Consider the following 134505-nt stretch of genomic DNA (forward strand, 5'->3'; position numbering starts at 1 on the left):
TTTAATCCTGTGTTCAGTGTCGTTCATGTTGCATGCAGCCTAGTGAGAGAGTGTTTTATTAGTTCCATGTTGATTTCATGCAACAAACATTTTCCGGACAACTTGACACACATAACATGGTTAAAAAATAAAATGTTCAGGTCCACACTGTAACTCACATGTAAAGCCCAACTGTGATACACAGATGTAGGTTTGGGTATCAGTTAATGTTAGTTCACTGAATAAAACACTGCAGAATTCAGTTTTTAGCCAAAATACAAGAACATTAAAGATGTATACAGAATGTGTTTTGGTCTGTTTTATTCGTTTATTTTAGATACAACGCTGCTCTAACTCTTTGAATGCGGTCACATCACTGAGCCAGCCAGTAGGATGCAGCTTACATAGACATGTTTAGTGATTATATTTCTGTTCTGTGATTAGAGCTGTAGGGGACTTTTTTACTGTTTTCAGTTTATTGGAGCTGATCGTCTCCAGCTGGGCTACTAGTAGAGAAAAGATTTAGACACTTTGTTTCCATGTGATGATCAGGCAGTAACAGGCATGACAATATAAGCTAACATTTCTGACACTTTATTAACCACTTGCTGCTGCCTTTACAAATAACATCACACAAACCATAAAGCGTGACCTACAGCTTCAATGTTGCTGCACATGTTCACCTCAGCCTCCAAAACGCTTGTTAATCCTTCTTTTGTTCACAGGTGGTGGAGTCTGTCATAAAACATGAATGGTATGTGTTCACAGGGAGTGGTCGTGGCTCTGAAAATATATGAATATATTTCTTGGAGCCTTAGAGCTCCCCAAAACATGTCTGTGAAGTTTCTTGTCAAAATCCACTCTGATCCTGTATCTGATAATGCCTATAAACCCCTATATTTCAGCCCTGCTCAAAACAGGCTGTTTCTGTGTATACAGCTTTAAATATTCGAGACCATGTCCCTCTATAGAATGGCTTGGGTGGCTTGGCCTTTTTTGCACCCTGCCCTATTGTTTAGGGTGAGAAGGCAGACTGAGAGGGCAGAATAAACACCCAGCTGTGGGAGAGTCACCCACCTGGGGGAGGGGTTACTGCCATTTGTGATGTCATAAAGGAGGAACTCTCCAAACGGCCTGTTTGAGCACACATTTTCTGAAAAGTAGAGCAGGGAAAAGACAGAGAAGATGGACTTTTCTTATAATTGAGGAGTTTGTAGACAGGCTACGGACACATAAGTGTTTGATAAAAATGGTAAAAGTCCATTGGGAATGATATGCGACCTTTAAATACAAGTGAAAATAGCTGAATTAAAAAATGTCCTCATTGGTCCTGCACGAGAGTTTAAGCTGTGGAGTATGGTGTTCCCTATTGATGAGAATATGGCGTTTTGTGAAACAGCTAAGAGAAGTAAAGAATCTGGCATGAAGTAAATTTACATGTCAATGTAAAACATTTAAATATACGGAGGTAAAAAATAAACAAATGCAGACTATTTAAATCCCCTGTAGTAAGACGAAGACTTTTCCACAGATTTTTGCACACTGGCCTTTCATGGTCATTTTAGTTTCGACGGCTCTTTCACTGCAGGGCTGATACGAGGAGAAAAAGCACTTAAATGTCATGTGGTGGGTGGCATGTTTTTTTGGTTGCTATTTTGTTTCTGTAAGGTTTTTTTGTGTGCAAATTCATGCATAAAATAATGGGATGAGGGCTCATTAAGAAGTTTTATTGGTCTGAAAATCCACAAAACAGTTCATCGACGTGACATATTTTCAAAAATACTGCAAACAACTAAAGGTATGCATGAAAGTACTGTTTTACAAGAAGTGTAGCATCAAGAGTATCAATGCATCACAAAAAATACACACACATCCAACAAAGGTCTGAACGATTCTTTAAAATGAGGAAAAACAAAAATGTTGTTTTTTTTTTACCAGCAATGAAAATATTTTGAAAATTAGTATGTGCCCCCGATGGTTCAGGTTTTCCAGGTTAAATGAGGTTCTCGGCCTAGGGGTTCAGGTAATACCACCAACATGTTAAATTCATCAACATCAACCACAGATCAACCAGCGCCCCCTCAGGTTAACTGTCAGCTCATTTTTAGATTAGAGGTAACTTTTCATTTCATTTCTACAACCTGATGTAAACCAGAGCAGGCAGGTCTCTGTGATCTGAAGCTGCTGCTGTACAAGGTTTGACCTTGTCTCTCTGAAGGCCCCATTGTTATCTGGAATTATACAGTATGTTATTCATGACTGTATGGCTGTCTCAGAAGTAAGCAATTCTGCAAAGTCAAACCATTTTATCTAGAGTGCAAATAAAAAGTTATACTGCCAGTTATGCAGAGTGAGAGTCTGTGCAGCTGACAATGAATTAATTCAGTCTTGAAGTGTCACACCTTTCACATCAGCTCAGGGATACTATCTGGCAAATCCTCACACTGTAGGTTCATTTCTTCATCTTGAGGTCAGCTTCTATGGCACAACGGCGCCCTCTGGTGCCTCCATCCTACAGACCGCAAAAACACAAAGAAGCAAAAACCTTTAACAGCCCGTTTGGTTTTCACACAAGTGTTCCATTCATTCAACATAAGGCAGCTCAATAAAGATGCTTTGCTTTAGAAAAAAAAGACAAAAAAAGAGAGGAAAATGTTAAAGGCTGTAGAGTGCGTACTTACAAAGAGAGAAAGAAGGAAGGCAGGAGAAGACATGGAGACTGTGTCCTGTAAGAGGAAACTGATGAATATCAGAGCTGTGACTCAAAAGCGCTGTGACAGGCTCAAGAAAAATTCAAGACACAATAAACTTTATATGTAACACAGGCAAGGGTTAATGTGAGATTTAAGAAAGCGACTGTTTAGAAGATTGTTTTATGAACAACATGTGCACATCAGATTCATTTGATTTTCAAAGCACAGCATACTATTTATGACTCTCTCCTGTTTTTTAAGACCAGCGCCCCATGAAATCAACTGTTAATGCTTTCTTTAGGTTACTAAGTGTGCACTTTACCAAACAACTATGTGAGGAAAAAAGACTAAATGACAAAATGTGCAAACAAAGGCTGACTCGTGTTAAAAAGTAGTACAATTAAAACGTATAAAAATCAAAATAGGTAGTTGGCCTTATTTTTTTTCTTCAGAGTAAATAATAGTGGTAAGGTATTGTAGATGCTTTACGACAAATCTTTAACATCAACACTAAGAGTTAATCTCCCGGTCACATTTCCAGGCATAATGCATCGCTGACAGAAATACAAAAACATGAACCTATAATACTTAAGTGTCTGTTTATTTGATACTTTCATGAAATAATTGCCAAACAATAGCTTTCTTGAAGGTTAACTATCATTATAAAAACGTATTGTATGCTTGGGTATATAGTTCTCAGTAACTTTCTTCACATTATTGCATGAGTTCACCTCAGGATAATCATTTCTCTTACTCCAGTCAACCATGGGTTTTAAACTTACCGTAATTGGCAAAGAAAAAGGAATCAAAACACTGGAATACTTAGTGACTTATTTTTACACCAGTTATCTTTGTTTACTACTGTTTTCATAGACATTCTGACATCATGGTTACATTGTAAAAAGTAGGTCAATGAAACACAAAAAAACAAATACGGATTATAGATATTTACATCGTGTTAAGAAAGTGTGGTGGATTTTTGCATTAGTAAAGTAGGCTTCCAACGAAACAGATTTTCACTGTGATGGGTAATCTATTTCATGAATGTTTTGATATTAATTTCATAGCACTGCGAGCAATTAATTGCCAAAAAGCTATCCGTGGAAAATGGCATGCAGATCTACTTTAGCGTTAACTCTATCTTCTACATTTAATCAACCTGTTGTCTCACCCTTGTCTCTTCTTCTGTACTCTCTGCTTTTGTCAAAATTCTAGTGAAGCACCTTGTCAGTGGAGTCCTGTTTGCGTGTGCTCTCACGGCCCCGCAGGCTCTTGGCGCTGATACCAGACTCTGATGTCTCCATGATGAGCTGGGTGGCTAGAAACTGCTGGATCTGCTCTAGGACGTCCCGCTGCATCTCCAGAGCCATGTGGTACACGTCGTGATCCATGCTGTTGTACATGACGGCGTTCTGAAACATCAGCATTATGTCCCTCTGGAACTCGGCCGTGGTCCGGATCAAACCGGTCTCTATGTTCTTTTTTATGGTGGCCAGGTCCATGGGCCTGTGGGTAATAAAGTGGAAAAATCATTTTACTCTATACAGTTTTTTTTTTTACTCTTTATGACCAAGACACGACTATAAAATGTGACCACAGCAAAAGAATCCTGTGCTCACCTGTGCACAATACTGTGGTACCCAGGAGCTATTTCATCAGTTACTGGCTGAAGGAAGACATTTGCATACCTACAACACATCCACACATGTAGTTTATTTCTTTGATGACACAAAGGAACATCAAAATCTACAGTGGGACAAGCTCAGCATCAACGTTTCGGTTTTCCTGACCTGTGATTGGCAGCTGCACGCCACACCAACATAATGGCTTTCTTCCAGATTTTCTGAGCCTGCAGAGCTTCCAGGTCCTCACTGCACATGGAACTGCACAACAACAGCATGCACGAAGAAAGGGAGAAGAAACAGAAAGGCCAAAAGACCATCATCAAGCAGAACCTGATCTGCAGCATGACTCAGTAAAAAAATCATTTTGTTGACAGAAAAGTAAAACAATCTGCTTACACAACATCAACGCTCTATCTAGAGGGCAATCTTTTCACAATTGACACTTGCTTTCCTTGCTGTGTGTGTCTGAAATGTGTTACACTCACAACTGCGATGAGGCAGGGCTGCTGGGGATGGAGTCTGCGGTTGTGTGGAGCTGCAGAGAGGAGGAGGCTGTGTGCAGGCTGTATCCATCCTCGCTCTCACTGGCTGCGGGCTCCATCTCCCCGTCCGGTTCTGATAAGAATCCCTCCACCCCGTCGCCCTCTTCTTCTTCCTCCTCTTCTTCTTCTTCTCCACACACTGCTTGTCGATTGACCTCGTTGTGAACTTTAATCCCTGAGGTGTTTTCTCCTCGTCCCACACTCTGTCCATCCCCCGCTCTCATCTCCTGCTAAGACGTAGACAATTACAGAGAGAATCAAGCTTATGGTGAAGGAATATTGTGGAGCTACACACTGTAGATTTCAGTACAGCATTTGCAAGCATCGTGATCGCTCTGTCCTCGTTTGGTGCTATACCTTTGGATGCCTTTGTTTCAGTGGGTTATCTTCTAATACTGAGTCTGCCAAGATAGTAAAGATGAATAATAAGAAGGAAGTCGTTATGCAAAAGGCCTAGTTGCACACAAACTGCATGTTATTAATACTAGTATTTATGCATGTGCGTGCGTACCTCCAGAAGATTTATCAAGTCTTTGCTGTGCCCACTTCTCACTCTCACTTTTTATGTTTAAATCCAATGAAATCTGACGTTTCTGGTGCTTCATATCTCCACTCTCTCTCATCGCCTCTGGATGTGGAGTTGCTCCAGCGGGGCGATGCTCCAAACTTTTCGAGTTGCATGAGGAGATGGGGGGACGGCCCCTTAGTCCCGCTGAAAATGCTGCAAAGCAGTTATCTTGACTGTTGCACAGGGATGACAGAGAAGCAGAAGTCCCACCCTGATTTTCCAGTACCTCTGTCTTCCCCTCCAGGCTACAGCTAAGAGACAGAGACTGCTGGACCCCTGTGGGTACTGCTGAGTGAGGCTCATGGGGCTGGAAAGGCCCAGCAGTCCAGGCACCAGACAAAGCATGGCTGTTCTCCTCACACAGTGACAGCGCAGCCTCAACTGCAGCTGCATCCAACGCCTCTGCAGTCTCATCCGCCTGTGAAAGAAGTGATATAACTCAGACTGAAATGCCAAAAAAACATGCAGCTTTTAATTAAGAGTTTGCAATGTCCTCAGTGATTGTATGAGTAAGTCATTATCACTTATCCACAATCTATCTCAAATGTTGACCTTGTCCTCAATGATGGCGATGATGTCTCCCACTGTCTTCAGGTCCAGCTCATCTCCCATGTAGGACACGGTCACATCCTCCTCACTGAGCTCTGACACCCTGACATCTGCAGAGACAGACTGGCATCCAGAGGGCGCCATCACATCCACTTCTGCGCACAAACCACAGATTTTCACTGTTCTGTCTTTCAAGACACAGTTTTATTTCATTTTGGTTTCTTTAACTTATCAGGATGTTTTGAGTGTTATAGCCTGTGGATTGAGAATGGATACGGATTATGGATATGCGGCACAGGGGGACAGACCTGTGCTTGCAGAGGATGTCGAGCCAATGGGAACAGGAGTGCCAGCAGAGAGAGAGGCACTGGAGGCCGAGTTTGCACTGACCATGAAACCTAACTGGGCAGAGAACTGGGTGGGACCTGCCTCCAGGAGACGAGATAACATCGGGGCACCTGCAAAGCAAGCATTTGTTCATATTTACACAAAAAGAGCAGAGGGCTGAAAAAGAAGCGCAGGTTTTTGAGCTACATAATGTAGGAGCAAACAACTTAGTAGCAGTTGACTATAGTAGCATAGACAGCAAACATACATTAACAACTACTTTGTATTTTAAATTGAATCTCAAGCAATCAACATGAGAGATGTTTGTTTTTATTTCTGCTTTCAATCATTGTTTATCAATGTTAAGAAAGTAATCCTTGTAAACGTGTGAAACAAGTAAAACATGAAATACTTCAAGGGTTTGAAGTCATGAACGTCTTTACCTGTAGCCTGAGAAAGCGGTTGGGTGGGTGGAGCCAGCTGCAGGTCATGTGATGTTATGGGCACATCTCCATCCCCAATCTGAGAAATAAATATACTGTATATCACATGAAAAAAATTGGCATGCATTCTGATTTTTTTTCTCTCTAGAACATAAACTGTAAAGCATGTCCTTTATTTTCCCTTCATGCAGGCCAAGTATGTCGGAGTAGGAAAGTGAGGATTCAAATAATACTATAAGTATCGTATTATAACATAAGCTTCAGTACTGAACATACAAAAAGCTTTTAACAAGTCAAACACATCCAGGAGGTAACCGCCTGCATTGGTTCTTCATTGAAGAAGAACCTCTGTTGGTGAATGACCAAACGACAGATCCTGGCTGCAATGGCTATGCATGCCATACTGATGATATATGACTTATAAAGCCCGAGGTATGGAAGTTATCAAACCAACACTTTTATAGCTTTCCATTCATAACTACAAATGCACAAGTTGACTTTCAAATAACATGTTTAGAGCTTCCTGTCTAGTTTGAAAACAGAAAGCTCAAATTATCCCTTGACTTGAAAGTAAAAAAAAGGAAAAACCTCTGTTTCCAAAAACAGAGTATTGGTTAGAAGGTTGAGCTTCAGTGCACATGACAACACAAAGAAGGAAACAACTATTCAGCTTTTTCATAACATTTTACAAAGCTGCAACTGAGAGAACAATCCTCACACTGAGATGTTAAACTGAGGTAAAACACTTACTGAGGTTTCTAACTAAACAATAGTCATCTATAATCATAAAAATGATTTTAAAAAATGGAAAGGATTTAAACCTTTGTACAATCAAAAAACAATATCCACACCTACTAACCCTCAAAACAAAAATGACCGATCATAACTTTAGAAACAGTAAACTAAGCCTCTTGTCATAAAAAAAGATGAGATGAAGATGGGATGTCATGAATCAACTCCACCTACTAGTCTAGCGTTTGTAGCCAAGATGTTGCCTTTCTTCAGTAACTCGGACAGAAGCGGGGAGGGCGGTGGTGTTGCTTTCTGGCTCAGGAGCTTCTTTTGGGTGGGGTCATCGAGAAGTGTCCCGATGCTGATGTCATCATTATCAGGTCCAGAAGTCTCCGGAATTGTCATTAATCTGGCTGATCCTGCCGTCTGGAGACGGAGAGGGAAACATGAAGTCTTACAGCTTTACCAATCAAAGAATGCTTCTGATTACTGACTAAGGATCAACAATACTTGAATATGTTTTTTTTTATGTGTTTTTGTCTCCTAAGGGAACAATCAGGAAGTCATATTCTAATTTCGATTTAATGTCTTAATGCATGCAGGTTAGTTAGTTTTAAGTATTAATTTGATGTCGATAGCTAATTTAAACATTTGGTCCACTTGACCCAGCTCATTCATGTTGAGAGAAATACAATTAACAACATTAACCAAAAAATACCAACTAGCACATTTTTTACCAGCTTTTTAAAAAGTCAGATACACAAAGTTGAACCTGAAGTGACTTACATTCTTTGCTGATGCAAGATCCAGTGTCAGGCACTCGAGTGGGTCACCTGGTGAGAAGTCCTGATTTGGGGAGCTACAGCCTGAGGGTGAATGCATGGTGATGCCGGGCATTCGCTTAGGTGTGTTCTTTGCCACCTGTCTGGCTGAAAGAGGGAGGGGCAGCACAGAGAGGATTTTATCAGGCTTTTCCTGTCCTACAGCAAGTACTCATGTTAATATAACATTCTCTTATTGGCATGTTAGCAATCCAACAAGATGATGTGCAAAACATTGCATACCAGCCTTTTGCTTGTTGACCTGCTACTGGCTCAACATGCTCATGGTTAGCATGGAAAAATGGTTGAATCTGACTAAACTGACCAGAGGTCAGACTGAGCCACAACTGGCAACGTTGGGGCCAATCTGCAATTTAATCTGCGATGCCCTCTAATGGCTATTTAATAAAGAAGTATAGTTTGATTTATGTGCTGCTGGTTTTTAAGACAATAAGCTGATTTAAATTAAATATGAAAATATCTCACTGTTCAAGTGTTTTTTTCCCTTGTCCCCCATATCACCTCTACAATACCAAAGTATAAGCATTGATCACTACATCGTTGTTACACAATCTATAAGCTCTGTTTCAAATTATTGTTTTCTATAGCAAACCGTATAACTTACTGAAGATGTGTCAGCTAAGGATTTTTAAACCTAACAACTTTAAGTTAGCAAACACGCCTTCAAAAGGAAATATCTCCAAAACAACTGCACCATAAGTAGGCAAGGTTTTTTCGTGTCACATAATACCCATTAAAATTGAAGGAGATACCCTGATAGGCAGCATCGGTGTTCTTTCTATTCAATTCTGCTTCCTCCTCCTCCCGTTTCTTCTTCCTGACAGACACACAGAGGACCATGTTTTTTCTTAATTGTCCAGGCTTGAACTAAGAAAAAAAGAGAGGAGCAGTATGGTTGTATAAACATGTCAGAAAGAAGGCTTGTTGCTTCTTACTGCTGGATTTCCACCCATATCTCTTCTAGTTTGGAATCGAGATGTCCTGCTTGAATCAGTTCAGTCTCTCTCTTCAGCTTCCTATAAAGACATCATACCACAGTCATTGATGCAGTTTATGATGGAGACACTAGTTTCTTTATTTTGAACATGATGTGTGCATGCTGTTAAAACCCATGACTGTAGACCTGTGCTTCTCTTGTGTTTCTTTGATCAACTTCTTGAGTTCATCAATCCTCTGAGCAGTCAGCCTGCGCACTATCACGTCCTCAACTGTCTCCACCACTTCACCCTTTTCACCACGTTTCCGCCTTGAGGTAAAAAAAAAAAAAAAAAAAAAAAAAATGCATTTAGACATTGCTTTCTGGCATAGACTGTCAATGCATGTGTCAAATGTTTTTCAAATGATGTCATCTATTTAAGCTTACAACTCTGCAAAAAGCATGCTGGGGATAAAAGTAGCTTATGATCTCACTTTGGTGCTTCTGTTGTTTCCAGGAGCTCAGAGTACTTGGAGGCACAATGCTGTGAAGAGCCAGATGACAATCAAGGCCTTTTGTCACAGGACAAAATATCATTAAATTGTCTTTTTGTTCTACAATACAGTGAGCTCAGATGTCATCATACCTTTTGAGAGAACCAGTCAGGTGGTCGCCCAGATTCTGCAAATGGTTTGATTGCTCGACTGACAGACACCCTGTTAAAAATGATCCAATATGAAATGAATACTTCAATCCAAAGCTGCCTCATATTTCTTTTCTTCGGTCATTTATAAACTCCAGTCTAAAGTATTCTAATTGTTTGCTGTCTTTTTGATTGTTATTATTATTTTTAAGCAGTCTTTTAGACTTTTAAGTAAATGCATTTAAAAAACAAAAACCTGCACTGGACAACACAGACAGAGTACCACTGATGGTTACATCTTGATATGTGTATGTCTTTGGACTGTGAGAGGAAACAACAGCATCCATCCTTTCAAAAACAACAACTGAGCATTTAAAAATACGATACAGCGAGTCAATTGGACAGTGCCTGTGTTCCTGAATTGTAATCCGTGATCAAGATTCTGCACTTTATCTCTAAATCAGATTTGCACATTGCAAATCGTTGTGCTCTCTTAACTTGTTGTTTGTAAACTGTCTCTTTGTCATGCAATGCTTTTTATGACGTGTGCTGCTGCCTTCTTGGCCAGGTCACCCTTGTGAATGAGATCCCGATCTCAATGGGTTAGTTATCTGGTTAAATAAAGGTTAAACAGTGCCACCATGTAAATGAAGCCTATGGATGGACATTTTTGCCCACAACCAAAACTAATTTCACCTACAACAAAAGAACAACTGGCACAATGGCTTTAGGCGTAAGTAGCAACAATTAAACAGCGGTGAAGTACCAGTTCTGGTCCCCACTCTTCATGACAGATGTTGCCAAACACAGCTTCTCCCTCACTGACCATGGCTCTGTTGGTCCAAAGACAAGCAGCTTGTGTTCTGCACATGTGGAAGAAAAATGGTAAACAACACATGATGCATATTTTAGGAAGTTACACAACACCTATGTGTCATGCATATTCAACTTGAGTTAACTGCTACAAAAATCTCAGGCCTGGCTTTGTTAATCTCTTGAGCTTCATGTTGATGCCACATAGAGCCGACAGCTCCACTGTGGACACAGAGAGACTGAGGCTGCACACACACACACACACACACACGCACACACACAAAGACAACACTACGTTTTAACATGCAGGAGTTGCATATTGAATCACCGCTTCAAGGAGCTGTCACATCTTAATGACAGCTGTTCGTTATTGCAGGCTCCTCTGCGGGGAGCTTCAGCGCAGGAAGTTAGTGCTGATAACATCCACAGTACGACACTCTCAGTGCTAACATACATAGCATTGGTATTTGCTGCGAGCACAACAGTACTCACTTCCAACCCCGTTTGCCATGTTCCTGTCATCCCGACATCGCATGCATCGCGGAAGATAAGAAACCCAGCGGTCAATAACACTGACGAGGTCCGAAAAACGACACGCATGAAACAATGTAACGTTATTTCGGGTTTTAGCTAGCCGCTCGTACACGCCCACCACCACAGCAGCTCAATGATGGTACAACCCTGGATGCTGAAACACTCACTACTGTTAACTCGCCTTTTTTTTTGGGGGGGGGGGGGAGATTTTATATAAAACTATGAGTTTTCTTGTGGTTTTCGAACAGCAACAACTGCAACAGCAATATGCAAAAACAATAAATGTATTCATAGACTTATTTTTAACCATATTATGCTGAATTATAGGAAGGAATGGTATACGTGGTTATTGTATTTGTTTGCAAGAGTGCTCGGTTATAACTTATTAGTAACCTATTGTTAGATTAGAAAATGCTGCAGCCTTATTTAGGCTATTTTAAATGTATTCAGCCAAAAAGCATGAAGACTTTAGCCAAACAAATCAAACAAATACATTTGTTTTCCCTATAAACTGCCTTAAAAATGAATGGACTTTTTTTTTCCTCCCACACTTCTCAACTTGAATTGACTAATTTGAAATTTTCTTCTGCATTTCAAATAATTCAGAATAGCCTAGTAGCCTAGAGTTGGCTTTTATATAATACCAGTGAGTGATACCAATTTATCTGTGGACAGCAGGAGCTTCAAACTGGAAAATCTGGTTTGCGGCCAGTATGATGGGAAAAATAAACAAACAGCACGCACAGGTGAACTTGGGATCCTATGCTGTGAACCTTTTCAACCAATTGCTTGTAATAATTCTTATCAAATAGCCTATGTCTAGTTGCCCATAATAATATTTTACAGAACCTATCCTATATTCACTTGTTTAATGGTTGATTCATACATACTTGTATTTATTCCCTCAAATTAGATTGTTTTTCTTCATATCCTGTTTACAGCAGAGGATTTTTGATTTGAGTTCTTTTACACAACTTACATGCACTTCCTTTGTTTAAATTGTGCACCTTCACTTTTTACAATACATTGTCTGTAGCAGTAGTTCCACTTCTAATATAATTTTCTTAGCATGACCCATCTCATAAATCTCACCTGAGCTTGCACGCTGAGCATAACATGTGGTCTGAGAGACAACAGTAAATGCTATCTAAACAATCCTCAATTTAGCCTACAAGAAGACAAGCCGAGCTCACACCTCAAGATACAATCATACATGTCATTTTATTGGTCTAATATGTGTATCATATTCACAGCAGGCTCCTGGAGTGATCCTTAAGCTGTTAGAGTTATTTTGAGTTAAGTATGTTTATGAGTTTAGTATGTAAATAGTATTTTTTTTTTATTTGATGTATGCTCTTTTTGACACGTATGTGAAGAAGTAGAGTATGGCTAAAAAAAATAATAATAATAAAAAAAGGACTACGATGTCTTTAAATGTAATCCTGAAAATACTCCGCCCCCTGCTCTGTAATAAGTAAACAGAATCTCAACGTTTCCCCTTGAGAATCATCCAACGCAACAGTGTGCAAATTATTTTTTTTCTGGCCCTTGGTGACAGAAGTTGGCTCTGTAAAGCAGCAGCACTTATAACTCATATGGCCCCTCGTCTTTCACAGAGATAGAGACCACCAATTACAGGGAAACAAATGTTAATGAGGGATTTGACATTTAACTCCATAACACCGCCACTTTGCCCCCTGCTACTGTGTGGAGTAACTGTCATCTCTGCGGGGAAGACAGGCAGCTGTGTAGAGGAGCGCTACATATTACAAACACATTTTTGGCCAGGGAAAAACTAGAACCTTAATCACTTAAAATTCAACTACTGGACACATGATGTGCATGTGTATTTGCTGTAAGAAAGAAACTCTTTTTCTAGTAATTTTTGGAGCATGATGAGAACCTTTATAAAACAGATTATCTCTGAGTCCTTGCTTACTGTTTTGCACAATTACCATGTCACATTTTCAGAGAGACACCCATGGGTTGCATCAGCTTAAATCACACAATACAATACGGATAACATGATGTCAAAGAAACACAATCAGACACAGGGGTTCCTCTACGTCTCCCAAGACAACCTGGAATGCCCCTTCAGAGTGTAAAACCTTCAATGTTCATCTAACTTGCCGTCACAAAGGCACACAAACACACAAAATGAATTGATTACTTCTGGAGGTCCTTTAATTGGAATTCCAACATGAAATCATGCATCCAATCAAACTTAAGATAAATGATGATTACCCTCTATTAAGTGTTCCATAAAAAAATCAAACCCATTATGCTCTTAAATTGATCCACTTTAAGAACTAATTACCAATCGGAAAAATTGATTGAAGTCATGGAAAACAACATTGCTATTCCCTTGAGAGCTTAAGTGTTATGTCCTTTTAGTTGTAAGGGAGGAAATAGTTTTTTTATCCTTATAGTAAGCACACTATAAACTATTTAAATATCATCCCTTTTAAAATATTTGTTTTATCTTCCATCTAAGAACACAAACTCATGTATTATTATCTCTAGAGATGAAGGTCACATGCACCACATGCTGCCTTTAACCGCCGCACTGAGCCCATCCTGGGGGCAGAACCAAGGCTTATTATTTCTAGGAGGGAACCTATTGAAGCTTCACTCCTCATCTTTAATGTCACTTCATTTGTTACAGTAAGCTGCGGTGGTGGGGACCCTGTGGAAGACAAGCGGACTTTTATTAAAGGAGCCAAACTGTTGCTGTTGGTCATTTGGTGAGTCATGTTGTGGATTATTATGAGTTACGGATAAGTCTCGAGAAATCGTGTCATCATTTAAATCAAATTGTATAATCGATAAAACATCCCTGTTTGAGCTCTCTACTTACTCTGCAGGTTCGCTGAGATCAACAGACTATTCAGAAAGTAATGATTATACAAGCATGTGAGAGTTATTATTTGTTGATTGATGGATACATTTATTTTACACTTAGAGGCACAGTTGTTTGGATAAATTGCTCTTTTCTTTTATTGCCTTGTATTTTCCTCATGATTGATCTCCTGTATCAGTCTAGCAGCTGAGCAGCTTATTAGCATCTGGCGGGGAGATTAATAGCCGTAGTAGAAATGATTTATATCTGCAGTTTATGGGAAAACATGTGAAAGAGCAACAAGTTAATGTAAGGTGTATTTACATTCTCAGCTAGCAGTTTCCCCTCCCCCTGGGGAGCCGCTCTGCCCCCCCCCGGCCCTCCTCCTCTGAGATCCTCCCTGTGCCACTTGCAGCTGAGACACAGGGAGCAGAATTAACGAGCAAATTGAAACTCTTTTCACAGCGCAGAATTGATTGTCACACACTGTTTGCGACATCAAGTTTAAACATGTTCGCAATCAGTTTCCACATCAAAAGTGATGCAGGCTGATTTGATTTCTTGTCTGTTAACCCGACATTTGATGGTTTTCTGCAGGCTTGTCTGGCTTTCGTGGCAAAGAGGAAGGATGTCCAACAACATGGCCAAGATTGCAGATGCTCGAAAGACGGTGGAACAGTTGAAACTGGAGGTCAACATAGAGAGGATGATGGTGGGTCAATACATCATAGAAGTACATATACCCAGGATAATCGGAAGTTCAGTTTGGCAAAATGTTGTCTAGACTTAGCAAGGGTTTGTTAAAGCTCCTGAGAGGAGGAACAAAATGAACACAAACTCTTTTGGTTTGTGTTGATTTTGTTGCCCTTTGGAGGCAAAGTGTTATGTCTTATCTCTTTGCTGATTTTGTCCTGAGCATGTTTAATTCATGTGTCCTGATAGAATAGCTCATCCTGTTGTTTTTTTTTCTGACAGTCAAAAGCTCTACTTTACTTGTTTCTGAAAGTATGTTGTAGATGAACCAGTTTTACTTTCAGTTTGTTTCATAACCAGGTAGAAATTCCTCGCAAGAGCTTCAACAAACCGAAAGCACCATTCCTCACATTTCTGTTTCCCAAACTTGCCCCGTTTAGTCTGTTATCAATCTTCAATTTTGCAACAAAGAAAAAGAAACGCACAAAATGTCAATTGTCATGCACCAGCTGGATCACTACCTTTTTGAAATCTAACCCCTCCAGTCAAATCTAGCTGAATTTGTTTCAGTATCTGATGTCAGTGACATGCTTTTCCTTCTTTAGACACGCCCACTAACACAACCTTTTTTTTTCCCCCCACAGGTATCTAAAGCCGCGGCTGATCTGATGGCCTACTGTGAAACTCATGCCAAAGAGGACCCACTGGTGATGCCTGTACCTTCTTCTGAGAACCCGTTTCGAGAGAAGAAGTTATTCTGTGAAATACTATAGCTGCCACATTCACAAAACTAATGTCTGCCTTTTAACATCTAAATTATTTTTAACGAGTGAATTCCATGTTAGCCTTAATGACACAATGAAAATAACTTTTGTACTACTTTCCGTTTTGTAACAGAAGTAGCTCTTTTTTCTCCACCTTGCTTTTTATGTGAACATGACAATGACGGCAATAAAGATGTGTTGAAAATGAGTGCAAAGTTCATGGAAACGTGTCAGCTGCGATGCCTCTCCTTAAGCATACAGTTTGACCTGAGCTTACACATTAACTCAGTACTCACAAAATCATATGATTGAAAAGAATTTAAGGGAGAATAATTCGCTCACATTGCTCTACAGCTTATTTTCACAGCCTGAAAGAATTATTCCACATTTACACTTTTTGTTTGAAAAGAATCTGGGAATAAACAGCACGATGTGGAGTCAGGTATTGTTTTCCAGCCTGAATGTGACAGCCTTTTCCCAGGAGGACGTCCCTTGGCCACACAAGTAATGGCAATGGTGGGCGGGGCTGTGGGATGATGTTAGAGGAGAGGTGAAGGTAGCAGGTGTGCACAGTTTACACAGTCAGGCTTAACCCTCACTCTGACAGCTACTTGATTGATTCAGTCCCAAATCATTTGAGCCTTCCTGGATTTTATTGGATATTATAAGGTAAGTACATACTGTTTGTCATCATATATAACAGCAGAAGGAACAACAATTTCTTTCAATGATTATTTGCTTTTTTCTATCAGTGAGCAGAAAGTATGAGGAAGTGACATGTTAAAGAAAAGGCAGGCTGTATTTAAACTATTGGACTCACTGATTTGCCTCCTTAAAACAGGTCGGTTGATTTATTTGTGTGTAAAAGTTGAGGATTGTTTAAGAGTAAAATGTTTCTCTGGGTAGAGTCCTGCCGGGTAGTCCCATCAAGTTGAACAGGGCTAGTCAAGAAAAACTCGTCTGACTGATCATGTTGATCGTAGAAACACCTGTCATGCACAAGCCCTTACACTTACAATGACAGTTTTATTTTTTACTGTAGATTGGTAATCTTTTAAATCATTAATGAAGGGAAAGGTGTGTCTGGATTGAAAGCACATGCTCTTTGTTTCATATTTAACAAATGACAATGAAGTAAGGTCACTAAATGCAGCTTAAACTTGAGAAAGAAACTGTTGCTTTTAACTCCTGAGACCAACAGGTTCCCTCTCAAAGATTGGGTGTGTGATTTGAATGTCATCTTTGCAATGTAAATGAGCGGCTCTTATGTGGATCAAACAGCATTTTCTTGTCTTTCAGCCAGCAGCTATGATCACATTAAACACAGCATGTTGAACCAAGTAGCCAATGTTTTCACATTCCCGGTGTGTGTAGATCCTTAGATACACTATCTGTATTTACACTACATTGCTAAACTAGATTATTATTATTATTAAATTAGATTATTTGGGCACTATACAAGGTTGAATAAGTTATCAATCTATGCACACCTTTAAAGTAAATACTGTAAAAACCCTACCTCAGGAAAATCAACCAATCCGTCACAACATTATATTTTTTATTATCATGTTTACTTCAGCATCTTTTGCACAACTCACCACTGCACTGTTGTCTCATTTAGTCTTATACATATTAGTCATTGCTACTTTGTGTTTATTGTTTATATTTAATGTTATACTTTTGTACTTAGAGAGCAAAGTTCATTGAAGTAAAAGTCCTTGCGTGTTTAAGCAAACCTGGCCAATAAAGCTGATTCTGACCTATCTACTGATCTATATACTTGTAGTTCTGCTGGTTACATTTAAGTACATGATCGGACATTTTATTTCTTTGAATTCACCATGACAACTTTTCCTGACTGAGTTTATGTATTTCACCATAACCTTTAATCATGTATTTTACTATTCCACGTTTCTCAATGGAGACAATGGATCTCATTGCCAGATACTCTCTTAGTTCCTGGATCAACATTTTGCTGCATGTAATCGTCTCATGGCTGTATTAACACAATAAAATAAAAGGACGAGCTTGAACTTCAACCTGAAAGTTGAGTCCTCTCACATTCAAAGAATAAAATTGTTTTTCTCAATTGTACTAACAGGTATCATTTAGGTAATTTGAGAGACACATAAGTGATAGATACTGAGGTTAAATGTTTTCAGTGATAGATACTGAGGTAAATGTCTTCTGTTTTCAGGCCTGAAGATGGCCAACTTTGGAGGACATGCCATCCCTGGCTCCTTTTTCCTGCTCTATGGCTTCTGGCTGACAGTGAAACACATTCTCCAACACTTCTGGAGGACGAAACAGTCTAAAGGAAGAGAGATAATGCCTCCTGTCTTTAAAAGAATCGAGTACATTGAGGGGGGATTTCTGATCTTTGCGTCATTTGTTGGTCAGTTTTACCCTTTATCCATCTTTATCGCACAAACTCTGTCAAACTTGAAACCCTAATTCTTCTCCTTTGTCTGATATCGTTGTGTTCTAAGGTATTATGGTTGAACAGTTTGTAGTGGACGGTCCACATGCTCACCTCTACAACACAGAGACAAACTCGTGGGTGAAGCTGATGAACTGGCAGCACAGCACCATGTACCTGTTCTTTGGGATCTCTGGAATAGCACTGGTGGTCAGCACTGCATCCGAACTGGTGCCTGCTGGTGTCGACCGCCTTGCTCTGTCCGTGGCTCTGTTTGTTGAAGGTAAGCTACAAGTTAGGAGGGTTTTTGTAGGCACTCAAATCTAAAAGATGACCCTCAATGTTTTCATGTTCGACTCCCACATCCTCCAGGGTTTCTGTTCTATTTCCACGTGCACAGTCGGCCACCTCTGGATGCTCACATTCACTCCCTGCTGCTGGTGGCTGTGTTCGGGGGATCAGCGAGCACCATGCTGGAGGTGTTCATAAGAGACAACATCGTTTTGGAGCTGCTCAGGTCGTGCCTGTTCTTCCTGCAGGGGTCGTGGTTCTATCAGGTGATTAGCAAAATGAAATGCTGAGAATTTAAATTTGAATTCAATAAAACTGTACCCAAGAACATTCATGGAGATGTCACTGTTTCCACAAAAAGTTCTCAGAGGACTATCACTTTGAAAATCTGAGCCCTTTGAAAGCTGCAAGCTTCATATTGCAAGCTTTATATTTGGGGGGTGGGAATGGCAGCGTAACTGACCATACGACACACAACACGGGATCCATGATAACAATGATTGTCACGATGCACCAGTTCTGTGATAATTGAGATACTGAAAGACAATCATATAACAATACAATAATGTAGGATAATAAAGCATTCACTGAAATGCAGTGTCTTTTTCACCACTTATCCTCTTCTTTTCACTACTGTCTGGCATTATCCTGCTGTCTTCTTCCTCTTCTTTTATCCCACCGTCAACTTCCTCTTTGGCCCATTTACATCCGTTCATGTTACCCTCGTTCATGTCATACTCGCAACTGTGAGAAGTCACAAAGTAGTGACACGGTGAGCTCATTTGGCAGGCAAAATGTGTTGACAGTGCAGTATTTAAATGTTTTTTTTTTTTGTTTCACAAATACAACTACTTGGCACAAGCGATTGGGTAATTGTCCCAATCAATTCACGTCAATAATCCATCGTCATATTTACCCTTACTTTGTGTACTGCAGATTATCTTTTTTAACCATGGTAGAGTTCAATCTTATAGATCTAGCTGTTTTTATCATTTCAGATTGGATTTGTCCTCTACCCTCCAAGTGGACCAAAGTGGGACCTGGAGCTGCACAACAACATCATGTTTGTGACAATGTGTTTCTGTTGGCATATAGCCATGGCTCTGCTTCTGGTCACGTGCATCTCCTCTGTGATTTTGTTGTAAGTATCACATATTTTACCTGTTATGTTAATTGTCAGAGAGAACTTGAAAAGGTGGAAACTTGAGAGTTTCAGGACAAGTTAAACCACTCCGGGAATGCTGCAATAACATGAGTCTGTTTTGTGGCGATGCACGGCGAACCAATCAGCCTAAACAGGATGAAACGTGATTTGCCTATATCATAGGGAGAAGTCATTTATATCCACACTCATAGGTAGCTCAGAAATGTTGCTTATGATTAAAACAAAAGAAAAGTAAGAAGCTGCTTGATATAACTGTTTATATTGGCCGTTCTCCTGGTGTATGACGAGCGTTTTTACGTTTTCCTAATGTTAAACGTTAAATAATTTTTTAAGCAAGAACACAGAAATGAACAGAAAGTTTAAGAAATGATTCAATTATAGTTTCTCCTCAAAAATCTCTGGCCTAGGCTACATGTGCGTTCCTGCATATTCAACTATATACTATTCAACAGCAAGATCATTGTTCCACTAACATTTCTTCAAGACAGTGTGTGAAACTTTTAAACAGGACTTTGTTTTGCTTTAATGTCTGAAGCTGCATGTCAGCATGCCATTCCTTTTTAGAGGTACAATGGGTTTGTTGTTGACATTTCTCACAGAGAATCACTCTAAGGTACTAATAAGGACGGTCACATTTTTAAATTCTTAACTCGACCTTAACACATACGGTATATGAAAAGCCTTTTTTTCCCAGAAACTATTTTTGTGAGCCTGCTGCCCCTTTTTTTTTTGTTTAAATGTTAGTAATGACAAATGATTCTCACACAACAACAGTAGTCAAGCTGTGGGCTCAGTTTAGGTCTTTGGTCAAAAACTTAGATTTCCATGCGAGACACTGCTTGCAGGAACATTAATGAAATGAACATTTAAACCCAAAGTTAACTTAATTAAGCTCGTAGGATTCCTGTGTAATCCTTATGTTGTTCACTTGTTTCCTAAAGCCTTTTTTTTTTTACTGTTCTCCTACAGCACAACGAAGCGATTCTCAGGACGAGGACGAGACATAGAGATCGGAATGCGACATACCTCCAACGGAACAAGCTCCCAGAAAGCTTTGCTTGAAGCCTCAGATGAAGAATAAATGCACGCTTATGGTTCTTCCGGATTTCCCTTTTCATAATTTCATATTCTATGTTGATGCTCTGTGTCTGAGAGTAAGACTGTTGTTTTGCACAATGTTTTTTTTGTTTGTTGTTTTGTAAATACTAAATATAAAAAAGAATGTGATATAAATCTGATCAGTCGTCAGCTTTGTGGGAGATCTGTAAAGTTGAATCTGAAATGCACAGCATGGATGTCTGATCTGCCAGAGAATTAAGTAAAACAGCCAATAGGAGAAGAAATAATGGATTACAACAAAAAAACAAGTCTCGACATTGAAAACATCAAAGAGGATTAGGTACCACTCCTTTACTGTAAACTATAAAACACTTAAATGAAGGACAAAGAGAACATCCTACTGACAGCCTTTATCAAATGTGAACTGTATTTTTAATATGAATTGACAAGTTTTTAAAGGAAAAGAAATCCGGATTTCTATTTAAACAGTGCGACCTAGCTGGATATATTTGTGGTTGTCAAAAGCCTGGATAGTTGTTTAACATTATCTTGGACCATAAGAACGAGCAAAATAAATTGGCAGATTTAAATGAAATCATCAAACAGCAACATATTTAATTTAAACATAAATAAAAGACACACCTTCATAACAATAGCTTCATTCAGGATAGAACAAAGAAGTTACCCTGAACAAAGAACAAAAGGACTCCACTGACTAAAGACAGACGCTTGTATTGTATCAAACCTATAACTGGACTGGGTCACTGTTGAGGTGCAGGCGGGGGTTCGGGGGTACATTTGGGCGAAGGTGCTGTTGTCACTACAACTGTGGACACAGATTTCGGGGCGCCAGTTGCCATGTGCTGCTGGAGCTGCTGCGCCGGAACAGTCTGAATGCGGACCTGAAAAAGGAAAGACAGATAGTTAGTCTCGGGATGATTTTTATCTGTTTAAGTCTCCATGAAAACAGTTTTATCAAAAAGAACTGTATGAGGAGATAAGCAAGTTAAAACTCAACTGAAGCTTTTCAAACTACAACTGATTTATTGTAAGTCTAAGGGTTTATTATCACAATGACTCTAAACCCAAAATTCAAAGTCAATGTAGTAGTAGTCATCATAACGTACACTAGATCTTTTTTGTTCAATTACAAATGAATAACCTAATCGGTATTAAGCCTGAACGATATGAGAAAATACCTGATGTGCAATTACACGGTTCAGTATTAGCATGACAATATGAAGTGCAGAAAACAAACAAATATTACGAAATGCAGAGGAGCTATAACTCCTAGGTTCAATGTCTGCCTGCTGGTCTTCATGTTACCCTAACTTGCCCTTACCTGTGTTTCTCAATGTGGCACTCCTGAATAGAAAATAAATCCCTAAAGTTATTTTTTCTACCGCTAAATTGCATGAGCTTTGAATCAAACAAAAGCCCAATACCACCAGTCAATGGGTAGAATTTAAACTTGCTGAGTGAGAAAGCTCTGCTTGTGACCATTGAACTCGTTTTTCTTATTTATTGGGCTAAATCCATTCTCTGTGATTGCTGTTATTGTGATTGCTCATGTAGCGATAATGAGGAATTTGCGATTGAGTGTGCAGGTCTGATTAGTAATATAAAACGTTTGAATCCCTTTTCTTGCCAAAACCTATCAATGTGCAATGTCAATAAAAAAAAAAGAAAGAGGAAATATGAGCTAACCTGTGTGGCCTGCCCTTGCTGCTGAAGCTGCTGAAACTGCTGCGCTGTGACAAAGCTGACCGGTTTGTTTCCTGCAATCAGCTTTGTTCCAGCAGGCATGGTGGTCAGGATGATGTTCCTGCCCAGACTGCTGATACTGCTCAGAAAAGAGAGGAAAGAGAAAGAAATGACATCAGTCTGCCAATCAAATGTAAGGCTGTGAAGTCAAATACAAAAAAATGCATTGGATAAATATATAGAGATTAACCAAACTGCCACTACAGTGAAAACATAAACAACAGATACACATAGTTAGAAGGGTATTTCTGTTTTTAGATTAGAAAAGGCAAATGGAGGTCAAACTTCAAAGCATTACATCCAGGAACACATTTGAATAAAATACATAACGGAATCTTACGGTTTTAGAAAGATAAGTTATCTCTAAGAAAAATCTACACAGAGTGGATGATGACACTTACTTTGTGTTCAGACTTCCTTTCACAATGGGCGTGGTCACCACACTCTTACTCTTAAGTGGTTGGTTGAGGACAGAAATGGGCACAGTTATCCTTGTAGGTAACTTCCCCTATGGTGTTGCCAAAAAAAAAAAAAAAGAACAACGGTGAGTCATGTGACCTCCAGAAAGCGTGGTTAATTACATGATATTACAAGTGCAGGAAAAAAAATCAATACACAACAAAGAGCAATCATCTAAGACATGAACGTGACTAAGTGTACACGTACGCTCCGTGTGGATCCACATGTGGAAGGGGACTTCAACGTTTGGAGAAACTGATGAATGATACAATGTTTCCTTAAGTGGAAGGGAGCAGGGGCAAAGTCTGCATTTCATCAAAATGTTTTCCCTTACAGTCCTGGACTCAGAAGGTAATAGTCAGCCTGCAGTGCATTCCTGGTACTCATGCAACCAAATCTCCACTACTGTTTATGAACAGCAACTTTAGCCCAGGAAATTGACAAAATCCCAGGTCTGTTCTCTACACACCAAAGTTAACAGTTTGTGGAAGGTTTGCTTTTAATATGCATACAGTAAATGAAGGCATCGGTGGTTACATGGATGTCCTTTTAAACTGCCCTGAAACTTCAATACGATACTATTCAAACTAAAATGATACCAGTTTCGATACCACAGCAGCAAAAATAGAAGTCCTATAGGCACCTCAAATTAACATATTATAATTACAAGAAATTACATACATTAGCAATGGTTCAATGACAAAACGCTTCCAATAGATTTGTGCAGTTTAGACGTGAGACTTCTGCTGCCATGTCCTCTGCTCGCTGTCATTGTTTAAGAGACATGCATGTAACTTTTGCATCTTCATGAGACTCCAACAGGAATTAAGAAACCAGACCTGGCTGTGATTTTGAATGGACCACAGTTTCTCTCCCTCCAAGCAGCTTTGATCTGTAGTTTCTTTTTTTTTTTACTTTGGTTCTTTTGATACTACTGATCTAATAACAGAGACTGTATCGTTTTAAAACACCTGCTGTCAAAAGTATCCAAATTGTGACAACCTTATTTCCTCCACTATAGGTGCTGGGTTTTTTTTCTTCTCATGCTTGATATCTCATCACCTGGACAACGGACCTCGACAAACATGTTGTTCCAGAAGCAGAACAATAAAACGCTCAGACGCCTTCCCTTATCAACATCACTTAGGACATGACACTATGAATGATCTCTGTAATAAAAACACATTTTATCTTTGTGAGCAGTTGGTGAAATTATCAGTAATGTAAGCAACCAGTGTGTCATTATGAAATGTAATAACACACCTAAGGCATTAAAACTGCATGAAACATAATGTTGCCTCAAGAAACATCGAATTGAGACAATGAAGCGATACGACACAGTCTGACAGTCCAACACTACCCTCTAGAGGCCGATCTTCTTCTTATATGTGCAACCTGAAAAGGGTTTGACCCAAATGACTAAAATTTACATTCTTAAATATGGGGCTTAAAAAAAATGAAGATTCAAATATTATTATTTCTAGTGCCCTATAGCCATCACCAAAGTTAACCACACACATGTGCAAAAGGGAGTGATAGCCAACTCTAACACAGAAAAATCTTCAAGTTTACTTTAAGTGAGTACGAAAATGGTATTTTTCTTACCGTTTGTGTGGTGACTACTGTAGCAGGGACCTGCCGCACTGTGGCTGTAGCCGTTCCGAGCGTCAGAGGTGTACATGAAACCCCTGGAGCCACTGTGATCCCCTTAGCACCAGCCACAACACTGGCAGCCATGGTCACTACATTAGCACACGTAGAAGCTGTGAGCGATTTACTGCCTGTGGTGGTTGTCATGGTAATAGTCTGACCCTGTTTCTGTGGAATGACGCCAAGGCCGGGCATTATCCGAATGGTGGCGGCGCTCTTGTCAGGGGAGCTCATGGTGGTGAAGGTCCTCGATTTTTGGTCAGCCACAGTAACCGCCAATGTGGGCATGAGGCGTATGGCGGTGTCTCCTGGAGCCTTCAACAAAGCTGAGGTAACAGTGCCAGCTTTAGAGGTCTGCATGTCACCCGTACAGGATGTTGTGCTGGAGGCAGAGGAAGGTGAAGGGTGGGACTGCGTCACATGGAGAGTGGCTGATATGCTCTTGCTGCCTGAGGCGGCGCTTCCCAGGAATTCAGGGGTGAGTTTGACCGTCGCAACTGGGGATTTGGCAAGAGTCGCCATCATGTCCGGGGTGATCCGCAACACCGTCTGGCCTTTAGCGTCTGTGGTGATGGAGGAGGGTGGGAGACGCAGTACGTCTTTACCCTGGATTCGCAGGTTTGTAGCGGTGATTGGAATTCCTGCTCCTCCTGTAGTCTTCATTCCCAACTGGCCTGTGATGGATACCTTTAAAGGAAAAAATATGAAATCTTGTGATCTTTAACATGGCAAATAACGTGACACTTTTAGATATGGATATACTGTTTTTTCGGTCAACTTTATAACTTGGAGGCTTCTGTGTCTGTAAACAGAAAAGCTGACCAAATATCCCTGTTGAAACCAAATGATTCACCTGTTTAATATTCGGGTTGGTGACTCCTTGCAGCACAGCAGGGGAAGCAGGATTGTTAGAGTGGCTACCAGACGATCCAGTCTGGGGTTTGGCCACAGCTACAGCAGACACGGACAGGGAAGTTGGCACCTGGACTGAGCTACCAGCAGACTGACCCCTCAGAGGCACAGAGACCAATGTCTGTAAAAAAAAAAAATATAAAAATAAAAAACACAATAAAAAGGGGCAGTATTAAAGCAGCACTAAGAAACCTTTCAGTTTCAAACATTACGCCTCTCCTTGTATCACTCCACTAAGCCCCTCTCACTTAATGGTACACTTAACATGCACACCAACTTTTATCACTGCAAACTGTCTGTTCCGTTCAGCTGGTTATGTTGGATGATCCAAAACAGGTTAAAAATGAACAAGAGTGTGCACCACTGAGGTGAGGAGAGAAAGTGAGTGAGAGAAAGAGAGAGAGAGCTACTAACAACAAGTAATGTTTAAGCAGGTTGATGCTAGTTTCAGTTGCTGTGATTGGCTGGTTCCCTGCAAACTAATCCTTATTGGTTGTTAGATCCAGACTGGACACAAATATAAAAACAAAGCAGCTGGGACTCACAGAAACAGATCAGACATGCATTTATTTAAAGGAACATTTCAATATATTGTTGTGACATCACATGTCATCAAAATAAAATATGCTACACAACGAACCCAACTCTAAATGTGGTTACCTGTGAAATGCTCTTTGTTGAAACCGACACCGGCATCCTGATATGGTGAGGGGTCTGGTGCACTAGTGTGGCCTGCTGACTTCCAGCTGATGACACCAGGCCAGACTGAGCCGAAACGACTCGTACCTGAGGGAGGGAGGCAGTCGGCAGGTGACTCACAAGGCGGGCCGTGTGCTGGGACGTGACTGGCTGGGAAATTGGCGGACCGGCCTGGCTGCTTGGTAAGATTGCTCCAAGCTGAGGCAGCGAGGGAGGGGACACGAGAAGAACACTGGGAGACGCAAACAGGCAGGAGAGAAGTACATGAAAAACTATCCAGAGCAGACAAAATGGAAATTATTAAAAAGAACATAAACAGAACAACAAAGAAACGTGTGTCACACTGACCCTGGGCTGGCCTTTATAGCATCAGAGACCCCGCTCTTTGTTGGAGTTGTGACTGCGCAGGGTACGGGCGATTTAGGGGTTCCAGGTAAGTTCTGGGTGGGAGTTGTAGGTGTCGGTGACATGGGATTGGAGCTTATATCCAATCCAGCATCCAGACATCCAGGAGTTTTACTGCCTACATCTTTACTTCCAGACTTCTGAAACATAAAACAGGATGTGAGCGTCATTATGAACAGATAGATTTAGCTTTCAGACGCAGATAAACTTCTCAGTAGCAAAGCATCAACGGCGGTTTATATACAGAGAAAATGCTCAGGAATGTCTGCAGTATATAATGGCACTCACAGGCTTGGATGCAGGTTTGGGTTTCTGCTGCAGAGCTTTTCTTGCTTTGGCAGCAGCAGCTTGAGCCTGATGGATCCTCTCTGATTGAGAGGAAGAGACATTTTTTTAAATGAACATATATCTTTATCAAAGTTACTGTGAATATCAAGAACATTAACCTTTGATTTGAATCAACTAAGAAAGAAAGAACTTAAGTTGTTATACATTTCTATTAGTAAATCAGATTGAAGAAAGAAGTTCTTATAAAGTTCAAATAAAGCTATGATTATAAGTTCTTAACTTGCTGCTTTGTATCAAAAACAGAAACAAAAGGAATCTTTAGAAACCTATAAGGGTGAACTCTAATCCCTAAAACTCTAATCTCTACGGTTGCTTACCGAACTCCTCTTGACTGCGACTGCGGTGTAGATAAATCCAAAGTTTCCGACCAATGTCGTACTTCACACAGGGGTCTTTCTCATAGTGTAGTCGGTCCAGAGCCCCACTCACAACTGTGTTCACCTAAAATAACCACAAAAAAAAAAAAAGGTCCTTACTCAAAAGGAAATGTTACCATAGGACAGCAAAAAAACTTCAATCAGGTCAGGGCAAGCTGAATGAATAAAATTTAAAAATGGGGAAAACATCACACCTGTGCACTAGTGACATCTGGAGCGAGAAACTGTGAGTCTTTCAACAGTTCACAGATCTCTGCTCTCGTCCCTTCTCCGTTGGGTAACCTGGCTGCAGCATCACGCACTGCAGAAGGAAGAAATCAGTTTGTTGTTGTTGTTGTTGTTTCCTTTTCTGTGCACACACGTAAATCAGTGACACCCCACAGCCTTAGATTGAAGAGTGAATCAGAAGCTCTAACCCAGAGAGAGAATGGTGACATATGGCGGACGGTCTGAGCGGAGCAGTGTGTGCTCCCTGGCTTTGTTGAGGGACATCTCTTTATCAAAAACCCCTTTGACCGGCCCCACCACGGATTCAAATCCATGCATCCTGAAGGTGAAGGCCTTGTGTGGCTGGTTGTATCGCTGCTGCTCCTAATCGACAAACAAAAACTGCGTTGGCTTACAGAGTTCATGTCAAGGCAAAAGAGAAAAAGATGTTGGAAAAGATGTTGCAGCAAAAACAAACCTGGATTTGAAACACTTGTCTCTCATCTCCAGTGCTGGGCCGCACCACATAATCTGTCGAACTGCATGATGAAAGATATTAGACGGTTAACTTCAACAACTCTGACACTAGAACTCACAGGAAATCCATACACATATTATCATATTGGGACTTTACATCCCTTATATGTGTGATATTGTATATCAGTAACTTTTTATTCTGCAGAAAAAAGGTCAAAGGTCCACACACTGTTCAGCTACCAATGGGCAACTACAAGATCAACAAGATCTTCCTCAGCTGAGTTATTTGGATTGAATCTTCAGCATGTTTAATATAACTGCCCATTGGGAGCAAAAGTGTGCACGCCTTTTACCTTTTTTCTGCAGTTACTGTAGTGTAGTGTTCCTTGTTCTGCAACTGTATGCATTTTACCCTGATGTGCTCACTTTAGCTTTCTGATATTTTACTCTGAACATTAATGATAAGAAACTGGTGTAAATACTTCTCACAGCGAGCTGAGTGTAATGTGAATCTTTTCTAAGATAAAGAGTTTCAAAAAAAGGAAATCAAACTGATTCAGTTTGTTCAAATAAGGTTTCAAGTTCCTCTCATCTGCAGTTATAATCAAGCTAACTAATACTTTTATCAAGAAATGATTGTTTGCTTTCTTCACACTAAGCCAATTCCTACACCAACAACTAAGCCCGCCAAATATTTTGCTCTTAGAAATTGAGGATGGGATATTTACACCCCTGTTACTCCACAGAGGAATTCAGTCAGCTGAAGTTATTCTTCCAATTGATCAACTAAGAAAATAGTAACATTTTCAGAAATGATCTACTGTTTGTAATCCTTTAAAAAACCTGAAACTTACACTCTTGGTGTTGGAGATGTGATCTCTAACATGTCTTCATTTTCTGTCTGTGAAGGAGAAAAAAAAGCCAGCTTAAATTTAGTAACACATAAAACATAAATGTAGCAGTGCAGCGTACAAAAAAACACGAGTCAAATCATGTCTGGAATATAATAATTGTTCTACCTTCACAACTAAATCTTTGGAGTCTAGCCACAGCTGACAGAGTGCACTGAGATCCTTCTCTGTATCCTGAGTGGAGCCTAAAACAACAAATGACTTCAATCTTCAGCATTACAATCAAGCACCACATCGACAAGGATTTTAAATAGTTCATCAATCTTACCAATCCACCTCCACTGCTGAGATTCTTCAGAAAATTCCACAAATGGAGAAAAGCCACTCGGGAGTGCCATCATGCCATCTAGGAAGCAAAACCAGAGTGTGAGGGGGAAAATGCACGAGCAACAGGAGGGGAACGATAAAGTCTAACAATTCCACTTCTGCTATACCTTTTGTTTCTCCCGCAAGAAACTGCAGTGCCTGAAGAACCAAGTCAGACCAGCATGGAACAGATGAAAACCAGGCGTTGAGGGAGCTGGCTGGAGAGGACTGCCACAGTTGAACTTTGTCCTCCAACTGTTAAACAAAAAAAAAAAAAAAAAAAAGGCGCAGTAATGTTGTATCAGAGAATTTGGATCATTTTTAGGACGTGTATGTGAGACCCTGTAACGACTGCATACCATTAGAGTACTGGTCAGGTTTTCTGCTCTTAAGATGCTCTCCAACAAACTGAAGAAGCTGACAGCTATTTCCTCAACAGAAGGCGGACTGCTCTGAGACTCCTCCACAATCCTGCAATAAAGATGGACATTTAGTCTTAAATCAGAGGAAAGTGAATAAATCTATAAATAACTATTTTAAAATTCTGAAATGATTCTTATCACGATGATGTAAGACTCACTCCTCCTTGATGTTGGTCAGCGGAGTCGACGGTGTGTCCGGCAGGGAGTTGATGATGTTTGCAGGCGGAGCCGATTGGGTTTCTGAAGAGGCGAGCGTTTCACAAGGATCCTCAGATTCCACCTTTATCGTCCTCATCTTCTTCTTCCTTCTCTCATCTTTCAACTTCTTTTTCGGCAGACACAGATCAAAGAGAGCTGGAAGAAATCAGAACAGAAAAATGTAACTAGTGAATCAGGAAATCAAACAAATTGAAACTTAAAAAAAAAAAAAAAAAAAAGATGAATTGACTTACACACACTCCCCTTCCGACCGATATTTGCTCTGGACAGTACATCTCCGAGGTGGATATCTGTGGTCACTAAATCTGGGTGGTCCTGAGAGATAAAATAATTAGTCATATTATACCACACAAAACCAGACTGAATCATGCATTTTTATTAACTCTTGACAGCACTTACTGGCTGTCGCTTCCTCTTCTCTCTATGTTTTTGTATCATGGCCTTTAAGTCCCGCTCCCCTGGTTCAACTTTGTCTGTAAAGAATTTTTTTAAAGATTACGTTTTTTTTTTTTTTTTAACAAGCGGCATTGTTACACATCATCTGGATACTGCAGAAATCACCAACCGGTAGTCTTCATGTCTTGGGTGGAGAGGCTCGGAAGAACTCTGAGCGAAACAGTCGGCGTCGGAGAGGACGGAGACTGAGGCGCTGGATTCCACAACGAGTTGTCTGCATGCATACGCAATCACAGGAAGGGGAGAAGCAATAGCACTGGTAAGGTCAGTCTTATAAATGTACCTGTGCACATACATACACTGAGCACCTTTATCGGTTTTGACTGTATATTTACTTTATTTCAGCTTCACACTACATATTTGACAAATGAACTGTTTATACTGCTGCCTACATGAGAATGTTCTTATCAAGATGTCTTTTAGAATTAAATAGTATTTTTAATGGCAGATAGGAAATGAAAACTGGACTAACCTTCATCATCAGACGAGGCATTGCTGTCTCCACACTCAGCTTTGACATCTTTTATTATCCTGTTCAATCGTCTTCTTACCCTGGACTCCCGCATTTCAGCGTGAGACTTGGTTGGTAACTTTTTTTTGGGTGGAAAGTCCAGACCATTGTGAACCGCAAACTCCAGCAGCTCCTTAAACAAAAAAAAAGAAGTAACATTTAGACAGACTGCAAAAGGGTATGTGGCTGCCTGCTACTTTCAACTTTAAAGGTACCTTTCTAGAGACAAGGATCTGCTTCAAAAGCCTGTGGTAATACTGCTGAAGGGAGCACAACTGTCGCTTTTTCTGGGACTTTGCAAACAATTGTCTGTACTTGACCACCTCGGGATTGAAATATCCGTCTAGAATGAGAAAATTAGATTCCATGAACAACAAATGCTTCACAAATTCCGGCAGCAGGATACAGTTTTGAGTTTGTGAGGTTTCTGAGATACCTCTGAAAAACTTTTGGGCGAGGTGAAGGGGATTTCCAAAGTTGAAATCTCTGTTGTTGAACAGGTCGCTGACGGTGCCGTCCTGCTCCACAACGTTGCGGTCCGGAAACTGGGGCAAAAACTGGCGAAGGTGCTGCCTCTGGGACTCTGACAGCACGTCGGTCCAGGTGCTCTCACTCATCACAGAGAAGAAGATGTCAGGCTGTTTGAAAACAAATGTGAAACCACATCAATGTATGCAACATCTACATTGTGCTTTGCAACTTTGTACAATGAAAAAAAAAAAAAAAAAAAGCAAAAAACTCACATCCTCAAGTAGGTCCTCTGGAAGATTCACTATACAGTTTCCCAGCATGCATTCCTCTGTGATTTGGCCATCATTTTCTTCTTTTGGTTCCAGGGGGTCTGTAAGCATGCGGCTGAGGGCATCCATTCTTCTCCCCTAAAGCAATCTGCACGTTTCTGCAGACAGACACATCCAAACAATTCTTACATGTTTGGGACTGAAACACACCGATGCGTTGACTTTAAGTTCTGCAGCATGCAAATACTGTTGTTTTTATCGTTTGAATTAGTCTGATAGTTCATTGCTTCAAAAGACAGGCAAGCATTCGCCAATGTCAACACGGAAGCCGTAGAGCTCCTAGTCGAGCTGAGCAGCTGTGTTATCAAAACAGCTGATTTCACCGACCAGGGGCCTGTTTCAACTTTCAACGCGGATGATAATGTCGGTCACTATGCATAATAACTGCAATAAAACGCCTGGTTTAAATGCTTGTTCCAGTTCTTACCTTAACGGGACACTGCTTCTTTTTTTTTTTTTTTTTTTGTTTTGGAAATGAAGAGGGAAGAGTTTCTCCGGCGCACCGTTTTTCTTCTTCTTCTTCGTCTGAAACGACCATTGGACAGCGTCTCATGCGCTCTGCTGCCCTCCACTGGAAACTCACGAGAATGTGCATGAATATTTATTAATATTCTGATATATTTTTTATAATATAATTACTATTAAAACAGTGCAATTTAACCCAAATTGCTACTTGAACCGAAGTGAGTTTTCTTCTCCCTTTTTTTTTCTTCTCCCCCCCTCCATCTTTAATTTCTTTAACCTTTAACCTCTTTTTCCAAAATTCACACTCCCAACAAACAGGACAAGGGATGGCGGACCACTCAATCAGATGGACCTACCATAGACTACAGGTGAGCTCATTGCTAATTCCGGGATTTAGGCTAGTTTATAAGTTTGAGCAGGGGTGGGCAACTGGCAGCCCCGGGGGCCACATGCAGCCCCCATCAACGTGGCCCTCAGGTCAATTTTTACACATCAATTAATCGGGAACATGAAGAAAACATGACTAAATCTGCCATGAAATCATGAAAACCAGAAGTATGTCCATAATAATATTTGATCACTGGTATACGTTGAGTTAAATTGGAGAAAAAATTGACTGTAATCGTTTTTGTATTCTACAATTTGGCCCCTCTGGCAGTGAGAATTAAATTAATGTGGCCCTTGCTGTGACCAAAGTTGCCCATCACTGAGTTAGAGGTAGCATTATCTAAATACAATGACTTTATAAAGGTAACATGACAAGAGTGTTTGATACCAACCTACATGCATTTTACCCACAGAAAGTATGTAGTATATCACTACTCAGTGTATTTGCATTAGAGCCTGTTAAAAAAAAAAACACATCTCAAAAGATATTGATAAATGTAACACAAAATTAAATAGTTCATACAAATATAATTGTAGTTGAAGAAAGATTTCAAGTTGCTGCCCTATTTTAATAATTTAAGTGTTGGTATTTTAATCATTCTCATTAATTTAGTTTAACTTTGTTATTTAATAACTGCTTTAACTGCTCAAATGTATTGAAAAAACAGATATTCTGCTGAAAAGATTAAATTGTAGATAATTAAAACGATGTACAAATTTAATCAAAAAAATTCTCTAGTATGAGATACAGCTCATAAAGTGAGGTTGAAGCTTTAACCTCACTTCTATAAGGAGGAAGCTTTAGAGGCATATAAAATAATGTTCTCTTTAATACAACTCCAAATTGCTGCGCTATGAGGAAAGTTGTAGTTTTATTTAGCGCTCATATATGTAACACACCAGTGCAATACAATGGTTTAAATGCAACCAGTCAGCAACATTTGGATGCCTGGTTCAGCTTGGTCAGTTTGCTCCACCTCTTTGAGATGTTGTAATGAACAGGAATGAACAGTCAATCTGTCTGCCTCGCAGCCAGAGAGAGACACATTGCCCTTCAGAAACCTTAACACACATTGCCCTGCCTTATGTTGTGGGTATATAGGCCCTGGATTTGACAGGACTGAGAGAAGAGCATTTCCCCTTTTTCTCTTTAGGTTTTGCTTTTAATGCCTTGGGAGGATGGCAGAAGGTGCAGATGGAGAGGAAGAGATTCAGTTCCTGCGAACAGTAAGTGATGCTCAACTCCTCTCCAAAACAGTGCACAACTTTAAGGTTATTGTGATTTAAAAAAAAAAAAAAAAAGGAAAACTAAAGTACTTTTAAGTGTTAAATAGTTGTTTCAGGACAGATAGTTGATAGTTACTTTCTGTACATACACGGAGCACAGATTGACAAAGACAGGTGGCTGCTTTGTCGACATTGTTGTCTTTTTATATCCCAATGGTTACCCGATCTGTTACTGTTTTGTCAGAGAGAGAGAAACTTCTGGTGCCAAGTGGCAGTGGACACATAGACATAACAGATTGTGAATAGCAATTAGATAACAGTAACATGAAAATAGTATACATTGAAACGCTAAAACCTTAAAAGCAATAAGTGCAATGAAATGTTTCTTTAAAGAGTAAACACAAACTTCCTTTTCTGTATCTTGTATTTAGTGCAGACATTAAGATTACTGTCACTTCACAGAAAACACATCATGGTTGGAATTTTATTGTGAAAATCCACAGAATTAACCAGTTAATTTCTGGGTTGTGTTTGAGGCGGTTCAGATTATAATCCCAGATGAAAACATCCCAAAATAATAATCTGTTACTTTGAATGGTAGTGTGAACTACTGGACCCAATGGTGAAGTGCTTTGTGATTTGACAGAAAGTGGCTTGTTTTTGTTTTTGTTTGGTTGAATAATTACAAGATGACAAAGCTTTCATGGTTGTCAGTCCTCTTATTTCCTGTCATGTATCACCATGACATTCAGATTAGGACTATCAATCAAACACGCTTTTATTTATTCAACAAAAAAATGTGTCTGTCATTTTTCTGTACTTAAAAAAAACCCCATTAGAACAACTCAAGTGATGTGTTGTGATGTCAGTCGCATTTGTTTCAAAAAATGACCACCTCACTACAGCTTTGAATTTACCCTGACGTGGATGACTGAGAACCTACACAGACATCTCCAGCTTTTTGTCTTCTTATTTTGAGTGTGGGGGTTTAGTGTGACTCCTAATTTGCTTATTTGCCGAGATACCTTGTAATTTTCATGCTGCTTGTAAATAAATTTTACTGGTACAGATGGAGGTCGACTCCTTCAGCGTACGTTTTCTCAGCTGTTTACGTGACACTCCTATTGGATCAACATAATTGTTCTCTTACTGTGCATGGTGTAAGAGAACATTTCCCCGTACAAAGTTTAAGATGGTTGCATCGGTCAAATCCACATGGTTTCTATGTTTAGCCCCACATCCAATTTGTAACTTAATAACTATATTTCCAAATGCGTGGCAGAGTTCAGTAGCTTGACCGTGATTTTTTTTTTGCCACCTAATTTATTATTTGATGTTTCACTTGTATTTATAAGACAATAATTTTACATCAGTTTATTTTTTGCCGCCTTACTCATTGGAGAGCTATCAGATTACCTCTTCAGATCTGCAGGCCAAGCCTACAGAAGGGCATTGTGGCCTTGCTGGCAGTCTACTGTATGTAACACCCTCTATTTGGATGGTCAGCGTTGATACTCGGCCATTGAAGACGTTCCACATAGTGACACTTGAGCTTCTTTAGACCCTGGTAACCCTAGCCCTGATGTCATCATTAGCCAGCTTCTGATTATCTTTAGACATGGAAGAGAATTACTTGAAAGTCTGTTTCTTGTATCCACTTTATAATACATTGTGGATCCTTCAGTGTGGTTGCACTGGTCAGAGTTTGATCCTGTACCCACATGGGCCTTTCTGTTTTCAGTTTGTATGTTATCTCCCTGCCAGTGTCAGATTTCTCCAGGTTCTCTGGCCTCTTCTCCATGTCCAAAATGTAGGTTAGGTTAATTGGCATCTCTAAATTGCCCATAGGTGTGACTGTGAGCATAAAATTACAGCTGGGATCCGCTCCAGCCCCCAGGCAGCCACCCTGAGCTACACTTCACCGAGCAGAGTGGGTTTTGCGACGACTAAGAAGCCTCATAAATCTTAAAGAAAAAAACAAAGCCCCGTTTTAGAACTTGACACAGCTGTGAAGTAAAATATGTAAACAATGCAACCCAGAGTTGTCAGTCTGTCGCTGTTCACCCTGAACTCGGCTGAATTCTATATTTAGTGTGTGAGGATTAACAGGTTTAAAGCTTGGCCCATTTCAGCACCTGCTTACTTCAGTCCATGTGGGAAGTTTACCACTTTGAGTATTTCTAATAATGTTTGTTATCCAGTGCTGGTTTCAAAAACATCATTTCCGATTTTATTTGCACTTTTTTTTACAAACCTTCTGAGGAAAACTGAACAATACATTTCTCAAAGCATCATGTTATGTCTGCCAGTCTGTCGCTGTGTCTGCCTGTGTAAATAAATTGTATTGAACACAGACACCAGGAAACAGAACATGACAGAGACTTCATAAATGTGTATTTCATTTCTTGTGCTCTGATTGTCCATTTGAGAAATATTCTCCATATTTTTGATGAATTGAGTTTAATGTTCCAGCACTGTCAGATGCACTTTTTCCACTTGTGCTCGGGCTTTTTCTACAATGTATTAGTACATTTTGTACACTGGATTGGATATTTGTTTCAGTCTTACTGTTAATTTGATATTTGAGAAGTCAATTATGCATCAGCAATTCATGTCAAGCCATAAATCTTGTTTACAGTTTTATAAACTACTCTGACAAGGCAGACCCTAAATGAGTCTCTCAAGACTGTCTTGAAGTCTCTCTACTTAAATGATAACATGTTGTTGTGTCATTGTTTAGCATCTTGTTACAAACTGGCATGTGCTTACATACCATGAAGAATTTTCAGATCAAAACAAAAACCAATTAAGTTTTTCAGCCGACTGAAAGTACTTTTTCGCTTTCTTCAGCTAGATGACCAAAGCTTTGTCGAGTTGGCACAATGTGGGCCAATTATTGTCCAGGCATTCAAATCCTAAATATCTGTTGCTTTCCCGAAAGGGCTGTGTGAACAGCAGGTGCAGCGGCCTGAAATAGAGATTTGAAGGGGAGTGGCTGGTGTCTGACGCCAGAGAGGCGGGGTTATTAGAGCTTGGCCAAGGACAAACAGCATGCACAGAGAAATACCCTAACAGGAAGAAACAGGTGGAAGTTAGAAAGAGCTGAGTAAGAAAAAACAGATTTTGTGTTTTTTAAAGTTTTGCCCCAAGTAAAAAGTCTCTTCAATGTGCTGGGATACAATCAGACATCTACACTATCTGTTTGTTTTGTATTGCTCCCATGGTACATAGCCTGCTCTGAATACTTTCAACTTGTAATGCCGCTCTTGTACACACACTGAGTGTGTCATATAAATCTGATCTATTAGACTAATACATGGCAACTTAAGTCTATGAACTGAAAGAGGCCTCAAACAAAAATGCTGTTAAACATCCTGCTATCATCAGGTTGTTTACACTTCAGGAGGATAGAAAGTGTCCTCTGTGCACTTTGGAAGAGAGGAACTTTATATTTCATTGTCCACTCTATCAGAATTTTTAAATGACAGCTTTTCTGCAAAAGTTCTGAAGATTGTCAAGAATTTTTTAAGTGTGTGATGAAGATAGACTTGAGTGACTGTTTACGCACATAGAGCTTCAGCTTGCTCAGTTTGTGTTAAAGGCTGTCCAGCAGTGTAGATGGACACTTTGTTGATCATGGCATTGTTTGACATGTTCTGATGTGTTTGTTCTTTTCCTCTCATCTGTTTCCTTGTTTAGTGTCCTGTTAGCTCACGCCGACTGGGCACAAAAATAAGTCATTTAATTAACTAACTATCAAAGTGTGCCTGCAGGTACTGGAGAGTATTATATTGGAGAGATGTTTTCAGAAGCCTTTTGTGGCTTCACTGGTAGCTGCATCCAAAAAGCGTTTTTTTTTCTTTTTCTTTAACCTTATTTTGTGCAGAAAATGTGAAAGCTACCATCTCATCTCTGTTTGTGTATAATTCATCAAGCATAAAACACCTACATCTTTGACTGTCAGCAGTTGAGTTTCTTCATGGGTAATGTTGGGGCAAAGTTTTGATAATAAAAAGACTTTGTCTCTGGTGTTCCTGCAGTGATTTCTAGTTCGTTGGGTAGCACTAGGAGATAAGAGGATCTCATTTTTTTAGAACCACAACCATAGTTGGTACGGCATTCTTTTCTAATTAGTTTATATTAACATGAATTATTGTTTTGCCCAAGAGTTGTCAGAAAATCTATTTGAGGATCTACGTTGTCTGACAATCCCACTTGTTGTGTTTACCTGCAACATCACCCTCAACCTCTATCTCTGTAGGATGATCAAGTGGTGCTACAGTGCACTGCAGCTATTCTGAAGGAACAGATCAAGCTGTGTCTGTCTTGTGAAGGATTCGGGAATCGTCTGTGTTTCCTTGAGACCACCTCAAATGCTCAGGTAGCTGAAGAACACCATTATTTCATTAATCTACTCTCAGTAAGATTTTTTCAAATTTCTGATACTTAACAGGTTTTCTGGTTAATCTGTGTTTCTAGAATGTCCCTCCAGACCTCGCTATCTGCTGCTTCATTTTGGAGCAGTCCCTGTCTGTACGGGCCTTACAGGAGATGCTGTCCAACACTTCTGTGGACGAGGTAAGACACGTTTAGTTTGGTTAAAAGAGGCTTCTTTTAAAGAGTGTTCTCATGATGTATATATTTATAACAGCTGAAACTCATTCTTGTTTCTCTCTGACTCAACATGCTCCTTCACTCTGCCACCTCCCAACCACAGGCTGTTGATTTGGACAAATGGGTATGTGTGCACAGCCACTACTTTAAATAATGTTATCATACAACAACTTGACAGCTAGCAAAGTTTACACAGATTTTTGTCACTCAAGTTAGATAAATCTCAGTTTAAAATTATTATTTTGTCTTTTGAAAACGATGTCTGTCTCTTTCAGTTTAATGTCTCTGTTCAGAAATGTTTTCCTTTTTAAACCCAGAAAAAATACCTGACAGTCAAATGTAAAATAACACCAAAGGATTTCAATGTATAGTTATTTTAAGCTTTTCTACCTTCCTCAGTGCTGGAATGCAACTTTCTTTTTGTTTTGCACATTGATTGGGTTTCAAATGTTCAGCATTCTGTCATTTTTTGCACATTTAATAATGGCCTCTTCTTCTAGTCATCCCAAGGTGGAGGTCATCGAACCCTGCTGTACGGACATGCCATCCTCCTCAAGCACACTCACTCCAGCATGGTGAGCACATTTACTGTAGAGTATGTGGATGCTTCTCTGTGCTGCAGTTCTCCTCACAATCTTTTATTCTCTAAATTGTTTAACATGCATTTCATCACACATTACTAATTTGTTATTCCTTCTTTTTATACGGCAGTACTTGAGCTGTTTGACGACTTCACGCTCACTGACGGACAAATTGGCTTTTGATGTGGGCTTGCAGGAAGACTCCACAGGTGGCTGTGCACTCTTCTGGACATGAAGTCAAACAAACAAAAGATGTAGATTTATGTATTCTGAACATATTTGTCTGTCACAGGGGAGGCCTGCTGGTGGACCATCCACCCAGCCTCCAAACAAAGGTCAGAAGGAGAGAAGGTCAGGGTGGGAGATGACCTCATTCTCGTCAGTGTTTCCTCAGAGAGATACCTGGTAACCATGATTTCAAACAAGCTCACTGTAACTGACTATTTTAAATCATTTTATTTACCAATAATGAAACCTCCACTCCATTCAGCATCTGTCCTACGCCAGTGGCGACTTGATGGTAGATGCCTCGTTCATGCAAACACTGTGGACCATGACCCCTGTGATGTCTGGATGTGAGCTAGCTGAAGGTCTGTAATTCTTTTGGCCCTTAAACAAAATATATATTTTTTTCCCATAACTCCAGTCTCTAACAATACAACTCTTTTTTTTTTCGTAGGTTTTCTGACTGGTGGCTATGTGCTCCGACTCTTCCACGGTCACATGGATGAATGTTTGGCAATTCCTGGAGCAGACCAGGGAGATGACCAGCGCAGGTGACCATTGTCTCTGTGCTTCATTTAGGAACATACATTGTATCGTATGTGGCAGAATAGATGGGGATAAAGGGACTGTCTTAAAAGTTTTCCCAAATGAGACATTTCAATTTGACTGAGAAGCAGCCCAATAACACAAAATCATACGTGGTCATACATGGGAGCCTTGAACACATCAACAACTAGTGTTCATTTTTATCGCCATATAATGATTGAATAATTGACCAGTGTTCAATACAGTGTGGATGTATAGTGTTGATATCATAGACTATGTGCTCAGTCTCAGTGACATCACCCATTGGTTTCTGAAGAGGCGTATGAAGCCTGGTGGTCTCAACCTAACTTTTGCTCAGTATCGCAACAGGGGAGGAGGGGGAACTGAGGCAAACAGCGACAACACACCCACCTGTCAGTCAATGCAGCCAGACCCTGAGTATGCAAATTCCTGCATAACTCTACCTTCCACTTTGCCTTAATATGATCAAATCGGACAGGTTGTAGAAACAAAAAAAACTCACCCCCTGTACAGTTTAATAAAATAATGAGCTATTGATGCCAAAACATTTTTTTAGCAGGCTTTACACATGCTGTAAACAATGTTTAAAGCATTTTATTATTGGACTTAATAAGATTCTTTGGCTTTTGTAACTTGCCTTGGTCAACTGAGGAAGTGCAGTTTATGTTCTTCTTCATTTTTTAACACCGCTTGGTTGCTATATCATAATGTTGTGCGTCATTAAATGTCATGTTGTTTCTCAGAGTTGCTCATTATGAAGGAGGGGCCGTATGCAGTCATGCTAGGTCTTTGTGGAGACTTGAGCCACTTCGCATCGCGTAAGCATCTTGATTCATTACATCAAACAGTCTATTCATCAGTGTTTAGTGTTTTTACAGTTTTCTGATACTCATTCATGTTCTTGTTGGTAGTTGGAGCGGAGGACATATTAAATGGGGCCAGTCTTTCCGGATACGTCACATCACAACAGGCAGATACCTTCTTCTGGATGAAGAGAAAGGGCTGTTGTTGGTGGATGCAGAGAAGGCAAATTCTAAGATGTCTGCTTTCTGCTTCAGACTTTCAAAGGTTATTGTCATGCAAAGTCACCTGTGTCAGAAAATAAAGAGATTTGAATGTGTAATAATTCTCTTCAGCCTTAACTAACACACTTTTTATTGAAACTACAGGAAAAAATTGAAGTGATACAAAAGCGAGATGTGGAAGGCATGGGCATACCGGAAATAAAGTATGGAGAGTCCATGTGCTTTGTACAGCATGCTTCATCTGGCCTGTGGCTTACATATGCTGCAGTTGATGCCAAATCTGCTCGCCTGGGTCCTCTTAAGAGAAAGGTGAATTATACAAGAAGAACTTAAACACATTTGCATTTACTTTGCATGTACATGTATGAGTGTTGGGTACATATCTGTGTATTCACAGCACCTGTGCTTAATTCTTAGGCCATTCTCCATAAAGAAGGTCACATGGATGATGCACTCACAGTGGCTCGATCTCAGACAGAAGAGTACCAAGCTGCAAGAATGATTTACAGCACGACAGGCCTCTTCAACCAGTTCATCAAGTACTGGAACACATCAATTCCACAGCTCTCATCAGTTGTATTGTTATTCAAAGTTTTGCTTTAACGTATATTTTTTTTGTGATTGGTTTTCCTCTTTTCATGTCTTCAGAGGTCTGGATGCTCTAAATGGGAAAAACAAATCTTCAAACCCCCAATCTCTGCCCATGGACACCGTGGTTCTCTCCCTGCAGGATCTCATTTTCTACTTCAGACCCCCCGAGGAGGAGCTGGAACATGAGGACAAACAATTCAAGCTCCGCTCCCTCAAAAACAGACAGAACCTCTTCCAGGAAGAGGTAGGTGCATCTACTGGGGAAAGAATTCATCAAGACACTGAAAATTGCACAAAATGTGTTTGTTTGATTGGTTTCCATTAAATATTTAGATTTTCAGCCCTCTGTAACTTTTTATTTTTTGTAAACAGGGAATGATTACTCTCGTCCTGGACTGTGTCGATCGCCTTAATGTCTACAACACTGCAGCCCACTTCTCAGAGTACGCTGGAGAGGAAGCTGCAGAGTCGTGGAAGGAGATAGTGAATTTACTCTATGAACTTCTAGGTACACTCATCAGCAGTCACAAGGAGTTTATGTTAGATATACAGTATATCTGATGGTGTGTATGTGATGGATGGATTTTTTTTCTTCTTTTGTTAAGCTTCTCTGATCAGAGGTAATCGTGCCAACTGCGCACTGTTCTGTGATAACCTGGACTGGCTGGTCAGTAAACTGGATCGTTTGGAGGCATCTTCAGGTATTGTTTTATAGATTTATCATACACTTACAGAAGCTATTTTACATGTTATCGCTCCCGTTATAAGAATGACAGCTCTTCTTTTTACCCATAAATGCAGGCTGGTATTGTAAATTGGTGGTTGAGAATGGGAGAATGAGAGGTGGGCAAAAAGTGAGTGGCTGTGGGGATGGACTGGTGTCTCAAGAGCTGAAGATGGCAAACTGGTGGCAGAGGTTGAAACTGGAGTACAGAAAAAAATAGTTTAGTAGCTAGAAAGACACAAGGAGACACTTAAAGTTGTACGTCATTGGTACAGGGGCAAACTTGTGACCAATATCTGGGCCATGACATCATCAGTATAAAGAACACAGGTTTATTTTCCCTGTCAATTGAAATGTAATTAATCTGAGCATCAAATAACATGATGCAATACATCTAAAAGACTATCATTGCAATTTAGAGTAACCATGAGCAGCTTATAAAGGTTTCTACAGACAGTTAAAGAGAGGGGGTGAAAAAAAGTTAAGAATGTCCACCTGATATTTTTAGCCAGTGTGATTAAGTTTGTTTCTTTTTTCTGCTACATAGTTACCATCAGTCCTAATGTGTTTATTCACATTGATGTTTCCATGACAGGAATCCTGGAGGTGCTGTACTGTGTTCTGATTGAGAGTCCAGAGGTGCTGAATATCATCCAGGAGAATCACATCAAATCCATCATCTCTCTGCTGGATAAGCATGGACGCAATCACAAGGTCAGACAGATGTAACACTCAGGGGGTTGTACTTCACATGTTCTTTAATATGTAATCTATAGAAGTATATCTAATGTGTTTGCCAGGTCTTGGATGTGCTCTGTTCTCTGTGCGTGTGTAACGGGGTGGCAGTGAGGTCCAATCAGAATCTCATCACAGAGAATCTACTTCCAGGTCGTGACCTCTTACTTCAAACCAACATCATCAACTATGTTACCAGGTGGGATTTATTTGAGTGATAGTCTAGTCTAAACATACTTTGTTCTTTTTCTCTCAGCTGAAGCCCAGTTTAAAAAAAAAAAAAGATCTGAGTAGAGTATTTCTTGTAATCCTCCTTTAGCATGAGACCCAACATTTTCCTGGGAACTTGTGAGGGATCAACTCAGTATAAGAAGTGGTATTTTGAGGTGATGGTGGACCATGTGGAGCCATTCCTCACAGCTCAGCCTTATCACCTGCGTGTGGGCTGGGCTCTAACCGAGGGCTACAGTCCTTACCCTGGTGGAGGAGAAGGCTGGGGGGGCAACGGTGTCGGAGATGACCTCTACTCCTATGGTTTTGATGGGCTTCACCTCTGGTCAGGTAAAGTAAACAATGCTATTTACAGATGAATGTGTGTTTATGGCTTTATTCGACTGAATTCTATCTTGTGCATTGTTCCTTTACCACTTGCATTTTGCTTACAAGTTATAAAGTTAAAGTGTAAATAGGAGGTCGTTTGTTGTCTGTGTCTGCAGGTCGTGTTCCCCGTCATGTTGCCACACCCAATCAGCACCTCCTGGCAGCAGAGGACGTGGTTAGCTGCTGTTTGGATCTGAGCGTGCCCAGCATTTCCTTCCGTATCAATGGTCATCCTGTTCAGGGCATGTTTGAAAACTTCAACCTGGACGGCCTGTTCTTCCCTGTTGTCAGCTTCTCTGCAGGAATCACGTAAGACTTTTGGACTATGGAATAAAATCAATCTTTTTTATTTTTTGTAATTTAATACACTTCTGACACTTGAGACCAATGTATTTCTTTTCTACTCTGGCTGCTAGGTTGCGATTTCTTCTTGGAGGTCGTCATGGGGATTTCAAGTTTCTCCCCCCTCCAGGCTACGCTCCGTGCTATGAAGCAGTTCTGCCCCGGGACCGTCTGCGGATTGAGCCCATAAAGGAGTATAAGCATGATTACGATGGTGTCCGCAACCTGTTGGGTCCGACTCAGTCACTCTCACATACGGCCTTCACTCCTTGCCCTGTGGACACCATACAGGTACAGTCCTATTCTATATATTGTTCTTCTTTATCTTTTTCACTGGACTAATTTATAATTTCTTTAGATTGTGCTTCCTCCTCATTTGGAGCGCATTCGAGAGAAGCTTGCAGAAAATAGCCACGAGTTATGGGCTGTTACTCGGATTGAACAAGGGTGGACCTTTGGACTGGTAAGGGATTTCGGTGATCTTGTCCATAGAAGATTTTGTACTGACATTTTAGAATATCCTTTAAAAAGTCTGTGCCTCTTTCCTTTTTGAAATCAATGTCAAGTTTCGTGATGACAACAAGAAGCTGCACCCCTGCCTGGTAGATTTTCAGGGTCTGCCTGAACCAGAGAAGAACTACAACTTAGCAATGTCCGGAGAGACACTTAAGTAAGTCAGTGCTCTAACTTAATGAGCAGCTATGTGGCTGTGTCTCTTTATTTTTCTAATAAATAGTGTGATTGATTTTAAAGGACTCTACTGGCACTAGGCTGTCATGTAGGGATGGGAGATGAGAAAGCAGAGGAGAATCTAAAAAGGACCAAACTCCCCAAAACGTGAGCTGCAAACATAATATATATATATATATTTTTAAGTTGATTTTTTTTGTGTGACATCAACTGTATTCTCCAGAGCTCGTTCTGAGATCAGTACATGTTTTGTTAGTTTCATGCAGAGTAATGGATATAAGCCAGCCCCTCTGGACCTAAACTATGTCAAGCTGACTCCTAACCAGAACACTCTAGTGGAGAGACTGGCAGAAAACGGACACAACGTCTGGGCAAGAGACAGAGTTCGCCAGGGATGGACATACAGTATTGTGCAGGTACCCTCATTTTTTTTAATGGAAAAGTCTCCATGGTAATGATAATAATAAGGGTGTATGAAAATACTGAATTTACGTTTGTTTTTCATCTGTTTTTATCCGATTCAAATTTTGTGTTTGTATTTCCTTCTGTAGGATATAGCAAACAAGCGCAATCCCCGTTTGGTCCCTTACAACCTACTGGATGAAAAGACTAAAAAGACCAACAGAGACACGGTTTGTGCAGCTGTTCGCACTCTCCTCGGATATGGTTACAACATAGAGCCACCTGACCAGGAGAGCAGTAAGTTTGCAGTTTTCTACCCCACTGTTTCCCTTATATCTGTACTTAAAGCTCAGTGACAAAGCTAAGCTACAACTTTTCAATATTGTGTTTTTGTTAATAAAGGCGAGCACGGATCCGGCAGCTCCCGTGGAGATAAGATCAGAGTGTTCAGAGCAGAGAAATCTTACGCCATCACTCAGGGGAAGTGGTACTTTGAGTTTGAAGCTGTGACTGTCGGGGAAATGAGAGTGGGCTGGGCCAGACCGAGTGTCCGTGCAGACACTGAACTTGGTGGGGATGAGTTAGCATATGTCTTCAACGGCTTCAAGGTGGGAGTGAGACGTTGTGTAATTGTTTGAGAAGGAGTGCAAAGCATCTGTGACACATGACTCTCTAAAAAGCTGTTTTCTTATTCAGGCCCAACGTTGGCACGTGGGAAATGAGCCATTCGGCCGTCAGTGGCTGTCTGGTGATGTGGTGGGTTGCATGATTGACCTCACTGAGATGAACATCATGTTCACACTCAATGGAGAAATGTTGATCAGTGACTCGGGCTCAGAGATGGCCTTTAAGGATATCGAGATAGGAGAGGGTAACTACTGCATCGACTGGTCGCAAATTAACTTTTTTTGATTGTGATTTATGATGAAAATGTAAATCATAATGTACCCATCACACTCTAGGCTTCATACCCGTGTGCAGTCTGGGCCTGTCTCAGGTTGGCAGGATCAACTTGGGTCAGAACGTCAGCAGTCTCCGTTTCTTCACCATCTGCGGCCTGCAGGAGGGATTTGAACCCTTTGCTATCAACATGAAAAGAGACATTACCATGTGGTTCAGCAAGAGCCTGCCACAGTTCATCAATACACCTACTGATCATCCCCACATTGAGGTATTATGCATACCTTTGTAAGTCTCATTAAATATTTATTTTTTCTGTCCTGTAGGAGTGAAAGTGTTCTCTCTCATCACCTCGCTCCCTTTTCTATATACTCCAGGAGTCCCGTGTTGATGGGACAGTGGAAACAGCCCCTTGTCTCAAAGTGACCCACAAGACATTTGGATCTCAGAATGCCAACACAGATCTGCTGTTCTTCAGACTCAGCATGCCAGTTGAGTTCCACGAGACCTTCAAAGTCCCAGCTGGAACCACCCTCCTTACTCGTGCGCTGACTATTCCTGAGGATGAGGTGGTGGAGGTGGACCCAGACTCTGACTTTGAAATACTCAAAAAGTCAGCTTCTCGCAAAGAGCAAGAGGAGGAGAAGAAAGAGCCCTCTGTGCCCAAAGAGATCCCCGCCATCAAGAACGGGGAGAACGAGAAAGATGCCTCCACTGAGAAGAGCAAGAAGAAAGGGTTCGTAAAGATTTCTTGTGGAGTAACATAACTGGGGTTAATGGTGATTTTCAAGGTGTTAATATTGTGTTTAAATTAAAAATTTGCATCGCTGCTGCTGTTGCTTACAGGTTCCTCTTCAAGGCTAAAAAAGCTGCATTGATATCTCCACCCCCTGTTGTTCCCACCATGCCTCGCTTAATGGAAGATGTGGTGCCGGATGACAGGGATGATGTCGACATCATCCTCAACACCACTACAGTAGGACTATAGCTCAAATTTATTTTATATATCAATTCAGAACCATAAAGTGTATGCCCATTTTGCTTATTTGTGATTACACCGTTCACCATAGATTCTAAAACATAGAATGTATTTAACTTTTTTTTTTCACATGTTACACTCGCCTGTGTGTACTATTATGACTTCACATTGTATTGCCTTTGATGTCTTCTTTATGAACATAATTATAGATTTTATACATTCAACAAGATATGTGTAGTATTTATAAAAACGCATATGAAATAACATTTAACTGGTAATATATTACAAACACCCTGATCTCTATTCTTTTTCAGTACTATTATTCTGTGCGAGTGTTCGCGGGGCAGGAGCCCAGTGGTGTGTGGGTGGGCTGGATCACACCTGACTATCATCAGTATGACCCTCATTTTGACCTCAGCAAAGTGAGAAATGTAACCGTCACTGTAGGTGATGATAAAGGCAACATTCATGACAGGTACCAGTATCTCATTCTGGTCAACAAACATATTGTGAGCATAAAGAATAAACATAAAATAAATATAAGTTTCATATGTTTCTGTCTTCCGCAGTATAAAGCGCAGTAACTGCTACATGGTGTGGGGAGGGGAGTTCAGCAGCTCCCAGCAGACCCGGGTCAGTCAGGAGGACTTTATAATTGGCTGTCTGATTGACTTGGACACGGGCCTCATGACTTTCACTGCTAATGGGAAAGAGATCAACACGTTTTACCAGGTCAGACAAGTTATAAGCTGGGGTTCATACTCTACCTCATAAAGTCTTTGTCATTAAATGCAACTGTGTTCTGTTCACGTTCTGCAGGTGGAGCCCAACACTAAACTGTTCCCAGCTGTCTTTGTCCTACCTTCCAGTCAGAATATGATTCAGTTTGAGTTAGGCAAGCTCAAGGTCAGTCAAAAAGAATCTCAGTGTGAATCCAGACTTCAGCAACAAATTCTGTCAGTCTTCTGTGTGTCTTCTCTAATGGGTAATCTGTCTTTCTTCCTAGAACATTATGCCAATCTCAACCGCCATGTTCCGTAGTGAACGCAAGAACCCTGTTCCCCAATGCCCTCCCAGGCTGGATGTCCAGATGTTGACCCCGGTCATCTGGAGCCGAATGCCAAACAATTTCCTGTCTCCAGAGACAGGGCGTGTTAGTGAGCGGCTGGGCTGGATCGTGCAGTGTCAGGAACCGCTCACCATGATGGCTCTCCACATCCCCGAGGAGAACAGGTCAGTTCTGAGTCATTCTTTCTGTCGTGTTGGGTTTGGAGGTACAAAAAAGTTAACTCAACTCATTGCATCCCGTAGGTGTATCGACATCCTAGAGCTGTCTGAACGCATGGACCTGCTGAAGTTCCACTACCACACTCTGAAGCTGTACGGCTCAGTGTGTGCTCTGGGAAACAACCGAGTGGCTCACGCTCTGTGCAGCCACGTGGATGAATCCCAGCTCTTCTACGCCATCGAGAACACCTACCTGCCTGGGCCAATGAGGAGCGGATTCTACGACCTGCTCATCAGCATGCACCTGGAGTCTGCCAAGAGGAACCGACTGGGAACCAACAAGGAATTCATAGTTCCAATGACGGACAACACACGTAGTATCACTCTGTACTCAGAAAAATCTCACGCTTTACCTGGAGTCGGCCTCACTACATGTCTGCGTCCCAAACTCCATTTCTCCTCAGTTGGTTTTGTGGGAACAGATCTAGACATCTACACACTGAGTCCAGTTATCCCTTTACAGGTGAGAGATCAGAAATGGCATTTTAGGAAACGCGCCAATCACTCGTAAATGTTATAGGGATTTAGTGTATCACAAATCTCAAGGTTCAGAATGTAAAACAGTCTTGTCACATATCAAGCTTTTTCAAATCTTCCACACGCACAAGAAGATGTTTACTCCTCAGCGAGCGATGACTGTTACTGCGGATTGGAAGTCCTATCAAATCACACTGCATCTCCCTTTGCATCTCAATAATATCTCAACAATCTATCACAACAATTTTCCTCTGATGCATGTAAGATAAATATAGACACCATGGAAGTGTGAGGATAAAAGTCGGAACTTCATATGAAAACAATGAAAAATGAAAACTTTCAGTCAGCGCAGAACTTGCTGGACTGTGCTTATATTTGTACAGAGAATCTTTATGGTGCATATACAGATTGCTAAGTCGCTGACTTAGAGACTCAGCACAGGTATTTATTGGCAGTGAATTGAAAATACACCAAGATGACACATTTTTCCATTGACCCAGAGATCCCATGCTTTTGGAACTGTGGGTAGTTATCTGTACATAACACGGATGAAATGTGATCTGTGACCACTAAAATATGACTTTGTTTGTATTTCCAGGTGCTAAAGACCAAAGCTTTGAACATGCTGATTGAGGCAGTGCAGGATGGAGGTCAAGCCATGAGAGATCCTGTCGGAGGCAGCGTGGAGTTTCATTTTGTTCCGATCCTGAAGCTCATCAGCACCCTCCTCATCATGGGTGTGTTTGACGACGAAGACGTCACACACATCCTGAAGATGATCGAGCCCACGGTCTTCAGTGGCAAGAAAGCAGAGGAGCCTGCTGAGGAGAACACCAAGATGATGGAGGAGAAGAAACCACAGAAAGAAGAAGCGGCTAAGGGAGAGGATCGGGAAGCAGTTGGTGAGGAAGATGAAGAGGAATATGAAGACGATGGCTTGGGCGAAGAAGAGGAGGAAGAAGAAATTGAGGAAGATGAAGAACTTGAGCAGACAGAATCTATTGTGCCACATGAAGAAACAATGGTTGAGACAGAGCCGGTGAACGGTGAGAAAGGAGCAGAGGAAACGGAGAAAGAGATTAAAGAGGAGAGTAAAGAAGAAGAACTAGAGCAAGGACTTTTCCAGATGAAGCTCCCAGAGTCTGTCAAATTACAGGTTTGACTTGTTTTCTTTACCATCTAACAGAAAAGCTTGTCTTTCCAGTGATTCTGTTTCTATAAGATCAGAGATTAACTTTGCATTTTTGCCCTTTAGATGTGTACACTACTGCAGTATTTCTGTGACTGTGAGCTACGTCATAGAGTTGAGGCCATCACTGCCTTTTCCGACCAATTCGTTAGCCAGATACAGTTCAACCAGAGGCATCGATATAACGAACTTATGCTGGCCTTCACCATGAGTGCAGCCGAGACTGCTCGCAAAACTCGAGAATTTCGTTCTCCTCCACAAGAGCAGGTACACCCAGACAGTTTAATTTCACCTGGAAATGTTAGAATGCATTTTCTATTCAAATCTAAGAAAAGAAAAGCCTTCCTTTGAAAGTGGAATACAATAGAATAAGACAAGTTTCCATCTGATTTTCAGGTCAACATGCTCATGAACTTCAAGAACTGCGCTGAAGATGAAGATTGCCCCGTTCCCGATGAGGTCCGCGAAGCTCTGCTGATTTTCCACAATGCTCTGTTGGCACACTGCGGTCAGTCTTCAGTCCACAGCATCAAGTCAACCAACATCAGAATTATGAATCAACTATGCATCAATAGAATATTTTTAAACCTTTCTCTCAGGTGTTCATATAGAAGAAGAAGAACAAGAGGCCGAAGTTGATAATTCAGTTCGTGGACGACTGCTCCGATTGTTGGAGAAGGTCAAAACATTCCGGGAGAAAAAGGTAGAGGTGGAGCCTGAGCCGCAGGAGGATAAAAAACCAAGTGAGCCACTGCATCTTTTCTAGATCCAAACCAGAAATGTAGAATTACTTCACCTTGTGAAGTGATGAAAACACAAATATATCAGATAATAAATGACATTCATCAATTTTGATCACCTTTTCGGATTGAAATAAATTTCAAATAATAATAATAATAATTACAATTTGTAAAGACAAAAATTGCCTGCAATTGTGGAAAAGCTTTAGGTCTTTATGTTTTTTTTACATTTAGCAAATTTGCAACATTAATGAACATCAGATGAACTCAAAAAATAATCAAAAACCTCCTGAAAATGTCCCAAAATGTCAGAGGTAGGCTGGATGTGTGAACGGAAATGCCCACATTTTTCACGCTGACCTCGTCCGGACTTTTTCTGTTAGGTCCTGGTAAAATTTCCCAAGGCGTCAGGTGTGTGATGTGTGAACAACAAGAAATATTTAGGAAAATACATTGTGAGCGGCAAGTAGGCAGGGCTGATGTTATATATCCTTCTACCAGTGTAATCTTTGTGAAGCAGCCTCGTACTAGTTTGTGCTCGCCTGCATGTTTTTTTTCCACTCATTCCTTGACTCTGTGAATACATCTGATTACCCCTCTCACTGATATAAAGGCAAAAACTGGCAGACTGTGTGACTTCTGCTGCATCCTTTTTACATGACGGAGAAAACCTCCCACTGAGGGACATGTATGAAATAGCCACTCAGCAAGATTTCACATACAGGCTGTCTGAAACTTTCTAGAAGGGATTGCATGTGTGAAAAGTTAAAAAAATTCTAACTCTTTGTCTTCTACCTACCAGGCACCTTGCAGGAGCTCATTTCTCACACTATGATCCATTGGGCCCAGGAGTCATTTATCCAAAACCCTGAGCTCGTGCGTATGATGTTTAGCCTCCTTCACAGGCAGTATGATGGGCTCGGTGAGCTCATGCGTGCCCTCCCCAAAGCCTACACCATCAACCAAGTGTCAATCAACGACACCATGGACCTGCTCGAGTGCTTGGGCCAGATCCGCTCACTTCTCATTGTTCAGATGGGCCCAGAAGAAGAGAGGCTTATGATTCAAAGCATCGGGTTGGTGTTGCACTAAATGTATCCTTAATATCACAACTCAAAGTGAGATCTTTGATCATTTCAAGTGACAGATACTTTACTTCAAATTGATTTTTTTGTCCCTCCCTAGGAACATCATGAGTAACAAAGTGTTCTATCAGCACCCTAACTTGATGCGAGCTCTGGGCATGCATGAAACTGTCATGGAGGTCATGGTTAATGTGCTGGGCGGTGGGGATTCAAAGGTAAATTAGTCATTTATTTTAGTCTGCAAGAGACATGGAGAAACCTTGCTTTTTATTACCAACTGGTAACAAACAGACTGACAAAAGACATTTGTGATGTGATGCCTAACTTTAAACTTGTAAAATACTTTCTTCCAACAGGAGATCAGATTCCCTCGAGTGGTGACAAACTGTTGCCGTTTCCTCTGCTATTTCTGTCGCATCAGTCGCCAAAACCAGCGTTCCATGTTTGACCACCTCAGTTACCTTCTCCAGAACAGTGGCATCGGCCTCGGTGATTGTCTTTGTTAAATCCCAGCATTACTCTCTATGCTTTTTTTCTTTGATGCATGAACTGTGATAAAGCTGGACATTACGTCTTTAGGAATGCGGGGCTCCACTCCATTGGATGTGGCTGCAGCCTCATGCATCGACAATAACGAGCTGGCATTGGCCCTCCAAGAGCAGGACCTGGAAATGGTAAAATGCAACCTACATGTATAAAACAAACGAGCAATGTGGAGAATTGTACTCATTTTAGTACTCTAATATTTTATACAGGTAGTGAAATATTTGGCTGGATGTGGACTTCAGAGCTGTCCAATGCTGCTGGCCAAAGGCTACCCTGACATTGGCTGGAATCCTTGTGGTGGAGAGAAATACCTTGACTTTCTTCGTTTTGCTGTATTTGTCAATGGTAAGATTTGTATTGGCTGCTTAATGAAAAAGTTTTCCTGCTTTCTTCTTGTTTCCTTCTTCTTCATTGACTACAGTTAATACTTGCTCTTCTATCCGTTTGTAGGAGAGAGCGTAGAAGAGAATGCCAACGTGGTGGTACGTCTTCTCATCCGCAGGCCTGAGTGCTTCGGTCCAGCCCTGAGAGGGGAGGGTGGTAATGGTCTACTGGCTGCAATAGAGGAGGCCATCAAAATATCAGAGGACCCTGCAAGGGATGGCCCCAGTGTTAAGAAAGACAGGCGCTTTCCCATGTAAGAGCTCCAAGCTTTTATTTGAACACCTTTTGATGGTATTCGATGAGATGCTGAAGAGTGCGTTACAGAAACTTTTAGAGCCACTATTTATTTTTTTCTTGTAGGTTTGGTGGAGAAGAGCAGCATGAAGAGAACAGGGTGCATCTGGGAAATGCCATCATGTCCTTTTACTCTGCCCTGATTGATTTGCTGGGACGCTGTGCTCCAGAGATGCACGTAAGCTCTCCAGAAACCTGCCACCATACTGGACGTATCCTTAGGCTAAGAGAAAATAAAAGGTAGAAACAGGAATTCTTGAAAGACAATGTCTATGGAAAACCTGTGCATTTCTCTCAACAGCTGATCCAGGCTGGTAAGGGTGAAGCTCTGAGGATCAGGGCCATCCTGAGGTCACTGGTCCCTCTTGAGGATCTGGTAGGAGTCATCAGCCTTCCTGTTCAGATTCCTTCCTTTGGAAAAGGTAAACTTTGAAATGTATTTAGCATGTGTTTAGTAGGATATTAATGTTTAAAATATTGTTTATTCTAGGTTTTTTATTGTGTTCAGCATTACGGCGAAAGCTTCCATATCTTTTACTTCAGTTACTATGACTGGTTTAATAAAATATTTTTCTGTCTCATGCTTAGACAACAGCATCATAGAACCAAAGATGTCGGCTAGTTTTGTACCCGATCACAAGGCTCCCATGGTTCTGTTCCTGGACAGAGTGTATGGCATTGACAACCAGGATTTCCTTCTCCATGTGCTGGAGGTGGGCTTTCTGCCTGACATGAGGGCTGCTGCCTCTCTAGACACGGTGAGCCTCACTCCATTAATAAAGCTTAAGTTGTATGTGGTCCTTTGGGAGAAGAACAGAGCAGGATTATAACCACACTACAGGACTTGATTCACAGTTTCTCTCCTACAGGCTGCGTTCTGTACCACAGAGATGGCCCTCGCTTTGAACCGCTACCTGTGTTCTGCTGTGTTGCCGCTCATCACAAAGTGTGCGCCACTCTTTGCTGGCAGTGACCACAGAGCCATTATGATCGACTCCATGTTGCACACAATCTACCGGCTGTCTCGTGGACGCGCCTTCACAAAAGCTCAAAGAGACATCATTGAAGAGTGCCTCATGGCTTTGTGCAAGTGAGTTTAACCTCACAGCACTCTTTGCATGTCACCTGATATCATCATTAATACATTCATGTTGAGATTGACTGAATTTATCTTTCTCTCAGACATCTACGTCCCTCCATGCTTCAACATCTGCTAAGAAGACTGGTGTTTGATGTGCCCATTCTCAATGAGTATGCAAAGATGCCGCTGAAGGTATTAAGCCTTTTAAATATTTTGAAAATAGAAAAACAACATTTCCCCTCTGAGTTCACATTCCTCATTCTTTCACTTTTATCAAAACATATCTTCCTTTACATCTTACAGCTTTTGACAAATCATTATGAGCGCTGTTGGAAGTATTATTGCCTCCCTAATGGCTGGGGCAACTTCGGGGTATCATCAGAGGAGGAGCTGCATCTGACCCGCAAACTGTTTTGGGGGATCTTTGAATCATTAGCACACAAGGTGAGGTCTCCTGCAATATGAGATTTTTCTTTTGTGAATTGTATTTATTTGTTTATTTAACATGAACACATGCAGTGACCTTTACTTCATATTTAAAATACAAAGTAGATACCATGCAGGTTTCTAGCCACGGCTAATTACTGTCCCTGTTCCAGGATTAAGACAGAAGCATTAGACTAAAAGAAATACAGAAATAGTGATACTATGGAAATACAGATATGATAATACAATGTAATTAAGAGATTCAATTAAGGACAAACAGTAAAATAAGGATTACAAGAGGAAATAGTTTCAGCTGCTGTTTTACTTGTGTCTTAAAAACCTTGAACTTTTTTTAAATTTCAGATGGTAATGTGTTCCTCTTACTGAGAAGGCTAATATTTGATCTGTTTCTTGTGATCTTAGAAATTTGATGCTGAGATTTTCAAAATTTCAATGCCATGCATCTGCGCCATTGCCGGGGCCATTCCTCCTGACTATGTCGACGCCAGCTACTCCTCAAAAACCGAGAAAAAGGCGTCGGTCGATGCAGAAGGAAACTTTGATCCTAAACCAGTGGAGACCACAAAGTGAGATTACTCCTGTTTGTTTTTCTCTACAAATAAGTTCTTGTAAATGAACTGTTATTTAATGAGCTGTGATTCTTCATCAAACCACAGCACTATCATCCCTGAGAGGCTGGATCCTTTTATCAACAAATATGCTGAATACACACACGATAAATGGGCCTTTGAAAAGGTAGAACTTTTCTTTACACTAATAACTTGTTTTAAACAATTCTTTAGCATAATACAAAGATACGTTACATTCTGTTCTGGAAAGCATATAAATTAATATATGATTGCAGATGCTTCCAATAAGAAGGAAGCCATTGTATTTGTAGAAAGGGGAGCTTCAACACGTATGTACATGTATGTTTCAGATCCAGAATAACTGGTCATATGGCGAGGTGCTGGATGAAAATGGGAAAACTCATCCCATGCTCAGACCATACAAAACCTTCTCAGAAAAGGTAGGTTCACAATCACCTTGTGTATTCACACTTCCTGTAACTTACTCCATTTGTTTTTGCTTCACTTTAATCTATCTTCTCCTCTGGCAGGACAAGGAGATATACCGTTGGCCAATCAAAGAGTCAGTCAAAGCCATGCTTGCATGGGAGTGGACCATGGATAAAGCTAGAGAAGAAGAAGAGTCAGAGAAGAAGAAGACTGCAGCACGGAAAATCTCACAGACTGCTCAGGTATACAGCATTGAGATACATGTTTCAATATTTAAAAGTTATCACGGTATATGATATTAGACTTCTTTTAATTGTAGGCCACCTATGACCCAAGCCATGGCTACAGTCCACAACCCATTGAGATTACACACATGGCTCTTTCAAGAGACCTGCAGGTATGACAGTAAACATCTGAAACATTTATGCTATAATATCATCAAACAAGTTTTATTCATAGTTTACATCCTTTCCCAGTCTATGGCAGAACAACTGGCAGAAAACTACCATAACACCTGGGGACGGAAGAAAAAGTTAGAGCTGCAGTCCAAGGGTAAGATGTGTTTTATAATGTTGAGAACCTGCTCATATAGAAAATTAAATATTATGCTATTTCCTGTTTCCTCCGAGAGTTATGATGATACCTCTGTTTGTGTAGGAGGTGGAACACATCCTCTGCTGGTGCCCTACGACACCCTCACGGCAAAAGAAAAGGCCCGAGACAGAGAGAAGGCTCATGAGCTGCTCAAGTTCCTGCAGCTTAATGGATACGCTGTCACACGGTAAAAATGCAGGAGAACAATTTAGTGTGTATAGAACATCATACTTCTGTCATGACTTTGAAGCGATTGAGATGACGCAACACAGAACAACCACCTGTCGCTGTACCACGCTCTAATACAGTGGTTCTAAACTGGTGGGTCGGGACCCAAAAGCTGGTTCCAGAGCAGTTTTCTATAGGTCTTGAATGTGTGTCTGGAAAAGAAAGATGTGTCCAAAAGTCTATGAAGCCCTTTTTAAACATGTTTGTTTTGTTCCGTTTCCTTGGTCTGTTACATGTTCTCTACCATCTGAGGTCCAATCTGCACAGTTTTACATTGACAATCTGATTGGTTGAAAAATAGATTTGGGTCATGATTGTTCATGAAGGAGTTGGTGGTGGATCCTGAGGCTCGACCAGCTGAGAACCACACTGCTCTAATAGATTTCAGTCATACCAGTGCTAAAAAAAACAACATCTTTTGATATTTAGCTTTATGTTTATGATCATATATTATTTGGTTATAAGCAGGAAGCCAGTATTACGTTGTCATTGTATATTATGAGGAGAAACTGTCATTACTTCAAGCACTAAATAAGAGTTGAACTCTGCTTCACTGAAGGGGCCTGAAGGACATGGAGTCTGACATCTCATCCATTGAGAAGAGGTTTGCGTATGGTTTCCTGCAGAAGCTGTTGAAATGGATGGAAATCGCCCAGGAGTTCATCGCTCATCTTGGTACTGAGGGGAATGGATGAGACGACTGATACTTGACACATATGATAGATGTGTATTAGTGTGACTTAAAATAGATTTGTTTACCATTTATATTATGATTCATATAATATCATGGTGTGTGTGTGTGTGTTTTCTTCAGAGGCCGTGGTTAGCAGTGGACGAGTGGAAAAGTCTCCTCATGAGCAAGAAATCAAATTCTTTGCTAAGGTGAGATTTTTGTGTCAAGCTGGAAGATCCACATATTAAAGACTCAAACAGTTTAATTTCTGTACTAAACAAGAAAACTGTCTTTGAAACCCTCACTTCCAGATCCTGATGCCTCTGATCAACCAGTATTTCAAAAACCACTGCCTCTACTTTTTGTCAACGCCCGCAAAAGTTCTGGGCAGTGGCGGCCATTCGTCAAATAAGGAGAAGGAGATGATTGCGAGGTGATCTCTACGTTTATGTCGGTTTTTAACACAGATACGTTACTGTTACTTTTCATGTTTTACTTTTAAAACTCTTTCCTTTCTCCTTCCATTTCCTTTCCTCCTTATCTCAGTATCTTCTGTAAAATGTCCGCTCTGGTGAGACACAGAGTTTCTCTATTTGGTAAGGTGTTGTTTCCCCTTGGTCACTCTTCATGAATCTTTTCACTCTTTCCTGTTTTTCTCATACATGTAACTATGTGGCTGCAAAGTGTTTTTCAGTCAGTAAGATCGCAGTTTTATATAAAAACATGTTGTCATCGTAGTCTTTTTTAAGCTCTCAAGAACAGCTGCTTTGTCTTTGATTTTGCAGGAACGGACGCTCAAGCAATTGTCAACTGTCTTCACATTCTGGCACGATCATTGGATGCAAGGTTTAGTGTCGTTTAATTCACAAAATGAAAAACACCATTACAATTAAAACACCTTTTCTTTGTCATCATAATTTTCTTTTCTTTTTTGCGTAATTAGGACAGTGATGAAGTCGGGGCCTGAGATTGTGAAAGCAGGTCTTCGGTCATTCTTTGAAAGTGCTGCTGATGATATAGAGAAGATGGTAGAGAACCTCAAACTGGGAAAAGTGTCCAAAGGCAATCAGGTAATAGATGGGCGCATGACTTGAATGGCCTTCCTTGATTGCCATCTCTAAATGTAACATAAAAAACACTGACCCTAAAGTATTCATGATCACGTTCTGCTTCTCCTCTTTAAAGCAAGTGAAAGGAGTGTCCCAGAACATTAACTACACAACCATCGCCCTGCTCCCAGTGCTCACCTCTCTGTTTGATCACATCGCTCAGCACCAGTTTGGAGATGATGTCATGTGTGAGTGATTTATTGTTTGCATTTATTGTGCCCTGTCTTTATTAATGAACTCATCCTCACACTGCTCTACATTTCTCTTTTGCTTGCACACAGTGGACGATCTGCAGATGTCATGCTACCGCATCATGTGCAGCATCTATTCCTTAGGGACTGTCAAGAATCCACATGTAGAGAGGTAACTCCTTAGCTGCAATCACTAAAATCTGTAAAACACTTAAGATGACGAAACTTTGGAGTCATTTTTTATTTGTTCTTTACGTGTACAGGCAGAGGCCGGCTCTTGGAGAGTGCTTGGCTCATCTTGCTGCAGCTATGCCAGTGGCTTACTTAGAGCCCCATCTAAATGAATACAACGCTTTTTCTGTGTACACTACAAAGACTCCCAGGGAGAGAGCCAGTGAGTGCATTCATGTTTCCTGAGATGTGATTATTGTCTTAAGTGTTTGTCTTAACTGTATGTCTTCATTCTATTTTAAAATCCAAAGTCTTGGGCCTTCCCAATGAGGTCCAGGAGTTATGTCCAGACATCCCAGAGCTGGATCTTCTCCTGAAGGAGATCGGGGACTTGGCAGAGTCAGGCGCTCGTTATACTGAAATGCCACATGTGATTGAAATCACTCTCCCCATGCTGTGTAACTACCTGCCTCGCTGGTGGGAGAGAGGATCTGAGAACTTCCCTGAATTGGAGAACCAGATCTGCACCGATGTGACGTCAGAACACCTGAATCAGATGCTCGGCAGCATCATGAAAATTGTAGTAAACAACTTGGGTATTGATGAGGCTTCTTGGATGAAGAGGTTGGCTGGTGAGTACTGTTTTAACATGTATATAAATAAGTGTTGGTGAAAATCTGGACCAGCATGTTGACACCGTTTGTGTTCTCTCTCTTAGTGTTTTCACAGCCCATTGTCAGCAGAGCAAAGCCAGAAATGCTCAAGTCTCACTTCATCCCAACAATGGAGAAGCTGAAGAAACGCACTTCAAAGGTGGTGGCTGAAGAGGACCATCTGCGGATGGAGGGGAAATCAGAGGGAGATGAAGAAGACGGTACTATACGGGATGAGTTTGCTGTCCTCTGCAGAGACTTGTATGCCCTCTACCCTCTGCTTATTCGCTATGTGGACAACAACAGGTACAATAAAGTTAGAAACACAAAATTTATTACATAACTATGAACCATGATTCCTGGCTACTACAGAAGAAAATGCAACATGATGCACTTATCATATATTGTGCTTTAGTCAAACATGTTATGACTGTAGGGAGTCTTAAGAGTTATTCGTCCTGCTACAGGGCAAGATGGTTGACATGCCCAGACCCAGATGCTGAGGAGCTCTTCCGAATGGTTGGGGAGGTCTTTATTTTCTGGTCCAAGTCTCATGTAAGTATATTCACTTTGCCTTTGAATGCAGCCGTTTGTAGCAGCTTACATCTTTCACTGTATGTACTGTGTGTGTTTTTTTATTTTTTCTTTGTTGTAGAACTTCAAGCGAGAGGAGCAGAACTTTGTGGTGATGAATGAGATCAATAACATGTCATTCCTCACCGCTGATAGCAAGAGCAAAATGAGCAAGGTGAGTCATTGAAGGGCAGAGCCGGAGGTGCATTGAGTCAAAATGTTTTATTTACTGTGTTCCTTTCTTTTGCCCCTCAGTGTTGATCATAATTCATACGATTTTGTTACATTAAGAACTATTTTCATTTTGATTTTAAAGGCCATTATTTAACTATTTATAGTCGTTATTATGGCTTAATAAATAAATATTGTGCATCGCTTACTGCAATCCAACAATGCATTAATAAAAAAAATCACCTTTTTTTTCCAGGTACAGGAAAACAAGTTTTTTTTTTTTTTTTTTTCTGGTGCCTAGGTTTTGGTCATTTATAATTTTGCACATTTACTGTTTTTTTTTATATTCTTGTTTGTTGGGCTCGGTTACACTTGGCGAAGTCCTCACATTTATCAAGTTTGATTTTCATTCGCTGTTCAGACAACACGAGCAGTCTTTGTTAACAATATTCTCTCTCTGGCTGTCCCTTTCCTCTTCTTTTGGGTTGCGGCTGGGTTTCCAGGGCGGGGACTCAGAGGTTAGACTTTGTTCCTGCACGCCCGCTGTGCTGACCGCATGGCACCTCACTTTGGGGGAGCTTTTCATCAACCTCTCCAGCACACTGGCACATCTGATCCCCATACACTCTTAGCACATCGGCAAACACACAAGTACACATTCTTTCATATGAACATAGACACACACACATACACACACACACACACACACACACACACACACACACACACAGGCGTGCACATTCCTTTCTGAGACACATGACCCGAGACAACTGAGTCAGTTCCAGTGTCAAGGCTTTTTCTGTGCTTGCAGCTGTGTCTCCTAAGTCAAAAAGCACTTTGCAGTCCGTCATGAGTGGAACAAAACTCAGTGAGAATTTGTCATTGCTATTAATACAGAGTTATTTATATTTATAGGATTTGAAAATCCTAGTCAGAAGAGGAACAGATGGACCGATTTACAGTGTCATTAGCACGGCTACACACCAGTGTATGAGCACCTGCACATGTGCACTGACACACAGATTAAGATCGTCTCACTCCATGTCTTATACACATTTATGTCCACATATACCTTAACCTCAGCACAACATATAAAGAGACAAACTGTAATGAACATGCAGTAGGCGGAGACACTCACATTGTTCTTATCAATGATCACTGGACACAAGGGAAAGTCCCCTTCTGTGGGCCAACCCCAGTCCTGCCAGTGTGTGAGGGGGGGAGTCTGGAGGCGTTTGATGAAAGTACTCAGCTGTAGAGTTGGGCTCATGGCACTGGGCTTTTCACCAAGCCCATAGTGGTAGTGAGAGCACAGTGCCATCATCCTGTCACTGAGTTTGCTCTCTTTTTGATCATAGTTGAGGTGGAATCTTCTAGTATGTCTTTGTTTCTTTTTGTTGAAGGATGGTTGACCTTGTAGCTATTGTAATGCAGCTTTTTTGCCACTAGGGGATGATGTTAGTCTTCTCTGTGCTCTTTCTTCTCTCCTCCCTGGAAATGCCATGGCACATCATGGTTTAGTTTCCTTTACACTCCCTAGTATCCACACTAACACATGACTTGATGCTTTATATCATCGTAGCAGAATTCTTGAAACATGTTTTAAGACAACTCCCATGAACCACCTAACCAATACATTAATTCACCCTTATTATCTAAAACGCTTGGCTCCCAGTTTCCTCTGAACTAGTTTCCCATAACACTCTTGCATCTGGCGCTAAATTGAAGCAAACGCAGTTGCTGATGCATTGAGTTAGAATATCTAGCAGTGATAGTGTATGTTATGTACATAAGATGGGACCTCTGAGACCTACTTAACTGCACATGTCTGACAATGACATTTAAAATACACTGTTCAAACATAGAGTGCCATCAGATCACCTGTAAACTGCACTACTCTGTTGGTTTTGGTATAGCACTTTTTTTTAGCATAATATTTGCATCTGAATATTTCTGGATTCAGGCGTGTAATGACCTGCATATGAAGTCTAGATGTTAATTACTCAAAGTCAGACAGGGGGTTTATAGTCTTGAGCCATTATAATGTTATAATAGTTATAATGCTATGTTAAAAAAAAAAACACATTAGAACTGAATTCATATTCTCTAAACATCAGTGGCCCTTACAAGGTGCTTCAAGTATTTTGTAGTGGAAATAAGTCGTATCAATATCAATATTCTTATTTTCCAAATGCAGTGCTGTGTGACTTTTTGCAGAGCATTTAATATACTTAACATCTCACCTACATGTAAACATTTTTGGAGGATTCCAGAAAGAGCAGATAACAGAAGGACTGAACTCTCACAGAAACAGAACAGGAGCATAGCAGGAGTGCATGTGGTCATATATCTCTTGAACAATAGTCGTGTGGTTTTAACTGCCTGCTACTTATATGATTAGTCTAATTTCAAGAGTTTTGTTTCATCTAACATACTAGTCTTTCACCAAAGGATACAGTGAAATCCCAAAAAGAGAAAAACATACATGTTTGTTTCCGCTATTTGTCCTGTTCATTGAGTGCTGAATGGATTGTCACTTGAATGAAATCTTTTCTTTGTGGCATGTTTTGCAAATGCAATTCCACAGGTTTACTTCCTTGTAAGTTTCATTTCCTGCAGCTTCCCTTCCCCAAAGCCAGCTATGTCCCCACTTTGCCCTCACATTTCACTATACCCTCTACTTACCAGTCTGAGCTCAGAGAAACAATATAAGATCAAATGACGGCACTTAGTTTAAATGTACACATTGTTTACGTTAAGATTTTCAGGAGGAATTCTCATCGATTGTAGCTCGGTATTTCTACGTTGAGAGAGGAGCTGTTATTTCGTCATAAACAATCTGCAGTGCTGTAAAGTGCTCTTTCATGATTTAAATGTAGGGTCATGTTAAAAAATGTATGTGAATGTGTTGACGATCTCAGATCACACATAGTTTCTCTGTGGTTTAAATGGTAGCATAAACATAGGATCAGTAGCTTTTTAAGCCCTTTTGTTGTTGCAGTTATTCCTATTATTACAGGATGTAGAAGTAGTTTCTTACCAATGAGGACTTCTATCCGCGGAAGGGACAGTCTGGCAGTGAATTACCGCTCTAGCGTGTTTGATACGAATCAACTTTCGACTGTGGTGGCATTTTTACGAGATACTTGGGATGCTTTTTGGTTTATTTTCCCGTCTCTTAGGGTGGAGGTTCGGATGCCGAACGTACCAAGAAGAAGAAACGGGGAGATCGTTACTCTGTGCAGACTTCACTTATTGTGGCTGCCTTAAAAAAGATGCTCCCCATAGGCCTGAACATGTGCTCTCCCGCTGATCAGGAGCTCATCAACTTGGCAAAAATCCGATACTCTTTGGTAGTTTTTTTATTACTTTAAATGAACTTTTTTCTTCTACAAAACTGTATAAAATCATGTTAAAACCTATTGCATTATCTATTAAGACAGTTTTACCTTCAAAGCCTTTCTTAGAAGGACAACCATTGATCAAATGTTTTACTCTACAGAGAGACACTGATGAAGAAGTAAGAGAGTTCTTGCAGAACAACCTTCATCTTCAGGGCAAGGTATAACTCCTTGACCGAAACTCTCCAGTATTGTGTGATATGATCAGATTTGGATTAAATGACAATCAGAAAACATAAAACATATCAAAAGCTCTAAATCCCTGTGTTGTGGATAGGTGGACAACCCCTCCATGCGCTGGCAGATGGCTCTATACAAAGAGATGGCGGGGAAGGCTGAAGATGCCGATGCCCCTGAAAAAGTTGTCAAGAGAGTTCAGGAGGTGTCTGCTGTCCTCTATCACCTTGAAGTGGTGAGCGTCCCGTCACAGCTGCACTAACTGTGGCATGTTGGCACTGTATCTCCTGCACAGAGAGTAAAAAATGACTATTGACAGATGGAAATAATTTAAAAAGTTACAATGAACTTGACTCATTGAATACATATATTATAACAAATAACGTGTATGTGATAAGTGTGCCTTTTGGTTGAAGGGAAGTGTAGCAGATATGTTGATTCAGGAACAAACTTGTGCTGCTCTACACGTGAACTGATAGCAAATAGTTTTAACTGTTAGTTTGTTTTTCAAAGAAAGCGCAGTCATTAATGCAGAATGAACCAATCCATTTGAACCCCCACAGAAAACAACGTATCAGACGTTAGCATCATCAAGTAGCATCAGAAACAGGGCTGAGTTGAACAAAATAAAAGATGTTAGCAAAAGTTCAGACAAAATGTTTGATAAAGTTTGACTTTTGCTGTCACTGGGTTCTCCTGCTGTATAATAATTTATCAGATGATCTCTTTTGGCCACTTTGTCACCGTGTACCTTCTCTGGCATAGACGGAGCATCCTTTCAAATCAAAGAAGATGGTTTGGCACAAACTGCTGTCGAAGCAGAGACGCAGGGCTGTGGTCGCTTGCTTTAGGATGACACCATTATACAACATTCCTAGGTAAGAAAGCTGTTATCTCTGACATGAATGGGATTTGCACAAAATAAGTACAGAAAATGTCTTATCTAATTGTTAATATGTGTTGTTTATTGTTTCCTTTTTTTAACATCGCAGGCACAGAGCTTCAAACATGTTCCTTGAAGGCTACAAACGCAACTGGCTTCACACCGAGGGTTACTCTTTTGAAGACAGGATGATAGATGACTTATCTGTGAGTGTTGTCTCGCATCTCACTCGTATAGAACTTGCACCATTCTGCACAACGACTCACCATTTTTTTTTTCTCCACATGCATTCTAGAAAGCGATGGAGCAAGAGGAAGGAGACGAAGAGGAGGAGAAGGAATCAAAGCCGGATCCCCTTCACCAGCTCATTCTGCATTTCAGTCGGACCGCTCTGACAGAAAAGAGGTTTGATAGGTCCTTGCTGATGAAGACTGTAATGTGGACACGTAGTAAACACACAGGGTGACATGTTTTCTCTTTATTCACTAATTCTCTTCCCTTTTCCCCATTCCAGTAAACTTGATACAGATCATCTTTATATGGCATATGCCGACATTATGGCAAAGGTGAGTGATCACAATTGGTTTTCACTATGAGTTGAGGATTAATATACGCCTAATGTTATTTGAATTTCATCATATTTATGTCTTTTCCTCTACATTTCTATAGAGTTGCCATATGTGTGAAGAAGAGGAAGGGGGAGAGGAAATGGGGGAAAATGCTGAGGATGAGATGTCCTTTGAGGTGCAAAAAACAGAACTGGTAATGGGCGGCCAGGGGCTGGGGACCAGGAACACATTGGAGCGGTAGCTCTCGACGCATTGAGTGACCTCATCATCAGAGCATTACTTCACAACCACATCTCTCTCTCTCTCTGTCTGTCTTTGTCTTGTCTCCTTACCTCTCGTCACCTCTCGTCTGTTATGTCTGTGTTCTGTCTCCTCTGTTTCTATGTTGTGCCTCGTCCATTGTGAGTCGCTTGATTCAGGCACTTGAAGCTGCAATCCAGAGAGGCATCGTAAACTTTGTTTGCCCAATATCTTTTAAGATCTTTTTTTTTGGAACAAATCTTCATTGAATTCCAATTTTGACAAATGCCACAATTCATTAGTTCTGTTCATACTTTTTGTGCCTTGAATCTGGATTGGGGTCTTGTTAGATTAGATTAATGTCCTTTAACATCAACATTAACAATAACAATGATAATAATCATCACACTAACTATGATTCACTTTTAAAGAAAGAACTTCTTTATCATGATTAAGGTATATTATTGAAAATTTCAGCTGAAAAAAAGCAATAGCTGACCAAACTGTCCATCCCTCTAGTTGTTCTTCCTTTCAGCTCATACAATTTGAGATGACTGGCAGAACTTTGTATATGTCATGGCTTACCTTTAAAGGACAAAGCAGGAGCCACTGTGCAGGCCTGCTCTTCATTCCTTGGTTAAGTTGAGGAGTCTCACACACTGTTGTCATTGGTTAATCTAGTGCTGATTGCAGCTACTTCAAGCTATTTTTTAACAGCTCTCTTTTAAGGGAGATTGTTGTTTGTGTACGTACTTTTTGTCAACACATCTTGTTGATTTAAACAAGATAAAAATATATGTTAACTACAACAGTTGGGAAGTTGGACGTGTTGGACACTGTGTGTAGAGTCAGGAGATGATGTAGTATTGTTTGTGTGATTTAGGGGTAATTAAATTCTAATAAGAAAGTTTTCGCTTTATTTAACATAAACTTATGAACTAGTGATGTCATTCCTCCCAGTATATATATATATGGCTGTCCCATTTGTCTTTCTTCCTGTCTCTCTCTCCATTACTCCACGTAATCCCTCTCACCCTCATAACACCAGCTTTCATTAACTGAATGCTACTGATCAATGTTCCCTTCCCCCACTCACATAGCATACTGACAGACTACAGTGAAAGCCAGTGTAGAAGACGCGATGATAAGCACTAGTCATTCCAACACATAGTCATAGTTATAAGTAAATTTACCGACATCATACAGCGTTTAGTTCATCATCCGGGTTCATTAGACAGTCAGGGACTGCAGTGTAAGTTTTAGGTCCAACCGCACGACACATAGTGGATAACGCTTGGCCAGGCATACGAGGGTGGGTGGGAGGGGGGTTGGGCATGGAAAGGGAGGGAGGGGAGGCAGGGGTGGGTGACTGGGGCCTGTTTCAGTCAGGATGTGGGATGCTTTAAGTTGATTTGTGATGTGGCTGAGCAGAGGAATGTCCCTTTGTCCTTCAAACGCAGAGATATTCATTTGATCGTCATTGTCCTTCTATAAATGGCGTTTCATTCCCAGATGGCTCAAAACTGGAATTTAAGAAATGTGCATTAGCATGAGTAGATGGACTTTTTCCATATTTTGCGTAAACATTTCAAACAGTTTGTCAAAGCTGCTGTAAAATATCAAAGGAATATGTCTGATACAGAAGGATTACAGCTATTGTCCAAGGTCTCCTGTTTGCAGGTCTACTGCAATAAAGAGACTTTGGTAAGCTTTTTGACTAAAATGCTAAGCCAATACAGCTGTTTCCTGTAGTCTAACGCTTGCTCCAGCCAGCAAACGTGAAGAAGTAGTGTAACAACTCCACGACTAATGAAGTGACAGAATGTGTGCTTCAGACAGGAACCTTAAACTGACAGTAACTTCACATTCTTATGCTTAGCTTTTATTGTTCATTTTAGAGAAAAGGAAAATGATCTCAGAGTTTCAGTATAAAAGGAAAATACATTTCATAGAATTCATTTGATCAAAAAGTTATCCATAGAACTTTGAAATTGGTGGATATGTTCACTTTGTGTACAGATGATACAGGTATGGACCATTTAAACAACAATGGTAAGTGTTTTGTACAATAAGTGAAGTAAGAAGTTAGGGACCTGAGTGAAAGGAGAGTGAATATGTTGAGAATCTGAATAGATGGAATGGAAAACTTTTCAAATGAGCCGTTTGGTGTTTCAACACCAGAAGCCGATTACACCAGCTGTTGGGAGTTTAAATCAGATAAAAATTTATTTAAAAAAAAAAGAAATGTTGTAAAATAAGTGTCAACTATCTGAAGTTTTGCACGCTCTAACTGAACCCCATTCCCCCGCCCTCACGAGGGGAGAGAGGTGTTAGAAAGAGGACAGGGAAGGCAGAGTACTCCATGCTCTTATTTCACTACAGTAAATAAAACATATAAAATCAATATCAATAGTTTTACACATTATATAAGACATTACTGGATCAGACATTCCTTTAGTTTCAGTGGTTCGACCTGATTTAGTTATTCATTAGATTAAAACTACTCGTCACTAAGAACTTTGGAAGGTAAAAAAAACAATAAAAAAAAAAAAAGGATTTTAAATTTTTTTTCAACAGCTGCCGTAATCCAATCCTGGGGTTTCAAAAAAAAAGTGCTGAATAAATCCTCAGTTATCTGACCTGAAAGAGTCCATTCCATCTATTCATGTTATTTTTTTCTTGGCATCATATTCAGCACCAGATTCTCATAATATTTGTGTAAACCACAGGAAAAAGAAATGGAGAAGCAAAGGCTGCTGTACCAGCAGGCCAGGCTGCATAATCGTGGTGCTGCAGAGATGGTCCTGCAAATGATCAGTGCCTGCAAAGGTACTCTTTTTTTCCCTCTTGAGTAAAAACCCTCTTGAATGCAAACCTACACTGTGATTCATTTTGCTCTCGCCAAGGTTCTAACTTTATGTTTTCCATGTAGGTGAGACTGGCACAATGGTGACCACAACCCTCAAACTGGGTATATCCATCCTTAACGGAGGAAACAATGAGGTTCAACAGGTATGTTATGTTCTGAAAACTCGTGATTTTGTCATTTTAGATTTCAAATAAACATGAGTATTCCTTTTGTCAGAAAATGCTGGAGTACTTAAGGGATAAGAAGGATGTAGGCTTCTTCCTGAGTGTCCAGGCGTTGATGCAGACATGCAGGTCAGTAAAAAATACTTAAAACCCAAATTCAATTTTGAAAACTAAATTCAGATTCACCTTTTGAAACGGGTCTGTTTTCTCTGCAGCGTCCTGGATCTGAATGCCTTTGAGAGGCAGAACAAGGCAGAGGGGCTGGGCATGGTTTCAGAGGAGGGCACCAGTAAGTCTCCTAATTCTTACAGCAGGCAGAACATCAGAACACACTGCCTTTGTTTTTGAATATCATGTTGTGAATTATCTGCATCAGAAGAGGGCACAGATCACTTTCTTAATTACACTTACCAATAATCTCTTTACACAATGATGTATGCAAACCGCCAGGGATGAGATAAAGCTAAAATGACACACATTTATTCAAATCAAGAATTATAGGCTTTTTACTCAGCTGTTCCATTGTTCACCATTACAGCACACAAAGCTGTATTATGTGTGGAAACACAAACACTATTCAATCAAGCATTCTTTATTTATATACGTAGCTCCATGTATAAGAGATGTTATCTAAAGACACTTTACAGAAAGGAGGTCTAGACCGTACTCTCTGTAATATGATTTACAGCGACAAAGGAAACACTTCCTTTTTAACAGGCAGGAACGTCGAGCAGAACCAGACTCATGTTGTTTGCACAGCCATCTGCTGCAGCAGCACTATATTTAACATTAAAGGTGCACTATGGAGTTTTGGTGGTGAAATTTGAAAGTTGGAGAAGTGAAACAGTTCTATGTTATATTTTCCAAACTAAATACACAAACTTTACTCAAAGAAAAAAACGGGTCCCAGGAACACTGTTTAGAGCTAAAAAGCTGACAGGAGAGTTACGGTTTCACTGTTGCGGTCCCTCCAACATAACTTCTCGCGTAGCATTTAATCTTCAAACAGTGTTACAGGGATCACATTTTGCTCTGAGGACAGTTTGTATATCGAGTTATGAACATATACCACAGAAACTGTACGCTTCTCTAACTTTTCAAACTTCTTTACCAAAACTACATAGTGCACCTTTAAATTACAACCATTTATTGTTCAAAAGCAAGACCTGAAAACTATTGAAGAAGTTGATCCTAATATATGTCATGTAGCATTACAACATCTAGTGACGCAGGATTCATTAGACTGTGCACTGCCTCATGAGGAATGATGAGCAGATGAAGTCCGAATAGTCCAAATGAGAAATGTAAATGAAGAAATGGCCGGTCACGTGCTGTTTAGTGACTGTCGTTTGGTATTTGAGTCATCACACTTAACATGAAAATGAATTAATCAAAGAAAATGCGATATGAATTAATGGATACATGTAGGACATTCTGAGCATCTATTCATTCATCCGCGATGTGTGACTCTGACGGTACAACATTTGATTGAATTGAATGATTATTTTTCTAACATTACATATCATTAACACTCAGATAACTCTTAAAGAATTTGATTTAAGTGTTTTGTCTTAGTACGTCTCCTGGTTTGACTTGTCGATCTGGTTTCCCCCCCACCTCTCTTCATGTGAAAATGAATTTGCCATGGAATGTTGTTCATCTCCCCCTCCTCATCTTTTAGTCCTCTACTGTTGTCAACACACTGATCCTCTCTCCCTTCCCCACGATCAATGCCACCTCTCCCTTGTTCCTCCTTTCATGGTCCTCAGACTTGAACCTAGGACGGGGTAAATCATGTTTCTGCCCATCTGCCTCTCTGTCCTTCTTATTCCTCTTTCTTTGTGCTGTCTCTCTCGCTCCATCAGTCCTTCTTCTAACTCTGACATCCACAAAGAGAGGATTGGTTTCTTTTGTCCATCTTGTCAAGTCTCATATTTCATGTTCATTTGAAAAGGCAGTGAATGGAATCTACCCCCCTGCAATAACAGAGCTCCAAACTAAGTAAAATATATTTTACTTACCATTAGTTTCACTTTTCAGTAAGAATATCCAAAGAGAGGCAGCAAACAATTTAAAAATTGCTGTCAACTCTAACAAATGTACATGTACAGTATGTATGCCTTTTTATATTGCAGTAGCACATGCACAGCAAAGATAAAATTATTCACATAGATTTTAGTTGAACAACGAACAGTTTCAAAGCACATAAAAGTGAAGGCGTGTCAGAAATCCAATTCTTTCAGAACACCGGATTCCCTTCAACATTTTGATGGACAATGCCCCAACCTCTCACTCATTTAACTCTGCTGCATTAAAGCTCACATCTTGTGTGCTGCATGATTTAGTGTCTGTGTGTGTGTATCCACTACAACCAGTGGTGCACTGTGATTTAGAAAATAAATAAATGCATGTACAGGTTGATTAATCGCCAAAAGACGCCAAAAGTCTGGTTAACCTCTGATTACTGCAATGTTTTAACTTCTATCCTGTCTCTCTGTCCGTATAACAGTGTCTGCTTAATCTCTACATGTTGTTCATGAGGTATGGTCTGTTGTGTGTCCTTGTTTTACTGCAGCTTTATTTTTATGTGAACTGTAAGCGTGCAGTGTTGAAGCCTCCTGTAGGTTGTGAGACATTTGACTATATGTTGGACCATTATCAGAAGACAGTCATGTTTTTATCCTTTTTAATATTGTTCATGTCATTGAGAAAGACTCTTTTTATTTATCATGGGGAAAACACACCTGGTCACAGGTGTTTGTATCAGTATCTAAATCCTTTGAGAGATGATGTTGAGTTATATCATGTGCTGTCACCACACTGCATGTACTCATTCAAACTGTTTCAGAGATCAACAGTGAGACTTTAAATCCCGTATTTACTCTTGAACTTCACCTGATTTTAGGATGTAAGGCAACGCTTCTTCTCTTTTCTTTAGATGAGAAAGTGATGGCAGACGACGAGTTCACCTGCGACCTCTTCCGATTCTTGCAGCTGCTTTGTGAGGGTCACAATAACGGTGAGAATGACTCGTTTGTCAAATTAGAGTGAAATGTAACTATGTTATCAATTCTATAAAAAATAAACATGGTCAAAGGTCACTACTTCTCATCATGATCCTTATATCGCTGTAGATTTTCAGAACTACCTGCGGACACAGACCGGCAGCACAACAACCATCAACATCATCATCTGTACCGTCGATTACCTCCTCCGACTGCAGGTGCAATTTGTACTGTTGTCTAGACATGAGGCAGTCATCAAAGTTAATGTTAGGCATTATATATGTTATTTATACATATACTTTGTATTTATAAAAGACAAAATGAATATCTATCCGACAGCCTGTGCATTTTAACAAGCAGGTTGGTTTGATGCACACAGACATTTCTTTTCACATATCTTCCCTCGATCGTGGATTTTGAGTCATTTTATAGTTTCCATAGGCTCTGATGATGATCAGGACACTATAAGTAAGTTTGTATGGTTAAGAAAAGGTATTTAAAATAATTTTATATGTCATAAATTAGACAGTTTGCCTTGATGTTAAAGTTATAAATATAGCTTAATTTACTATTTAATAGTGTGGGGAGTTCTCTACTTACGTATTTTTTCTTCTAATCCAGGAGTCCATCAGCGATTTCTACTGGTATTACTCCGGCAAGGACGTCATTGATGAGCCAGGCAAAAAGAATTTCTCTAAAGCTATGACAGTGGCCAAACAGATTTTCAACAGTCTGACTGAATATATTCAGGTACAATGTGAACTAATCAGGTATTTATCCCTGCAGGTTGTTGTGTATTATGTGTGTAACACACCGTGTCTCCATTCAGGGCCCCTGCACTGGTAACCAGCAGTCCCTGGCTCACAGCAGGCTGTGGGATGCTATTGTTGGCTTCCTTCATGTCTTTGCCCACATGATGATGAAGCTTGCGCAGGTACGCACTTAAAATACTATTTATTTAATTTTCCTCTTGACACATGTTTTTGCTGTAAACATATAAAAGAAGAAAAAACTTTTTAGCTTTCACAAATAGACTCAGCTCCCTGCACTCAGATCTCCACTTTTATAAAACATATTGACCAAATATATCTGTTATACAACTTTGATTTCATGACAGCTTTTCTTTTCAGTCCCCATGAGAGAAGTCGATGGCAACCATTAAAGGCCAATGCTTTTTTTTAGAGCCAGCATTATCCAAGTGATGCATTGTTGTTTATTTAATCTTTCTTTTTAGCTTTTTGTTATTGAGCATCTCAATAGCCAGGTCCAACATAGCGCTTACTTTGCATTTTGTTAGTGCAAGTCCATTAAATCACCCATCATTGCTTCTGAAGCATCTCTGTTGTGTTCAGTAGAGTTTACATCTACTGAGCAGTTATACATTTAACAGTAAAATAACCATACCAAAGCTCCTTACATGTGCATGAAAAACATGCTGCCACAGGCCTCATTTTACACATGCTTGTAAGCTTTTATGTAGCCTCTATACATTGCATAGAGTTAACCTGAATGTTATATTTAGACAGCAAAGTCAGCTGAAGTTTCCTCGTTTTAAGAGAATTTGACCCCTTTATTTGTACCTCCAGTGTGGGTAGGTTTTAAAGTGGTTCTGCACACTCGTGTATATTATGAAATGGATACACTTTTCACATGTCGTAGCAGAAAAATCACAGGTGTTAAAAAGGAAATAATGATGGCTGATGTCCATTGAGCTGCCTCAGTTTCATAGTCCTGGTAGTGTGCATGCTAACTCACTGTCATGGCTTACTGTGGCAAGTGAATAGTACAGTGTCATCATAATGTGATTTTCCTACTTTGAGCATTTACAATACAGCACAAAGGAAAAAAAAGTCCTTACTTTGCATTTAATGTAATGTACGGAAGCTCCAAGCAGTCATGCATCTAATACTTTTGATGTATTCTTTTTTCCCGTGATACTAAGTCATTTCCGGTCAAGTTTTGAAATCTGAACTTTTTAAAAATCTTGTATCATCAGAGTTGCAGAAGGGCAGAAATAAAACAGAGAAATAGACTTAACTTCCGACCTCATTAGTGTGGGCAAAGGCAGAATGGACTGTCGTGGCCTAACTGCTCGATATACTGTTTAGTTTTCTGGATCCCCAGAAAATTATGAAAAGAAGACAAGTTTGTTATCACGACACAATGAGATAAACACACCAGGATCATGGGAAAACAACTGGAAATTAGTGGTTGTCATGGGAAAACTGAGTGAAAAAAATGTACAGATTCATGTCCACTATGAGCTTCCGTAGTAACGAATGCTATCAGATCAACTTTTTTTTCACAGTTTACATGAAAATTAAAAAATAAATGTATTATTTACATTAAAAAAACCCACATAAAAGATTTCTAAATGATCAATCCAAATTGACCTAAGGCGTGGAGCTAGGCAGATTCCGGACATTGTATATATTATATATTGTAGCTATAATGCTACCATAAAAAGGCTAAAACACGATGAGGGAAATCCCATGCCTTTTCCTCTGAATGTCACTCTGTCATCCTCTCTGGATGACTGAGGCTGATGGCAGACCTTTATTACAAGCATAATGTTTTGCATGCATAACCCCTTTAATCACACATTTAGAGCCATTTTTCCATCCATATGTTCCAGCTCAGCACATGCTTAAAACACATGATGCACCTAACACCAAATCACTTACTGTGCTTCCTGTCCTTCTTGACCTGATAATCTCACAAGTATCAGCTGTTCAGCTTTGCAGTCATCATATTTGAAATACTGAGTTAAACCAAAGAACAGGGAATGATTTAGACGTGTAATTAAAAACAGTCAACTCTTCTCAAAGTATAGGATGTAAAAGATGTCTTCTATTCATTACTGTGTAAATCTGTACCAGCCAGCACATTTGCTGACTGTCAAAGAAAGTGTTTCTCTTGTCATACACAAGAGCATCTGAAAATGTTATGTTTTAAACAACTGAATAATTTATTATTTAAACTGTCTTCCACATGGTCAATGCAGGGTAAAGTATGTATCCATTTTATTTATCTATTGATGTGATATTGTGTTTACTAGTTTATAATTTATTCAATGTTTGTTTCCCTTATCAGGTTGTTTTATATCCACCTGCTTTCAATAGTGAAACAAAGAATACTTCCTTGTCGAGGGTTTGTACAGATTAGTGTGCAAGATTAACCATACCTTCATTAAAAAAACAATCAAAGTGAAGAAACACACCATGCATTATAATGTTTGACATCAAAACTAGTGAAATACAACCATAAAACAACAACAGGTGACTTAATGATTTGTTTCTCAGTGCGACAGAAGTTTCATGATACATTAACTTTAAAAAAACTCATATGTTTTACATTGTAGTCCAGCAGAGGGCTTTTGAAACCTGCCAAAGAGCAAACATAAAAACAAACTACACTGGGGGCATTTTCATTTTAGAGATTTCATTTTGTGTGTCTGTTCTCAGATATATAAAGCTTAACAAATGAAAACTGCAGAAATATTTTCTTACATTACTGTGAGAAATTAGTGGAGAATATATAAACAATGCGATTGCAATTTTTGTTAATTGCTTCATTTCTTTAATGTTTTTTTTTCCAGTAAAATATGCCTTTTTAATTGTCCACAGTTAGCAGGACTCAGTGTGTGCCTGTCAGTCAATAAAGTAAGCACCAGGTAGAAGAGTTAGAGGATAGATAATTGAGCATCTTGTTTAGTAAAATCACAGCAATCCTATCACACAAAGGCTGCTCAAGTAAACCTCAAATTGTAAAAAAAAATATATATATATATATATTTTTTTAACAGATATTGAAGGATTTACTTTCCTTTGAATACCTACATCTATTAGTCAAGTGAAGTTTATTTCTATGGCACATTTTCAGCACATTTCAGCAACAAGGTGCTTCACACAAGACATCAAAAGCATCACGACAAAGAGAAAAAAACATTAAACATTAAAATAGAAAATTTAAAAATCACTCAAACAAACTGAAGATCCAAAGAAGACATTAAAATACAAAATATATAAATAACCTCAGATTTGTATACATGTGTCAGTGTCATATTTCTATGAAGTCCTCGACGGCTGAGTCTAACCTTCCCGACGATATTAGTCACAAAATTCATCACATCTGAGTGGATTTGCCACAGGAGCTTATTTCTATTTATTTACCTTTAGCATTAAGTACAAGCCACATGAACAACATGCGTACCATCAATGTCTTACACACTCTGAGTCCAGCCTAATTAAACAACACCAAGAATCATGTTTGAATATCAAACTAATGTTTCAGCTCGGTTCCATCCAAAGAAAGGAGCAGGTGGGTATAAAACTTCCCAAGAGAAGGACTGAATTTTAACCTCCAATGTTGGAGTATACACTTTAATGTGATATTATTTTGTGTTGGAATATACATTTTAATGTGAGCTCCACTTTGTGTGCACACATTTAACAGGGGTAACCGTTCTGTCGCCATGTTCATTCACTAACATCTAACCAGACGGAGTGTGCTCATTATCGGTGTTGTGTTGTTTTGTGGCTTCTGTGTTGCTTTGATTTTAAACTAACAAGTTTTAAGTTTTAAGTTTCAATATAACAGTATTATATCTAATAGTATACATACATCTATATACATGTTTTTATCCATGTATTTCATGGAATTCAATTCATCTTCCAATCTAAAATTCTCTTGATTCAAGACAATTTTCCCCTTGGATCAAAGAAGCTGAAAGTTAAGTAAACATATGTTCAAATCTTTAAACATAACCATATAAAGAAAAAAAAGATTTGGCAAAAATTAATATTATCTCCTTAATTGAGTTTCTCTGATTGAAGGAATAATGAATTGAATAATGAATAAGCTGGTTTTTAATCATGTTTGTTCCCAATGAAAGTTGTATCATTGTACAGGTTGAGACAACATTGTTGCAGATGGAAGCTGCATTGATCGGTTCTTACAAGCCCAGATGTCCATTCTGTGTCACAAAAGCTTCAGCTGTTACATCCAATGTTCACTGACGTTGATGTTCTCCTCAGAGGGGCAGAGCTCACATTCCAACTATGTTTCATATCTCACACTCAAATATATACAGCTTATAGTTTCATTCATTCAATCAAAAAAATCCTGAAACTAGAAATGTATGTGTTTGAAAAGATCGGTTATGTTTACTGAAGTTTGTCTAAACCATATTGAATCATTCTCTGAGCATGAGGGTCTGGTCATTCTTTCTGCAGCACTCTATTTTGGGAATGTACACCTCATATCGTAACAAGTTTTTGGGTTACTACTATATCTTGCTTGGTAACTGTTGACACTTTTGAATCGTATTTCTGCATCAGCTATTGCTGTTGCATCGCTAAAGATATTTTTAAACTGATTATTTTTCTTTCAATGATTTAAGATCGGTTGTCATTACTGTAAGTGCCTGTCCATCTTTTTCTGCCCACAGGACTCCAGCCAGATCGGGCTGCTGAAGGAGCTTTTGGACCTGCAGAAAGACATGGTTGTGATGTTGCTGTCACTATTAGAGGGTACAAAAGTTTGGTTTTTAACAGTTTTCATCTCATACGCTCTTCCTCTTTTTTCAGACCTTTGTTTAACTGTTACTGTGTTATACAGGAAATGTGGTAAATGGAACAATTGCCCGACAGATGGTTGACATGTTGGTAGAATCCTCCAGCAACGTGGAGATGATCCTCAAGTTCTTTGACATGTTCCTCAAACTGAAAGACATTGTGGCGTCGGACGCTTTCCGTGATTACGTCACAGACCCTCGAGGGCTGATCTCCAAGAAGGACTTCCAGAAGGCCATGGACAGCCAGAAACAGTACTCCCCCTCTGAGATCCAGTTTCTTTTGTCCTGCTCAGAAGCAGATGAGAATGACATGATCCACTATGAGGAGTACGCCAATCGCTTCCAGGAACCTGCCAAGGACATCGGGTTCAACATCGCCGTGCTGCTAACCAACCTGTCTGAGCATGTTCCCCATGACACCAGGCTGAAGAACTTCCTGGAACAAGCAGAGAGCGTGCTCAACTACTTCCGCCCCTTCCTTGGCCGTATTGAAATAATGGGCGCCAGCAGAAAGATCGAGCGTATCTACTTTGAAATCAGTGAAGTAAACCGTAAACAGTGGGAGATGCCGCAGGTCAGAGAGTCCAAACGACAGTTCATCTTTGACGTGGTCAATGAGGGCGGAGAGTCCGAGAAGATGGAAATGTTTGTCAACTTCTGCGAAGACACCATCTTTGAGATGAATATAGCCTCACAAATCTCAGAGCAGGAGGAAGAGGAGAAGGGGGAAGAAGACGACGAAGGAGATGAAGGTGGAGGTGAGGGAGGACAGGGTGCGGGGGCGAACGGAGGAGGTGACGAGGACAGTAACGGAGAGGAAGGGCAGCCTGAGTCCAGCTCTGCCTTTGCAGACTTCATTAACAGCATGTTGGGCTTCCTCAGTATTTTCACCTTCAGAAACCTTCGCAGACAATATCGGCGAGTGAGAAAGATGACCATCAAAGAGATTGTCGTGGCTTTGTCCACATTTTTCTGGACAATCTTGATGAGTATATTACACTTTATTTACAATGTGTGCAAAGGCTTCTTCATGATCGTCTGGCAAACTCTGTTCGGAGGCGGCTTGGTGGAGGGGGCGAAAAACATCACTGTGACTGAGATTCTAGCGAGCATGCCGGATCCAACGCAGGACGACGTGCATGGAGATGGACCTGGAGAGCCGAGGACAGGGGAAGAACAAGACACTGGAGGTGTAACGGACTCTGGGGAGACTGGGAGTGGGGAGGAGGAAGAGGAAGACACACAGGAGAAAGAGGGTGGGAGAGTTGCAGGTGTTGATGCTCCAGGTGGACTTGGAGACATGGGTGTGGAGTCACCTGTTGAACCGCCAACTCCTGAAGGAACGCCAATAACAAAAAGGAAAATGGTGAGTGTTTAGGTGAATTCAAGTGTCTAAATATACTGAATACATTGGGTGGTCAATTTGTTTCAAAAAGGGAATCAAATAATGCTGAATAAAAGGGAAGGCTAAAGTGCTGGTGGCATATATGAGTATGTTATGAGTTGACGCTAATGAAGATTGACATATAATCATTGCTTTGTGTTTTATAACAGCCTCAAGAAGAGCCTGAGGCGAGCCAGAAACCACCTGAACCTGTTCCTGTAGTGGAACCTCCCCCTGAACCAGAAAAGGCTGAGTAAGAGCCTTCTCTTGTTTCTTCGTCAACATTAAAATGCCCTCCACATATTTTCATGATATATCATGGTTCTAGTTTACAGACTAGAAACATTTATACCAGGACTGTATTCTTTAAATAATCATTCTTATGGTACCTGCCAAACTGTTGCAGCAGTAACATTATTGCCAGTATACAACGTACCTTAAAGTCTGAGACATAAGGAAGAGACACATATCTGAGAAAACAGTTTGCACATTTGCATCATTGGTACATCATGATTAGTTTTTTGTTGTTGTTTGGTTGTTACAGGGTTGAAACTGGAGAGAAAGCCGAAAAAGACTCCCCAAGCAAGGAGGAAGAACAGCGAGTAGAGCGCAAGATAGCTGCGAAAAAGAAGGAGAAGAAGCCGAAAAGGGAAGGAGGTTTTCAGATCTGGACTGAGCTGGAAACCCAAAGAAATAAATTCATGGTGAGGAATTTGATGCAGAATTGATCTGTTGGCAAATTATCTCTGCACTTAGAAACGTACTTATCAGTGAAAAATGTTTTTGTTTTTGTAGAACTACCTCTCTAGAAACTTCTACAACCTGCGCTTTTTGGCTCTGTTCCTCGCATTTGCCCTGAACTTCATTCTGCTGTTCTACAAGGTAACGAGATACTTGCCTATTGCATTTGAACATTCCTGCTGTACTTGAGCACCCAATAATGTTTGTTTTATGTTTTTCCTTATGTTAAATGCATGTTTTTTGTGACTGATTCCACATCTCTCGTTGCACTCCGACTGTACCAAGCTTGTCTGCATTTTTCTGTTCAGGTGTCTGACACGCCCCCTGAGGGTGAAGAGATGGAGGGGTCAGGGTTTTCAGAGGGGAGTGGTATGTTTGAAGGCTCTGGGTTGTTTGAAGGCTCGGCTGAAGAAGCCGAGGGATCTGGAATGAGTGACGGAGGAGATGAGGACGAGGAAGATGTTCCGCTTTATTTCTATTTAGAGGAGAGCACTGGCTACATGCAGCCAACACTGGCCTTCATTGCTGCCCTGCACACAGTCATTTCATTCATCTGTATCATTGGCTACAACTGTCTCAAGGTATGATGGAAAAACAGCAAAGAAAACTGTTGATTTCACCTGAAAGCTGAGCCTCAGTTAATCTTTTTTTTTTTTCTCACACCAGATTCCACTGGTTATCTTTAAACGGGAGAAAGAACTTGCAAGAAAATTGGAGTTTGACGGCCTCTACATCACAGAGCAGCCTGAGGACGATGACATAAAGGGCCAGTGGGACAGACTGGTTCTGAATACACCGTGCGTGGACACAGAATGATTCATTTACCTGGTCACAAAGCAGTCGCATGATACAAACCCAATCACCACTTTTGCAGTGAATTATATTAAATATGGAGGCATGAAAAAGTTTGGATAAAGTCAAGGTAGAAAATGTGGCCTTTTGGGTTCACACCTTGAAATATTGAGAAAATAGTCCAGACTTTTAATTGTTGAATTTTTATTTGTTCAGGGACCAATAAGAAGCACCAATAAGTGCACTGATTCCACACACTACAGCATTTATAGCCTAGGCTGATGAGCAATGCCTTTCATTAGATGGGCCTTTAAAATACATACAAACTTTGTCAAATACCAACTGGTTAAATATTTAATAAAGAATGATTTCCCCCCCTTTCACAGCTCCTTCCCAAACAACTATTGGGATAAGTTTGTCAAACGGAAGGTGAGTAGACTTAATGATTTTGGGAGGTTTGAAAAAATGGCTTTTGTAGAGCTGCTTGATGTTTCAATCTGTATCATCATACAGGTCCTGGATAAGTACGGAGACATTTATGGCAGAGAAAGAATCGCTGAACTTCTGGGTGTGGATTTAGCCTCCCTGGATGTGAGCCAACAGCATGAGAAGAAACAGGAGGAACCAGATAGCTCCATGTTTTCATGGTAAAGTACATATTGAACTCACAGAGATGTGAAGGGTAGATTATAGCCGTCTAAACTGGAATTCATTATCTCAAAGAGGATGTTAATAAATGTGTTGGATTTTAGGGTGACATCCATTGACATCAAGTACCAGATCTGGAAGTTTGGCGTCGTGTTCACAGACGGTGTAAGCAAACCCATATTGACTTGGATATAATACACCATTAAACACTATGTGAATGTATCTTACCTCTAAGAGCCAAAACAACCGTTTTCTAATTTCTTTTTAGACCTTCCTTTATCTGTGTTGGTACCTGATCATGTCTCTGCTCGGACATTACAACAACTTCTTCTACGCCTGTCACTTGCTGGACATCGCCATGGGTGTCAAGACTCTTCGCACTATCCTGTCCTCAGTCACACACAACGGCAAACAGGCAAGCGGCGGGAGAAACCCAAATAGTGTTACCTATAATTCAGTTTGAGTGTACTTAATGTGTGTTCTCCTTGTGTTCGCTAGCTCATGATGACGGTGGGCTTGTTGGCGGTGGTGGTGTACCTTTACACGGTGGTCGCGTTCAATTTCTTCCGCAAGTTTTACAACAAGAGCGAGGATGAAGATGAACCAGATATGAAATGTGATGACATGATGACTGTAAGTCACCGTGGACCTAAAAATATGTGGACTTTATTACTCACCTCTAAAGTAATCCTAAGGAGACATGCATTCATGCAATTTATTTATCACGAGTCATTTCTGTTTCCATGAGACCCAAACTTATTGATCTTATTATCTTGAGATAAAAGCTATGGTTTTACCTTGATGACGAGTCAATTTCACTGGTTTTTACTCAACTTATTTTTGTTATGTATAACAATACAAGCTCTGTTATCCTGAGACAACAAGAAAATAAGACAAGAACTTGTGAAAACAAATGGAAAGTACTCGTTCACAGGAAAAAGGTGTAAATAAAATGTATTGAAGCAAGTCTACTTAAGGCGTCTGTACACCTCCAACCATCCATGTGCAATTTTTTTGTGTGTGTGTTTGTCTTTGCAGTGCTATCTGTTCCACATGTACGTCGGTGTGCGTGCTGGTGGAGGCATTGGAGATGAAATCGAGGATCCCGCTGGAGATGAATACGAGCTTTATCGAGTGGTCTTTGACATTACCTTCTTCTTCTTTGTCATCGTTATTCTTCTGGCCATCATTCAGGGTAAAGACAATGCTGCTTTGGAGGACACTTTCAAAAATTCATGCCATTGGGTAAAAAAACTGGAGGGAACTAACAAGGGAATAATATGAGGAGCTTTTGGAGACAGACTTGAATCTGTTCACACAGAGAAGGGATGTTAAGGTAGAGGTATGGTGTGAAAACTAAACTCTTTAATCCTCTAATGTCACTGCAGGTCTGATCATTGATGCCTTTGGAGAACTCCGAGACCAACAGGAGCAGGTCAAGGAAGACATGGAGGTACAGAGTAACAGTGGAGAGTTGAAACTAACGCTTTATGTAACCACAGCTTTGATTGAATACTCATCATTGGTTTTTTTTGCAGACAAAATGCTTCATATGTGGGATTGGAAGCGACTACTTTGATACAACGCCACACGGCTTTGAGACGCACACGTTTGATGAACACAACCTGGCCAATTACATGTGAGTCCACATCATCTGTGTTTATGTGCATAAAGTGCGTGTGTGTGTGTGTGTGTGTGTGTGTGTGTGTGTGTGTGTGTGTGTGTGTGTGTGTGTGTGTGTGTGTGTGTGTGTGTGTGTGTGTGTGTGTGTGTGTGTGTGTGTGTGTGTGTGTGTGTGTGAGAGAGTGTGTGTGAACTAGATATGACCTATAATTAACACGCATGTTCTCTTTCAGGTTCTTTTTAATGTACCTCATCAACAAAGATGAAACGGAGCACACTGGACAGGTTAGTCTGAAATCTTTTATTACTGCTTTTTTTAATTTTTGAAAGTTTTTTAATGGATTTCTGAAGACAGCTTTGACCACCTTTTGATTCTTACGTCTTGTGTTTTAGGAGTCCTATGTGTGGAAAATGTACCAGGAGCGTGCGTGGGACTTCTTCCCCGCTGGAGACTGTTTTAGAAAACAATATGAGGATCAGCTATCATAACCAGACATGCACTTGACACATCCGAGGGAAAATAACAGCCATTGTTCTGCGTCTGTGCTCATCATTCCAGACATATCACACAGGAAATGATTGGGTCCTGAGGAATGAAAAATGTCTCAAATAATCTACATGTAAAGAGAGACTGAAGCGATGGTTATTTATTTCTTCCAAAGCTAAATGTATTGAAACTTTCTTTTTCATTATGGGTTTCCTTCAACACGTTTCATGTGAGGGGAAGATTCTAAAACACCTGTTTATATGAAAGATGTAATCAAGTGCCAAAGCCGTCACACGAGTCGCCATAACCAGCACACAGCACCAGAATGTAGCTGCTAAGAAGAACACTACCTTTTTGTTTTTGTGATCATTGTGTCACTTCAGCAGAGTTTTATGCCTTCATTATTTCTTTCTTCACATACTACAGAATATTTGCTTGGTTTTAAGTTATTTTATTTATTGTTTTTAAAGACAGATTCTGTAATGAAAACTAATTCTGTATAAGCTTCATTTTAATGTGATATTGATTTGATCGTTTTCTCATGAGCTTCACAAAGTTTGTTCAGTTGATTTGATCACTAGTGATGTGGCTGCTGTGTCCTCTCCGTGTACAGTTGAGCTACGTTTAAAAACCCTGATGAATTTGCAATTTTTACAATGGATTTCTTTCTTAAGCACGTTCACAATTAATGTTTGTATTTAATGATATTTAATGATGTAATCCGAGAAGACAGAAGACATCTAAATAAGCATGGTTTACAGAGGATAAGACCCTGACATGCACTGGTTAAGTGTTGAAAGTTTAATCATTGCAGAAAGAATTCAGGGATTTAGTGATAACCTGTGATGAAGTTATTACATAATGGAAGTAGATGGCTCAACAGTTGTTTTTTGTACCATCTGGATTTGAAGAGAGGGAATGAGTCCCGGAGGTTTGGTGAAAACTGACTTCAAAATGACTTGTTAAATCTCTGTTTGTAAAACTGAAATTAAAGGAAAAATATTCAAGTGTTCGTCTCTTTACAGTAACTCTGCGCACACTGCTGCAGTTTGTGTCTAACCTCTCATCACAACCTGTTTCCATACCAAGCTGTTGAACTGTTTCTCTGTGGAACCTCCCAGCTGAATGAGGATTAAGCCTGAGCATTAAAACTCACATTGAGCCTCATGTGCTTTTCACCCATCCTGTCGTCTAAACATTTCACTCCGAGCTTGTACCGACAAAGGCTGCATCGACTGTTAACATGAACGTCTCAGAGATCCACCACGGGGTGCTGAGGATGTACGGTGAGCTGACCTTTTCCACTGAATAGTCATAACAGCTGTGGTAGTATTTCAGAGCAAAAACATGGCTGGCTCTCTTACGACAGGCTATAGGATGGCTATGTGATTTAAAAAGAAAATGGATTTATGATAATCTGCATATTTGCTGTCTGTTCCCCGTCATTCTTTAAAGTGATTTTTGGATATTCCCCCTGTTTCAAAAGGAAGATTGCAATCATGTTAAAGCATTGCTTTGTGGAGTTGTAGTGATTTAAAATTATTTTCAGTAAGGTTGAAAATGTATAGTGTGAGTTGGTGGTTTAAAAAAACAGCCAATAAGAAGTAGTCCAAAATAACATTTTACAGTATGATAAGATATTGTTAATCAAGTAAGCATTGCTCTCGTAACAAGAAAAAATAACCATGATTTAACCGGCTTATCATCTATTAACTGAGATGAGTATTGTTTTGTTTAAGATTTTTAAATTTGTGTTTTTAAAGAGACACATTTTGTTCATGTTAAAGCCACAGCTGTGTTGAGAACCGTCAAAGAATCATTATCTGAAGGGCTGGCTGGAATACAATAAAATGATTAGTAATCTAAAGTACATCATGTTTCATCTTTCTTCACCAGCTCTTGTAGTGTAATAATGTTACATGCATTAATAAAGCACATTTTCCCCATGTGTTTTTCCCTGTATGTTTGTATCTTGATGAAATCCAGATGTGTGCGTGTGAATGTGATAAAGCCCCTGATTGGTTGAGCCCCTCATCCACATCCTCTTGATCCTCCAACCACCTGACTGCCTCTAATCTGGTGGGATGATGGAATGACAAAGTGTTCATGCTTTAATCCAGCTGTACACTGCCCCCACTGCTATCAGGATCACTGTGACCACCCTAAATATTGTCAATAAGCTCTAGGGTATGATTAGAAATGTTTATCACGTCTGTTTTTTCCAACCTGCTCCTCTCATCCAGGTGGATTTATTTTCAAACAGTGGAAAAAGAGGTTTCTGCTCCTGACAGCTGAGGGCAGTCTCCTGGTGTGTCACGATGCCTCTTCCCCCCCTGACCAGCTGGTTCAGTTGCAGGGCGGTTGTGAGACTATAGTTGAAGGCAAGGAGATCCTCGACCTGCCTAAATTACCCTCTGGTGGAAGCAGAGACTGCTGCTTTGCTCTGATCCTCCCCCAGAATAAATACCTGCTGCTGATGACTGAAACCTCTGCAGAATGCAGGTCTGGTTGATACTGTGCTTTCTCAACTTCACACTTTGCCTTGTTCAAGTAGAATGTTAAAAAAAGGTTTGGTCTATTGTCTATATCTTTAACTCAAATTTGAGAGTTGTGTCACATATTTACCACCAATGTAGGAAATAGTAAGGATTTTGTGTAAATAGACAAGTAAAAAGATGTGAAAGAGTGAAACAAGGAAGGCAGTGAAACACAGCGTAAACCAAAAAATTATCTGGCAGCTATCCACCATGACAATGCAATTTTTATAATTAACTTCTACTGTTCTTCTTGAAAATATATGATTATATGATTATTATATATGATTTAGAGGTGCTATTCCAGACGTCAGAGCCAGGCTAGCTGTTTCCTACTGTCTTCAGTTTTCATGCTTTGCTAAGCTAAGCTAACCAGAAGTAGCTTCATATGACAAACTGACAGAGCGATATCAAACTTCTCCTGTAACTCAACTAAAAGATACAATTCCCCAAAATGATAAAAGTGCTATCCTTGCTGACTTCACTATTTATGCATATTATGAGAAAAAAAAATTGTCAAACATGTCAAACATTTACCTCCAGTGAACTTGGGAGTAATTTTGGTAGTTTGGTAGAAATGGACAAGAAGACTGATACAGCTGTTAGTTATTAAAGAGTACAAACAGGTAGTTTGCTAAGCATAGATAGGTTAAGCCAACAAAGATACTATGGAACTTGTACTTTTTACTAATATTTTGTAATGAATAAATAAAAGCTAAATTATATCTTCATGACAACCACCGGTGTTAGGCTACCGGTTTTCTCTTATATCATTCTGCAAGATAGTTAAATACAACATTTTCCCTAAAAAAAACTTTTATAAAAACGTTGCTAAACTTCTGTTCACCTGGGTGGCTTACTTGTTGATGTATACATTAGATGAGGGTGACCATGGCCTACATCACGATTTTACTGGGAACACCCCATTTTCTAGCTCTCTGTCCCAAGTCCCCACGAAATATCTAACAAACACTAACATGCCCTGGTTTTGAACAGTCCCTGTCCCAGTTGTAACCAACCAAAACAATGTGCATGCTTGCAACACTGATTTGTCTGTATGTATGTCAATCAATGATGTTGCCAATGCAGCTAGCTGCTGTTTTAACCAGGAGCTTACAGCTTCCTTGGCAATGAATATGCTGTGTTTTGCACACACTGCAAGCGTCCATTTTCAGTCTCCAACGGTGGAAATGCAGACACACGAAGCCATATTAAAATTAGCAAACACAAATGGTGGGTACAGGCTGGATGTAGCACTGTTACGATCTACTTCAGGGAGGCGAATGCCGGTGCCAACCAATTTAAACGAGCTGGGCACTTTTACCTACCAGCTTGTGTGATCAGAAATGGCCCAATCTGTGGATCTTTACATGTGGGTTTGCAGTAGAATTAAAGTGTCCCGATTTGGAGGTTTGCAAACATTAGAAAAGAGAAAAAGAAGCCAGCCCTACATCAGATACATTTTTCACCGTCCTCAATTTTCCATTCCTGCTAACTCAGTTGGACGTCTAACTCCTCTTCCCACAATACCAGGAGGCATATTGTGAGAAAGGAAGTTTGACAAACTAGAGACACAAATACTTCACATTCCATGCTACCTGTCATTTCACTGGTGGATCTATAGTGTTGCTTGCTCTATGATTTGGATGGCAGAACTAACATTTGTTTTTCCTTTTTTTTTTTTTAAATGCTTTTTAGTCAATGGGTGAATACGCTGAAAAAAGTGAAACAGGTGAGATGAGACTCATTTAGTGATTTGTAAAATGTGAATGCCTACCTACAGCAAGATCAATCTAAAATCATGCTAGCTGCTCTTTTAGCTAAATGCTTATTAACGTATAGTCGTCCGTCTATCAGTAAATGTTATCCTTTCAAATCTCGAAAGAAAACTCAATTAAAAAAATATTTTCCACAGAGTGTCACATCACCTCTCAGTCCTTGTAAAAGACATCAGGTGAATCCTCCACACATCACCCTCAAAGACCTGGTGCCTGAGCAAATCCTGGAAAAAGATCCACCAACACCACCGGTTATTGACACAGAGGCCCCCTCCCCAGGGCCCACAACATGTGCCTCCCCCAGGGATAAAGGTGAGTATGCTTGTTTTCCTCTTACTTTTTTTTTCTTATAATTATCAGGTTTAACCATGCAAGATGGATATTTGATCTCCAATCCAATCCAATCCAACTTTATTTGTTAAGCACTTTAAAACAACCACAGTTGACCAAAGTGCTGTACAGAAGAATAAATAAAACACGTAACAGCTCACATGAGATAAAAGAAAACTACATGTGAAATACAGAATCAAGTTAAAAGACATAAAAATGAATAGGCACGCAAAAAAGAAATAAAAGAAATAAAGAAATAAGTCGACGTCTTAGCGTGTGTCAAAGGCCAGGGAAAAGAGATGGGTCTTAAGAAGAGATTTAAAAACAGGCAGAGAAGAGGCCTGTTTAACGTGCTGAGGTATATCGTTCCATAATTGTGGAGCCGCAACAGCAAACGCACGGTCCCCTCTGAGCTTCCGCTTGGTTTTAGGCACCCTCAGGAGCAGCTCAGAGCAGATCTGTAAGAAGTAACGCGTTCATCAGGTTTTTGTATGACTTCTGTTTAAAACAACAAACATTTTCTTGGTGAGCTGCAGGTGTGAAGACAGATTTTCAGCACAACAGTGTCTGATTTTTTTCCAAACCTGCCCCCTGGTAAATGACCACAAGGGGTCAAAAAGTAATTCAATTCAAATCAATTCAAACAACTTTATTAATCACTCTTGGACAAATTGGTTCTTGAGCAGCTTGTATATATAAAAAAAAAGATAAACACATTGACGTACAGACAAAGAATTATACAAAAGAGCTAAAAATATGAAATAGAGATTTAAAAGGAGACACCAAATTTAAACAGACCGATTAATAGACAACCAGACTGAGTAAAAACAATAAAAGGTTCAGTCATAGAAGGATTAAAAAATAAAAGATCAGTAGTAGTAAAAAGATAAAAGTCAGTAAAAATGTAAAACCTAAGGTGCATTTAGTAATCTGACTGCACAGAGGATGAACGGTTTAGAATAACGGTTAGTTTTCAGTCAACATAACGACTTCCTGATGGCAACAGAGAAAATGTCCAGAAGAAGTTAAAATACTTTCAGCCTTCTTGAGGATCTGATGGTTACAAAAGGAATGCAAGTGTCTTGGTTGTCAGGCTGATAATCTTAGAACAGGTTTTAACAATACTATTTAGATTGTTTCTGGTTTTAGATCATCAAGAGGTTTTTCCACTGATCTTTAATACTGTGATTACGTCCAATTACACGTAGCATTGATATAAAAGCAAAGACTGCCATCTTATCATCAGACTTTGTTATTCTTCCACCGTCTGGGAAAATCTGTTATCCAATTGGATATGTTGTAGTCAAAACACATTTCCCCCGTGACCTTCTCAAGCCATGTCTTGCCTCCTGAAACATCCTCATCATTGATGGGCATGTGTGAAAGGGCAACTCAGAAAGATGTCAGGGAAAGGCTATGCTAAAAATGTGTATATGTTTATGGTAGTGCATGTGTATAAAAGGGTGACAAAAAACATGTTTATTTCCTTCCTAACAGGCAGGAATTCACCTCGTTCAAAGAATTACAAAGGAGGTGTGCACTCTGTCGGGTGTCTGCGTCATGGCACCATCAGCAACGCCCAAACAGCGAAGGCGGTGTATCTGCTGATGGGAGGGGCTGCTGCTTCCTCCGCTATGGGGTACCTTGGCACATGCGCGCTCACTAATCTTGAAGCCAAAGGTCCTGACATGCCGCTCAACACGGATTTCTCTGGCATGGGACAGGCAGGAGCGTACCATACCTGCGGCCCCACACTCGACTCCCCTCACTATAACAGCTTTGACTTTGAGGTGGGAGACTCCGATTTTGATACTTTTGATTGTGGTGCATTTACCTTCTAATGATGTACAGTACTACAGGTCGAGGTTATGGATCAGGTCAGCTGTAATGATGCAATAAATACTATATAAATAAATCAGGTTCTGTAAAGGTAAGTCATAACTGTAAAACAGGTTTTATTTTTATTTGTGGAAACCAGTAATACTGACCGGTACTCTTTTTTTTAAGTACAAAATTGTTATTTACATATGCAGCAGTAATGAAGCAACATTAACTTTCCTTTGGAGTTGTGTTAGTGGTCAATGTCGCTGTCTTTTAGCTTTGTTTTTGGTCTCCACCAACCCCTAAGGGTACTAATGTGGCTCCTTTGGATTGTAAATGTTCTGCGATGTTCACCAGCTAGTCGCTAACTTTGTCTGATGTTAGGTGCTCGTGTGCGTAACGCTTAAATCTGTTCCTCCAACCAAGCTTTGTGACATGTTGAATATTTAACAAGTTTTGAATTATTACTGTGATTGTATGAAGTATTTAAAAAAAAAACATTTTGTGCTTATGTCCACCCCTTGTATGTGCATTATTTGTCACCAAAATGACACTATATATACCATCAGTGATTGTGACTGTGATACAAATACATGTTCAAAATGATACAAGCCGGCATTATTCATAAATGTTCATTACTAATCCATGGATTATCTTTGGGCATTTGCAATCCGATAAACATATACACCATGTCTGTACCTTTGTTGGAGTTGTGCATGTTTTAAACAAGGTGAAGAGATTCATATCTGTATCAAACTTTCATTTAACCACTGGAAGTGAAAAAAAAAAAAACTTCAAAGGGCTCTTCTGACTCTCTGCATCCTCATCTTTTGTGCATATTTTGTGTTTCTGTTATAACTGCAATTTTATATCTATGTTGGGTTAAAAGCAAAATTCTATATTACATCCATTTCAGGCTATTTTACTTGTACGAATAAAATAGACATGCGAAAATGAATCTTAGTCTCACTTGCTCTTCTTTATGCTTCTCACATACTATTACATTTATAAACCAAAGTCTCTTTTTGAGAACTTTACATTATAGGAATAGTTATAGAAGTCTTACATTAAATGTGTAGGGTCGCCTATTTTGTTGTTTGATAGGTCTATTTATCTTTTGTTTAACATTAAACACACAAATATAAGAAACTGAGATTCTTCAATGTTAGTACTCAAAGTAGTTATAATCAAATTTTGCTGAGGCCACAAAAGCCGTGGAAGGGCTAAAGCAATAGTATAGGCCTATTTTACATGTTAAGTGTGTTCCCCTCTTGCTACATCACAAGATGAACTTAAAAAGTCAGCAGCCTATATGTTGTAAATGTCCTAATATTTTCACTTTGTGACATATTATGATGGAAATATCAAAACAGAAAAGGTTTCACTAATGTTTTTAATTCTCGTTTTGATACAAGCCAACTTACTTTACGTTGCCTTTTCCTTGATTAGGGGCTGCCATTATAAAAAGTTTCCTTGTGAAGTTAGATTGGACGGATGCATTTCATAGAAGTTTGACCAGGAGGTTTTTACATTTTTAAGCGCACACGCCGCTGGCCATGTACAAGAACTCATTTATTCAGTCTGGCTTTTATATAGTGTTTTATATCAATTCAAATTGTAACATTACTGTATTGTCTTTTTTATCCTAGGACAATTTTAAATATTTTCCTCTTATGTATTTATTTTAATATCTTGTTGCTTTTATGTGTCATATTTTATTTTATTTTATTTTTATACATATTTTTTAATTCTTATTGGTGTGCATTAGTCTCTCAATGATTTTATAAACTACTTATTGTCAACAACTTCTCTGCACTCTTGTTCCCAGCTAGTTTGTTCCCAAATCGCTTCCCATAGGCCTACTGTTTGATTTTTTTTTAATCCATATCAATGCATCAGGTCTGAAAGCAGATCAGATGTTACATGCTAAATTTCAATCCAAATGAATTAATAACAACCTAAGGTAATATGTGAAGGAAGCAGGGTTAAAGAACAGTATTTGTTTACCTTAAGATGTGAAGTTGAGTTTCAAAGCAACATCAAATACAACAAGGTAGTTTTTTTGAGTCCTGACTTAAAACTTTATTTTGAAGAGAGAAACAAAAAGCGTCTTTATGTCTTCTTTTGGGGCAAACATGAGGAGTCTATAATGCATTTATATAATATTATGCATTTCTATAAATCACACTTTGACAGTTGAAATTAGTTGCTACATTCCATATTATATATATATATATACATATGCTATAATATAAAAAATCTTGCTTTGTTTTGGATAAAAAAAGCTTAAATATTAAAGTTAAATCAATAAGCACAACCTTTACAGACATCACATTGAAACACTTATTACATGTTTATTAATCTTTAATAAGTAAGTCATTTAATTTTTGATTTGTAAAGGTGCTATATAAATAAAGTGTGATTGATTGATTGAAGAACAGTGAGGGAAAAAAAGCAACATCAAAAAACAGATGCACGCAAAAAAAAAAATGCACGAATTCTTGCATCTGTTTAGTCCTGCAGGAAACATCTTCTCACCTGTCCGCATAAGTGCGCCTTTGCAGAAACAGCAGAGGGGGGGAGGGGGGGGGGATGTGGTTACTTATCTGCACTGTCACAGCAGCACTCACTCCCCTGGCACCGCCGTAGCCACGCCTGGTTTGCTTCAGTGTGGTGGGGAAGTGATAGCAGCAGTTGTAGGAGCAGCAGTGGTAGCAGGGCCCTCCCTCTGTCTCTGCAGATAAATACTCGCAGCCTGTCGATTCCAGGCATGGATGACGGTTGCATTCAGACATGGCACTACGACATTACACCCTCGACTTCAGCCTCTCTACGGCAGGTAAAAAAATGAGCTGCGACAAGCGGAGGAATACAACCTTTGCATTCAGGTTACAGTTCCTGCATCAGGGCTGCATGCTAGCTTAGCTGGCTAGCCTGCTAACATCAACCTGCTAGTTTGTCACTGCCCTTCAAAACAGTAACGCTATATCGATTTGGATGAAACATGCCTGAAAGTGGCATATATATATATAAATATATGCTCGTTTTTTTTTGACAAGTGGGTGCGTAAAGAGCAAAGTTATCGTACGTAAAATGTTTGGTTTGAATGTCATTTGCATAGTGGTGTGCTTTGAGACATTACACTTCTTTTTTTTTTTTTTTTTTAACTTGTCTGTTCAGTTGTAGCTTTGCAGAGCGGTTCAAAACCCTCTCTGGCTTTCAATGCGAACACAGTTACGCTCGTTGCAGCTTCGTCGCATAAGTAGTGACGCGTAGACCGCCATTTTTGTAGTTTTAGGTATTTAAATCAAATAAATAAGTAATAAGAAGAAATAATAAAATACTTGTGGTTGGTATGGTTAACCAGCATCTGCTTGGCTAGACTAGTGTTAAAGTGGGTGATAATTGATTAAAAAAAATACACCAAAAATAAATTCTAAAATACAAACATTTATATTGGTCCTGAAAAATGTTAATATCACAATTAAAAAATAAACATTTTGTTCAAAAGCTATGTGTTTATTTTTTTTATTACAAGTGGTAAAATCGCTTCCCATAGGCCTACTGTTTGATTTTTTTTTAATCCATATCAATGCATCAGGTCTGAAAGCAGATCAGATGTTACATGCTAAATTTCAATCCAAATGAATTAATAACAACCTAAGGTAATATGTGAAGGAAGCAGGGTTAAAGAACAGTATTTGTTTACCTTAAGATGTGAAGTTGAGTTTCAAAGCAACATCAAATACAACAAGGTAGTTTTTTTGAAACTTTATTTTGAAGAGAGAAACAAAAAGCATCTTTATGTCTTCTTTTGGGGCAAAAATGAGGTGTCTATAATGCATTTATATAATATTATGCATTTCTATAAATCACACTTTGACAGTTGAAATTAGTTGTTAACATTCCATATGATTGATATATATATATATATATATTATATCTAAATGCTATAATATAAAAAATCTTGCTTTGGTTTGGATAAAAAAGCCTAAATATGAAAGTTAAATTTATAAGTACAACCTTCACAGACATCACATTGAAAGACTTATTATATGTTTATTAATCTTTAATAAGTAAGTCATCATCCAGCAGCATAAAATATAGTGATTTGACACTGTCAGGGGTTCTACCTGCATATCAGTGCTTTACCTCAATACTGAAATAAAAAACTGTTTGATTATAATACACTTGGCAATAACTGAATGATTTGTTTTACACCTATTGCAGAAAAATCATTTTTTTGTTCTCCATTGTTTCATTCCTTTATCTTTTCCCAGTTGACTCTGCCTCGACAGTCCCTGGTCTACTGTCCATATTTCACGAGCAGGAAATGACAGAGACTGTCCACGACACAGATGGGCATGGATATCTCGCTACATTTGTAGGAAAGAATGGCCGGTAAGACATTTTTGCTTGTCACAAAGAAGCTTCAATTCTTTCTATTGTGTTTTTTTGTAGAGATGTAAGATTCCAAAAAAAAACAGTTGAACAAAAGATGTTATATTTCTACAACACACTAAAATACTGATTAGATTAAATTTCACCCCGGTGGAACCTAAAGTTGTTGTTTTTGAATATTTAAAAACTAGGGTGCTTTGAGTTAGCATGCCCTCAGCTGATGAAACATTACTTAGGAATTAGAGATGTACATCAGAGGGAACCTTATTTGACATTGAAACATTGAAACTTTTGTTTGAATAATTAGTATTTCTGAGTTTAATTTGTTCATAAATCATAGTGAGCAGACAAACCAAGTTTACCTTCCTCCTGAATTTAAATGGGTGCAATTCTTATTTATGAAATTAGTAATAACCAACCAGCTTCCTCAGATCGCATAACTGAAGTGACTACCTGGTAATCAAGTAGTTAACTGCATTCATGAACTGTTGTGCAGATGGGTAAATCATTAAGCAAAAAAAAACATTTATAAATGGCAAAGCTGGCACACTGATTCTAATACATTGACTCAGAATCAAACTGTCCTCCAAAGCAAACTTGGAGCTAATCTGGTTTGGGTAATCCAAATCTGGTCCAAGTAATTCAGATCCCGTTCTGTTCATTTTATCCTACTTAAATGCCATGACAACTTTGTTATAAAGAAAATGTAGACAGCCGCAATGCTACGGTCTACAAAAAGGAAAAACATGACTTGTTTTATAAGATGAAGATGGACTCAGATGGACTGTTGAGTGAAAACAGACCAAAGAGAAAATGTTAAAGCACTACCCTGAAACCAGCTGTTATTTTTAGCTGTAGTTCAAGACAGTTTGGATTCCAGTAGTAGAAAAAAAAGATCTACATAAACTACTCTTGCAGTATGCTTTCTGTCTTAATGCTTAATTCATATCCAACAGTACAATACCCCTTGTCTTATATGGGGTAGATTTTGGTATAGGAGTGGTGAAGTGGATGTAGAGATGCTTTACTTAAAACTCTGCAGAGAGGAATCATCAAAGTTTTTACACTTTTTAAGTCAATAAATGTAGATTTTTTTTTTAAAGTTCTGCTCCCGTTCTGTAAAGTTACATGTTCACCTCACTTTATTGCTTTGTGTTAATTTCTTCTTTTTTTTTGTCACTTTATGTCACAGGTTTGCTGTTCTGCGTGTGCACTCCCACGAGTTGGTCACCATTGATCTGCAGTGTTATGAAGAGGATAACATTGCGCAACTAGACAATGTAGGTGATTTTAAAAAGACACACACCACACTTTATCTGTTACCTTGAAGCCGAAACACACAGAGAGTCCCACAGTGCAGCATTTCATGTGATGTTACTGACTTTATACTTCTTTAGGGACATAAATCAAATTTACTAGCCCTCATGAAATATAATTGTCCTACTTTTAGGTGAACACTGTTATTTACGTGATTCCTGGAGGCATAAAAATCTGTGCCAAATAGCATGATGATAGCGGTGCTTTAAATAGCGTTTGGATATGTGACAGACACATAAGAGGAGGGCAAGGGGCCATTATTGTTGCCTGAACATGCCCATGGTCCCATACACATGTTTATATAGAAATTCAGTAGGACTACAAGGCGATACAAGCAGAGTGAAGTGTACTAGTTTGGTTGCTGTTATGTTCACTTCCTCGGCCTCTGTGTGTTGGTATGAGAGGAAATGATCTCATGCTTTGTGTTTGAAATGTTTCTCAACAGCTTTTAAATGCACTGGAAAAGAAGCTGAAGGTTCTCTTAAATGGCAATATTACACGGATTAAAAGGTAGGTGTTTGGAGGTTCAAGCTTTTACTCACTTTGTAGTGAGAGAACTGTTTAATGTCACTTAGCAGTTCTTTTGATCCTCCTGTTTTTGTTATCCAATATTCATCCGCAGGCTCCCAGCCCTCATACGTGGAGCTAAGGTGGACCGATACTGGCCCACAGCTGACGGCAGACTGATGGAGTATGACATTGACCGAGTGGTTTATGAAGAGGATTCTGCTTACCAAAACATAAAGATATTGCACTCAAAGCAGTTTGGGAATATCCTTGTACTCAACGGTGATGTCAGTAAGTGAACACAACGCTACAGCCCATAGCATGTTTTTCATTCCAAGAGACCGGACACAGTCCCATTTGAAGTAACTTGTTGTAAGTGGGTTCATTGACATGGTAACGTTGACAGAATATGTGGTAATGTACTAGATATTGTCCTATTTTGCAGGATTACATTATATGTATATTTATGTATATATTTATTCATGTACAGTCACACACACACACACACACACACACTTATTTATTTCTAAAATGATTGTCTTACCTGCAGACCTGGCAGAGAGTGATTCGCCCTACACCCAAGCCATCATAGGTAGTGGAAAAGAGAATTATGCCGGAAAGGAGGTTCTTATACTGGGAGGAGGTGACGGAGGCATCCTGGCTGAGGTGGTCAAACAAAAACCAAAGATGATCACCATGTTGGAAATATCCTTCACAGCACCTTTATCTGCCAAATGTTTCTTTCTTTATTATTGTGACTCGATTATGATTTAAGATGTTACATTGTGTGTATATATCCGACTGATGCTTCCTTAATAAAGGTCATACATTGACCAGAAGGTGATAGACGGGTGCAGAGCACACATGAGATTAACTTGTGGAAGTATCCTTGACAGCCTAGAGGGAGACTGTTACCAAGTGAGTACTGAATAAATATTTATGAGCTAATGCTTCACTTAAAGATACAATATGTTGAATTTTTTCACTAAAATATCTAAATTAATTTAAATGGACTTAACTGATATATATATATGTTGTTGTTGAGTACTTATATTACCTCAAATATTTCCAGCAGTAATCAAAGCCAGAGAAATACTTAATTTTATAGTTGTAACGCCCCTGTGACCACAGAGCTGCCACGACAGACACGATATGTTTATCATTGCTACTTAAAGGAGGCGGGGACTGCTACAGAAAGCCGTCGTACTGTTGCTGTATGTGCTGCTTTGATAGGAACATCATGTCATTTAAAGTTGAATACAGTCAGCATTACAAAGATGGTCATCAACCGTCTGACTTAAATATTGTTTTCATGTGGTGTCATCGAGTCAGGCTGTTGTTGGCACGTTTTAATCCCTAGGCAAACCACCCTGCAGCTCCTGGGGTGTCTTATTTTTACAGCAGAAAACTTTTTTTAACAGCAGAACTTTTTTTTACAGCGTAGTTCAAAAAATGTGTTTTTGTCTCAATAGCGCACTTTTTTATTGATTAAAACTGTTTGGTGGGCTTTTAAAAAAATAACTAACTCATTTTCATTATATTAAGGGTAAGAGTTACACCTCTTTAGACATAATAGGGGGCGTGGCTGATTTGACTGACAGGTGGGCACGTTGTGGCTGTTTGCCAGGTGTTCAACTTAAATTACATCCAGTTCCTGACCTCAAACCGCTGGCTTTGTTCATTTTGTTTTTCTTGTTTGGAATGTGCTAGCTAGATGACGAGCTGGATGGGCCTGTTTCATAATAATGTGTTAGATAATCATTGACCTGCCTGGACACAACATTTTTTGGCTGCCTCTCAATAAGCTGAAAGTTCACACTTAAAGCCGGTCCTTGGGGGATAGTAATCTCCAAACTGGCTGCTGTAATTATCTGATAGTGACTTGACTCCTGTTTTTGATTTTACTGATTTTGAGATAATTGTGCTTCTTCTTTTTTTGTGTGCTTTCAGATACTAGTGGAAGACTGTGTGCCGGTGCTGAAAAAATATGTACAGGAAGGAAGGACGTTTGATTATGTAATTAATGACCTCACTGCGGTCCCAATATCCACAGAGCCAGAAGAAGGTTTCTCTATTTCTCTCTCTCTTTCATTTTTGAAAAATCGTATTTGTGAGACATATTCTCATGGATGTCACTGTTGAACTGCTTTTTGTAGACTCGACATGGGAGTTCCTGCGTCTCATCTTAGATCTGTCAATAAAAGTCCTTCATCCTTCTGGGAAATATTTCACACAGGTGAGTTTTCAGCATTCAGTTTTTCTTTGAAACTTCTAATGTTAATACTGGCGTTAAATAGGATGATATTGCGAGGAGGGAACAAAGCCCAGTTAATCCAGTTTCATATCATTCAAATGGAGAATGGCAGATCATTTGATTGGAGGGGTGATCATGTCAACATTAATCAAACGGGGAGAAGTCATTATTCACTTTTCATATTGGCTACACTTTGCGACTTCTTTCTTCAAGTCCAACCTGTGGCTGCTTTCCCCCTGATTTCCGACCCTGTATCTAAATAAAGGCATAAAAGCCCAAACATGTTATGATTGAACAACAAATAATTAGCGACAGTTTTTATGTCTTGTGACTTTTCTCTCTTTCTACCTCTGGCCAACAGGGAAACAGTGTGAATCTGAAAGAGGCACTGAGTCTGTATGAGGAGCAGCTGGGAAAGCTCTCGTGTCCCGTAGGCTTCTCCAAAGAGGTGGTGTGTGTGCCCTCCTACCTGGAACTGTATCCTTTAAACACATTACAGGTTATCACTGTGATAGATGTTGAAACATATCCAAGATGGCTTATGAAGCAACAGAGTCCGACGATGAGCGTTTTTGCCTTTATATCAATGCTACGTGTAATTGGAAATGTTCACAGTCTCGACCAATGAGTATGAAATGACATACTAGCAAGCAAATAGAGTGTAAAGCTTCATTATGTGCAATAAGAGCTCACTGTTTTCCCAGGCCCAATCACCCGCAGTGGATTTCCCTGAATATTGCCTGCTGTGTTCGCACATGTACCTCATCGCAAAATTTCAGGATATTTTCAGGAGTACAGTGCATGTGTGAAAGAGTAAACAGTTAATGAATTAATTTAGAAAATTGTGATTTTTCACATTCAGTTTGCTATTTTGGTGTGCATCCACACAAACAACCCAAAACAGATTCAGATGTCACCCTGGGATTAATAAAGTATTTCTGATTCAGATTTTTCTAAAATAATATATTCCTGTAGAATGAAAATTTGGAAATTATTTTCTATATATCTGGCTATTATTTGAATTAGTCACTCATGAGGTTTATCGCTGTGTTGGTTGAGTTTTTTATTGGCAGAAAAGCACTGGCTTTTTCGCTCGGTAGCGATTGCATGAAGCATTTGTAGGCTGAGAAGAAAAGCGCTGCACGGCCCTCCTGTCTGTATGACAACAGTCTGGTGACAACGATCGCTCTATGATCAACACTGCTACGTTACTTTTTACTCTGTTTTTTATTTTAGATCATTTATTTCCAGATCAGACACGGATCAAAGAGGATGTGGGTACAAGACACAGTCCGTAGTCAGCAAAACTACAGGGAATATCACACATTTGGAAAAGAGCGTCGGTAAAGTCAGTAGCGCTTTTCTGAAAAGTTGAACGATTTTTTTTATCTTGAGCGCTTGAAGCGGCCACGCAAAAAGGCGGAGCGCTTGGGGAAAAAAAGAGGCTGGGCGCTGCGCTTTTTCTCCTGTCAGCCGTCTGCTGCTGCAAACGCTCTCTCATCAAAAACAATTGATAAAAGGGCGCTGGCTCACAGAAAAAAAACGCTAGGTGCACACGGCCTTACACGCCTCCTTTCTCATTCTGGAGATGTCAAGCATTGTGCAGCGATGTGACCAAGTTCTTATTCTAGCATTTTCATTTTTAAGCAAAGTGTTAAAACTTATAGCAGTTCATTCATTCCCGAATAAGTAATACCATTGATGTGATGTTTGATTCTGTACATTCCTTAACTGCAGTGTGTCAGATGGGTTTTCTACACTGTGTGGAAGAAGTAAAGAGCTGCAGGTTTTCTCTGCTTGAATCCCCAGCGGCTGGAATGTGAACGCTCCACCCATTTCTGCTGTAGCCTCAAAGGTGTGTTCAGACTGAACAGGACATGAAAACGATAGGTAATTAAATCATGGGGATAAATAAAAGGTTCCAGGTATTTTGGCAAAAAAAACAGTATGGGTGCAGGGAAATAACACATATTGAGCTACAGCTCGGTGCTGTAATTGGCCACATTTGGTGAATAAACCTGGACTGTGAAACACTCCTACTGTTATGGTGTGAGACTAAAAAAATGCATTCTGCATTCAGTCTAAACACATCTTTGGGGGCAAAAAAAACCAACAAGTTTTATTCTCCCCTCTTTTTTTTAACCCCATATGACCTGAATCTCCCTCTCTCTCCTTGTCCCTGTTTTAGTTGTGTTTTACCATTGTTTCCTACGCCTCAGTTATATTTCCATTGTTACTTGATTTGAATGTTCATTTGCATGTATGTTGAAGGAACTGTTAGATGTTTGGACAGTGGTTTGATACACTGATGTGGTGTACTCTCACAACAGGTGTGTGTGATCTTGTTTTTTTCTTTAGGTTTACTCTGAGTTATGAGCTCAGATGGAGTGATAGGTCAATCTATATCCTCAGCACATCTGATCTGAGTTGCTTTTCACGCTCTCTTTTTACTGCCTCTCAAATGTGATTTGATTCTTGCAGGTTGTTTCAAGGCAATGTGAGCATGTCCAGTAGGACTCAAAGTATTTGAGTCCACGTGTGTTTTAAAAGGGAAACGATTCCACCACTTTGATGCCGACTCTGTGCTTGTGCAGTTTATGTCATGTTTTATTAGCACCTTTGGTTTCTCCTGATATATTTTAAGTTGTTTTTTTTTTTTTAAGACTGTATTAGGTGCATGTAAAGGACAGTGAATGTAGCTTGCATATACAGTACACAGCTGGTTTACAAGTGATAAACTCTGTGGGACTCTGAGTTACATTTATTTATTCTATATAATTTCACCAAATGCTGTTTTGTCCCACTGAGAAAATGTTTGACCATCACAATTAAAGTGTTTTCGGGGGATGTTGTTCAACATTTTTCTTTCTAGAAATACAATTTAATAAAAGTGCAGAAAAAGTTTTGGATATTTACAAAAGAAAACATGTCAGAGAGAAAGAAATCAGGGGCTGAACACTTGTGTGACAGGTGTTGTCACATCATAATCATAGTCAGAGCAGTTTGTGGGCGAGTACAGACAGTGTCTGGCCTCTCCCTCATTCTCTGTAGTATGTTCTTCCTGTTTGTCCTGACAAAGAGTCAGGCTGTAAGAAAGGTCTAGACACATTCTTGTTGCTAAGATATTTTAATTAACATCAATTCTATTAGAGATGTTGCGTCAGTAATGGCCTGCAGCACATTAGGAGGTGTAGATGTGGATTTTTCATTGCACTATAAACTTGTTACCGGGTCTCTCTTCTGTATGAAGGCTACAAGTTGCCTTTCATGAAATCCAACGTGAGTTTGACAAGACTGCTAACAAAATTTCGACCGGTAAATATATCAAGAATATCACTGACAAATACATGTTCAGGCTCATGTGAAAAAGCAATCTAGGAACAAATGAATTTAAGTGAATGTGCTGACTTGAAGGTATTCATGTTGAAAATATCGTAGCCCATAAGTCTTTTAAATGAAATGTTCCAATACATACATAAATTAGTCTATACATCTCAATTATATACAAATAATTCAATACAAGACTGTTCTTGTATCAGGACGCCTGTTGTTGTCTGGACTGTCTGTTGATCTCGTTGAGGACCACGTCCATATTTGGCTCCTCGTCAGTTGTGATCGCTTGGTCTTCAAATGGGCTGCCTGTAACACAGCGACACTTCATTATTTCTAATAGATTCAGTCTATAGCATACCATTTATGAAAATGTGTTGCTGATTGGAATGATCTTAATAAATGCATCTCTTTTTTTCTGTTAATAGCCCCCTTGTGTGACAGGTGTGTAGCAGAAATGCAGTGTGATTACCAGACACAGTCAACACATAATTTAACACATTTAACTTCATTCATTATATCTTGAATAGAAAATGTGGCATCCCAATTTCAGTCATATATTTGCTGTGGCATAGTCTTAAATATGAATTTTCCTCTTTTTTTTTTTTTAAAGTTGTACTTGTTCTGCCCTATGGAGAGATCACATCAGACCTGAAACTCTTCAAATCAAGGTAAAAAAAAAAGTAGCTTTTCAAGGAGCAGAAGCAAACAAAAAAAAAACAAGATCCCTTTGGGGGGGTTCATGCTGAAGCTTATATTAATTTCAGGAGTTATCCAAATTTAACTGACTTCAGATACAGGCACAGTGACTGTTCACTTACTAATGCCATTAAGCTGCTCGGAGGGATCAGGGACAAGGAAAGAGGAAGAGCTGTTTGTCTGGGACAGCTTTGATGAACGGTCAGGTGTTAGTCTGGTCACTGATGACTTCTTCATGGTCTTCTGTGTTGCAGTGTGACTCCATTCTGGTGAAAAAAAGTAATTTAATCATCCAGAATGTAAGTAATTCATACAATGTTCAAACATCTAAAATCAAAAGCGATGGATAGATGACAGTGAAACAACGGTTTCTAAAAAAAAACTGATGGAGCAGTGAATGTTTCTAACCTGAGTTCTCTGCTAGTCTCATCTTGCCACAGCAGAGGTACATCCTCCACTGCTTCCTCACGCTCTCCTTCACCGCACAGTGGAAGATAAATATAAAGAATCCTACAAATAGAAACAGCATTCAAAAATGTTAGGGTCAGGCTATTACAACTTGGCTCTTACTGTTGTAATTGTAAGCACCCAAGTTTAGCAAATACGCTGATGCTTGTAAAAGAAACGGCATTTTTATAGAAACAAAAATAATTACGTTAAATATTCATGTAAACACTGCTGACATTTTACAGGCATCTTTGTCAACTTTGACCTACTGTACTTACACAAACATTTTGTTATGCAATGAAGGATTAAAGCTGACGTTTGCCCCATGTGCCCTTACTTTGAGTTTTATCCCCAAATCAAGGGTTTAGATAATCTGGCTCAAGTGTTGGCATGTTTACAACCGGTCTGATGGCGTATCTTGTCTCGTCAGACTTTATTGTCACCATGTTGACAGATTTCAGCAGATGGTTTGGTAAATGTGAAGATAACATTAATGGTTTTAATACCAAAATAAAAACGACTCGTTAATCAAGTCATAAATCGTCCCAGTTTGCTGAAAAGTGTTTTTTTTTAAATTATATTTGACAACTATTGAGATATTTACCCGTGACTTCAATAAAGTTTTTTAAATTTATATTTTAACACAAGCTCAAGTCTTTATAACAAACACATATTTGTTGTACTTAACAATGTGCATGTGATATTAAAATCTTCTGTGAGGATTTTATGGATTGTGGCATCAATTTTTGTGTATTGCAACAGTAATATTAAAGCAACACCAACGCTGGATCAACGCTTCAAAACGACACAGATGCAGGCTCTATCTGTTGGTAAAGAAGACGCAAGTCAATCCCGTAATGTGCTGGTGCTACAGTATGTTGATCATTTTTGGCGCAAGAAACAAAAGACACAAGTTTTGATAAAGTCAAATACTCCTCATATGCTTGATACCCTTCACTCAGGTGTTAATGGACCTACTTTAACATGGACACCTAGTCTGAAATTGGCCCAACTCACCTTGCAAAGAGTTAAAGATGGCAAAGAGGTACATGAACGGAAGGTTAACAGGTCCCCAGGCAAAAAAGGCAAAACCCCAGGTGAGGCCCAGGAGGATGGTAATCCCCGCCACGCTGCGCGCATCCTGCAGTATGGACCGGTGAAGTGAGTTGTGAGGGTTCTGTCTCTTTAACCGACACAGCTGGACCAACACCACGACGAACATGACCACATTAAAGAGAAAAATGACACAGAAGTACGCCACCACCGCTACGTAGAAGGCGGTATCATCCTGCAGCCAGCAGCTAGGAGAGAGGACAAGGATGGGAGAAAATTAAAAGGTTAGTTTTTATATTTTTATAATATCTAATATATTTTGGTATTTTGTCCGTGCGATAATGTGCCTGTAAATGAAGACTCACAAGTCATCACTAGTGCCATCAGCAAACCTTCCGTAGGAGACGAGGCCATAGTTATTCTTGTCAATGGCAATGACAATAATGACCACAATCATTGGGACACCCCAGCCCACCAGTGAGAACTTCAGCATGTAGCATGATATGTAGCTATTGAAGACTTTCACCAGGGCTAGGTACATGTGGACGGCTTCAAGTCCCATCCAGGTGAAGGCCACCAGCAGGAAGTAGTGAAGGAACCAGGCGGTGGAGATGCAGAGGCCCAATGCATTGGGGTAGAGTGCCAGCCAAGCATCGACAAGGAAGACCAGATTCAGTAGCAGCAGAGCCATGCACAGCTGGATCAGGATTTTAGATGGGATGTCCTTGCGTAGCTTCCTGCAGGATCAGAACAGTTGAGATAACATGATATATCTCTTCAACAGAAGCTGTTTTCTCCTGTGAAAAACAAATGATGTTTCGATCTAATCTTGATGCAATTCATATCTCTTCCATTTTGATCTTTCATCTGGTAGTCTGTAGTGCAAAGTAGTGTCGGCTAATTTTAAGATGAGTGAAATTCACTGGCTGACACCCCCCCCCCCAATCAAATCATTTCATTGGCTTGTACTTTTTGCTGCAAGTCTAACTGCATATTGGGAACAACATAAACATTACTCTATCAATTTCCAATCTAAGAGTTTCTTCAAGTTCTGGATTGATTCAGTGAACATAAGGTTCAAGCTAATCAGCTGGCCAGGCTACTTTTATTGCTAAAGTACAACAGGAAGCAGATGATGTCGGGGAAGTACTGTAGGTTCTCTAATTCCAGCTCTGAGGGTGGTAACATTGTGGAGACATTATGTTGCCACAAATCGAGGACAACAAGGATAGTGTTGAGAACAGGAGAAGAAATACTCTCAGACGGAGATCCACTTATACTGTAAATGAGCGCTGTGAGCTTAAAGTAAGTTACTGCTGCTATGTTCTTTGTGCCTCAGGCTAATATTAGTTAAGTCTAGCAGGCAGCTTCTAGCTAGCATGATCTGTGCAACTGCTACAAACAATCCAAATGAACCAAAGGTGGCAAGAGTGCAATCTAATCCAGCAGCTTTTGATTCCCAGCACTCACCCGAAGGCCAAATACGTGAGGAGGGTGATAGAAAGAAATATGGCCGAGATCCCACAGCCTATGTAAGTGATGAATGTGAGGATGGTTGCCTGAACCCGACTGGTTAAAGGCGTCCTGGAGAGGTCCTTTAAGAAAAGAGGAACAAATCAGACTATTGCTGATTCAGTTTCAACAAAAGAAAAGGACAAAATAAATACAAGCTGTGATCATCTTTTTTACCAGCAGGATGGCAAAACTGGTTAAATGGTTGCAGCCACAAACTGTCTCGTTGTCGGTGCTCTTTAGGACTGAGCAGCCATCTTGATTCCATCCACCTGATCCGTCTGATAGAAACCCCCCCAAAAATTAACTGTTTTGTCATCATTGTTTTTTTTTTAAGAATCATTCAACTGACTGAGATACTGTAAGGTAACTTACCATTCATTGTGAAATCCCAGAAAACACATATAGCCACAAAGTTAGCCTGTAGTTTGGATAAAGGCACCAAAAGCTTGTATCAGTTTACATTTTCGTGATTTTTTTTTCTCTCTTGAAACCCTTTGAACAGCAGGTTTATGTGCTGTTATTATATATTATATTTTGGAAATGGACTCACAGGAATAGGCTCTGTATTCCTCAGGTTGATTGTCACATTGTCCTGCAGGCCTGAGATTGATAGGTTGGCCACGCTTGCTCCGAGGATCCCGCTGTTCAGTCTGCGCACTCCCAAAGATCTGTCCTGAATTTCCAGCCAGAGACAAAACAAGTTGTCAGTGTGTAAAGAGAAATGCTTGCTTTTATCGCAGTATTTATTAATACCACTGTGGAGGCAGCTAAATGAGTCCAAGACAAATTCCTTTTCTATTTGCTTTTCTAGGCGATGAAGAGCAGGCATCCATAATCATTTCAGTCTGTTTCATGACCATTTAAAAACTCCTCACAGGAGCTTTAATAGTGCATCTCCAGCTCGAATGAGATGTTTGTTGAGTGTATAGACCTGGAACACGGTGCTCTTCTGGTAGAAGTTGAAGTGGACTCTAGAGGCCAGCTGCTGCTCCCCTGAGCTGAGGTTCTGTGTGAGGGAGGGGGGCAGCCTGATGGAGCCCTGCGGGATGGAGGAGTCTGCCCTCACACCACTGAGCCGGGAACCCCCATTGAGCTAGAAAACCCACATTTTGACATGAGCAGAGAGACACAGGCAAAGTAATCAGATTCTTTCATCATATTATTTTAGTGTCACTGTTTTGTCTTTCTTTTTCTTTTTCTTTTTTTCGTTCATCTGACATCCATCTGTCAGGGATGACCATTGTTTATTTATCAGTAATACCTCAAGTAATTTCTCCTCCAACAGGTTGCTACATGCACATATACGAGCGTAATCCCAGGATGAACACAAAGAAATCATGTTTAAAAATAATCTCATTGAGATGATGTGAAGTAGGTTGCCTGACTCACTGATCTAGTTCACCTCCCTGACTCTTCATCTGTGGCATTATACATGTACAGGTTGTGATGGAGACTTTTTCTAATCGTTCAGAGCTCAACTGGAGTTACATTTTGGCAAAAGTGTCTCAGTTAGCCAAGTCAGAAAAGCAGCAGGACCCTGAAACTGGTTCATCGAGATAGAAAGCAGACAATAACCCTCGTCCATGGCTTTAATTATGCATGGTTTTTCTTGCTGTGGCATGTGAGCGTTCCTGCTCTTTCAAGCACCTTGGCTCGCTCTCATGCGTGCAAAACTTCCTATCAATTGGATTTATCATGGTCCAGTGATTGTAACTCTTTACTGACTGTTTGCAAATGTACCTGCAATGATAAGCCATACTTATAAAAAATAAAGATAGAAACATGTTAATTAGTTCAAAATACCAATACATAAAGTTCTAGTAAAGGTTCTGTATTCAAAATCCTACTTAGATAGACACAAAAAAGAAAATATATTTGTGTTTTATGACTAGAGATGCACTTAGGGGCCCTCTGGTTGATACATGGTGATATATCATATTAGTAGATATTTACAGATGCATCATTATGTATATCTGCACTTGAATTTTTGGCCATCTGAAAAGTTTGGATGACATTTTCTCTTAGATTGGACTGATCAAAAGAACTCAGAGACACTAAAGTGAAGAGAACAAAATGTCCCTCTTTAATGTTTTGTAAACATATTGAGTTGGATAGAATGGAGGTATTCGTGTAAAGAATTTAAAAACTGCACTGATGTAATTGTTTTTTACTGACAAAATGAACTTTATATCTCTGCAGTGCCGTTAAATTAGCAGTATTTGTTAACCTGGATTTTTTACAACTTATATCACACATGAGAATTCTAAAATGTGTACACCCAGGCCATAGACATCTACATCATAAGTGCTGTAATGAATGACCCATACCACATTTCAAACAAATAGAACAAACCAGATTTTCTTGTCATACCTGTACATCATTTGGGTTTGAGATGGAAAAAAAGGTTTCCTGAAAATTAGTGCCATCTGCTGGTGTCACTAACAGAGCCACGTCGGGGGACAGGACGGTCTGAACTGCTTCCTCAAGGACCAGTTTTGACCCCACTGTGTCAACGAGCTGTATAATCCTGATGGAAAAAAAAAACTCATTTGTAATGTGCAAATTAGGACTAATTGTTACATATTTTAAGATGATTAACAGTATTTCCCAACCTCTGCATTTCAGACCAGGACCAGGTCTCTGAACATTTGTTTGATGGGTGCAAAAAAGCAGCTGAACTATTATTTAATGTCTTGTGGCTGGTGTGTGTTTTAATTTGTGTTGTAATTGCTTCTACTTCAGGGCATTCTGTGCTTTATTTCTCATCATCATCCCAGGGTTTTGTAATAAAAAAAAAAGAAATGTTTCTCGAGTGGGAAAATAGCCCACTATAACCTTATTGCAGCATTAAACAATACATACAGATGTGTGAGATTACATTGTAAGTTTACAAAGAGACGAATAGTAGACCCATGTCTAACTTTATATTCCAGTTTGGTTACTTATGAGGCAAAGAGAACAAAACAGCTATGAAGCTCCAACTAATCAGTTATGCCCTCCTTGGTTGGACAGTCGGCTAGAAATTTGTGAACATGAAAACAATTACAGATGCAAAAAAGTGTGGTACTGCTGACTCTCTTATTTCTAGAGCTGGGAGATATGGCTAAAAATGAGTCTCCGATTTGATATACTGTATTGTAGAAAGGACACCACAGCAGGGTCAACAGAGGGTGACCCTATGTACAGTTGTTGCCTTTATATTAATACTACATGTAACTGGACATTAAGTAGCAAATAATACATGCTGTCAAATAGAAAAGAGTATGAAGCCACTTCATTACGCGCACAACATTTGGACTGGTCACACATATGTTGCAATATATAACCTAAACCTCCACACCCCCACCTGCTCTTAACTGCTGTGTGTTACACATCCGCTCACCCTGACTTCTTAGGGAAGTTTTACAAGGGGGCTTGCAGGATGGAGTCTGAATAAAGTCGCTGAACATTTGACCATTTGCAATTTCACATTGGGATAATTTATGTGCTCAAAGTAAAAACGTTTCCAGAAAATGTCAAATAAATTCCCATGTAACCTGTTGGAGGAATTAGACAGCACTTCAGGAGAAGCACCCAGCAGATTGCTGACGATCTGGACCGAGGTGTTTCCCAGCGCCAGGCTGACATTCGGGCCTGACAAAAGCCTCTCGAGCTGCGACACCAGCTGATTCACCTGGCTGGAGTTCAGTTGGGACACGTCTCTGGTCATGTTAAGCAGATCATTGGCTTGGTCCTCAGCTATCATCAACAAACAGATAATTCTGCAATTAATATTTATAAGGTGGGAGACATTGCAACAGTTTTGCACACAATGGCAGAGAGATGACATACCATTTACGGAGGTTGTAGGCGTGTTGAGCGTTGTCGTCAAGGTGGTGTTCGGTTGTGTGGAGTTTCCTGTGGATGCATCCACAGTCTCTCTGTTCACTTATTATAAAGCATTCTCTATTCTCTCATGATCTACAGAAATGTTAAAAATCTGGGAAACATGTTTATGGCTACTTTCTATTTTGGGATTTGATGAGAGGTTTGATACCACTATCATCAAGCAAATCTCCCTGATTTCCAACTTTATGAGAGTTAAGAATTTAAAAAAACCTCCTCCCAACAATGAATAGCAACCACTAAGGTTAGCTAAACTTAGCTTACAAAAACCTCTGTTTTCATATAATTGATGCGCCCCGCCCACTTTCTAGTAAAAAATCCAAAAATTAAATTCTTGATATGCTCATATTGTGAGTTTTTATGTAGAATAGTGTCAAAGGTCATAATTTTGCTGATGCTGTTTTTGACACATCATTCAACAGGATTATAATTGATAGGTTGAATAGTCCCTTCACTCTGTTATATTTGAACGTGTTGAAGAGAAAACGTGTAGAGCTCACCTGGTGCACAAGTAGTCGGGCTGCATTGACTGAAATTTTCACTGTCAATGAAAGCCACAATTGATTTAAAAAATGTTAGTGACACTCTAAGAAACGTGTACAACACAAAAACACAAAAATTATCATGCTTCCTTTAAGAACTCTTATGACCAAGCACCATTTTTTAGAAGCTTCACAAAGTTTAGCAACTAAAACAAAAGAAGAATCTACATAAGCATTGCAAACCATTACCATGATTCACTGGCTCCATCAGTAGGCCTATATGTGCAACAGTTTTCCTCCTGTGGATCAGGATTGCACTCACTCTGCGGTTCTATTCAATGAAACAAAGGATTGATTTCAATATCATAACTAAGTGGGCAGGAAATTAGATATTTTTAGAGTTACAACACTTACTCATTATATCTATTTTTCTCCCCACTGCAGTGATGTCAGAGGAAGATTGACTGGCTTCACAGAGAATACGTAGGACACAACATGGATGTACTCTGTGCCTCAGGTTCAGGATTACAGAACAGGTGTTTCTGAAGAAAAAAGTGGATGTTACCAACTGACAGATTCTCTACAGCCTTTTAAGTCATATAAAAAATAGTTGGCCACTTACTTGATTGCAGTAGTTTCATTGCAGGAAACTTTAACTCCCTGTTAAATGAATGAATCAATAATTATTGTCATGACTGTTCCTCTCACCTGTAACCCAGAGAAACATTGGAAATGAACTTACTTGAAATAGTCCAGTTGTTTCAACAATTCTGCTCCCACATAGAAATAAAAACCATTAAGACAACATCATTAGGAAACCATAAAAATTTAAAGCAAGTTTATTCTCTTAAAAATAAAAAAGTTGAATAAGAAGATGCTGATATTAAAAAAATTCAAATACTCTCTCTTTTCATACATGTGTTAATAAAGTTATTTGGGACTACATTATGAGTGACATTAACAATAAAAATGTTCTACTTTGTACAAGTGCCAAACAGTGCCATATTTTTGTGTTATTGAAAGATCATACATTTCATTATTTAGTTATGTTAAGCTTTGTTATTTCAAGAAACAAGTTTAGTTTTCTAAAGAAAAACACCACTGGGAGTGCCATGCAAGCATGCAAAGAAGATCTGATTTAAGCTGACAATGTCTGTTCACGACTATTGATGTTGATCAGTATTTTTCAAGTTGATCTTGCATTAAAAAGTACCAAATAAACCTGATACCCAGTCTGCAAGAGTAGCATGGGAGGTAGAGCCTTCAATTATCAGGACTCTTCTATCATTGACGGTCCAGGAGGAGGAAACTATCCATGCCTTTTAGAGCAGGCTCAAAACTGCTTTTTAATAAACTTATAGTCGGGGCTATCTCGGGGGATGGGACCAGCCCTGTTTTCATTTCGCTATAGGCTCAGACTGCTAATTTGATAGACAGATCTCCTATCTCCTCCCTGAAATTGAGCTTTGCCATCTGAAGATAACAGAAGCAAAACTAGTTTGCAAGACTGACCATTGCCAGCCTTCGTACTTGTGGTCTATGCTGTAAAAATGTGAATGTTAAATTTATTTTTATAAACTCAATAAAAATAATACCTGGTTTGTGCCACTCTGTCACTAAGGTCACGTGCTCTGCGCGGCTTGTTGGACTGACTGGAACCGGACATTGGTTGGGCCGCTTCTCCACCTACACTGGGTGGTTGGGCCGCTGTGCTTGTGATGGAGTCGGTTAAAGGGGCTGTCACGGTGAAAGTCTGAGTCATTATCATAAGCAGTGTTGTACTGGAGCTTTTCAATGCTGTTGATGTTGAAGTTGCTGCTTCAGTTGTGCTAGAGCTTGTTGACATTGTTGTTGTTGGAGCTTCAGTTGTGCTAGAGCTTGTTGACATTGTTGTTGTTGGAGCTTCAGTTGTGCTAGAGCTTGTTGACATTGTTGTTGTTGGAGCTTCAGTTGTGCTAGAGCTTGTTGACATTGTTGTTGTTGGAGCTTCAGTTGTGCTAGAGCTTGTTGACATTGTTGTTGTTGGAGCTTCAGTTGTGCTAGAGCTTGTTGACACTGTCGTTGTTGGAGCTTCAGTTGAGCTAGAGCGTGTTGACATTGTTGTTGTTGGAGCTTCAGTTGTGCTAGAGCTTGTTGACATTGTCGTTGTTGGAGCTTCAGTTGTGCTAGAGCTTGTTGACACTGTCGTTGTTGGAGCTTCAGTTGAGCTAGAGCGTGTTGACATTGTTGTTGTTGGAGCTTCAGTTGTGCTAGAGCTTGTTGACACTGTCGATGTTGGAGCTTCAGTTGTGTTTGAGCTTGTTGACACTGTTGATGTTGGAGCTTCAGTTGTGTTTGAGCTTGTTGACACTGTCGTTGTTGGAGCTTCAGTTGTGCTAGAGCTTGTTGACACTGTCGATGTTGGAGCTTCAGTTGTGTTTGAGCTTGTTGACACTGTCGTTGTTGGAGCTTCAGTTGTGTTTGAGCTTGTTGACACTGATGATGTTGGAGCTGTAGTGTTTGAGCTTGTTGACATTGTCGTTGTTGGAGCTTCAGTTGTGTTTGAGCTTGTTGACACTGTCGTTGTTGGAGCTTCAGTTGTGTTTGAGCTTGTTGACACTGTCGATGTTGGAGCTTCAGTTGTGTTTGAGCTTGTTGACACTGATGATGTTGGAGCTGTAGTGTTTGAGTTTGTTGACATTGTCGTTGTTGGAGCTTCAGTTGTGTTTGAGCTTGTTGACACTGTCGATGTTGGAGCTGTAGTGTTTGAGCTTGTTGACATTGTTGATGTTGGAGCTTCAGTTGTGTTTGAGCTTGTTGACACTGATGATGTTGGAGCTGTAGTGTTTGAGTTTGTCATTGTAGTTGCTACAGCCATAGATGTGCTGTCGTTTTGCAATGTTGTTGTCGTCATTATGAATGTATTCAAAGACGTAGGTGCGGCAGTTGTAAACATGCAGTCCATCAGCTTGTTTTGGAACACTTCACTGAGCTTAGAAAGAGAGAACATGATGGTCATTACATTTAATCTTCTGGTATTTTAACAAGCTAGTCTATAAAAAGTTATTCTACTTACCCAGTCAGAGATTTGTGATTCATTCTTCACCTGTCCATTGAAATCCACAGTGAGGTCAAAATGGTAGGCTACTGCCATGAGAAGGAAAGGAAACATTGAGGATGCAGATTTGTACATGGTCAAAATCAATACAGCTGAGACATCCTTACTCCACAAAAAGTAGATAACCTAGAAGACACCTGAATGCTTATTTAGCAGATCTGCAAGGACAGTTTGAGACTCACTTATCAATGTATTTCTATAGATTGGTTTGTCAAAGACTGATGTTACTGTTGGGATGATTCCAGCTTTGAATAAATGAGAAAATATCCATTTAACCTTTTTATTTGTATGACTACCATTCAGGGCTAGTAAAGCTGCTAGACCAAAAAACAAATACCTTAAATATATGAAGCCTACAGTTCATACACAATGAGCAATGCTTGCTTTCTTGTAGAATTTAGTATTCTACAAGAAAGCAAATATTATTATTCCTTAAAACTGACACATTATTCAGGTAGCTGAATAAATCTACTTGTACTGTTGCCGTAATCGACATCAAAAAATTATGACCATTTAATCCTTATTTGTGACATTATTGGTGTCCTGTCATAGAGCTTCATTGTCTACTGACAAGAATGGACAAGAGAGGTTAAACCCTAATAACAGATAAGAAAAATGAAGAAAATGGATGTCTGTCCCTGTCTGGTTGTAGATGGCAGTGCTTATGATGTTTGTCATGTCTGATGAAGGGCGAGGGCCCGCAACGTTACAGGCGGTAATTTTTCCATTAAATTAAATTTAATTGGAGCAGCTTCTGGTGTGCGGACTAGTCTACCTTTGGATGTTTTTTTGTTTGTGCTATTTGATATCAGTGCTTATGATGTGTCTCTTGGATGTTGCAGGTTTACCTGGGGCCTGATTGCAGGAAGCCTGACCTGATGGGAGACAAATATTCATAATTTTCAGTCACACAACAAAGAAGAAATGTATACTTCTATTTCACAAACATGAATAACTTGAATTTCTCACTATCAACAAACTTTTTCACTAACTACAACATAAGCTAACATATTAACAGTAGACTTAAACCACAGGTTTTAATATGTTTTTCAATCTGCTCCAAATCACACACAATTTTCTCTTACTGAATTATCACCTTTAGTAAGTTTACATATAGGTATTTCTTTATCTTGTATTTCATTCCCTTATATGCATCAGATTTTACTTAGTTGTATATTAATGATCAAAAAAAGGTAAATAGATTAAGGAAAAATGGAATCAACATGTATAACATGTTTGAAAGGGATAGTTTTTTTTATTATTATTATTTAATTAGGACAGTGCACATTAATCGAAATATCAGCAAATAGCATCCATGTAAATATGTGAGAATTAGCACAAAAGCTGTATCTGTAGTCCTAAGGCCGGTACTAACAAAAGTTTATTTTTATTCATAGTAGATGTCTCACTTTTAAGCACTTTAAAAATGTTAATAATAACTCAGTTGACTGTGGCAGCTGTTGAATTACGTTCTAATTGTTTGATCCTCTTGGTCTTACTTTCCACCTCTGTCTGAAGAAGCTGCACCACTGTGAAGTTTTCCATTTAGATAATATATATTTAGCAAATGAACTAGAATAACAGGTTACAGTGTAGAAAAGAAAAGAAAAGAGACACATTCATGCGTGTTTGTGTGTGTCTGTGTTACATGACGAACAGTGAATGACTGGCATGAGAGACATTTTAGTTTATTAATGAAGGTGCAGAGTTTTTAGGCCTGATAACATGACCAAACTACTGACAGACACCGCGAGTCTATTGTCTGCAGATAATTTTTCACTCAAACCTGTCAGAGCATACCTGCAAGTAGGACCAGCAGAACCAGCAGCTGTATGTGCAACCAGTGTGGATGTGGGACATGAGAGCCAGCCTTCTTCAGTCTGTAATACAACAAATACAAACATTTGAACTATTCTTTCCACTGAAATGAGATAAGAACATATTATTTGTGACATTATAAAAGGGGACCATTGTTGTTGAACAAGAGTTGAAAAGGGCGGAAAAAGTGAGTCATGGAGAAAACCTTTCGCCCAGCACACCCATGCAAATGAATGTTAAAGGCCTTTCCTGTAATTATACTGTATGTCCTAAATGATCAGTCAGTAAAACATGTATTGTATTGTCTTCAGAAATGAATCATGCCAAACACTTAAATGCATAAAAGACCTTTGAGTATAATCAGAGAATACATCAGAATGAACAAGTCAACTTTTGTAAAAAAGGAAGAGAGAGAAAGAACAACATCGCTTTAATGTTGTTTTCTGTGAACAAATGGTGAATGTTTGCTTGGGTCACAACACTTTCAGAGGTGTTCACAACTGTTATGAAGGAGTGCTGTTATCAGGGCATAAAACATTATCGTGTTTCTAAAACCTGATTTAAAATGAATTGGGGAAAAAACGTAGTATATTATTAAGTCAGTTGAGACTTTGAACAACTTAGAGTATATCTGAGAACCTAAACATTCGATGAAGAAATATGGATATGAATCTCAGTTTAAGAATAGAAATGGGTGAGACTAATTAATGGAAATAAAAGAAAATAGAGTAAATGGGATTTTTGATTTGCTGCTCAGAGAGAAGGAAAACAACTCACTGGTAAGAACGAGATGAAACTATAGTCTCATGCAAAAGCTTAGTGGGGTTGCTATGTTGTCATGCCCAACAAAATCCAGACACTTCAGTGTGTTTTATGTGGATAAATATAATATCATCAGTTTAAAAACATGGAAACATCCTACCTGGCATTTATTATATTCATATGACTGTGTTGCCCAACAGATGGATCCTATTTTAAAGAAAACCTAACAGATAACTCCCACTCCTACAGTGCACCTTTTGTACATTTCGTGTTTTTTATTTTTTATATTTTACATTTTTAAATTCTATTTTATATATTGTAAAAGCTTCTTATACTGTATTATTTAAGTTGTTGCTAGTCTGCTTTATTTCCTTGTTAATTGTTTAGCACCAATACACCAAGTCAAATTCCTTGTATGTGTAAATGTACTTGGCAATAAAACCCGACTCTGATTCTGATTCTGATTTATATTTTAGGAATATTACCAAAGATCATATTCAAAAATGTGTCCAAAAAACCCCCCACAAAAATATCTGACACAAAGTAAGATGAAATGAAAGAAAAGGGGGCGCCGGTGGTCATGTGTTTATCTATAGAGGCTTTAGTCTTCAAAGTGGGAGGTCCCGAATTCAAATCCCACCTGTGGCTCCTTTCCTGCATGTCATACCCCATTCTCTCTCGACCAAATTTCCAACTCTACCCACTGTCCTCTCTCTCCGATAAAGGCATAAAAAGCCCCAAAAACAAATCTTTAAAAAAAATGAAGGAAAAGAAACGCTTACAAAGATGATTTTGATTGGTAATTAAGCTGCTGATAAAGCATTTGAATTGAAGAAGTACATAAGGAAATGTTTCTCATAAAGGGATCCCCTTGATTATATCTGCATATCTGTCTAGACAAACCTAGAACATAACCAGTGCTGAATCAAATCAGATCAAGCTCTGATTTCTTTAGGCTGAACAGTCATCCCAAAAAAAGGAAAGTTGAAACACACCACCACCTTTACCAACATTACCTGGCAGAGTGGGAGAACGTGTGCCAATATGAAGGTCCATTAGCACAAATACCAGGAGCTCCCATGGTGCCGTCTTCATTTTCACAGAACATACCTTTCTGCAGATGAAATCTCGAACTTGAGAACAAATCCAAAACCACAAACATTAGACGCACATTGTTTTTCTCCTTAAACGCACACACCTGTAGTTGGAAGGCTTCTGTGAAAGTTCATTGAAGGTGTGTTTCTCATGCAGGATCAATAGCTGGCACATGTGCACGCCCCTGAGACGTCATCCTGAACTTGTTACTGTCACTCAAGCAAGTGTCCCCTCAACAGGAAGTGAATTGATTTTTATTCAAATCAGAAAACACACACTGTGATTTACTCTCATTCAAAACAATAACTATTTACATTGTTTTAATTATATGCAGGAAACAGATTTTTTTCTTTCTCTTTTTAGTTTAGCAGCAGGGGTTTGCCTCAGGGTGTGTCCTTACCTGAATGATCTCAGTGACAGACATAGGTAGGAGTTTCAGGAGGAGGGAAACCACAACAAAGCTAAAAGAGTTCATGGTGTTGAGACATTTTAACTGTTGCGTAACAAGAAGTCACGCTCCAGCAGCAGTATTGTCTGTCATGTTACGCACCTGCTTTTCAGAACTTTGAGTGGGAGGGAATGTCTCACACACACACACACACACACACACACACACACACACACACACACACACACACACACACACACACACACACACACACAACATACAGAAAGACACTCATGCAAAGTATTGATTTCCTCCTTTGTTGTGTATTTGCTCCTTGTAAACATCATTATTTATGTAGGCTAACACAGTTTCACCCTGTTGAGTGCGTGCACACTTATCAGAGATTACTTGCTGGTCATGTACTGAACACTGAGATGAATTGTTTAATTCATGACATCAGCAAACCTGAGAACATTATCAACAACTCTGTCATAAGAAAAGGCTTTGACAGTAACACCCAAGCATTACAGCTTGTATAACTAAAATGTGAAGAGTGATGAAAAGCAACATGTCAAACCAGTTTTAAGTAAACAGACCACTGGATAATTCGAAAAAAAAAAACACCGGGACATGAGGCCTGCAGGTCAAAAAGCCATAAGAAAAAAGTTGGATAAAATGATAAAATATTCTGGCACAGAGCACTGGTTTGGCACGGGGGGATTGTGCGCCACATAAGCAGAGGCTATAGAGTCCCTGCTGCTGTCCTGGGTTCAAGCCCAACCCTCAACATTTGCTGCATATCTTTCCCAATTCCGTCCCAATATTTCATCTCTCTCTCTCTCTCTCTCTCTTTCTCTCTCTCTCTCTCTCTCTCTCTCTCTCTCTCTCTCTCTTTCTCTCTCTCTCTCGCTCGCTCTCTCGCTCTCTCTCTCTCTCTCCCTCTATACTGCCCTATCAATAAAGGCATAAAATGGCCAGAAATTTAAAAAGAGTATTTAAATAAGGATGCTGAAAGAGGTCTGTCAACCTGTTGAACAAAGTTTGTGTTTTCTTTATGCTAGTACAGTATTTTGATCTGCATTTAGGAATAAAATATATATTTTTTTTGACTATGTATTACCCCCAAAAGAACCTCAAGTACACCTCATTGCACAGTATAGTATTGGGTCTGTGTCAGTTTGAGTTTGTGAGACACAAAGTAAAGTTGTAGTTCTCTCTCTGTACACCAGAGGGAGTACTAGAGAGTGAAAGCTCAAAAAAGTTTGAGAAACACAGATGGCAGAGCAGATCAAACAGTTTCTCCGATAATCAACAACCTTTGACTGACTTGTCTATGTAACTTTAAGGGGATTTGAAGGGTTAATTTCGTCATCATTTGAGGTCTGGAGCAGTTCATTGCGTTTTTGCAACATACTTCAGCATTTACAACAGATTGTACAGAAGACTTCCATGTAGAGGATTGTGACGCCAAATGTACAGGGTAGTAGTAGTCTTGTGAGGATATCTGTATTATTGCAGCTCTGGCACCGCATGGTGGAGGTTGTTTGGTTTAGTTCTCTAACATGCTCTTAATGTATAAAAAAAAAGAGTGAACCACTACGCCTTTATATTACAGATTTAATTACCTAATGGTAACTTAAAGCCATATTTGAGATTTATGAGTCCACCACTGAGCTTTTTGAATGGGTCAATTTTCATCATTTTTTAATTGTATCTACTCATCACATTATCCATCCATCACCCCTGATGAACCTGACAACCTGCTGGCTTCGTGTACCACCGCGCAATGTTATGCAACCCCAGTATAAGTGACCCTATGGCATGTGTAATCCCCTCCCTCTGTATTTTCTCCACTATCCAATCCTCATCGACTTCTTACATAAATACCGTAAAATCAAACTCTAATCTGTTATTGTTATCATATAGCTTGTAGTTATGTTTAAAATAGTAAATCCATATGAACATTATCATTTATAAAGTAGAATAAAATCAATCAATGTAACTTTAGCAAAAATTAAAGCTTGACACACATTTTGAAGAGCATGTTTTTATTTTGCATACAGTTATTATACAATGTAATGTCTGTGTGTATATTTGAGCAATGAAATAAATCTAAAAATGTAAATATATTTGTTATTTAATATATATTATATATTGTTGATCATTTTCTCTTTATAAAACAGGCATGTCAAAAAACAAAACACAAATGAACATCCATGAAAATAACGGACATTCAGTGCTAAAGCTGATCGCTCCAGGTTACAACTGAATGCTTCTTCAGCAGCAGACTCCCTTCAAGATATCACTCATCAGCTCAACTCAAGCACTGTGCAATCTTCAGGTCACGCATGCCATGACACAGTATCAAGCTGTAAGTAAGCTTATTGCTACCACTGGGTGTCAAACCATGATCAAAAAACTATGGTTTTCTCTTGCATTGTTATGCATACAAACTCCAGTAAATTATGTTGAAGAGCAGGTAAGCCATGGGGAATATGACTCTGGAATAAGAGTCAATCATGTAGCTGTTGCTCATTATGAAGCTGAGGTTTTGTTTTACAGGGTGCTTGCGGCGTAGCCTGGTGCCCTCTGTGGGAGCAGAGACAGTAGAGTTTCGAGCCTGGGTGTTCCTCTCTGTGTTTGGGGTGCTGGCGACCTCTGGAAAAGAAGCCAGGTCAATTTCGTTGTCATGGAAACAGCCATCAAATGCCATAGCCTGGGAGGCGTCGTAGGACTCGGGGATCTGCAGTGACAAAGAGAGGAGAGGAGGGTAAGACTGAGGTAAGCGAGCTCCAGATGGCAGGAAATGATTCTCTGTGGGTCACATGTGTCACATGAGATTTAAGAAGACAAGCAATGAATCAAAAAAAAAAAAAAAAAAAAACTTGAGTTACCCTTGCCCTCTTGAGCTTCTTCATCTCTTCCACTGTGGTGAAATAGTTGACGGCAGCGTACTCAATGACAGAAAGAAAGACAAACAGGAAGCTTGCCCACAAGTAGATGTCTACGGCTTTGACGTAAGACACCTGCGGCATAGAGGCTGAGACACCAGTGATGATAGTGGACATTGTCAGAACAGTGGTGATACCTGGAAACAGAAAAGAGCAGTACATTATAACATGAGAGTTAAAAATGTTGTCTCACAAATGACATCCATTGTTAAGATGAACAGATAAGTCAAAGAGTTCATCAAAGTATTTTTTGGAGTGGTTACCAATGGGCATGGCAAGAGTTGCATTGTTCAATTATCCACTTGAGTATGGGGTTAATAGGTGCATGAATGTTTCACGCTCAATTAGTTTTTGAATGGAGAAAAAAAATGTTCCAGTCTGAGTCATACTGTATTATTTACAGCCAAATAAGCAAAGTAAACAAAAAAGACCTAATCATTTCTTTTCACAAATTTTAATTTGATTAAACCACATACGCTTTATCCATACAGATGCACTACATTCGGACAAACTGTTCTGTCAGTCAAAGGAACTAAATATTGGAATATTCTCCCACTCACAATAACAGACCCACAAACATATGCAACCTTCAAAACACACCTCAAACAGTGGATAAAAGAAAACCAAGTTTGTGACCACCTTTAACCTTTAACCTCTATTATTGTCTTGTGTCACTTGTCACTTGTGCCTTTGTATTTATATTTGTATTTTATTTGTAATTTGTCTTTCTCTGTTACCTGCCTAGGGACAACAGATAGAAACTAGCACTTCTGCTATAATCTGGTATTTTTTACAGCTGTTCATTAATATGCACTGTCCCTAAAACAAATAAATAAATAAATAAAATAAAAAATCTGCTATCTTTAAATTATTACAAATTTTAATAAATAAGATGTTCATGTGTTTTTTATGATTATCTATTATACTATTATATTATTTTCTAAAGAGAATATACGGTGAGGAATAAGCTAGTCCCTGTTGGTTGTCTTCTTGCACTGTGTTGACAAATCTCTACAGTCACTGCAGCTCTTCAAGAAATCGTCACTGTGTAAATTCATCCTTTTTCTAAGTTTTGTGAAACACTTTCGGCTGGTAAAAATGTAAAAGCCGGAGCTTTTATTTTGAAAGAGTGACACCAGTAGGAACGGTAAAACTACAGGTGAGTCGTCCACAACGAACTTTTGTTTGTTAAGCACCTGGCAGACAAGAGTTCAAAGTTTGCAAGAATATCATTTTCATTCGTAAAAACGTAGGCCTATGTGTTATTTTAATGTGTTTTTGTCTAGTTTGCTTAGTTAGAGGTATTAGCGCTTTCACCTTTACTACGGTGATTCAGTTTAACAAATTATCATGTTAACAGGTGACTTTTAGTAAAATGCCTCTCGTTGTCATGGTTACACCAGCTGTTGGACACTGAAAGAGGATAACTAGCTGACCCTGCGGATGCCGCTTTTTTTTTAAAAAGTTTTTAACCGCAATGTCAAACTATACTCCTCAGTTGTCTTAAATGAAAAACACAATCACAGGGGCAGCTACTTTCCTATTTAATATGTATATATATATATTTAATATTTAAATATTACAGACCCATTTGGCCGGAAGTCACCAGTTAACATGGTCACATAATATAACAAAACAGTTGTAAGGTTAAAACGCTGTAACCCATTCGCTGACTATGTAAAATGGAAAGAGGTGAGTTTTGAACACAATTGGTCATTATGTTGTATTTTTTAAAATATAAAAAGTATAGTAGGGACTTTTAGTCTTTAGTCGTTGGTGTGTTCACTCTGTGACGCTTTGTGCACCGAATTTATGTTTTCAACATATTTACCAAATCAAACACAATACATATAGGCTATTAGTATGCTGGCATTTAGCTTATTTAAATTCCTTTCTATCAGATGAGTTTTTTCCCAGTTTCAGTCTTAACACAAGGAGACACCAGACACAGTGTTGGTGGTCAGAGCATCAGAGGAACGTTTAGCAGGTCAATAGTGTGTGACTGTTGAAATGCTTTCCTGTAATGCATGCAATGAAAGTACCTAGTATTTCACCTGTATAGTCAGAAACACTAAAATGTATAGAAGAGTAAATGTAAGTTTAAGAGAACTGCTGTGGGAGGAGGATACACTACCTTGGTCTGACCTAACCAGCTGCATATAAACAGAAGTGTTGTTAATATTTTTAACTAACCACTGACTGGAATAAAACAAACGAGTACACAACAGGTGTAGCTTTTATGTTTGTACTAATTCGTATCCAAAGTTGTAATTCTACAGTTTTGTGTATAAACATGTGTATGTTTGTTTTGTAGGCTCCAGAAAGTACAACAGAGTCTCAGTACCGAGAGAGACACGGGCAGGTACAGCCCTCCTGTCTATCCAGAAAGAGACCCAGGACAGCATCACCATCAGCATGGTGGGAAAGTAAGTCTGTAGCATGAAGAAGAAGATATGCCTCCTGAGAATGAAGTTTATGTAGAGCCGATTGTACCAACCTGAAACACAGATAAATAGACACGAAGTGGAGGTGGGGCTGGCAGGGTGGGGAAGCGGGGGCAATACAACTGAGAGTGGCAGCAGAAAACAAGAAAAAAAAAACTCTGGAAAATGTTTAAAAAAACACATGCAAAGGATTATGTTGAGGATCCAAGAAAGTACAACATGAACCTACAAGAAGAAGCTAGAACTCAGCTAAGAAAGTAATTATTTCGTCTAGAGCTGAGGTTATATAAAAACCTCTTAAAGTGGATATGTTCCAACAAGATTATTTCACACTGGGAAGGAAATCTGCCTGCTGCCTTTTCTATCCTTCTTTCTCACACTAAAACTGTGACAGCAGACACAGACAGGCTTTATAAAAGTGGACTTAGCAGTCAGCCATTGACCAACAACTCTCTGATTAAATTAAAAAGGATCCCAAGGAAGCAATGTTACAAGATTTAAAAGCACATGAGGATATCTTAAGTATGTGCTTTAAAATCAAGGCGATATTATCTCCTCAAATTGAGCTTGAAATGTTTTTGAAATGTATTAGGTAATGGAAATGACCAATGTCTCCGAAAGATACTATTTCACTATTTCCATAATGGATAAAGTTCAGGTAACTTTGAAAGGGTAGGTGTGAGCTACTAAATGATGTCATGCAAACAGCTTATCATTTCTTAGCTGATTGGCATTTTTTCAGTCTAATATTGACTTATTTTTCAAACTGTGTCGTTGAACACAGCAATACAGGATAAACAGCACTGGATTCATGCATGTACGCTTATAAAGAGAGTCCAAGAAAGATGTTTTTACCAGCAGGTGGATTAGCCAAAGAAGGGTTTTACTTTCCACAACAAATGAACCAGGCAATTGAAACAGGTAAACACACTAAACACAGCAGCCTCACATGAAAAATCTATTTCTCTCATATCTTCTTTGATTAGGCTGTGAGCTGCTAGTCCTGCTCAGCTTGTTTCTCTGATGTTCAATAACTACTAACTTAATGATCAGGTGGTGCTTACTGGAAACAAAGTCGAACCTGCTTCTTATAGGTAAAACATCATACTTATATAGACGCTTGTATAGGAAAAGGGTAACAAATGGTTTGATAAACAGTATGACTGACAGTTAGCTGCTGGCTTTGGTTGCATATTCAGATTTGCAGTTACAGATGAGAGTGTTTCAGTATTAATCTTATAATCTAGCTCTGAGGTTTGAAAAATAAGTTGTTGTTTTTTAAAATCAGGGCATTATAATCCCATCATTCTTACTGTTTGAAGCTGTTGTTAGCACAGTACTTTCATAGCTTTTAGAAGCAGAAGGACATTAGGGTTTTGTGGTATAAACTGTATTGATAAAGTCAGGAGCTCTCTGGTTTTTCCCAATCCGGGTACAGCTCAGAGGGCCCCCAGGCTCCAACCTCACATACCAGTACTGCTGTAGAAGGCAAGCCCAAAGGAAGGCTGGAAGTCTTCCACAAAAAACTGAGAGAGCACGATCTCGTCAGTCCTTAATGAATCGTTTCCGTTCTTCCAGTAGAGCATTAGGTCGTTCTCATTGTAGGCATCTTCAAAAAGAGGAGAGAAGGGAGGAAGAGTCATGGATGTGTTTCTTAGAGGGGACGAGGGAGTGCACAGAAATGGGACTCCCGACTCTCCTCTGAGATCAGGATCCATGCTTTATTTACCCAAAAATATATGTTAGACAGAAAGTGAAATAAAGAAAGAGCAGCTGGCCTAAGAGACAAAAAAAAAAATCTTCAAACTTTATATGGAAATTAATTCTGACTCTGTTGTTATTTGTAACCAACTTCAAGTTCAGAGAGGGATAGAATGAAAACAGAATCCCTTGTAAATCCCGCTTTGGAAATACAAAAATGTGTAATGGACAGAGATTGACCTGATTGAGGATTACCACTCAATTTTTCTATGTTAAAAGAAGATTGTGATGTGACTGTGTGTTCATGGTGTATGGTAATGGACTGTGAGTATTACAGAGTGCGTCCACTCAGTCAACCCCAAAACATATCCATCAGGGGTTTTGACTAGCAACATGGAAACTGATCAATCGTTTTTTTTAATGTCAGAACTATCACTTGCAAGGGCCTTTCAAAAACAAACCAGTGTTGCAGAAAAGGGTTATTTGTTATTTGCTTAAAATGTAGAGTGGGCACATTTTGTTAAGAGGGTTGTTACACAAGCTTAACACATCAAAATAAGTACAGCTTTGGATATCTTATCAGACACCAAACGTCCACATCGTCCCACTGTAGTTTGATACTCACAGCTCTCCAGCTCCAGAGAGCAATTCTGTGTGTCCAGAGGGAAACTGCTGAAGTCCATGGAGCAAAGTGCAGTCACGGTGATCCTGAAACACATTATAGTTAAAGAGAGGCCTACGTGAAATAAGCAGTCTTTCACAATCAACCACTGTGTTCTCATAAAAATGTAATATTTGAATTACTGCCGTTAAGAACAGCCTGCGTAGATTTACGTCAGCCAGCTAGCTAGTCACATGTTCACTGGATTTATTTTAAACAGTAAAGATGTATATGATTATATAAACTGATTCGTTCATTTAATTACTGTGTCAGTGCATGATCGGCTCACTGATTGCAGCAAGCTGTTAGCGGTGACGCCATATTGTCAACAGCTGTGGCTGAAATGGATATAATGAGTCTGAAAGCCAACTGGCCATACTCTCATGTGACTTTTAGGCTTTGCTCACTAAACCATACATTAATAGTCTAGTGGATGTTTTATGTCTTCATTTAAGTTATTTTCAAAAGGTGATATTTTAATATATGAATATTGACTCATTCAATTTGATTTATAGCACGTGTAAGATTAGAGAAGAAAAGTAGATATGACCGAACCTCTTCCTAAAAAGGCATAGTTTAATTGTTATGCAATACAATGATCTTTAGATTTTTTGAATAGTTTGAATGGAATTTGCTGCCATAGCTACACTTTGTCTCGACTGTCCTCAAATATACTGCTGAATAGTTCTTCTTGCACTTTGTGTTTGGGTCATTTTAGTCCCTCTTGGAAAACCTAACTGGCAGATTCTACAGGACTCGTTTTTTTCCGTCATAAAAACATGGTCTTGGACTTGGAGGTGCTGACCCTCATCCTAGCTGCTTCGCACTCAGCTGCAAACCCCAATGCCTGCTGTTGGTCCCAGAATGAGGAAGCTAACAAAACCTCATCATCTGCAAAAAGCAGATATGAGATTTTGAGGCCCCCAAAGTGGAAACCCTCTTCCCCCCAGGTGCACCCTGAGATCCTGTTCTTGAAAATCACAAACAGAATTGGTGACAAGGGGCAACCCTGGCCATGCCAACACGCACCGGGAAGGTGTCTGACTTTATGCCGAGGATGCTGAACACAGCCCCTACTTTGCTCATACAGAGATGACTTGTAGCAGCGGCCTAGGACCCAATCTTCCGCAGCAACCCCAACATGACCTCCCAAGGGACAAGGTCATAAGCCTTCTTCAAGTCCAAAAAACACATGTAGACTGAATGAGCAAACTCCCAAGTGATGTGAGTGATGCACTTTGTCCTTGTGAGAAGTCTGGCTGCAGAGTTCTACAATCCGAAGTTGTGCTATTGCTTTTGTATTGAAGCATTTTAAAAGGGCGTTACAGTAATCCAGCCGTGAAATAAAAACATAAATATATTTTTTTTGTGTTGTTAAAATATAAAATTGAACTAATCTTTGATGTGTTCCAAGTTGATAAAAGCAAGATTGAACCAGTGTTTCTTAGTGTTTTGATTAAAACTTAGGTCACAATCAAATACAACCCCCAAGTTTCTAACTTGGCTTTAACATTTGGGAATAGTGGGCTGAGCAGTAGCTGGATCTGGTTCTGAATATTCTCAAGGCCAATAAGAAGCATTTGTGTTTTGTCAGTTGTGTGACATAGCCAGTTTATTGTATACGGTGGGTTTTATGGATGTAATGAAATTTTATGATGACAGATGATATGATGATGTAAAGGTAAAACAAAATTGGACAAGAATTGAGCCTTATGGTACTGCATGACTTCTATGCAGTAGAAGGGATGAATGAATTGACTGAGACAAAAAATTGCCAGTTTCAAAGATAGGAAGTAAACCAGTCAAGGCTATTAAAGTGGCTTGATCGATGCTGGCGAAAGCTACGCTAAATGGTAAATGGACTTGAACTTGTTTAGTCCTTTTTTTGTCTTCTGAACACTCAAACACTCAGCAACACTCAAAGCTGGGGATTTAACCCCCAACCTTTCGGTTGAGAGACAACTGACTCTACCGCTGGGCCACAGCTGCTTCTACTTCCCAGTTTAATGTCTGTCCCTTTTGCGTACTGTAGATGCAGAACTTGACATACAAAAAAAGGCTTCTAACAATGCATTTTGTTTTGGAATATTTAAAAAAAAAAAAGCTGTATTTAAATCAGTCATAATAGGAATATGTTGTATGCCCAAAAAACCTCTTCAAAACACTGGATGGACTGAGTTGATCTGCCATTTTCCTGTAATTTTGCCAATGTGGTTGCAGCTGCTGTTCATTCCTACTTTGATGATCGTGATCACTTTATGAGTCGTGACAGAAGAGGCACTTTTTTTACCTGACACTATAGAGGATATTTCCATCTGGAAAAACCCTCAGCATGATGTTCTCCATGGTTGTATCGTGGATAAAAGAACGCTTAGAGTGAACAAAGAACACGTCAGGAACCCAAATCTTCTTTACAAGACGTGCATCAAAAGTTCGACTCTTGTTGCTGCTTGAGGGGAAGGCCAGGCGATCGTCCTGCCAGTAATGCCTCAGGTACAATGTCATGGTGAAGTCCTGAAAAAAATCACATACATCAAAAAAAGTTACGTTCAAAGCCAATGCTTAAAAAGAGAAACCAAATACTGGTTAGCGTACTACAGAGGTTCTAGAGATGCACGAACCATGTTAACTTCCGATATGCTGTCTATGCTCTCTACCTGGACGTCGATGCCCACAGGAATAGCTGAACCTGCAAAAAGGTCAAACGTGAAATGGATTATAAACAGTGTCATATTTTCCATGAATCATCTGTGTGCACAACTGGCAGAGATTATCCAGTATATGTGTAAATCCTACTACTGATAAGATATAAGCCACGTCTGAAATGATGACCCAGACATCATGCTGGTTCTAAAACATGATTCAGCTTAAAGTTGCATTCAGCTGAATTCCTCGTAATAACATCACCTCACTGGTTCCTATGTAATCCAACAGGTAATCCAATGGGCCAGACACAACAAATACATACATTTTATTTCTGGATGAGCTATAACTAATTAAATAGTATTATGAGATTCCTTACAGGACACTAAAACTGAAATTTACAAGAAAACGAAAAATGCATTTGGAAGAGCGGACCATAGCCTAGGCCAATAGTCCACGGCTTTTGTGTATTTTCACTCTGCCATACACATAGAGGTGATACAATGTGTTCATTATTATTGACCGTGGTCTGGATCCCTGCCGAGGTTTAATGGGTTTAATGGGTTGACCTATGTTTCACCTCTACATCAAGTTGAATGGAAATCGGTACCTTTTAAGTTATCTTTCTGACATATTAGTATTGTTCTTTAGTTCATGAAGCAGTTAAAAAAAATAATAGTTTAAGCTCTTACAACGGCCTACATGGATTCACACTTTTTAAATTTTACTTTTTGAAAACATGCAGATGAACAATTAAAAGTTCATTAGTTCATTTTCTTTAACCACCATTTTCATTGTAAATCTGAAGCATATCAAGCTTACAGATACAAAAGCTCACTGACACCAACAGTCTCATCAATTGGCATTTAAGAACACATCACACAAAGCAATACAAAGCAAACCTTGGGGGGAAATCTGCACAAGAGGTCAGAGCCAGGAAACCAACCAGGTTTTTTTCTTTCTGGTGAACGTTTATGGGACCTTATCTTGAATATGGTGAAATCCACCAGTCTCTTATCAAACATTTTATTCCACCATATCAGCCTTATTAAATATTGAAACAGCATCAATGTAATGTGTTGTTTCTCTTTTTGAACAGGTTTGTGACTGTTACTAAAATTCATCTATGTCCTCTGTACATTTATCTTTTAGTACTTTCTGCTTGCCATTTTGACTGATTTAGATCTTCAGCCTCACAGATATTCTTTATCTTCATCAAGCATGTGATGTCAGAATTTTTGTAATCCATAGGCTTTTCTGGTAAGATAAGCAAAGAACAGTTATACGCAAATCATGCAGGTGCAGGGCAGTGCAAAAACCACAGACTGAGGAAGAAGGAAAAAGAGCGGGCATATCTTCTTCCTCAAGTTACAAAGAACCCTCACCAATTATGCACACTGAAATTATGCATATAAACATGTTCCAGCAGTTTTATTTAAAAAAAAAAAAAAAAAAAAAAAAAAAAGCCTTCTGCCAATTTACAAAGCAACTTTTAAAACAACTGGCTCAAAATCAAGAATTTTAGGTCGAAACAATCTAAAAAAACAAGTGCAAAATTCAAGATGGATTGGTGAAGTGCCATCATATTTTACAATATAAGCCTCCAATGTGGTGTTTAGTATGGAATGGTCTTCATGTCATTTTCCAATTGCACAATACTGCCAACGTATGATGTGTACTGTAAACTGTACTGATGTCTCTGTGCCATTATCTAATGAATAAGCTGTGGAAAGCGTTCGTCTATGATAACAATGGAGTAGTCAAGGGGGAGGGATTATATCGGGCAGCCAGGGTCCTGAAAGTAAAGTCCTGTTCATTTTTATCCAGCGTTAGGTCACAGGCTTTTTGAACTCCTAACAGGCACGAAACCCTCCGGAGCCAACAAAGGGCGTCTGTTCAAACTATCGGATTAATTGATCTGATGCATGAAAAAAATAAAGAATCTTACAAAACACTCAATCCCATCATACAATCATACAGTCTTTGCTGATTTTGTGAGATCTAATAATTTGCGAGGAAAACATAATGACGTAAGAGTTGACACAGTGACACAGGCGGTACAGGAAAGCTGTTCCAGTCAGTTACTCTCAGGAGACCTTCACATTGTGTGCCAAAAGAGGCTTTATGTGAAGGGTTTGTATGACAATGCATATTTTCTTTGTCACGTTGCAATATTCCCCATTTGGAAACTGAATGTCATGTCCTTGTCACCACTCCCTGCAGGCCTGTTCACAAAAAGACTGTTACATTCTCCAACCCCTGAGATGAGGATCTCGCCCTTTACCCCTTCTGACAATGAATAAGCCATTTAAGTTATTTTAAATTGAAAGGGATTGTGAACATGGTGTTCAAGAGGTTTCAAAAGCTACGATTATTTTAACAAAAGTGTTTTTTTGTACAGCTCACACATGAATTACAAGCACACACAAATACACAATCCAGATGTGTGCTTTGGGACACAGGGAAATATGTTTTGAATATTCTCTAACATGATTTTTTTTTTTTTCCATTTCCATCCACAGAACCACTAGACACGCATATCAGATTATTTTATCTGTACTGTCACTGTCTGCAATCATCATCTCACATGGCAGACAATCTAGGTCACTCAGGTTTTTTGGGAGGCGTACGTAATACCAAAGACAGCACAGTAACCTACATTAACCTCACTGAGTTGCCAGGAAACATATGGTTACGAAAAATGACAGGAACTGTCGAATTCAACAAAACGATCAGGTGTGCGTCTTACCTCCGAAGCCGGGCCGCATTGCAAAGTCATGGTCCTCAATCCGAAGCAGCTGCTCCGATTTAATTAGCATAGATTTGGTGCTGTCCAGCTTTTTCATCTTAAGGTCCACCCGCCTGAGAACCAAAAAGATCAAATCACAGCTTGTGTGGAAACTCTCTCTCTCTCTCTCTCTCTCTGTCACCATCTTACCCTTTCTAAGACACTCGAAGCAGAGCAGGCATCTGGTTGAGGGAGTCTGTGATGGTTCATTTTACTTGAGCAGTCTGATTACAACTGAAGGCCTTGGTTTGTAGACAACAAAAGTTCTCTTCAGGATATCGACACTGATCTGACGCAGTTCTAACTGGGTCAGAGATATTTAGCGACCTCTGTTGTATCTCTATTATGAGTTGACCTTGACCAGGTAATATATTTTTTGCACTAAATACTCCATCTGTCTTCACATTCTATAAGTCCTCATATCTGAACCAAAAAAGGAGCCTGAATATCAGTTTATCTCTGAAGACAACGCTTTTCCAATCAATTGCACAGATCTCCTGTCACCTCACATGATCACCTTGAACCCACTCTTACCTTTCGAACAATATTTCTGATGACATTGTAAAGTAGCAAAACGTAAAAGCATCCACAAAATACTGTATCCAGCTGTTAAAAAAAAAAGGGAATTTGCAGAGAAATCCCACTTTGGCTCACCCTCTGTGCTTTTGTTTGGTATTCTCTCCGACGTACTGCTCCTTGTGTCTCCTCTTGTTGGGGTAGTGGCTGCCGTTGAGGTGGGTGACGGGCCACATCCAGGCCAAGCACATCAGTCTGAAGGCCAGGAGGGCCACTCTCATGGTTAAGCTGGGGCTGGAAAGACGCAAGGAACGCAGACGTTCCTCACGCCTCGTTAGTGTCTCGTCCAGGGAATGCCACAGCTGCCCCTGTCCTCTACTGGCACGTCCATGTCCCAGCAGCGCTCATTCTGCCCTGCCACACACACACCCCGCTACGTCTGCATTATCCTGCTCTTTCATCTTCTGTGACATGGTGAACATTAGTCAAGATATATCCGGTGCTTAGCTCCAATGCACAGGCATCCCCGTGGTTTGCTTGTCTCTGTGTCATCCCTCTGCTTACGTCTCCTGACACAACATGTTGCCCTGACTCTACCAATGTCCCCTCCCTCTGATTTAAAACCAAATATCAATTTATTCCTATAATGACAAAGGAATACCATTAATTCCTCTCTAATCTTCTTAGCTGTGGTTGGTGAAATCTTTCAGTAACCTACAAACTGCATGCAGCAGAGGGAGGGGAGGGGGGATAATACAACCAGCGGTTTCATCATCATTCTGACCAGATAAAAATAAAAAGCCTGTAGCCTACTTTTCACGCAGTGCAGGATTTTCCCTCGAATTGCGCTGCGCTCTGTGACGGGTGGGAGGACGCATATGATCATATAATTGAGAGGAGACAGATGAAAGCATATGTTTGGGCCACATCTGCAAATGCTGCACTTGTGACTCTTGAGCACGCAGAGATGATGTTGAACTGAGGCTTTGAACTCTTTTCCCCTCATCAGGTGTTACAAAAGAGGAACAAGAACACAGTCTGAAAATAAAACGTCACTCACATCATGTCATCAGCTTTTGAGAGGTTTAATGACATTCACAAAAACTGAACAGTCCTTTCTGAGCCAGCATTGTGGTTAAGCTCTTATTTTAGGCCAAAGGATCCCCTGCATTACAAGAAATGCTTCATAATAGAGTGAAATCTAGTTCAAACCCAAAATACACCATCATCTAAAATAATGTCATACAGTTGAATCATTTCCTTTCTGAAACGAAATGAACACGATTTATGAGTTATTGTGATGGGTAATGATTTCCTTTAAATTTGTATCCCTGCCAAACTGAGTTTATAAATGTCTCCGTTTGTTAGCCCCTCATTGTGTAACATTACCACAGCTTGATCCTGTCCAATACAGCTAGCTGTCCTCTGCTGTCAGACAGACCTCTCAGCTATTGACAAGAGACAGAAGAATGCAATTTGTCCTGTTTCCCCAGCCAAACTTTTCAGGTGATGGAATCAAAAAACAGGCCACTTATGCAAGAGTGTTGGTCTCTAAACATTTGCAAGTGATGACTTGTTAAATTGTAACCTTTAGATAAATGGAAGGCAGATAAACACTGATCCCCACTGAGGCCACTGGTTACTTTAAGTGACCTACTGTATGTTTGAAGATGACCACATCTTTTTAAGCGTTATTAAGATTTTTTAAAGTGGTTTTGGATATTTTGATTTCACTTTCAAATCCTAATAGAGCTTTCCTTATATTTGCAGTATTTCCTTCACACAAGAAACAATAAGAAAAAGCAATACATATTAGAATTTATATTTTCTTTGTATTTCGGTACACATACTGATAAATGCATGCATTTCACTGCAGTAAGACTTAATCAGCAATAGAGTGCACATACAGTATACTGCAGATCTGCATACTGTGTACTATTTCACATTCAACATGCTATGATTTAATGCACTATGATAATGTGATCGATTGCACAATAGCCCTACAATAATACATCCCATATAGCTGTAATGACAAGAAAAATTATGTTAATGAGAAATGGAAATCTTTAATTTTTCCAGTATCAACAGTCAATAAGAATAAAATACAAAAGGCTTATCGAGCGAAGCATGCTACATATTGACAACATGTTAAATGAGGTAAGAAAAGAAAAGCTGCAGCTAAAAAAGAGGAACTTGTTCAGAATCAATGATGAAATCAAAACATGGACAGCATGGCTCTACTTTAGTGGCATGGTCCCTTTAATCTGGGATTAAAGTTGATTGAGGGCAGACATGAGCAGTGCCATCTTAAAGAATCACGCACGTGGAGCTCGCTTCTCTTGTACATGTGACCCCACAGCTGCTGGACAGCAGGCGGCCTTTCACGTGTGGATGTAACATCTCATCTGTGCCCTCTAGAGGTCATCCTCTGTTAAAACAAAATGTAAACAATGAGCTGCACTTTTCTAAATACAACAGACTATTTGATGCAGATTACCTTTACTCTAATATCCCACTGCGAGCATTATCATAGATACATTATTAAATTACTGATAAGATTTTAAATGGCCAAGTGTTTTCTTTTGCATTAATGACATATTTTTACTTAATGGAAATCAATATACTGTTGAACTAACAGGAAAACTTCATGTATACACAATCCTGCTGAATCCTTCCTGTTCTCATCAAGGCTACTAAGCATTCTGGTTTTTGGTGACAGTTACCTTAAATCTGAGTTTATAGATTCTGCTCCCAAACTTTGGATGGAGTTTATTTTTTTTTATTTTTTTTTTAACCCCTTATTGTTTCAAAATGTATGAACTGATTTCTCACTCAGCCTCACCCACGACCAAATGTCTGTATCACCTAGTGTTGCCCTTCTATGCATTCTATAATTAAAACTGTCAAATACATGGAGGTGAGGATTTTATTATCACTTTTCACACAGTTAGATTCCCCTTTTTCACACAGTGAAAGCTGTCTGTATCATACAAAATAGGATGTTCAAATAAGAGCCAGTGAGAATACTGAAGGTTCATTTGCATTGCTGGAATTACTTTAGTTTCATTTTGTACTCCAGGAATTACTCCCTGCAACAACGGCTAAAAGAAATGTGCAACCCATGCACAAAACCGTTTTATGATAATAAATAAAGCATTAAAAAGCTGTTGTCTCTGAGAAGGATACAGATTGATCAACTGGATGAGGGAAAATGAACGGACCAGCAGTTGGGTCAAAGTTACCCAGCCAGTTGTTTTGGTGGGAATGGACCCTTTACATCCCCTTTGACCAAGCAACAACAACCCAGCATTATTTTTTTTACAGCCCACCAAACAACCCAGTGTTTGTTTTGGGTGTAAGTGATCCAGCTGACATTTTCCACCATTTAAATGTGTTAATCCATCAGTGGAAAAATGTCAATTGTCTTTAAAGCAGGAGTTGATCATGACACGTGTTTTATTTCCATTCATTTTACACGTTAGATTAACTGTTGAGCTGAGCTGCATGTTGACAAAGAATGTCTTTGCACAGTTTTTAAGAAGTTACTCAGTATGGAAAAATTGTGTACTACCAATTAAAAAAAACTAACTTTGCAGAATGAATGAAAGCTACATCCTTAGAAAGTCTTTTGTGAATTCCTTGTTAGCTAAAAGTACTCTTATGTCTTGTGTGATGTAACCCTTACATCTACTGAGTTCCCTCTTCTTTTTCTGCTGAGCACATTTCTGAAGTCTATTATTGGATTATGATCATTTAGAGGAGCTTCTACTCTTTAACCAAAATCACTCAACATCTTTGATTCAGACTGATATCTCACGTTCTGATTCTGTGGATATACAAAGATCGTTAGGTGTTACATTTGTTTTTGAAAGTATTTTAGTGAAGGTGTTCGGCGTGAAGTGAAGCATTCACAGGGCTGCTGGTTAAACTTTTACCTGCCTGGTTAATTATCCAGTGTTTCATTAGTGTTAGGAAGGATGTAAAGTGGAGTCGCACAGAAACACTTCAGTGCCCTCACACACACCGAATACTCTCACAGGATTAACACCTCAGCGCAGGCTGACGGACATGGCAGAGACACATGGACTAATGATTATGCTGCTTATATTCTTGGCGAATTCTCCATTGACAAACTCAAAAGGTAGTATGGTTTCAACTCTTTAAAATCACAGAGGGAGGAAAAGTTAATAGAAAAGAGAAACATATAAATAAGGTTTCTTTTTCTATAAGTATTGATCAACTACTTATAAGTTTGCAAAATTCAAAGTATTTAAATATAAGATTGAGTTTATAGCAAGTTTATTCTTCTAATGCAAGGAGACTATTTTAAAGTTCTGGCAAAGACTACAAATCTGTTCGATTAGCTGATAGAGTCAGGCTTTGTCCCTCTTAAAAAAAAACAGTTTTTGAGTAACCCAAATAATGATGTATAACTTTGCAGACATTAGACACGATCACATTTATTTATTAAAATCCTCAGAAAACACATTGTGTGAGAACCTTGATTTTCAACGTTGCAGAGGTAGAGACATTAAAAGAGCAGATTTGCGTAGATACTTTCAAGCAAGTGCAAAGAAAAGCAGGAAAATGCATGAAATTTAGAAGCTAAGGGGCTTGAATTAACAATGACAGATACAATTCAAAAAACTAAAATAGTGAAAATACAATCAGTAAGACCAATGTAATATTACTGTAAGAGCAAACGTCTTACATTAGTTGCTGATCTCGTCATTGCTAAAGCAGGCAGGCCTGTTTTTGGGTGAAGAAGAAAATTATGTGTCCAACAGCCTTCTCCAGTAACAGTCTGTAAAGGTCAGCTATAGAGGAGTTCTGCATGGATCGAGTTTAACTATAAAAGTCAGAGCTCTGTTTCACCTCCAATTGAAGAGCAGCAATAATGATTCAGCTCTGTAGTTTGTGTAATGTGTTGTCATTGGTGCCCTTCAACATAGTTCAAAGTGTTACAGACCACATTTAGTTTTCAGTATCACTTCAGGAGCAGTCACCACAGCTGCACTGAGTCCTTGGTGCTGCTCAACTGTGAAAGCTGCAAACATCTGGGGAAAAATAAGTGAGCACACATCAGGGGTGAAATGTGACTGTTAAAAAAAAGTAGGGCACCAAACAGCCCAGATGTTAATGATTGGAACTGTTCACTGCAGTGATATGCTCATTTGCGCCTTTAAATTATTATTTGCACACCACATTGCATTCTGTGATTTAAATAATCTTTTTTTTAAACTGATTTTAATATTTTTTTACATCTTAAATTATTTATATTTACAGCTTTGGCCAAGGTAATTTCATAGCACTTTAGTTGTATTTTAATTTGCATATGTGCATCATATCATGTCTATCACAGAACGCAGAAATAAGCTTTGAGTATCAGGCTGATGTGAACTATTAGATTAAAAGAAGTTTAAAAA

The 134505-nt window shown here is 39.5% G+C and overlaps 9 protein-coding genes across 12 annotated transcripts; 5 read left to right on the forward strand and 4 right to left on the reverse strand.

The window, feature by feature from the left end:
• Positions 1 to 1691: 1691 nt before the first annotated feature.
• On the reverse strand, positions 1692 to 11370 carry brd8a (bromodomain containing 8a). Of its 4 annotated transcripts, none has more exons than XR_002277963.3 (20): positions 11165 to 11369; positions 10626 to 10722; positions 9863 to 9932; positions 9711 to 9760; positions 9424 to 9546; positions 9236 to 9316; positions 9053 to 9117; positions 8245 to 8387; positions 7693 to 7884; positions 6727 to 6805; positions 6265 to 6414; positions 5960 to 6111; positions 5351 to 5825; positions 5197 to 5240; positions 4783 to 5069; positions 4463 to 4555; positions 4292 to 4360; positions 3844 to 4178; positions 2661 to 2705; positions 1692 to 2491 (listed from the first exon to the last, which is right to left on the reverse strand). XR_002277963.3 is itself a non-coding variant. In XM_020633398.3 (20 exons), exons 1-20 carry the CDS (start codon positions 11205 to 11207, stop codon positions 2432 to 2434), a joined length of 2598 nt encoding a protein of 865 aa, XP_020489054.2. In that variant the 5' UTR covers positions 11208 to 11369; the 3' UTR covers positions 1692 to 2431. The 4 variants fall into 4 exon arrangements, 3 of the variants coding, with proteins under 3 accessions (XP_020489054.2, XP_020489053.2, XP_020489055.2); XM_020633398.3 differs by having other exon boundaries at positions 3896 to 4178; positions 4783 to 5066; XM_020633397.3 differs by having other exon boundaries at positions 3896 to 4178.
• Positions 11371 to 13817: 2447 nt separating this feature from the next.
• On the forward strand, positions 13818 to 15707 carry gng8 (guanine nucleotide binding protein (G protein), gamma 8). The gene is made up of 3 exons (XM_020633396.3): positions 13818 to 13950; positions 14643 to 14757; positions 15383 to 15707. Exons 2-3 carry the CDS (start codon positions 14674 to 14676, stop codon positions 15509 to 15511), a joined length of 213 nt encoding a protein of 70 aa, XP_020489052.1. The 5' UTR covers positions 13818 to 13950; positions 14643 to 14673; the 3' UTR covers positions 15512 to 15707.
• A 305-nt stretch (positions 15708 to 16012) lies between these two features.
• tmem45b (transmembrane protein 45B) lies at positions 16013 to 20615 on the forward strand. Its single transcript, XM_020633337.3, has 6 exons — positions 16013 to 16171; positions 17700 to 17897; positions 17992 to 18204; positions 18294 to 18478; positions 19211 to 19353; positions 20347 to 20615. Exons 2-6 carry the CDS (start codon positions 17708 to 17710, stop codon positions 20456 to 20458), a joined length of 843 nt encoding a protein of 280 aa, XP_020488993.1. The 5' UTR covers positions 16013 to 16171; positions 17700 to 17707; the 3' UTR covers positions 20459 to 20615.
• nfrkb (nuclear factor related to kappaB binding protein) lies at positions 20347 to 31876 on the reverse strand. Its single transcript, XM_020633336.3, has 26 exons — positions 31787 to 31876; positions 31303 to 31457; positions 30996 to 31197; positions 30775 to 30902; positions 30521 to 30692; positions 30158 to 30262; positions 29992 to 30065; positions 29826 to 29907; positions 29532 to 29727; positions 29311 to 29422; positions 29080 to 29206; positions 28914 to 28991; positions 28754 to 28830; positions 28589 to 28635; positions 27736 to 27796; positions 27467 to 27641; positions 27245 to 27351; positions 26991 to 27114; positions 26614 to 26693; positions 26269 to 26465; positions 25882 to 26152; positions 25163 to 25342; positions 24265 to 24996; positions 22602 to 22708; positions 22144 to 22279; positions 20347 to 21338 (listed from the first exon to the last, which is right to left on the reverse strand). The coding sequence occupies exons 2-26, from the start codon at positions 31426 to 31428 to the stop codon at positions 21198 to 21200; spliced, it is 3837 nt and encodes a 1278-aa protein (XP_020488992.1). The 5' UTR covers positions 31429 to 31457; positions 31787 to 31876; the 3' UTR covers positions 20347 to 21197.
• A 1514-nt stretch (positions 31877 to 33390) lies between these two features.
• Positions 33391 to 82871, forward strand: LOC109983565 (ryanodine receptor 1-like). Its single transcript, XM_065963157.1, has 106 exons — positions 33391 to 33438; positions 37700 to 37819; positions 37918 to 38016; positions 38156 to 38176; positions 38553 to 38627; positions 38764 to 38842; positions 38926 to 39038; positions 39124 to 39223; positions 39313 to 39409; positions 40169 to 40243; positions 40337 to 40493; positions 40595 to 40759; positions 40868 to 40989; positions 41099 to 41285; positions 41414 to 41549; positions 41647 to 41742; positions 42361 to 42479; positions 42566 to 42699; positions 42820 to 43061; positions 43217 to 43409; positions 43517 to 43733; positions 43801 to 43905; positions 44009 to 44112; positions 44196 to 44279; positions 44389 to 44548; positions 44684 to 44831; positions 44937 to 45142; positions 45231 to 45405; positions 45497 to 45705; positions 45812 to 46170; positions 46281 to 46410; positions 46728 to 46888; positions 46983 to 47145; positions 47233 to 47319; positions 47420 to 47646; positions 47725 to 48163; positions 48776 to 49333; positions 49433 to 49633; positions 49763 to 49874; positions 49966 to 50109; positions 50909 to 51182; positions 51292 to 51406; positions 51548 to 51680; positions 51771 to 51865; positions 51947 to 52082; positions 52188 to 52374; positions 52482 to 52593; positions 52717 to 52837; positions 53004 to 53173; positions 53285 to 53505; positions 53598 to 53688; positions 53800 to 53940; positions 54346 to 54509; positions 54600 to 54678; positions 54863 to 54952; positions 55043 to 55183; positions 55261 to 55338; positions 55418 to 55493; positions 55599 to 55722; positions 56323 to 56438; positions 56578 to 56645; positions 56748 to 56869; positions 56983 to 57032; positions 57222 to 57282; positions 57380 to 57506; positions 57622 to 57733; positions 57827 to 57908; positions 58000 to 58130; positions 58219 to 58539; positions 58626 to 58866; positions 59028 to 59115; positions 59216 to 59308; positions 59808 to 59822; positions 62487 to 62657; positions 62807 to 62866; positions 62983 to 63117; positions 63648 to 63760; positions 63875 to 63971; positions 64061 to 64170; positions 64280 to 64331; positions 64435 to 64509; positions 67304 to 67403; positions 67507 to 67586; positions 67660 to 67736; positions 67823 to 67896; positions 70546 to 70626; positions 70742 to 70830; positions 71234 to 71362; positions 71442 to 71546; positions 76062 to 76143; positions 76232 to 77553; positions 77742 to 77824; positions 78116 to 78275; positions 78367 to 78453; positions 78621 to 78893; positions 78979 to 79109; positions 79491 to 79533; positions 79618 to 79751; positions 79857 to 79917; positions 80021 to 80167; positions 80251 to 80385; positions 80791 to 80947; positions 81141 to 81205; positions 81291 to 81391; positions 81609 to 81660; positions 81769 to 82871. The coding sequence occupies exons 1-106, from the start codon at positions 33391 to 33393 to the stop codon at positions 81862 to 81864; spliced, it is 15219 nt and encodes a 5072-aa protein (XP_065819229.1). The 3' UTR covers positions 81865 to 82871.
• Positions 82872 to 82967: 96 nt separating this feature from the next.
• Positions 82968 to 89283, forward strand: LOC136182389 (uncharacterized). The gene is made up of 5 exons (XM_065962736.1): positions 82968 to 83148; positions 84106 to 84364; positions 86095 to 86128; positions 86312 to 86486; positions 88002 to 89283. The coding sequence occupies exons 1-5, from the start codon at positions 83106 to 83108 to the stop codon at positions 88343 to 88345; spliced, it is 855 nt and encodes a 284-aa protein (XP_065818808.1). The 5' UTR covers positions 82968 to 83105; the 3' UTR covers positions 88346 to 89283.
• A 1695-nt stretch (positions 89284 to 90978) lies between these two features.
• Positions 90979 to 99649, forward strand: sms (spermine synthase). The gene is made up of 11 exons (XM_020633368.3): positions 90979 to 91164; positions 92606 to 92726; positions 93919 to 94006; positions 94489 to 94553; positions 94666 to 94841; positions 95101 to 95255; positions 95379 to 95468; positions 96501 to 96615; positions 96707 to 96786; positions 97166 to 97281; positions 98550 to 99649. The coding sequence occupies exons 1-11, from the start codon at positions 91119 to 91121 to the stop codon at positions 98578 to 98580; spliced, it is 1083 nt and encodes a 360-aa protein (XP_020489024.1). The 5' UTR covers positions 90979 to 91118; the 3' UTR covers positions 98581 to 99649.
• Positions 99650 to 100271: 622 nt separating this feature from the next.
• On the reverse strand, positions 100272 to 115103 carry LOC109983621 (adhesion G-protein coupled receptor G2). The gene is made up of 23 exons (XM_065962735.1): positions 114909 to 115103; positions 113113 to 113192; positions 112161 to 112187; positions 111271 to 111341; positions 109811 to 111186; positions 108958 to 108985; positions 108838 to 108875; positions 108630 to 108757; positions 108465 to 108546; positions 108234 to 108274; positions 107680 to 107745; positions 107385 to 107586; positions 106219 to 106375; positions 104780 to 104941; positions 104399 to 104521; positions 104221 to 104266; positions 104023 to 104126; positions 103804 to 103928; positions 102699 to 103070; positions 102298 to 102581; positions 101242 to 101343; positions 100956 to 101099; positions 100272 to 100443 (listed from the first exon to the last, which is right to left on the reverse strand). The coding sequence occupies exons 1-23, from the start codon at positions 115052 to 115054 to the stop codon at positions 100340 to 100342; spliced, it is 4008 nt and encodes a 1335-aa protein (XP_065818807.1). The 5' UTR covers positions 115055 to 115103; the 3' UTR covers positions 100272 to 100339.
• Positions 115104 to 117413: 2310 nt separating this feature from the next.
• On the reverse strand, positions 117414 to 129687 carry gabrr3a (gamma-aminobutyric acid type A receptor subunit rho3a). The gene is made up of 9 exons (XM_020633401.3): positions 129218 to 129687; positions 128525 to 128637; positions 125754 to 125821; positions 125423 to 125646; positions 123097 to 123179; positions 122242 to 122379; positions 120671 to 120823; positions 118270 to 118463; positions 117414 to 118118 (listed from the first exon to the last, which is right to left on the reverse strand). The coding sequence occupies exons 1-9, from the start codon at positions 129358 to 129360 to the stop codon at positions 117816 to 117818; spliced, it is 1419 nt and encodes a 472-aa protein (XP_020489057.1). The 5' UTR covers positions 129361 to 129687; the 3' UTR covers positions 117414 to 117815.
• Between the last annotated feature and the right edge of the window lie 4818 nt (positions 129688 to 134505).

The sequence above is a fragment of the Labrus bergylta genome, chromosome 14 (genome assembly GCF_963930695.1).
Source record: "Labrus bergylta chromosome 14, fLabBer1.1, whole genome shotgun sequence".
NCBI lineage: Eukaryota > Metazoa > Chordata > Actinopteri > Labriformes > Labridae > Labrus > Labrus bergylta.

What these genes read in the sequence shown, in the direction of transcription:
- brd8a (XM_020633397.3), bottom strand. Translation starts at nt 11,207, where the DNA reads ATGCGATGTCGGGATGACAGGAACATGGCAAACGGGGTTGGAA. An exon ending in ATCTTGCATCAGCAAAGAAT is followed by an intron (nt 7,885 to 8,244) that starts GTAAGTCACTTC and finishes CTCCGTCTCCAG; the next exon opens with ACGGCAGGATCAGCCAGATT. An exon ending in TGGCTACAAACGCTAGACTA is followed by an intron (nt 6,806 to 7,692) that starts GTAGGTGGAGTT and finishes TTTATTTCTCAG; the next exon opens with ATTGGGGATGGAGATGTGCC.
- gng8 (XM_020633396.3), top strand. Translation starts at nt 14,674, where the DNA reads ATGTCCAACAACATGGCCAAGATTGCAGATGCTCGAAAGACGGTGGAA. An exon ending in TCAACATAGAGAGGATGATG is followed by an intron (nt 14,758 to 15,382) that starts GTGGGTCAATAC and finishes TTCCCCCCACAG; the next exon opens with GTATCTAAAGCCGCGGCTGA.
- tmem45b (XM_020633337.3), top strand. Translation starts at nt 17,708, where the DNA reads ATGGCCAACTTTGGAGGACATGCCATCCCTGGCTCCTTTTTCCTGCTC. An exon ending in AGGGGTCGTGGTTCTATCAG is followed by an intron (nt 18,479 to 19,210) that starts GTGATTAGCAAA and finishes TTATCATTTCAG; the next exon opens with ATTGGATTTGTCCTCTACCC. An exon ending in ATCTCCTCTGTGATTTTGTT is followed by an intron (nt 19,354 to 20,346) that starts GTAAGTATCACA and finishes GTTCTCCTACAG; the next exon opens with CACAACGAAGCGATTCTCAG.
- nfrkb (XM_020633336.3), bottom strand. Translation starts at nt 31,428, where the DNA reads ATGGATGCCCTCAGCCGCATGCTTACAGACCCCCTGGAACCAAAAGAA. An exon ending in CCAAGACATGAAGACTACCG is followed by an intron (nt 30,066 to 30,157) that starts GTTGGTGATTTC and finishes AATTCTTTACAG; the next exon opens with ACAAAGTTGAACCAGGGGAG. An exon ending in AGCAAGGGCAGGCCACACAG is followed by an intron (nt 21,339 to 22,143) that starts GTTAGCTCATAT and finishes TTCCTTTTTCAG; the next exon opens with GTCCGCATTCAGACTGTTCC.
- LOC109983565 (XM_065963157.1), top strand. Translation starts at nt 33,391, where the DNA reads ATGGCAGAAGGTGCAGATGGAGAGGAAGAGATTCAGTTCCTGCGAACA. An exon ending in GGATATCGAGATAGGAGAGG is followed by an intron (nt 45,406 to 45,496) that starts GTAACTACTGCA and finishes ATCACACTCTAG; the next exon opens with GCTTCATACCCGTGTGCAGT. An exon ending in GACTCCCAGGGAGAGAGCCA is followed by an intron (nt 58,131 to 58,218) that starts GTGAGTGCATTC and finishes TAAAATCCAAAG; the next exon opens with TCTTGGGCCTTCCCAATGAG.
- LOC136182389 (XM_065962736.1), top strand. Translation starts at nt 83,106, where the DNA reads ATGAACGTCTCAGAGATCCACCACGGGGTGCTGAGGATGTACG. An exon ending in GAAACCTCTGCAGAATGCAG is followed by an intron (nt 84,365 to 86,094) that starts GTCTGGTTGATA and finishes AATGCTTTTTAG; the next exon opens with TCAATGGGTGAATACGCTGA. An exon ending in TGCCTCCCCCAGGGATAAAG is followed by an intron (nt 86,487 to 88,001) that starts GTGAGTATGCTT and finishes CCTTCCTAACAG; the next exon opens with GCAGGAATTCACCTCGTTCA.
- sms (XM_020633368.3), top strand. Translation starts at nt 91,119, where the DNA reads ATGGCACTACGACATTACACCCTCGACTTCAGCCTCTCTACGGCAG. An exon ending in TTTGTAGGAAAGAATGGCCG is followed by an intron (nt 92,727 to 93,918) that starts GTAAGACATTTT and finishes TTTATGTCACAG; the next exon opens with GTTTGCTGTTCTGCGTGTGC. An exon ending in ATCCACAGAGCCAGAAGAAG is followed by an intron (nt 96,616 to 96,706) that starts GTTTCTCTATTT and finishes TGCTTTTTGTAG; the next exon opens with ACTCGACATGGGAGTTCCTG.
- LOC109983621 (XM_065962735.1), bottom strand. Translation starts at nt 115,054, where the DNA reads ATGTTTGTGGTTTTGGATTTGTTCTCAAGTTCGAGATTTCATCTGCAG. An exon ending in TCTGCTGGTCCTACTTGCAG is followed by an intron (nt 112,188 to 113,112) that starts GTATGCTCTGAC and finishes GTCTCCCATCAG; the next exon opens with GTCAGGCTTCCTGCAATCAG. An exon ending in GATGGAGCCAGTGAATCATG is followed by an intron (nt 108,275 to 108,464) that starts GTAATGGTTTGC and finishes TTTCATTGACAG; the next exon opens with TGAAAATTTCAGTCAATGCA.
- gabrr3a (XM_020633401.3), bottom strand. Translation starts at nt 129,360, where the DNA reads ATGAGAGTGGCCCTCCTGGCCTTCAGACTGATGTGCTTGGCCTGGATG. An exon ending in ACCAAACAAAAGCACAGAGG is followed by an intron (nt 128,638 to 129,217) that starts GTGAGCCAAAGT and finishes TTTGGTTCTCAG; the next exon opens with GCGGGTGGACCTTAAGATGA. An exon ending in AATGCGGCCCGGCTTCGGAG is followed by an intron (nt 125,822 to 128,524) that starts GTAAGACGCACA and finishes ACCTTTTTGCAG; the next exon opens with GTTCAGCTATTCCTGTGGGC.